This window comes from Ostrinia nubilalis, chromosome 10 (assembly GCF_963855985.1).
Source record: "Ostrinia nubilalis chromosome 10, ilOstNubi1.1, whole genome shotgun sequence".
Classification (NCBI taxonomy): domain Eukaryota; kingdom Metazoa; phylum Arthropoda; class Insecta; order Lepidoptera; family Crambidae; genus Ostrinia; species Ostrinia nubilalis.
Genome location: NC_087097.1, coordinates 12,101,513 through 12,211,387, shown reverse-complemented (window position 1 = coordinate 12,211,387; position 109,875 = coordinate 12,101,513). Strand labels below are relative to the sequence as shown.

General features: G+C 39.2%; 7 protein-coding genes and 1 long non-coding RNA gene across 8 annotated transcripts; 5 read left to right on the top strand and 3 right to left on the bottom strand.

The window, feature by feature from the left end:
- Positions 1-8,002: 8,002 nt before the first annotated feature.
- Positions 8,003-27,379, bottom strand: LOC135075277 (transcription elongation factor SPT6). The gene is made up of 25 exons (XM_063969659.1): positions 27,187-27,379; positions 26,998-27,088; positions 26,597-26,793; positions 26,335-26,454; positions 25,410-25,576; positions 25,040-25,173; positions 24,258-24,373; positions 23,559-23,731; positions 22,505-22,658; positions 21,920-22,062; positions 21,335-21,469; positions 20,600-20,757; positions 19,627-19,748; positions 18,451-18,635; positions 17,915-18,080; positions 17,387-17,529; positions 16,705-16,799; positions 15,805-15,985; positions 14,722-14,908; positions 12,979-13,911; positions 12,327-12,574; positions 11,358-11,562; positions 10,863-10,959; positions 10,161-10,783; positions 8,003-9,762 (listed from the first exon to the last, which is right to left on the bottom strand). Exons 1-25 carry the CDS (start codon positions 27,223-27,225, stop codon positions 9,415-9,417), a joined length of 5,160 nt encoding a protein of 1,719 aa, XP_063825729.1. The 5' UTR covers positions 27,226-27,379; the 3' UTR covers positions 8,003-9,414.
- Positions 27,380-27,973: 594 nt separating this feature from the next.
- Positions 27,974-31,330, top strand: LOC135075276 (AH receptor-interacting protein). Its single transcript, XM_063969658.1, has 6 exons — positions 27,974-28,152; positions 28,226-28,411; positions 28,551-28,713; positions 28,793-28,979; positions 29,144-29,286; positions 29,460-31,330. Exons 1-6 carry the CDS (start codon positions 28,075-28,077, stop codon positions 29,675-29,677), a joined length of 975 nt encoding a protein of 324 aa, XP_063825728.1. The 5' UTR covers positions 27,974-28,074; the 3' UTR covers positions 29,678-31,330.
- A 93-nt stretch (positions 31,331-31,423) lies between these two features.
- Positions 31,424-45,764, top strand: LOC135075275 (tRNA (uracil-5-)-methyltransferase homolog A). The gene is made up of 11 exons (XM_063969657.1): positions 31,424-31,671; positions 31,761-31,911; positions 32,001-32,176; positions 32,266-32,586; positions 32,684-32,821; positions 32,974-33,089; positions 33,267-33,375; positions 33,619-33,741; positions 33,991-34,186; positions 44,604-44,827; positions 45,492-45,764. The coding sequence occupies exons 1-11, from the start codon at positions 31,510-31,512 to the stop codon at positions 45,660-45,662; spliced, it is 1,887 nt and encodes a 628-aa protein (XP_063825727.1). The 5' UTR covers positions 31,424-31,509; the 3' UTR covers positions 45,663-45,764.
- A 794-nt stretch (positions 45,765-46,558) lies between these two features.
- On the top strand, positions 46,559-52,364 carry LOC135075274 (tyramine beta-hydroxylase). Its single transcript, XM_063969655.1, has 11 exons — positions 46,559-46,806; positions 46,942-47,165; positions 49,585-49,725; positions 49,807-50,070; positions 50,160-50,309; positions 50,411-50,543; positions 50,879-51,045; positions 51,240-51,422; positions 51,516-51,703; positions 51,789-51,945; positions 52,032-52,364. The coding sequence occupies exons 1-11, from the start codon at positions 46,728-46,730 to the stop codon at positions 52,104-52,106; spliced, it is 1,761 nt and encodes a 586-aa protein (XP_063825725.1). The 5' UTR covers positions 46,559-46,727; the 3' UTR covers positions 52,107-52,364.
- A 3,742-nt stretch (positions 52,365-56,106) lies between these two features.
- LOC135075282 (uncharacterized) lies at positions 56,107-56,719 on the bottom strand. Its single transcript, XR_010257994.1, has 2 exons — positions 56,636-56,719; positions 56,107-56,510 (listed from the first exon to the last, which is right to left on the bottom strand). It is a non-coding gene; the product is annotated as an uncharacterized LOC135075282 (long non-coding RNA).
- A 356-nt stretch (positions 56,720-57,075) lies between these two features.
- LOC135075273 (cold shock domain-containing protein CG9705) lies at positions 57,076-59,864 on the top strand. The gene is made up of 3 exons (XM_063969654.1): positions 57,076-57,278; positions 57,356-57,478; positions 58,141-59,864. Exons 1-3 carry the CDS (start codon positions 57,172-57,174, stop codon positions 58,292-58,294), a joined length of 384 nt encoding a protein of 127 aa, XP_063825724.1. The 5' UTR covers positions 57,076-57,171; the 3' UTR covers positions 58,295-59,864.
- A 178-nt stretch (positions 59,865-60,042) lies between these two features.
- LOC135075442 (huntingtin-interacting protein 1-related protein-like) lies at positions 60,043-93,534 on the bottom strand. The gene is made up of 28 exons (XM_063969882.1): positions 93,210-93,534; positions 76,268-76,378; positions 75,194-75,346; positions 74,491-74,648; positions 73,881-73,942; positions 73,520-73,697; positions 73,113-73,211; positions 72,881-73,058; positions 72,443-72,582; positions 71,715-71,835; positions 71,402-71,509; positions 70,778-70,899; positions 70,237-70,324; positions 70,099-70,162; positions 69,901-70,010; positions 69,655-69,755; positions 69,100-69,508; positions 67,753-68,817; positions 67,306-67,668; positions 66,592-66,742; positions 66,243-66,397; positions 66,044-66,164; positions 65,609-65,832; positions 64,829-65,070; positions 64,348-64,577; positions 63,728-64,306; positions 62,623-62,780; positions 60,043-61,408 (listed from the first exon to the last, which is right to left on the bottom strand). Exons 1-28 carry the CDS (start codon positions 93,291-93,293, stop codon positions 61,379-61,381), a joined length of 5,604 nt encoding a protein of 1,867 aa, XP_063825952.1. The 5' UTR covers positions 93,294-93,534; the 3' UTR covers positions 60,043-61,378.
- A 372-nt stretch (positions 93,535-93,906) lies between these two features.
- On the top strand, positions 93,907-109,472 carry LOC135075270 (FACT complex subunit Ssrp1). The gene is made up of 14 exons (XM_063969649.1): positions 93,907-94,081; positions 94,161-94,346; positions 95,148-95,363; positions 95,645-95,823; positions 98,065-98,304; positions 98,464-98,592; positions 99,247-99,408; positions 99,893-100,025; positions 100,339-100,517; positions 102,333-102,441; positions 102,853-103,050; positions 104,530-104,691; positions 106,040-106,159; positions 106,735-109,472. Exons 1-14 carry the CDS (start codon positions 94,031-94,033, stop codon positions 106,816-106,818), a joined length of 2,148 nt encoding a protein of 715 aa, XP_063825719.1. The 5' UTR covers positions 93,907-94,030; the 3' UTR covers positions 106,819-109,472.
- Positions 109,473-109,875: the final 403 nt, after the last annotated feature.

Genomic DNA, 109,875 nt, shown 5'->3' with positions numbered 1-109,875 from the left:
TTTAACTTGGCTATAAAATTCAAATTACCTACCGAAAATAGCTACTGTTTCTCAAGTCTCCTTTTAACGTTCTCTCAAGTAAAGAGGTCCAACAAGAAATTAGTTTTTAATAAAACAATCTCTACTAGACCCTCGGAATTCAGTAGGTAGTGTAAAATAAACGAAATCTAGAGCAAAATTCTAGTTGACTGTACAGTTTAGCCGCCAGTGTCCCATCACACGTGCTGAGCGTGTAACAATAAGATAGACATTGTTTACAAAGGGTTAAATTACTTTAATGTATAGGTACTTCTCACAAAGGTTTTAATTTAGTACGTTGGTACACTTTTAATAACTAATTTACAACTCCTGTCTCCGTGAAAAACACATTTATTTTGGTTTAAATAGGTACTGCCATTATTTTGAAGCTAAGCCTAAGTATAAAAATAACACTAAAAGGATCACCATAGTGAGATTCCATCTACAAACCAGTTACCTATTTAAATTATTACTGCGACAAAATAAATTATTAAAAAAAACTGTTTGGTCTAACAAAAACATATAAAGACTATTATTACAAACTTTACAAAGGCATGTTTAGATTTCTTAAAAAAAGGGCGATAATTCCGGGAAATAATAATATCAATTTTCTTACATTTCGCCGGAAAGTAAAGTACATAGGCTCAAATCTATTGAAAGAAATTAGCCAGTTATTTTTCCTTTTAAGCCTTTGGTTAACCACCAGGTACTTAATTCAATAAAAATCGTATTTCCGTTTGCAAAATATTGCCAACGATTATTTCCTTATTTGTACATCTTACTAATGCGGAAGTTTTACAGAGATAAGTACAGCAGACTGATCAGAAAGGCAGTTACAGTTTAGATTGCCAGTGGCAATTTGCCTCAATAGTATAGAGCAGTCTTTCCCAAAAGTGGGCGATAACGCCCCCTTGTGGGCGCTGCAGGCTTAAAGGGGGGCGGTAAGAGACCCAGAAAAAAAATCGGGACGTTGTGTAGAGGCTTGGGAGGCGTCATCTACTAGGAGGACTCTTAGACACCGACTGAGCTCGACTCTTGACTACAAAAATGGGGGGCGCTAAAAATATTTTATTCTCAAAGTGGGCAGTAGACTAAATAAGTTTGGGAACCGCTGGTATAGAGCAATAATTCTGTACCCCCAGTGAAAAGGGATCTAACTCGACTTAGATCAAAATTGACTTTATAACATAATGTGAATCTCTGAAAAATTAGCTATTTTTGTATCTAATCGGTATGTTTCTACGACGTATAGAAAAGAAAATAATGTTGTGCCAAATGATACAAGTAAGGCTTTGTGAACCAATTTTGAGTTTTCTTTCGTGTATATTGATACATGTCTACTTTTAACAAAGTGTACCGGAGGCTTCTTTCAATTTTTTATTGTGTCAAGAGGTATGACTCGTGTTACTACTTTTTACACGATTGAAGTTGTTCAGATTGAATTTGTGATTAACAATATAAGATGACTCATATTAATATACACAAAAAAAACTATGTATTGTTGGTTGGTGAAAAAGAATGTAACTTAATTTATATCACAAAAAGTAAAAAACAAAAGGTTATTTTTTTTTTGTGTATAATGATTCAATTAGACTAATACCATTAACCACAAAAGTTTCGTACATGTGTAAAATGTTATAAGTTACTTAGATCAGAAACATTTGAAAATCGCAACTAATAATTTGGTTAATTATTTGGTGTAAAATGATATAACTTAGCCCAAACGTCAGATTAAAGGAAAAAATAATGTCGTAGTTTATAAATCAAAGAACTTTAGTTAATAGTTTTAATAAATAATGGTGAACATCTACTAGTAAAACATATAATTGAATTCAAAGTGCCTAACGTTGTCAATAAAAGTACTTAATAAGTGCATTATAGAATTTACAAGAGCTCCAACTACCAGAACTCTTTATAAACAAAACTCATCACCTTTGACAACAAATTGAACTGGGCGAGTCATGTCGAGAACAAAATAAAAATGGCCTGTATAGCATTCCATCAGTGCAAGAGACTCATTGATAGTAGATGAGGTCTCAACCCAAAGATAACACTTTGGCTGTACACGTCGGTTATATGGCCCTCTTACACATATTATTATGGATCACTTGTATAGTGGCATTGAACACAACTATCCACAGCAAGATCAAAACTCCAAAGCCTGCAACGCATAGTAAGCATAGCGGCCACTAGTTGTATGAGAACCACTCCATCGACATCACTTGAGTACCTTCTGAATCTTAGATCTTTAGACCTCTTCATTCAGGAGGAAGCGCAAGCAGCCGCTTTAAGACTTAAAGGTCAAGGACATATAAGAAGCAAAACAAGGAGACAGGACAATCCACGATCCTGCACAAAACCCTAATAAAAGAAATACCTCTCACCGAGGCACCCATCGACAGAATTCCCTGTGTTCAAATCTTCGACTGAAGATTATAATATCCAGCTTACAGCGGAAACGCAAGATTGCTCTGGAATCAATGAACTTAGGATATACACTAATGGCTCCAAAACCCAAAAAGGTACAGGAGCTGGTGTCTTCTCGAATTACCTAAATATACTAAGAATATCTACAACACTAGATAAACACAATACAATTTTCCAAGCAGAATGCAATCAGAGCAGCACAGGCGATTGCAACCATAGACATCCGAGGTCTGAATATAAAAATAATCTCAGATAGTGCAAGCAATACAAAGCAACTTAATATACTTCATTATAATACTTATATTGGAATGCCATGACGCGCTCCTAAGTCATTGCAGACGCAAATGGCGTTACCCTGCACTCCTGAAGTAGATCAAAGGGCACAGTAACTCCTTGGGCAACGACGCAGCAGATGAACTGGCCAGAAAGGGATCGTACACGACGGTATTTGGTCCGGAACAATTACCTATAATGCCGATACCATAAGCACAGATCAAGACCTGGCTGCGCTCCAAAATAGAAAAATAACACCACACAGAATGGAAAGATTGCAAAAGATGCAGGCAAACAAAAGATGCAGTTGTGGATATATAGAAAAAGTTCTCCCGCAGCCTCATAAGACTAAACAGGGACAACATCCACAAGGTCCTAAGTGTAATAACAGGTATGTTAAACAAACACCTACACAATATAGCTGTTACAGACAGCCTACTGTGTAGAATATGCATGGAGGCAGAAGAAAACCGCAGCACGTGCACAAGTAGTGCACAAGCGTAGCAGATCAACAGGCTCAAATTCTCCAATCACCAGGGTCGCTGCAGAAGGCCTGTAGCGACCTAGATAGGCTGCTGCTACTTGGGGAGATCTGAAGCGATTGGAATAGGAAGATAAATTACAAATAGCACACAATGGTCTAATCAAGAGGCTAAGTGCAATATTCGATTGCCCTGAGAAACTATCTACGAAAGTCCTTATGAATGGATACTATGTATAAAGTAAATAATTATGTAAATGGCATGTGTTGCTGGACTTTATCTGCTTAGCTCGCAAGTATAACATGTCTTGTTAATTCATGTCTCTATTGATTTAAGAAGATTCCCGCCTTAGGCAGTTCGATTTTTTCAAGTTATTTATGATTTAAGAAGAGTCTGACAAGGGTGGCTAAATTTCTTGCGCTGCTTCTTCTCAGCACTGGTCCATTTATGTCCCAAAATTATTGTAGGGTTCAAGTAATACTAGGACGTGTTAAAGGGCTGTTTAAAAGCCTCTTTGTTGAAAACAAAAGCATTTTATGAATTTACTTTTATATTATCCTTCTGTAGCCAAAAGGCAATCAATATACCTTGACATCACCATCTCTGGTCCAGGGTTTGATTCCTAAAAGGGTAATTGTAGAAAACAAACTTTTCTCTGTCTCCTGTCTAATTAGTTCATGTGAAACCATTTTTATTTCTGGTCTTTACTACACAATTGCTTCAGCTATACTTACTTTATAATAGGAGATAATGTATGTGATTTAGGCCGATATCATTCATGGTATATGGTGTAATAATGAATAAAATAGTAGTTTCAGATCAGAATAAACATTTAAGGAGTAAATAATTAGAATTTCAGTCTCAAATTCTAGCCTTATTCCTTTACAGTCGCCACTTATATCACTTTACACATAATTATTAGGATACTTAGATCGCTATTATGTTAGTTAGATCAGTTTACACATTTTTTTTCTCTCCACAAAATTGGTGTATATTAATATAAGTAAAAATTTTTGGAAGATTTACCCTAAATAACCTGAAATAATGATTCCTCATAGTGTAATTACTTATGTTTGTTTTACAACTTTTTTTAAAATTGAAGAAACAAAAAATTATCCACAGAAATGGTGGAAAATGTATCACTTTACACTTGTTAGCGTGTGGTTAATTCAGTGTGGTGTAAAATGATTTATATCTCATTACATCACTTTACACGAATGTAAAGTTGTCGTGCATGGTGATATAACTAGGTTTTTATTTAATTACGAAAAAACCACAAGCTACATTTCCCAAACTGGCACACTGCCTAATTATGTCTAACATTACCTTTCACCTATAAATATTTCACCAAGTTATCTCTAATAGCGACGAAGCAGGATTTTTTTTAACTTCAAATGCGATTTCCCAAAAATCACCATTTTCGACTTAACTCCCTTTTCACTGGGGGTACAGAATTATCCAGCTACATCCCATAGGATGGATGGACTCATTCTTCACAATACCATATTCTCTCTCATTGTATTATGGTACACACACAGCAGTATTATCAAGTCAAAATACATTTAGTACCCAAATGGTTTATGTAATTAGTAATTACCTGCCTTCAAGTATGATGGCTCGTCTAATGACTACAAAAAACTGTTTGACCATGACCTTAAGCAAACATACACAAGTGCTTACATTATAAAAAACCAGATTTACTCTATCATGCGAGCCCGAGTCATCACCCCGCAGACCACTGTCAATCTGCCAAACTGTTCTGCCGGTAGTGCCGTGAGAAATAGGTATTTTTTATATTATATTATATAGGCAGACTTAGATCAAGCCCAACCGTTAACGAAACCAAGCAGAAAAAATGTTGCCCCGTGGGAATCGAACCCGGGACCTCTGTGTACTACTGGTACCTACTATTTTCTTGGTACCTGAGGCAGTCAGTGGTGTCTGAGTTGTCGGCAGGCAGTGAGTAACCGAGTTTGTCGAGGCGCTTCTTCTCAGCGCTTAGTTTGCCAAATGCCAAATGGTGTCTCGAAGCGCTGATAGGGCAAAAAAAGAATGAGACATGTATAGGCTCCTTTAAGAAAATTCCAGTTCACCTTAACAAAATAAAATCAATACAAACTAGAATATTGAAAATGCTAACAGATAGGAGAACTTTAGTTAAATGTAAAAAAGAATACCTAAAGCTATTTAAAATATGTAAGATTTTGCCAATAGAAAAGAAAGTTAAATTAATACTAATACTAGAACAATATAATACAGACAAATTTAAAACAAAACGGGTACATAACTACCCAACTCGATTAGCTAAGAAAAATAAATTAATGGTGCCTAAAATACACAATTATTTTAGTAAAAGAACTAGACAATGGATTATACCTACTAGAGATGAAACGGATATCCAGTAACTATCCGGTAGGCCGGATATCCGGCCTAAATTTACTATCCGGCCGGATACCGGATAGTAACTCACTATCCGGCCGGATACCGGATATTAAAAAACTACGACAATTTCCTATTTTAATAAAATGAAATACTTGAGAATTAATCTTTGAGGTAAACATCAATAAAATGTCATATAATAATGGCGTCTTTTATTAAAGTCCAAAAAGTTACAAAAAGCCATATTAAGGCCTTTAAAAAAACTAATTTCTTTTTCTGGCCTATTCACTCTAATGACGAATACATAAACTTTAAAAATACCTGTTAAATCGAAATATTGCCAAATAAAATAGGCGATCTTTTTTCACTGATGATGATCTGATGCAATTCAGTCAGATTATGCAGCAAGTAAACTAATTTAATTTTCGCTATTCAATCACACACACTCACGATGGCAACCGAAATCGCCCGAATTGATCTGCCCCCTAGACAAGTGGCAAAATCTGTCATTCTATTCGGACAGATTCGATTTTCGAAAAGTGTGACTAGTCTAGCCTACTAATAGACCCACTGATCGCGTTCGAAGCACCTGTGCGACGCTAAACTCGTCACGATATGCAACGAGACAATGAGCCAACTATCCGGCCGCCGGATATCCGGCTATCCGGCCAAACAACTATCCGTTTCATCTCTAATACCTACAATACATAACGAATTGGAGCAAGATTTGCTAAACGATATACTTTCGAGAAATCACCTTAACCTTTAACTATGGACGTCGGGTCTCAGAGGCCCACCCCCCTTTCCGATTTCTCGGTTTAAACACCTTCCCGCCACGTGCTGCTCTCGACCATCTCAGTAGCTTCAGTTTTAACTGTGTTTGGACCGATGAGGCATAAAATCGCGTCTTCCAGCACTTATTACGTGAGTAATAACCATCCAAAATTTTCTCCGGGCCTGGGAGACCCGATGACTATAATTTCCATACAAACATACTTGTATGGATGTGACTTGTCAACTATAATTTTTTTATATTATATTATTATAATCTTAAGTAAATTGCTCTAGTTTAAGAATACTTAATGGCAGAAAGTATCTGAGTACATCAGCTATATTATTAGCCCAACTATCTAAAGAACATTTTAGGAGTAAGGTATTACTTGTAGACGATTATTCTTTTGAGTTTAGATGTCTTAGAATTCACCATTGCTGCAGATTCCGATTCTGAATGGTGTACATTTTGTCTATCAAAGCTCTCAAAGAAAGATAAGACATGCCTGTAGAGATAATTTGTTTTTAGTGTTCTAGGCCACTGTGTATAATTTTAGTAACTTTAACCCTTGTCAAAATTTTTAATTTATGTCCTTCAGAAATTTTGTTCATGTTTTTATGTTACATGGTTATTAATTAGCAAGGAAAAAAATATTACTTTCATTTAATAATAATAGACTGTAATCAAGGAGCCTATATGTGATGGCAAGTCAATTAACACTGAAAAATGTCTAAGTTTTTTAAATTTGCAAAAAAATAATTAAATTATGGTTAAAATTTGATTACATTTACCACTAAATCCTTTATTAATAGTTATTAGATATATATCAACTCTTAAATAAATTCAAATTAATTCAGATATGAAAATAAGAAGAATTTTAGATAGGGGTCTGTGAGACCCGACGTCCATGGGAGTGTGATTATTTTTTCACGTCCATAGTTAAAGGTTAAGTACAAGTTAAAAAAATATTACCTAACTTTATGTCCCTGATACTACAGGGTGTTAGGTAAATGGGTATATGAGCCGACACTAGCCCGTGTTAACATGGTCATATAAATGGTATGGTGAAGTCAGAAAATTGATATCTTCATTTTAATTATTTTATTTTTCATACAAATCGGATTTTATAAAATTTATTTTGTATGAAAATTAAAAAAAATAAAATGATGATATCAAATTTCTGACTTCACCATACCATTTATATGCCCATGTTAACATGGGCTAGTGTCGGCTCATATACCCATTTACCTAACACCCTGTATAACTAGACTATTAGATATATTATAATGTAATATTAGTTTTTAAAAAGTAAGTGCAGGCGACCGGCGCACCAGGCTAGACACTGGAAGTGTCTGGTCTGATGTGCCGGCGACTGTAGGAACTAGGAACCAATTTTGCATGTGTGTATTATTACTTAGTTAATATGTACAATAAGTTACACTTATAACAGTTAGCACGAGAACGACTGCCGACAAACTGTTAAGCAGTTTGGCAGATTAGTATTAAGTAAAATCGATGTAACTTTTATGAGACAATAAATTAAAAAAAAAAAGAGCATTTGACGATTTGTAAGTTTAATTCAATTAGTTTTTACGAATAAAGATAATATTTTGAACTTTACGCTCTATGTTGAAAAATAAAAGACATTGTGTTTGGTTTGTCAGTTTTTATTTAGATTACGTTTTATCGAGAGAATGGCCGTGAATATGTAGAGAACTGTTCACTGACCATCCCTAAGGCATGTCAGGCTCGTTACATTGGAGTTGGATGCAAAATGCTTCAATACAAAGCTATTATAACAAATTACAGTAACGCGATCTTATATAATTTCGTATGAGCGTGAACATGTCAGCTATTAATTAATTGATATCTTGTTAGGGGTAAAGGCAACTATACATCGTTAAATCGTTTATTTTAGGCACAATAAGGCATTATTATACTTGGATAACTTGGTGTGTGCGCTCCTTAATAATATTTTATAATAATAAGTACTATACAACTAAAACTTACACAAATCCACGAGTATATTCGCGCCAATTAGAAATTGACAAACCTTGCAAAAAACATTATAGTGATGTAAAGAATAAATTTTCTAAACTTCATTTTAACCATGGAAACCCTTTTTTTTATTAACGCAAATTAGTACTAGTTTTAAAATCCATAAGGTTTCTATTGCTAAATAAATTCTGTAGGAGTCATATTTAGACATCTCATAAAAAGTATGCCGATAGCTAAACTGCCCATCACACAATTTTGTTCAAAAACTTTACCTTTTTAAAAAGGTTTCCACATTATATTGGCGCGGACATTACTCCCTTCATGACCAGTAAACTTCACGCTCATACCAAAACAGATAACTAATACAATCTATCAAAATACCAACAGCTTGGTACTATTAAATCCAAACAATACATAGTTATATGTCCGAGAATAATAAATATTTATCCATAATTTTTATATGGGCACATGCGCCGACTTAGATAACAAAATATCTAGTAAACATATGACTGCCAATTAGCTATAGAATTTGATACTATAATGAAAACTGCAATGGTAACAGGAATATATAAATCTCTCACTTTAAAGGTACATGATTATTGCTATTGAACATTTGCTATTTAGAATTCTTTTTCCAGCAATTTATTTTCCTATAATAAATAATAGGGAAGGTGGAAGTTACGAAGTCACGAAACAATAACAAAATGAGAGGATTAAGATAAGGTTACATTAAATTCATAATATAGATTAGGAAGTACGTAATGGATAGAGAAAACTAACGTCCCCGAAAGACGGTTAAGATTTCAAGCTAAAATAAACTTCGAACGGCATCTTTGACGCATCAGATTTTTATCGACCAAATTCAAATTAATCTTGCCAACGATTTTAGTTATCGAGGGCTGTCAAAGCGATACATGAGTGGATAAAACACGATAGCAAGATTATTGAAACTGAACCTCGCCGCGCCAGAAACATCACCGGAGTCGAAGCCACACTACGCCGCGCCCCGTCGCTAAACGGTACAAAAATAAAAATACGATTCAGTTCGGCAAGCCGTCAGTCTTCCTAGTTCTCGTCGTAGAGCGGCGTCGCGTCGCCCAGCGACATGGAGCGCGGCGAGGTATTGGTGTGTGGCGTGGAGCGCGCCGACGCCGCGCGCGACGACCGGCCCGAGTGCGAGTGGTGCGAGTGCGGCGTGCCGCGGACGTCGTGTCGTGGAGTCGAGCGGGCGTCGTGTCGTGGCGTGGAGCGCGCGTCGTGTCGCGGCGTAGAGCGGACGTGGCGGGGCGTGGCGCCGCCCTCGCTGCCGCGCGGCGTGGCGGGCGTGTCGCGAGTGCGGTGCCGCACCCAGTCTTCGGCCGCCTTCTGCCAGTCGGCTGGTTCTGTGTAAATAGGCTGCATTTGCTGCTGCATCTGTTGAGAGAAATGGAGCTGTCAATGTTTGCATAAGTGTTATACATTGAAGCGAATAAATAAATGTAAACTGGTACATTTATTTTATTTTATTGTTAGGAAAACAAACAGCATTCTATAACACACATAGTCACCCATTAAACTTCATATTTGTCAAAAGAATTTTCACAAATAGTTCTTACATAGGTATCGTTTTTAGAAATTGAGTAAATTTAACCAAAATAATACATTTGTTAGGCTTATAATTAGCATTAATCAATTAGGAACTTTAGTTTTTTAAGGTCTAACTGACCGAATAATTAAATAAGTTTTTAAATGTTTAAATGTAATTAAAAGAGGCGTTTAAATTGATCGTGACCACGTTACATCAATTTACACAATAAAAACGTAAAACTAACCTGCACGGGCACGGCAATAGGCTTGTGTCGCGGCGCAGCTGGCGTGAGGAAGTCAGGCTGTCGCGGCGTGGCGGCGAACGGCGTCATGTACGGCGTTTGCGCCGACGGCGTATAAGGCGTATTGATATACGCCGGGCCCGGCGTGTGAGCCGGCGTATGGAAAGCCGGCGTATGAGCATGCGGCGTGTGGTATATCGTGGACGCGTGCGGAGTACGTAACGCCGGCGTACGCTGTAGAGGCGTCCCGCTCGGTGGCGGATCTCTGAAGTGCTCTTTAAACCATTTGAGCAACCCGCCAAGAGAATCAAACATCCGCTGCCTGAACTTGTAGCCGTCGGGCGTGACGGACACATACTCGTGAGTACACCTCGCCCGCGGGAGATACGATAGCAAAAACCGGCCGGGGTGATTCTTCGCCGCGGATATGACATAATGAATCTTGTTGGCGTTCTTGGCCTTTTCTTCTTTGAGCACTTCTTCGGCCTTGTCACGCATGCCTCCGAGCGGCCGGTAGTACTTGTAGGAGATGAGATCGCGCGCGTGGCCCGCCATCGGCGTCACGTGGCGCGCGATGATTTCGTCGAGATCCTCGAACTCGGATCCCTGTATCCAGAGACTTCGTCCTGGAAAATAATCACTCATTAATAAACAGAAAGTGGAAATAAAGTAGCTTTAACAAAAGAAAGTTGTAAACTCGCATACCTAATGAAAACGCGTTTTCTTTGCCCTCCTCGCGGACGTCGATGTGTTGGCAGATGCCGTCAGCCACCTTCCACGTTACTGTCAAGTGATCGGAGCCCTGCAACAAGATATTATGATAATGAACTCATATCATTCAAAAATATGAAAGACAACGTAATACATAATGCAACTGGGCGTCGCAACAAAATGACCCAAAGGCGCAGTAAAAAAAGGTTGGGAAGCCTTTTTATATCCAACTAGCTTCCGCCCGCGGCTTTGGCCGGGGTTTTCCCGGAAATAATCGAATTTTTCTCAGCACAAAAACCATCCTTGGACTTCAACGAACATTAAAAAATTTATTGGTAAAATTGGTCCAGGCGTTGTTGAGTTATGCGCTTACCAACACATTTATTTTATAGATGTTATAAACTTTACTTAACCATGTTTTATTCTTGCTACAATACACATATTCATTACACTATTACTTTAAAAAATGTGTCTACAAATCAGCCTTACCTTACTGCTCGGCCTGACAATGACCTCTCCTTGCGCCATATTCTCCATAAGCTTCTCTGCCTCGGCGAAGGATATGTTGTGGAAAGCAGGATGCACGATCACCCGCTTGACATACTGCATCCGTTCTTTAGTTTGCTTTGCATCCTTTTCTTTGCGGATGTCTTTGTCCTCTGCCTCTTGGTCGTAGTACGGGTCTTTTGGCGGTCTGGAAATGGGTTGACTAATAAGAATTATGACACAAAACTTACAAAAATACCTAACAATAAACTTATAAAGAATTATGCCAAAATAACTCACAATTTCATAAGCATAACTCAAGATTGTCCCACAAACGAGGGAAAAACAAAAATAAATCTTGTCAAACAAAACGATTTCACTTTTTTAATTAAATACTTAATTGATTCCACGCAGAGATGTCTTTCGATTTAGGGAGTGACCTCACAAGTGAATTTACAGTGTCATGAAGGCCCGGTTTTTTGATTCGTAGTTAAAATAACAAATTGTTAAATTTTGCTACTAATGGTTAAATATTAACAAAATGCTAACTAATAGTTAAAAAATGTACTAAAAGTCAAGCTAACCATTGTTCGAAAAACATTTTTTTGATATTTAACCACTTGTCATTTGACATCTGTCAAACTTGACCATTGGTTATTTTAACTACGAATCAAAAAACCGGGCCTAAGGCCCAGTTTTTTGATTCATAGTTAAAATAACTAATTGTTAAATTTTGCTACTAATAGTTAAATATTAACAAAATGTAAACAAATAGTTAAAAAATGTACTAAAAGTCAAGCTAACCATTGTTCGAAAATCATTTTTTTCTGATATTTAACCACTTGTCATTTGACATTTGTCAAATTTGACATCTGTCAAATTTTACCATTGGTTATTTTAACTATGAATCAAAAAACCGGGCCTTAAACACTCACAGCGCTAATGTTAAGGTTATATAAAACCTAAACTCACCTCCACTCTTTATTTTTATCCAACAAGTCCGAAGACTTAGACGAGCAGTCCACCGAGAACCTCTCCACATCGATCTTGATGATCCGGCAGTGCACCGTCTGTCCGATCCGGACGCGCTCCGTGGGGTCCGCCACGTGCCGGTCGGACAGGTTCTTGATGTGGATGTACCCGGACAGCCCGTTGTCCAGCCGGATCCGGACGCCGGTCGCTTGGCCCGGACACGCGCCCGCGTCGAAGTGGTTCCATACCTGGTGGGTGTTAGATATTGATTACGTGACAATTTGGGTATTGGGTAGTTCATATTATAAAACTAAAATTTAAAGACACAACTGTTATAAAAAGTCATTCTAGTTCAAAATACCCTGTTACTTTACTTAACTTACTTCTTCTCTACTCTACTTTACTTAATTAACAGTAAAATACTTAAACAATATATAGTAATAGCAAAATCGAGGTGACCAAAAATCATCGACGTCATAGCTTGTACATAATCTATGCGAGAACCACATTTAAACAATCTCAAAAAAATATGTCAAATGATTGGTGATGCTGATGATGAACTTAGCCCATTGTGCAATATTTTTGATAAGTACACAAAAACGGAGACTTATTACAAATACATACTGAAGTTCAAAATGGCAGTCAAACTTACCTCAGATAACTCAGGGAAGTCATTCTTGTGACAGAAGGGGCACTCCCAGAGTCCAGTCTCGTCGTTCCTCACAGGGTTGGCCTGGTCCAGCATCTCTCTTTGAGGCTTTCTATGCGTGATGCCGATCACCGAAGCCAGCACCATCTTGCCTAAGTAAAACGTCTCTGGAGACTCTTTGGTCAGTATATCGAACAACTCCTCGGGAGTCGCCGAGCGATACGGAACCCTGAGGTCTTTATACCTAGAGTTCAATTCAGCTCGGATATCGTACAGCGTGATACATTTGTTTCCGAAGCCTTGGCGCTCCAATTCTTCGGCGAAGGCGTCGAGATCTAAATCCTTTAGCCTTTCGGGCGCTTCGAGGATTTCCTCTACGGCCCCCGCTGGATTGGCATCCTCGTCTTCGTATTCCAAAGCGTCCACAGCCATTTTCCTCGCCCATTCATAAGTTTCCGGGTGAACACGCGACCCGTCCAACACTTCGATGTATGCCTCCGTACTATCTCCTAAACTGCTCGTATCAATCTTTATAAAACCTGAGCAATTGATGAACACCTTTGGACCCATGTGGCAAACTGTAACTAACTGCGTTCTGTTTTCTAGCTTCTGATTGGTCTGTTTGAAGAGCTTGATTAAGGCTTGAGCTTTCCTTGGACCTAGACCGCAGACGTATTGGAGTAACTCTGTGCCTCGGCCTGTCAGAATGGCTTCATTCATGTCTACACCGACTTCGTTCACTCGATTCACGAATTCCAGCTCGATGCCTTCTAACAGATCCTCTTTGGATATCTGGTCCTGGAGCGGGTGGTACCGCAAGCAAAGTATTTCCTCGTCGGGGCCACAGAGCTGTGAGATTTCCATAAGCGGATCTTGGAGGAGACGACCTTGGCATACAGCTTGACGGAGTGTATCGGGGTATTCTCTGAAGTCGTTCTGAAAATAAAAGCATTTATAAGAAATTGTTGTCTTATAGCTTGCCGTAAAGAGTTGTTTTAATGGCTTTACTTTATGTATCTTATTTATAGTGAGGAGTCTTTCCGTCTGTTAACATAGAGAACATCTTTAATCTACGATCACAAACTTTTCTGAAGAGTGCGCAGTAAATGGACCAACGATTTCGAGAAGATTACACAACTTGGGGGACGATTACGTCCTGTAGCAAATTGCAATTGATGCTGTTTAGCGCTCCTAAGGCCTCAGCCTCGAACTTAGCGGGCAGCGGGGCGGGAGCGGCGGCGGCGCGGGAGCGGCAGGATCTTATGCGTAAAACCAAATAGACCGGTTCTCGAAAACAGCGGCGCGGCAGCGGGGCGGCAGCGGGCAACGAGCGGGCAGCGCACTCCTTCTTTTGCCCACAATAAATCGAGCGTTAGGAATAAATTTGAATTGAAATAAAATTGTCGCCGTTGTTCAGACATTTCGTTTGCGAATAAAAACAAATATCTCGACAACACAACCCCGAACACAACACTTCGCCGCTAAAGCGCCGCGCGAGCTGCCCGCTTGTTTCGAGAACGGGTTTGCGTTGCCCGCCCCGCTCCCGCGCCGCCGCCGCTCCCGCCCCGCTGCCCGCTAAGTTCGAGGCTGAGGCCTTAGAAGGATAACGTTCAGCAATAGCGGACAGTGTCCTTAGGGAGTATTACGTGACGTAATGCGTAATTTACGTCCTGCACCAGACTACAATTTATTAGCTGAAAAATGACGATGTGTGGACTCAGTGACGATGATAATGACGTGACTCACCCGGCCGCGAATGCTATTGCTGTAGATCTTGCTGATGTGGTTATCCGCGATCTCGATGGGGATCCGCGGGATTTGCTCGTCTTCCACCAGGCGCTGCACGCACTCCGACACGTCGGCCTTCACGGTGAGAGCGTCGCGGGACTCCCCGCCGATCACGATCACGTGAGGCTTCTTGCGGAGGATGAACCTGGAAAGCGTGGATGTTAGGTAATATGTTCCAGTATTCTGATCGAATCAGAAATGAGGAGATCCGTAGGAGAACCAGAGTGACTGACATAGCTCACAGAATCGCTAAAATCAAGTGGCAGTGGGCGGGGCACATAGCTCGTAGAGCTGACGGCCGATGGGGCAGGAAAGTTTTTGAGTGGCGACCACGACCCGGAAGACGTAGCGTGGGCAGGCCTCCCACTAGGTGGACCGACGATCTGGTGATGGTCGCAGGATGCGAGCGGCGCAGGACCGGTTTTTGTGGAAATCCTTGGGGGAGGCCTTTGTCCAGCAGTGGGCGTCTTTCGGCTGAAACGAACGAACACGCAGTGGCGAAATTATAGGGTGGCAGGGCTGGCAAAATGTCACGGGCCCCCGGCCCAAGAGGCCGAGCTCAGAAAAAACGCATTTACAAAATTTTATTTAACTAAAATGCACACTATATAAATTGTTTAAATTAAATTACAAGGTGACGGTTGTTACTGGGAAAGGCACCAACATAGCGGACGGCCCACCCCAGGATGTTGATTGAGCTACCGATTCAAAGATGATACTTGACAGTACTCATTCAGGAACTAAAGCCCGGTCTGTGAGCACGTAGAATTTTGTCCAATGACCCCAAGTTACCCATCCTTATCGCTCGCGCGTAATTATATTGCTGTCGCGACTGTGCGACGGGCGCCCGCAGTGAGTGTGCGAGCGCGACAGCAACATAATTACGAACGAGCGATAAGGATGGGTAGTTTGGAATCATTGGCCAAATTCTACGTGCTCACAGACCAGACTATATCTATCGAATATTCGATCGCATGGCATGTCAGGGGCTAGGCACTCCGCTGTAATAAGGTTTAAATTTCAATAAAAAAATGTATAAACCTCCGGAGCGCGGTCATGTCGGCCTCCTTGTTCTTGCGCTCGAGCGCGTCCCAGGCGTTGCGGCGGTACAGCAGGTGCGGCAGGCGCAGGTGGTCGACCACCTCGCCGGCAGCCGCCACCACGCACGCGAAGGCCGAGTGAGCGCGGTCCGGGACGTATGCTATTGATAGCACGCGCAATCCTGGGAGAAAAAAAAAAATCCAAAAATATAAATAATGATATAGGTCCTGCGCTAAAACTTGCGCGGGCGCACGGAGTAGGCACCCGCTCCAGATGTCAAACCTGCTTGCACTTATTTCAAGCTCACGGCGACGCCCGCGTGTAGAAACGCATTTCACCCATCCGCGCCACACTTCGCTGCTCATACTATATTTTGATACAACCACGAGTGACAACTCACGAGTTTTAACGTAGGCTCTCCTGCCATGCGGATTTGGTCACCGTAATACTGGCAAAGAACAATTTTATGTGTACTTATTGACGTGGCAACGTAAAAACCATGGAGATATAGAGAGATGCCAACTAATGCGCTGAGTTCGAAACTCAGTGTCGCATTAGAAATTGACACACACAAAGTAATCAAAAGATGTGCTCATTATCCACTACGGTAACAGTACTCAACGTTCGAATAATCTTTAGTACTACGCAAGCAATGTAAACTGTTTACATTATGACGTCTGCAGCAATGTGTTCTGTTTTTGGGCATATTGCTGCGACACTGGCCCCGCCCCCTTGACACATCTCCCTTTAGTTTCTGTGATCTGTGGTAGAAACACAAATTACACATCTAATTACACCCTCCATCCCCCCGTCTCATTGGCTATCAGGGTTGTCAGAGGCCAGGCCCCTCCTGAAAAATTACCAATACGTAGATACGCCAACAAAATTATTTCAACATACCGTTTGCGGTATCCCATTCTTCGTCATCATCGTCCGATATTCTCGACTCGTACGGAGCCACTTTCAGCCAGTCGTATAAGCGGCGACGGCAACACCTAAACAAAACATAAGCCATACATTTTTGATACCATAACGAAACCCTCCATTTGGTTTTGGTTAATTGAAGAGGGTCATTGCATCATCATCAGATCATGTACTTAGTCTCAACTGTAGGAAAACGAAACATTTGACCCTTATGAAATAAGAATTTAAAGCCCGGTTTCCACTAAGGCGGAGTGGAGAAACGTTTTGAATAACCAATCATATTTCATTCTATTTCATTCAATCTGAATAAAATCTGATTGATTATTCAAAACATTTCACCGTTTCGCGTTGGTGGAAACCGGGCCTTACGCCCATATTCACAAGCGATGCTTGCTTAGTGAAGCGACAAATCGAACGCACAGCGTTGAATAGAGCTCTGTGATTGGTTCATATGTCATCATGTGCGTCCACGCGCACTGTGACACCTAATAGTAATGTTTGTGAATACGAGGGTTAGACTTTACTGATTATCTTACTTACTGTCTACTAACTTACTGATTTATCGCTTACAATAAATTGCAAGACTATCTGCTAACTCTGACTATGAAACATTCACTTTTTTAAAATATCCAGTAAATTGCACAAAATCTCCACTCACTTGAGCACATACTCCTTGGACTCCTGCAACAGGACCGAGTGTAGCTCCCTGCGGAGCTCGGGCATGACGATCTTGGTCAGCGCTATGGTCACCGCCTCCACGCGAAGGTCGTTCCACGCCTGCACCGTGGCTGCAAACTCGTCCTGTGGGAATATTTGATTTTGTTTATATTTTATCCACTTGGTATCAAGGAACCTGTGCCTAATTACCCCAGTTAGCAAGTCAAAAACTGTCCAACCGTTACCTCAACTAAATTTTCCCCTTGTTTTCACATTCTTTTCTTCTCTTAACTGGAGGGGAGAAACACTCTTCCCTATCACCCTCTCTCGCACACTTTGTTCCTTACTCTCTCTCACTTACTTCGTCTCTTTTTTCCTCTCTTCTTTACTGCCCTGCTATTTGCCTCATTGTGTCCCTATCTCCCTCACTCTCCCCCTCTCTCTACTTCTAACCCTGTCTTCCTTTCCCTTCCCCTCTCTCATTATCTCTCTCTCCCTATTCCTATCTCTCTCTCCCTTCCTCACTCACCTTCTGGTACAGCTGCTTCAGCTCCTCAAGGTAGCTGGGGCCGGTGTTCCCCTCGATCTGCTCGCTGATGGAAACCTCCAGAAGCTTGTCTTCCACCGCCATCGTCAGCTTGAGATACTGGTCGCCGGTCAGGTCGCGGACTGGCTTTTTCTTCAGGTATTTCAAGCTGGACGAATAAATAACAATATTCGTTGTTATGAAACTCATATTCAAGATGATTAAATCGTTTATCGTTATCCGGCTCGAAGGACCAACATTTAGGTTAACGATGAAATTAAGAAAAATGGACTGTATTACGAGTGCTGTTATAATAAAATAGTAGTTTGTGGATGGAAAAATAAATAGTAGCGCGCGCTGTTTTATCGGTTAGGTGAAGTTTCGGCCAATCTTTGCCCGCGCAAAGTGAGCCAAAGCAGCCCGGACATGAAAATAAAAATGTCAAAGGTTTTATTTCATCAACGCACGGTAGGACAGACGCGTGACAGACCTGAGTCCACGGCGGTGTAGAAGCCAGCTATTAATAGTTCACAACTTACCCAAAGCATGGATGGTTCTCGTCGATCTCCTTCATGCCACGCGCCGTGGGTCGCACAGTCAGCGTGGCTCGCTCTCTCAGCGCATCTCGGAGCGTGCTCCGTAATAAAGGCTCGCGTGCTAACTGCACGCCACACATGTATACGGCGCGCCGCACCACCTCCGCTGCCGAGCCTGTGGCCAGGGCCTGAAGAAATACACGGGTTTAAATAGCTGGTTAAATACCGGACAATCCACCGTTCTTTGATTGTATACAGGGTGGAATTTTGTAATGCCACCTGAAGGGAAAGTACTCTTAATACTGTAGATACAAAATTTTAGTCAAAGAAATCATTCCTTTATTTTTGAAAAGAAATAGAACTGCATTTAAAGATTTCCAAAAATTTGCCTGCTGGACTCGGGAATCGAACCAACTAAAATCTGTTAAAAATTACACCCTGTATTTTTATTGCATCGATCGTTAGGGTTAAGTATAAGGATGAAATCTCTCAAACAAACTTGATAAATCAAATGAAGGAAGACCATGAAATCTTAAAATATTGTAATTATTTACAAAAAAATTTATGGTATGGTGGTAAATATCGAAAATTTTTCGAAAATCTTTGAATGCAGTTCTCTTTATTTTCAAAAATAAAGGAATGTTTTCTTTGAGTAAAATTTTCTATCTACAGTATTAAGGGTACTTTCCCTCCAGGTGGCATTACAAAATTCCAGCCTGTATAGCACTTTGGGACCCCTTGTATAGCGGTGGGAACAAGAGGTGAGAATAGTCTTCGAACGTCGTCGTATTGCTAGCGCCCACGCAGCGTCGACGCAGCGCTGGGCCAGCGTCACCGCGACACCAACGCTACGTTTTTTTTCTAACAAGTAACGCAAAAGCGGCGTTAGAGAACGCTCAAAAGACACTTGTGGCGGTCTTAGACGCAAGATCCAATGTCGACGTGCCGCGCGCAATCTGAGTGGTGGATCCTGGCAACAAACGGGCTAGAAGACGAAATGCAGGTCTCACTTGGTGAACCAAGTGAAGGTCTCGGGAGACACCAGGATACGGACAGCAAGACCAGTCGTTGCGAAAATCCTTGAGGTCTTTGTCCATCAGTGAACGTCATTTGGTTAAAAATGAACGAATGACCGATTGAAGTTATGCAAATTATTATATTATTGTTTAGTTCACTCACGTAGGGCGCAGCAGCCTCCAAGGGCGCGACGGGCTGCTGCTCGACCTCGTGGCGCTGGTAGTTGTCGCGCACGTTCTCCGCGAACTGCTCCGGCGTCAGGCCGAACTTCTTCACCAGCGGCTCTGCACGAGGAATATATTGTTTAGACTATAGTCTGGTCTGCGAGCACGTAGAACTATGTCCAATGACCCCAAGCTACACATCCTTATCGCTCGCGCGTAATTATATTGCTGTCGCGACTGTGCGACGCGCGACGGGCGTCCGCAGTGAGTGTGCGAGCGCGACAGCAACATAATTACGCGCGAGCGATAAGGTTGGGTAGCTTGGGGTCATTGGACAAAATTCTACGTGCTCACAGACCGGGCTTTACATAATGTAAACACGGAACTAGCATCTTATCATCGAGACTAACGCCCGTATTCACATTACTATGTCTCACAGTGCGCGTGGACGCACAGGGTAACATACGACAATAACAGAGCACTATTTAACGCTGTGCGTTCGATTTTCTGCTACACTTAAGCAATCATCGTTTGTGAATACGGGCGTAAGCTTGCTTTCACTAATTAGGATTCTATTGGCTGTGAAACTGTAGATCCTGGCTGCGTAGGAGTGCAGCAATGGGAGGGAACGAGAGGTGTAGATAGCTCTGTTAACTAGCATCTACTCGCAGCTGTGCTTGCTTTAAAGTCATAACCTATACGCTATTTTGATGTGATGAAAACCTATACGCTTTTCTGAATATTGCTACAGCTCTAAAAAACCTTAAGTAAAACGAGTCCGTGATGAAATTGATATGTAAGTACAATTTGTATTTTTATCGTTAATCTTAATATGTGTACATATAATGGGAAAGTACTCAAAATATAAAATGGTTACTATTGAGATATTCCACAAAAAATATTTACGCGGCAAAAACTTGAAACAGAACTAAGCTGTAAACAATCTCTACAGAATAAAGCAGTAGACTCACCAATGCCGGCCTTCCTGCATAGCTCGTAAGGCCCGGAGCGCACGGCGTATTTGACGTCACAAGGATGGTCTTCCTCCTCGGAAGCCCGCGCCTCTACTTCGGCAGCCGCCTCCTCGGGATCCTCGCCGTTCTTCTCGGCTTCTTCGCGGGCCATTTTCCTGTTGGAGAAGAATAGAAGTTGTGTATAAGGGTAATTTTTATTTATTTAGTTGTTGTGTTATTGGACTGTTAGACTATGACAACAACAAGTAAAATTTTTTCGTCAAAAATCACACGTCAAAATAGCCAAGAGTTGATGTATAACGGTTATTGGCATGACTACAAAATTAACACTTGAATAAATTCCACTGCGGTTTAATGTTATACGTCCGAATAACACGCCTCTGTTAGTGTTCTTGATTCTCAGGGCATGTTCTACGGTTTTGATTTTCAATCAGGAACACACTTCTTATATTTGCTCCCAGTTTGGTTAGGACATTGGAGTCTTTAATGAGTAATTGTACAAAACGAAAATTACGAGACCACATTGGCGACAGACCTAACAATAGATATTATGGCAAAACCTTACCTTTTCACATAAAAAACAATTCCAATTAGATTTTTTCCGTACAAAACCCTCATGCCCGGAGCTGTCGGACAGTTAAGTGCGACTCTCTTCAGATGTTGCAACTCGCTTAGCTAAACACAAGTATAGCTAAACTATAGGTTTGAAATAAAAGTAACTGATAAACTTACTTCTTCTCCTCAAGTTCTCTCTTCTTCTCTTTAACTCGCTGCACCTTCTGCATCTCGGGCAGGTCGTGCGAATAGTACAGCAGGAAATGTGTGTGCACGTCACGAAGCTCCTCCGACGTTTGGACGTTCTTTAGTCTGGGAAATTACGAAATTATTGGGATTCTTGCATTTTGAAGGTATTTTTGTAAAACTACGCCGTGGTTTTGGCTTGCTAGGCAGTTCTTACCTACTGAGACAGTCAACATTTTCAGTTTTAAATTGTGAGATTTTTTTGTTATTTAGCAATGAGGCTACCACTTGTGTTTTATTTGACATAGTTTTTAAAAAACGTCGAATCGCCACTAGTATCAATTTTGTATGGTAAACAGCTATGACGTCACTTTTAGTCAATTTTATTTATTTTAATAGCTTGAAAAACATAAATCTCATATTACTGTTAATTGACTAATTGGGTGTTCACTTATTACAGGTTTCACAGAACTTGTGGCATGAAACTATGAGTAGGATAGCATTAACTAAGATTGACGTTGTTTGTTTGTAAGAACCCACTTCAATGGAGTGGCTTCATTTTAAACTAATACATACCTCTCAATGTCCTCGTCCCTGATGAGCCTCATGGTGTCCGGTATGGGAGCGTCAGGGTTCTCCATCACCTTATCGAGCTGGTACTCCCGCATGTTCTCCAAGAGTTTGAGAAGGTTCTCCTTGCGTTGCTTTAATTGGCACCACTGTAATAAAAATATTACTTTAGCCAGTCTGGAATTTATATTATTCGTATCCCAACAAATACTTATGAGTCCTGCTAGAAAGATAATAACTTGCTTGAAGGGCACCTTAACCTGTCTTACAATGTGATTGAAAGATTACGAGATATGTAATCCCGGCAAAACACGGACCGCTTGAAGCTGTCGACCGCCCGAATCAGTTGCAACTGCTCGAGCGGTTCGTGTATGTGCGTCCATAGAACTCTGCAGTTCACTGTGCAGTTGAAAGCTTGAAGCTGTCGACCCTGACTGCTTCAAGCGGTCCGTGTATTGCCAGCCTAAGGGCTCCTTATGGGAGCGTCTTTCTTTTTCTTTATAATATTGATGTTTTGTTAGTACTATTGAATAGTCTATTTATTTGCTATTTTACTTTTAAACATATATTTCCATTACCAAAGCAGCTTACCTTAGCATCATACTTGTAGACCTTCCACAGGTCGTTTATATTTAACTCGGGCTGCACGTACTCCTTGCGGTAGAACGCTATGAACGGCACCTCTAAGGTCTGGTTGCGCATGAAGTCCAGCGCTTGACGGATCTTCGTTATCGTACTTGAGCCCCTGTGAGATAAAACAAGTTGTTAATTATGGCCATAACTGTCTACAGACGACACGCTATCGTAAAACAATAGAGCGAAAAGTACATGGACTGTTAGGCCCGGAACACACCGGTTCAATCCGGTTTCAAACTGATCGCGTCATGTGTGGTCTCTCAACGGAATCTATGGCAGAAACTTAGATGCAATTCAAAAGTAACTAGCAGTTGCAGTTCTGTTGCAATGAGGGCTATCGTTTTTATACTTAACAGTTGGCACCCCTGGCGATTGACAGGACCTTACTCTACAGTGGCGCCATCTTGATGAGTGCAAATGCGATAGTCCTCCTACCACTTTAGCGCTCACCAGTTGGTGCCAGTCTTCGCTACTAGCAAGTGACAGGACCTTACTCTACAGTGGCGCTAACTGGTGAGCGCTAAAACGATAGCCCTCATTGCGTTTCACCGAGTGTTCTGGGCCTTAAACTTAATATTCCATGCAACTCTGTGTCGACAAGATACTGTTTTCCACATGAGATGAGCAATACTAATGATGCCTACACGATCTAAGTTGATCTGAGTGTATGTATCTTTTTTCGGAGGTTCTGAGTTCGATTCTCAGATCGGAATTGCTAGCCTTTGCCTTGCCCAATTTCGTAAGAACATTTCAGACTTAAATGACCCTGTAGTCTAAAAAGAAACATCATTATGTGCCTTGGAAATAGGAGTTGCTTGTATGAGAATGTTTTTAATTCGCCCTAACGCAAAAACCCGAAGCAGCCGACCTCAGTTATTACGCTACAGCCCACACGATATATGAAGTATATCGCCTCATTCAAGCCCAAAAGAATCTCCTTCCTTATACTGACTGGGACAGCTATAAGATCACTTTGTTATCTGCCTTTCAAGATCCTTTTTTAACCCACCTGCGTGACCTCTCCCTAGCCTCCTGCGAGTCAGCCTTGGACACGGGAGCCTTGAGGAAGGCCTGCTTGTATATCCACTCGGCTTCATCTTCCAGCTCAGTGCTGCCTTCCTCAACCGCCGTAATCGGGACCTCCCGAATCTGCATTCTCTCGGGAACGTCCAGTTTGCGGATCTGGAAGAGTGCAAGAGGTTAAAATGGTGGCTTTGGGGCCTCATGCTAAGTTGAAAATAGGTGTGGTGGATATGTCTTTGCTAAAAAAGAGGTCTAAAACTGTCTGTTTAACACAGTATCTGCATCCTCGCGGGAACGGCGCACAAGAGGTTATATGGTATCTTTTGGGCCTTATGCAACGTTGAAAATAGGCGTTGTGGTGATTATATTTTAGCTACAAGAGCTAAAGGTCGCTGTTTAACAGTAACGAACACAGTATCAGCATCCTCTTGGGAACGTCCAGTTTGCGAGTCTAGAGTGGCGCGCAAAAGGTTAAATGGTGTCTTTGGAAGAGGACTCTATAAAAAAGCGCTGTAAAGCTAATTCTCGCGATGTTTGATAGGATAGATCACAGTAATTACAACTTAGCATTACTGCCATGTTGCTAGTGTTACGTACTAACTTCAGGACATCAAGCTCCTGGTAAAGAGAGCATAATTTCTGTGAACTTGAACATAAAGAATAACCTTCCGAATATAATACGCACCTCATTATCCAGATCAGTGAAGTGGCTTCTCTTCAACTCGCTCGGTTCATATATTTCAAATATAGACTTCTTGCTGGGACGCTTTGGTTTACCCTTTTTAGTTCTCCTTCGTTCACCTAAAAATAAAGTTATGATGAGTTATCACCTTTCAATCATTGGTTTTCAACTGATATTAATATTTTCTACAACATTTGGATAGTGTGGCAGTAACCTGCCTTTGTGAAAGAGCTAAAGATTAGTTTATGTTTATTATTGTTTATGCACTGGATTATTTACATAATTAATTATTAATTATAAACTTGGTGAAAGTGTGTAACCTTTTAACCCAAAGTGTAACATTTTATCTGTATTCTCATGGATTGTATAAACACAACTTATAAGTGAATATTGCAATATTCCATATAACACAATATTGATTTGGTTTGACCATATTTAGTCCAGCCATCATTCCAATAACATAGCAATAATAAATAATATAATAATAAATAAATATCCTTGGACATTTTACACTGCGCCGCTAGCCCCAAACTAAGCAAAGCTTGTACTATGGGTACTAGACAACGGATATAAACATACTTAAATACTTTTTTTTTGTAAATACATACATATTATGCATAGAAAACACCCAGACCCGTTACAGAAATTAAAATTCATCATTTCAATTTCTGCCCGGCCGGGAATCGAACCCGGGACCTCTCGGCATAGTAGTCCGTTCTGAACCACTACACCAAACGGCCGACGCGTTACGATAACTATGTAAAGCTTGTTTATCTATGACTTACCATCATCTTCCTCATCCTCAATGTACTCGTCCAGGTCCTCTTCATCCTCATCCTCATAATCTTCATCACCATACTTCTCAAACTCATCATAGTCAAAGTCCACACCGAATATGTCCTGACCTTCTTGGAGGGATCTAAAATAGAAATTACGATCAAAATATTTGTATGTGTATGTGATTGTAGAACAATCTGACCATATGTTTTAATTAAAATTTTGCTTTTACTGTTTACACAAAAAGTGAGAATCAACTTCATAAGTGCCAAAATACTGATTAAAATAATTTAATAGAATATTTTTGATTTGATTTCATTGACTATGTAGTGAAAACGGTATTAAAGTTTTAATTTTTAATTTTAACGAATTACTTACGCATCAGTGAAGATCGGTTTACGTTTCTTCTTCCGCTCAGCGATTGGTCTGCCATCATCATCCACAATAAAGTCATCGGCGTCCGATTCCATGTCCTCATTGTCATCATCGTACTCCGCTTGCGCTTGCTGGTGGTGGGCTGCTGCTTCTGAACGATTCTCATCCTCCTTTACAGAAAAAAAAACGTTTAAAAATACATGCCATTGAGTCTTTAGTCTGTAGCCGCGTAAGGGGGGGACGGTGGGGGCGGTCCGCCCCGGGTGCCAAGCATCAGGGGGTGACAACAGTCGCGCAAATTAGTACTCACTGGCGCATCTACATGACAAAGATGGTCATATGTCATGATACGTGCGATTAGTATCATTCATTCGTACTAACATCTTTCATCTTCGAATCGGTACCAAAAATCTTGGGGGGCACCAGACCATTCTGGGGTGCCTTAGCCTTAGACTTATGACAGGGGGATTAAGAAAGTAGTAGAAAGAAAGTTAATTTTAATACCACAATATTTTTTTTTGTGGTATTAAAATTTACTAAAAACCTAACCCAAATTATGAGTCAGTGTCTCATTAGTGAATCACTGCTATTTTTAGATCAATTCAGCACAGGATTGCACAATGTAATATCACAAACTGTTTTTAAAAACATTTGCAAATGAGCACTTACTTGCTAATGAACTCCTTTATTATACTCTAAGTGGTCATTAAGACTCTATATATCATTATCCTAATCCAGAAAAGACCATTTATTAATCATACACTAAAACTTGTCCTAATTCCTTCTATTTTTTTTCTTATCCAATTAATAGTGACATAGTAAAATGAAAAATGTACTAAGATTTCACAATAAAAAAGTATTGCCCATAATTTGAATCATTTTTATGATAATAAATGCTACATAATATATGAAATACTTATTCACAAACCTCATCAGATCCTCCGACAAAGAGTTTTTCTGCAATAACCTCTCTCTCTAGATCCGGGTCATCGGCCCCCTCATTGTCACTGTCATCGTCTTCCAAACGTCGAAGACGTTTAAATTTATTCTAGAAACACAAAGAATGTGGTTAATATTATTTTAGCTTTTTTTTTAACATTTTGCACAAAGCAAGATAATGTTTTTTTTGTACATGTAGTTTTAGTATAGAATTAAAGATATTTTAATTTCAAAAAGGTTATTCTTATTACCCTTGCAACTTTAACACCAAGATTCTCTTCAATGAGATCATAATCTTCATCTTCTAACCGGTCGTCAAGTTCATCATCACTCTTTTTCCGTTTCTTTGTAGGACCTTCATCAGAATCTTCTCCGTCACTACCTGATTCATCTATAGGAGCATCATCTATCAAGTCTTTTAGCTCCTCACGCAGACGGTCCTCATCGTCTGTGAAATGAAAGTTATAAAGTTATAACCACCAAACAACCAAAGTGTGTCAATCTTGAGGAAACAAGGTTATGAAATAAAAGTATTTTGGGACTTCGACGCACGATGCAGCGGTCGTCCTAGTTTAGGAAACGAGTGCGAAATCACTAAAGATTGTTCCAAAATCGCCAAACGTGGTATTTTCTACCAATACCAAGTTCTTACCTTCTTCGTCTTCATCTTCGTCGTCACTCTGAACTTGTGCTTTGCGCTTAACCTTCTTACGCTCTGTGGGCTGCTCGTCATCTTCAGACAACTAAAAAGATATTTGTTATAGTAATAATTCGTAGAAAGCACAGTAACGTAATGTAAAAGCAATCGTATCGTTGGCGAATCACTGCCTTGGATACTTACTCCACTCTCCTCGGCCTCAGAGTCGAAGAAATCAGCCATATTCACTTAGCACTAATAAAACACTGAATAAAATATACAGACACGTTAATTCTACGCGAATAACCACAGTAAAATGATATTTTTTGACTAAAATTGCTTGAGAAATGAAAGAAAAGTCAACTCAATTCGCATTATTTTCTAATTACCATTCAATCAATCATTCGTCGTTCATTCATTCACGCGTGGCAATGTTGGTACTACAAAATGTTGCCAGTAATTTGAAATGAGCTACACAGAAATAGCTCAAATAAACCGACGAACGTTAAAATAATAAACGTCCGTGTTCTGTCATTTTTTGAGTGATAATCTGTCAGTGTTGCCAGAAGGTTACTTTTGTAACCTTTTAGGTTACTTTTGAACTGCAGTGGTTACTTTTAGGTTACACTAATGAAAAGGTTACTTTTAGGTGATTTTTCAGAAATTGTAGAATTAACTTTTACAGGTTATTAGTAAAAAATATTAATAGTGACAATTTAAAAATTATGTCATAAAGTGCATTTAAACTTGAATTTGATTTATTATTTGTTAAAAAAAATGAGTTATAGCGAATGTTTTTCGATAATAAAACGCAAATCCATGAAACGTTTTTATACGACTGGTCACTTTTCGAATTTAGATTATCAATTGTATTCATTCTCCATCCATGAACAACCTTACACAATCATCGCTCCGCTGAGTTTTTTATATTTCTGGTAATTTCTGACTAGACCCGACTGGCAACACTGTAATACTCTTTTATGCTCTTTGCTGTAATCTGTCAAAAACAGAAATAATCCACTGTTGTTTGTTGATCAAAAAATCAAAATTATTTTATTTGTGAAATATCTAATATAAATTTTGTTAATAAAAATGGAAAATAATGCACCTATAGTAAAAAGTACTATTTATATGGGAAAGAAATATGTTCCTATAACTGATGGATGTAAGGTAAATTGAGAGAACAACAACAAGTGATCAGTCAGTCAATACTTTTAATTCAAGGCTTATTTTGTATTTACAGGCTTATTTTCATTTCCAAACATGGAAATTGGGGAAGAGGAGAGTTCTCTTAGATGATAGTAAGAGAATTGGGAAGAAAGAGCCAATGGTATTAGTAATTGGTCACAAATTCAAACTAGAAGTATGGGAGACAATCATCAAAATGATGGCTATTGGGGAAGTTGCTAGCTTCCAAGTGAAAAAAGAGGTATTTTATAAAACATTTATTCAACTGATAGAATTAGTTATAAGGTATACTGTTAGATATACGAGTTCAACCTTATCATCACATTAGTTATAATCCACTAGGTGAAGATATCTTCTTAAACTTATTTTTATTGCTTCAGATGGTCTTCAGTTACCCCTTTGTATCAAAAACATTGCGTGAACTTGGACAGGAAACTGGCAAAGTAAAACACTCATGCACAATGACACTCCAAACCGAAGGCATTGGCTATGCAGACCTGGATGATTTGATGAACAATCCATGTGACTTGGAATTTGTTATTGGTAAGTATTTATACATAGTACACTATATTTTATAATTTTCTGATAAATTATAACACTAAATCATACACTTAAATTACAGAACTTCTAAAAGTAGAAAGTGAAGAAGATTATGAGAAGGACATTTGGCAGCTTAATGAAAAAGAAAGATTAGATTTTGTCCCCACCCTAAAGGAAAGGGGCAACAAATTATTCAAAGAAAAGAATTATGCTGAAGCTGAGGAATGTTACAAAAAAGCAATTGGTATTTGTGAACAGTTGTTGCTCAGGTAATTATAAGTTAATAGACCAGTTTTTTAACCAATTGGATTCTTAATGGAAATGTAAATTCAAAACTTTATATTAATTTCAGTCCACAGACCTGACTGAACCTGGCTGTACTTGTAACATTTTTATGGGTTTTTTTACATAAGTTTTTTACTATCTTTTACAGGGAAAGAAAAGGAGACGAGGAGTGGAAAAACTTGAATACTATTAAAATGCCCATATTGCTCAACTACACACAATGCAAACTGCTAAATGAAGATTATTATGCTGTCATTGAACATTGTAATACAGTGCTACAGTTTGATCCTGGTATAACATTTACTATCTTGCATACCTAGTGAAGATTGTTTATGATGAAAGAAACAAATATGATTAAAATGGTCTGCCTGTGTTTGCTATGTTTAGCTTTTCTTGAAAAATATTTTATAAGAACAATGTCTAGTCTCATAAGACTGAAGTAATGGATAATTTTCTTATTCTAGATAATGAAAAAGCTTTATACCGACGTGCAAAAGCTCACACTGGAGCATGGAATCCTGACCAAGCCGAAGAAGACTACAGAAAGCTGAAGACATTGAACCCATCCATGGCTGCCACCATAGACAAAGAATTAGAAAGAATCAAAACAATGCGACGACAAAAAACAGAGCAAGACAAAAATGCCCTTAAAAATTTGTTTGCAAGCAATAGCAGCATATAGAGCCCTGAAACCTGTCCACTAGTGTCCAGTGCAATACCAAAGTTTTAAGTTACCACAAAGTTTTATTGTAGGTAGTTCAATGCTATTTTGTTATTTCTGAATATCTGCATTATATTTTTTTGGCAGATACTCAGAGCATTGTGTAGATTATACTTGAATAGTGTACTTATTATTTATTAAGTAGGTAATTTTACCTAAATAAAATAATTAACTATTTTAAATTCAATGTATTTCAAACAAAATGGCTACATATTCCGCATTTTAAATATCATAACTTTAAGAGATTTATAGAATTTTGTTTTGTTGTTAGTAAAGAAATAGTTCACATTGTGATATACATAGTGTCTTTATTTAAATGTATTAATATACAGTGTGTCCGGGCTTGTAGTGATCAAACTTTAAGGACGTAATCTATGGACAATTTTATCGATAAAAATACTTCAAATTTGGGGCTTGACCCATTTATCGCAAAATTACAAGGATTTAAGTTCTTAATTTTTAGTTTTCACCTCTTCCTTCAAAAACAAGTGAAAGCGTGGGTAGCTTAACATTAATAAGCAAATATTTTATATCATGCGATAGCCAATAAAATTATCTATTAGCAAAAGTAGAAAACAGATACAAGTTTCATACATTTTAAGGGAGTAAGAATGGATTTAATTAGAAAAAAACATGACTTTTTTCACTTCTTTTTCAGTTATTTTCCAACACAAGAAAAACCAGGTCGTTAAGGTATATTTTATTTGCATTTTATTATTAGTATTTGAGCTATTCTACAAAACGAATGTAAATTTATTAGTCTACGTTTATTAGTTTCGACGTAATTGTTGAACAAAGATACCCCTTCCTAGCGGTTTCCATAGTAATCGGAATAGGTTGTGTGATTCTTTCAGGTGCAGTGCATTTTCGCATGTCGCGTGCGCTATGGAAACCGCTAACTAATAAACGTAGACTAATAAATTTACATTCGTTTTGTAGAATAGCTCAAATACTAATAGTACAATGCAAATAAAACATACCTTAACGACCTGGTTTTTCTTGTGTTGGAAAATAACTGAAAAAGAAGTGAAAAAAGTAATGTTTTTTTCTAATTAAATCCATTCTTACTCCCTTAAAATGTATGAAACTTGTATCTGTTTTCTACTTCTGCTAATAGATAACTTTATTGGCTATCGCATGATATAAAATTTTTGCTTATTAGTGTTAAGCTACCCACGCTTTCACTTGTTTTTGAAGGAAGAGGTGAAAACTAAAAATTAAAAACTTAAATCCTCGTAATTTTGCGAGAAATGGGTCAAGCCCCAAATTTGAAGTATTTTCATCGATAAAATTGTCCATAGATTACGCCCTTAAAGTGTGATCACTACAAGCCCGGACACACTGTATAAATATTTACTGTCGAAATTGCTTTTTAATTTATTTAAAACATCGGAAAATGTTTTCCTTTGCCACATCAAAACCTGCCCCGTTTAGGGTCCGTGATTTAAAACATTGATTGACCAATGTATTGACTACTTGCTCAGTGGTCGAATACAGTGAGACACCACTATTTTTATTAAATCTCGCTAAACGTAATGATAATAGCCTACAATAACCCTCCTTCTGGCGCAGTCGGGTAAAAAATAGGTACCTTTCCTTTCCGCATTCAAAAATATAATCGACAAAAAATTCTAGTCGATTTTTATATGCAAGCACTAAAAAAGTGACTAAAACGTTAAAATAATAAATCTTTAACATGTGGTAAAATGTCAAAAACAGCAAAGTAAACATAACCTCACTTTATTCCTATTGTACACTAATATTTATTTAATGTGTTTATCTATGTGAACAAAATGTCTCAAGAAACGCAAAATTCTAATAGCGTTGATGCTGTATCAGCCAGTGCTAATGACTCTAAAATTAGTGAAGAATATGCGTACTTAGATCGCGGTGGATTTTCTTCAGAGAAGTTTAAAATTGAGCTTCGAGGATTGCCTAAATTTTATGGAATTGCTGTATGTTCACTCTACATTTAACTTAATAGTGATTTACTGTACGTTCCTTTATTGTTACTGATCTTTCATTTGGCTCTTCCTATTTACAGGAACTTAAAAAATTAATGAACCAAAAACTGGGTCTCAACACTAGTAAGATCAAGAGGCCAAAAAACGGCAGTCACTGGCTTTTTGCTTGCTTTCAAAACGATGAAGACAGGGCCAAAGCCATTGCTGCGCTTAATGGATATTCCTGGAAAGGTAGTTTGATATTTAGACAAATTTTCCTTACCTAGTTTACGTGTTGTAACATACCTTCATATAACTAACATGGTTTCTAAATTGCTTAGGAAAAACTCTAGTAGCTGAAGTAGCTAAACCAGCCCCAGATCCTTTAGTCAGAAAGAGGAAGCAAGAAGAAGATAGCACTGTAGCAGATAAGAAGAAAAAAGAAGATGATAGAGACCAAGAGACTAGAGTCAAAGATGCAACTACACCATACTGGAATATGCCATATGAGGAACAGGTAAGCAGTAGTACAATTGTTGGCACATTATACTAAATATTTAATACATAATATGTTAAATGATGAATAAAATTAATAAAACTTTTCAGTTGAAACTCAAAGAAAGGGAAATCAAAAACATCCTAATGAAGTTTGACAATGAAATTTGGAAATTAGATTATGCAAGGAGAACTGAAATAGAAAATATGCGCAAAATACATAAAGGCTTGACCTTTGAACTTCAAGCTATAAAGCCTTCCCCTGTAACTAAAGGTTACAGGAACAAGTGTGAGTTTACAGTTGGTATTGACGAAGAAACAAAACTTCCGACTGTAGGGTTTAGATTAGGAAGTTACGCTACAGGCACTGTTGGGGTGGCACCTGTGCAAACTGTCAGTCATATATCTGAAGCCACAAAAAAGGCTGTTCTGGTCAGTAAACTTAAAAAAAATATGTATTGAATTTAATCTTTTGAATTTGTGATTTTTCATGTTTGTTTTTTTTAAAACATATTTTTACATATTGTAGCTATTCCAAGAATATGTACGCAAGTCAAATATGGCTCCATTCTCCCCTGCGGACTACTCTGGTTACTGGAGGACTTTGACTGTGCGGCACTCATTCTCAACAGGAGATGTTATGCTCATTGTTGCTGTACATCCACAGGTAATATTAATATTAAAATTGCATCTAAATGCCCTGGTCAGCCACTGAACATTATTTTATTGTTGAAATAATTAAATAATTTATTTTAACAGTTTCTTTGATCAATAGAATAACATACAGAATTCACTATAACCTATTAACCTTTCTTTCAGCAATTAACAGAAGAAGAAATAGCAAAATTGAAAAATGATCTAATAAATCATTTCAGCTCAGATGAAGCTAAAGCTTGCAGTATAAAGTCTTTGTATTTGGAACTCCTTATTAAAAAGTAAGTTTAGAGCACTTAACAACAAACACCAATTTTCCAAAGGTCTACTCAGCGACACAATAATAGACAGCAACACAGCTGCCGAAAAGTCTAGGGGACTTTTTCGTTTAGTAAATTCAATAACACAAATTATATCTAAAAGCTATATCAGTTAATTTATGTTTTCTACCCTTCTAGGAGAGTAGGGGAAGAAGGTTCTAAGCCAGTTCACTTGATGGGATCAACCCACATTATAGACACAATATTGGGAAAGCAATTCAGAATATCTCCAGAAGCATTCTTCCAGGTACATATTTAGCTATACTTAACTAAAAGTAAATTAGTTCCATTGTAATTGAATTTTAATTTTATAGTAGTCTGCTACATGACTGCAAGTGATCAACATCACAAACCTAGTTATTCAAATGTGAAGCACGAAGCAGGTTTCTGCGCCTATTTGTACATATTGCGTGAGTATAAACGCGCCCTTATAGAAACATGCCCTTACAGAGCAAAGCAGCTACATAAATCTGTATTATTTCATTTGCAGATAAACACAGCAGGAGCGGGGATCTTGTACGAGAGCGCTGTTGCTATGAGTCACGTGACACCGGAGTCCGTCGTTTTGGATATCTGCTGCGGCACCGGCACCATCGGATTGTGCTTCGCTAAGGTATTGTTAAATAATACAATTCGTCGCCACGTCGCAAAGGGGCGAAACTTTTTTCATAAAATTATAGAGGTGAGCAAACAAGGACATAGTGCCTGAAGAATGGAGCATTTCTGTATACTTAAGTAAATTTTTGACCGTTTGTATGATATTCGCCCGTTTGCGGCGTTGGCGTCGAATCAACTGAAGCTATGATTTCACATCTTGAAAAAAAAAACTAATTTTATTCGCTTTTCACGATATTTTCTGCAGCATTGCAGCAAAGTGTTAGGCCTAGAGCTGATCGCGGAAGCGGTGAAGGACGCGAAAGCGAACGCGGAGCTGAACGCGATAGAGAACTGTGAGTTCTTTACCGGCAAGGCGGAGGACATCCTGCCGTCCGTACTGGCGAGAGCGGGCCCAGCACAGGACCTCGTCGCCATCGTCGACCCGCCTAGGGCTGGCTTACGTGAGTGGTGTTTAAATGTTTGATTAATTTGTTTATCATTTGCGAATCACAGGACATACTGCAGGACTGCACCTTTGTTTAGTCAAAATCTACAACGCACATCCAGCGCTTTGGTAGGTACATAACGGCTTAGCATTGCTGCACCTGTGTAGTTTTTAGCTACTTCGTTAGGTCTTGCGTTTTGATGCAAACAACTTGGGATCATCCATGTAGAGCAGAAGAATGACTTCATCTTCTCTATGAACGGTAACCAAGCCCTGAATCTTTAAACACATTGCAAGAGGACTCAAACTGTCACCCTGGAAAATGCCTCGCTCAATCCTTAGGATGTCCCATGAGTCAGTCAGTCTCGTCTCTACCTTGGCCGAACTGATCGCGGAAGCCATTGTCGATCCGCCATAGGCTGGGTTACGTGCGTGAAGTTGAACGCAGAGCTGAACGCGATAGAGAACTGCAAATCAAATCAAATCAAAAATGTTTGATCACCAATCATAGGACGTACTGCAGACCAACAACACCTTTATTTCGACGAAATCTACAACTGACTTCAACGTTTTGGTGCACATCGGTTTTGCATTGCTAACGGGTTCCCTACGTTTTATCGAAAGTCGTTTCATCGAAGGTCGTTTCATCGAAGCCGTTTCATCGATTGGTCATAATCTCGAACGTACGAAATATCGAATGCCGTATCATCGAATGGTCACATTATCGAATGGTCGAACCATCGAATGTCTTAGCGTCGAAAGGTTGTATATTGAAGAGTTACCTACTTACTAATAAAAGTTAGTAATTCGCTGAACACTTGTTTAAAGTGACGATTAATATGGAAATGTCACTTTAAACTACTTTTTAACGTGTGTGTAACTTTATAATAGTAAGGGAGTTAATCATGACATCGATATAAAAAATTATAAAGTGAAAATAGCTATTGAATAACACAATAGCGTTCGGCCACCAGACCTGGCTGTATGATGCACTCACGCCTTTGCCTTAGTGCCTTAGTACAAGCTAAATTAAAAAAAAAACATCCATACGGCGAAATCCAACTTTGACGTTGAAAAAAAGCGCGGGAAACGTTGAACGCGACGGGCGTCTTTTTTGCTTCAAAAGTTTTGTAAATTTGTTTTAGCATATAAATAGATCAGTATTGTATAGTGTTCTTGTAAATTTATTGTTTTGTGTATATATTTTATGTAGATAGTGTTTAAATCTTGCTGTACTACCGGTGAGTCTATTTATTTAATTACTTGGAGCCGCAATGAACGACCCGCCCGATCCGGGCGGTTCTCTGCCGCCCGATGAAATTTCCCTTGATGCTAGTAATGTTCCGCCGGCGGGTCATTTCGTTACGGTTACATCTAACCATGGTTGGGAATCCGATAATTCCACATCGGGTTCAACAGCTTGCCCTCGCAAGCGTAGCCGTAATAAGAAAAGTCGTAAACATCAGGCTAAAATTGAACGTAGACTTCTTGCTAAAAATATGACAGAAGAATCTACTGATATGGATCACCAAGATGTTCCACAGACACAGCAAAAGGTCATTGCACCTGCAACTAGTATCTCTGACTTGCCTCCGTCCAACCCTACTCCAATTGCTCGTAATCTGTATAATGAATCAGACAGTGCGCCCTACGTAGTCCATGTTCAGAAGATCGAAACTAGCCCAAATGAAGGTCCGTCAATGCACGCACTCTCATTTGGGAAATTCCTGAAACAGAATTCCTTTCAATGTATAGTTAATGGTAGTGTAAAGCAAATTGGCCGGAACAAAATTTCGATTTCATTCTCGAACTTCAACCATGCGAACCTGTTTTTAACTCACAATAGTTTAGTGACCAAAAACTACAAAGCCTTCATTCCCTCCTTTAATGTTACAAGGATGGGCCTTGTGAGAAGTATACCAGCGGATTGGTCACCGGAGGAAATAATTGAAAACATTACAGTACCAGATGATTGTGGTAAAATTATAAAAGTTAGGCGGCTGAATTACAAAGTCTTTGTGGATGGTGCTCCTATTTGGAAACCATCTCAATCCATTGTATTAACTTTTGATGGACAAGTATTACCTAAGCGCATATTTATGTGTTATAATGCCTTACCTGTAGAGCTTTACATTTTTCCCACTATCCAGTGTTATAATTGTTGCCGTTTTGGACACACAAAAGTTCAATGTCGTTCCAAAGCAAGATGCTTCAAGTGTAGCCAAGGTCATGCTGGCGACACATGCCAAACTGACGAAATTAAAGCATCATGCTGTTTGTGTTCTGGGTTCCACTATGCCACAAGTAAATCCTGCCCTGAATTTCTAAGACAGAAAAACATAAAAACTTCTATGGCTAATAACTCCATGTCATATGCAGAAGCCTCAAAAATTCATCCACCAGTATCCAAGTCTTATGCAGACATAGTTACAGCAAAATCGAATTCCCAAATAGTACAGGATAAGTCTCCTAATCTTGTTTCATCCTACAAAAAAACGGTATACAAAACTCCTCGTTCCACTCCCACATTAGGCAAAAGCTATGACCGTGAAGCACATGAGGCTATCATTAGGGAAAACTTAATTCCTTCCCCATCTAATGGTTGTGCTATTAATACCGAATTTCATAATAAAGAATCACCAGTATCTCTACCTGAATTAATACTTGCTCTTATTAATATTGTTTCTAAGTCAAATTCTAGTTCACCGTCCCACGCTGCCTATATAATTGATAAGTGTATGAGAGTCATTCAAGATGGCGATGCAAGCTAAGCTGCTACAGTGGAACTGTCGCAGCATAGTTAGTAAAAAAAGTGAAATTATATACTTGCTAAACAAATATAAGCCATTTGTCTTTGCTTTAGCAGAGACATGGCTCAAACCCATGCAAAATTTTAAAGTGCATGGATATACCTCTGTCAGAGATGACAGACCTGATGGGTATGGTGGTACTGCACTTTTAGTTAAAAGCTCAGTGCCATTTTCTATTATCTCACTACCTTCCCATTCTGTAAATATGTCAATTGTAGCTATAAGTGTGTATAATATCTGTATAGTTTCATTGTACATTCCTCATCCATCTGTAGATATTTCTGAAGTAATTAACCGGTTATTCTCCCTTCTCCCTAGACCTTTTCTAGTATTAGGAGATTTTAACTCCCACCACCAATCTTGGGGTAGCTCGCTAACTAATAGTTTTGGTGAAGATTTTATTGAAATGTTTGATGCACATAACCTTTGTATTTTAAATACAGGAGCACCCACCCGTCGTTCTCAACCTGGTCAAAACAATAGTGTTGTTGACCTATCAATTTGCACCCCTAGCCTGGCTTCTACACTATCCTGGGAAACATTACAGTCAACTTTCGGCAGTGACCATTTTCCGATCATTATCTCTTTTCCATCCATAAGGTCAACAAACTCTAGCCACTGTTCTCGGCTCAGATACTCCATCCCTAGTAAATCAGTTACTCAGTGGAACCAGTACAGGAGTTGTGTTGAAAGAAGAGCATCATTACTTCCAGTTTTCGATTCAAATAACCTTAGTTCTTGTGCTGCTGCTTTGGCTAATATTTTAGTAGATGCCGCTAATGAAATTTTTCCTAAAAAGACTACCCCTACAAAAATACCTTCCCCCCCTTGGTGGGATAAAGACTGCACTATAGCTATCAAAAATCGTAAAGAGGCCGAAATAAACTATAAAAATAATATGAATGAAGATAATTATAATATACTCTTAGAAATTACAGCTGATGCGCGAAAACTGTTTAAAATGAAGAAGTTCGATGGATGGAGGAAGTTTTGTGATTCTATTTCACCAAACACTCCTCCGACCTTAGTGTGGCGCAATATTAAAAGATTTAGATCAGCTATGACAGACTCTTCTTTCAGCACAGTTCCTGTATCTCTAGCGGACGAGTTTCTTGATAAGTTAGCCCCACCCTGGGTACCAGAAAACATTAGCCTTTTTCCATATTCTTCGCAAGAATTGATTGGTCTAAATTCTCCCTTCACTATAACTGAGCTCAAAGGCGCTATTGCTAACGCCAAAGACTCTGCTCCTGGAGCAGATGGGGTTTCTTATGCATTTTTAGCCAACATTTCCAATAGCATCCTTTGTTATTATTTATCCATCATCAATGACATATTGTTGACAGGTGACATTCCTCCATCTTGGAAATCACAGATTGTATTACCGATTCTGAAACCAGGCAAACCTTCTTCCGACATTTCTTCATACCGTCCAATATCGTTATCGTCGGTGCTACTTAAATTAGCAGAACGTCTGATTAAAAATCGCCTAGAATGGTATATTGAAAGTAACAGCCTGTTAGCCAATAGCCAATATGGTTTCAGAAAAGGGAAATCCACATTAGATAGTATTAGTATATTTGTATCTGATATTCGGTATTCCCTTACGTTAAATGAGTCTCCCATAGCGGTGTTCCTAGACATAAATTCTGCATATGATAATGTTCTTTTATCTGTTTTAAAAACTAAGTTAAATGCGTTAAAAGTGCCCCATTTGCTATGTAATTTTATTTTAAAGATTTTATCTCAGCGGTGTTTAATACTTCCGGTCGCCGACTCAGAAACAAAGCGCTCAGTGTGGAGAGGATTACCTCAAGGGTCTGTGTTAAGCCCCCTTCTATATAATACAGGGTGACTTTTGTATCAGTATCCAAATTTTAATATAATAATCTATGAAGCGAAAGACAAAACACGTATTTTTTATTTTTGTATCGTCCAGTACAAAAATGTCAAAATAAAGCACCCAGAAACAGTCTGAAAAAACACTTACACCGTGGTCACGGCTCACTCGCTTACGCACGCACACACGTACGCGCCTGCCCGCGCCGCATTTCATTCATTGCGATACGATTTATAAGTTGTCGATTTTCCCTTCATACTTTCACGGGCTTAGGACCGTCAAAATGCAAAAGATTTCAAAGTGGTAATTAGTTTTAATTAAACAGACTTACTAATTTATGGTAGAAAAATTAAATACCTACGACAATAATTACGCTATCAAAAAGAAAATAAAATCACCGAGAGCGATAACACTACTTTTCTTGTGTACCTATTCGGGGGTATTTATCGTTATTTTCATGTGCAATAATTGAGATTGCTTACCAAACCTACCTAACCTAACAACAAACTAACAAATTATGAGTAGTTATTTTAATAATTGCCCAAAGTGCATACCATTTTTCTCCAGACAGACTTGCACGCTTTTGTACATTGTCTTTGAGTTTATTTAAAACTACAGTGTCATTTCGCACTTCACGTCTCGTGTAGGTACTTACCTACTTGCTCGCGGATCTCGCTTCAGTTTGCCGCTAAAATCGTTCACCGGTTTGGCACTGTTGGGTTTAGTCCTTGGTTACGAAGTCGAGGTATTCCTCTGGGCCCGGTTCAAACTCTCTCCACTTAAAATGTAGCACCGAATCATTTCATAACACTCGCGCTGCGAATACATCGTTACGTCACAGTTACGTTGACCGCACGACGGAACGATCGGCGCGCGCAGCGATACGCGCGTCTCGTAATGGGTTGCGCGGGCGACTGATTGAAGCGCCGCGCGGCCAGGCCGGTCGGTCGAGCGTTGCCACACGTTGCCAGCTCTCCGCTCGACCAGCTCTCCCGCAAAATGTTTACGCGCTAAGCGCGGTAACCACACTACGTGATTAATTGGTTAGGAAAAAAATAGTTGATGTTAAAATTTGACCTACCTATTTTTTATTAAAAATGTCATCTATAAACGATACCTAATGTCAGGAAAAAATTTGGATACTGATACAAAAGTCACCCTGTATATACACGTATGACCTAGCTTCATCTTTAGGCAATAATATAAAAATACTTCAGTACGCAGACGACTTATTACTTTATCAATCTAGCCCGTCTGTAGGGCAAACTCAAAACCTATTACAGAACTCCCTTAATCTGCTTAAAATCTGGATGGATGAAAATGGTATGAATTTATCAGTAGCTAAAAGCGCTGTAGTTATTTTTTCTCGTATGCGCAATCCTACTCCTTTTCAGTTGTACTATGTTAATAATGTTATTCCTATTCTCAATGAATACAAGTTTCTGGGTGTAATCCTTGATTCAAAACTTACCGGAGTTCCTCATTGTAACTTTGTTTCCAACAAGTGTGAAAAACTTCTTAATATGCTAAGATGCCTTTCAGGCGTCTGGTGGGGAGCTCATCCTTTTTCTATGAAATTGATATATAACGCATTAATTAGGAGTATATTAGATTATGGCACATTTCTATTGGAACCTGCAAATGTTTCAGCTTTTAAAAAGCTGGATTTAATCCAAAATAAGGCTTTAAGAATTATTACGGGTGCGATGAGGTCTAGCCCGATAAATGCTCTTCAGGTTGAAACCTGTGAGCCCCCACTCCATCTAAGAAGACAGTATCTATCTGACAGATTTATTTTCAGAGTTATTCAGTTAAATAACCATCCTCTTATATCCAATCTCCAGGCTCTCCAAGAGGTATCCTCTGATAGTTATTGGTCTCATAAGTCTTTGCCCTGTATATTAATTAGTTACCAAAAGTTCTTGTCCCTCACTTCTCCTACTCATTGCTCTAATCTTCTTCCTCTGTTTTCCAATTCATATGAAGTCTTAACCTTTTCCCCGGTAATTCATTACAACCTTTTTGATAAGTTAGACCCTTACATTAAGGATAATTTTAGGTTTATTACTGATACACAATTTAATGATTATCACCATATTTTTTCAGACGCTTCTAAACATTCCAATTCTGGCTGTGTAGGCGTGGGTGTATTTCACTCGCAATCTAAAATAGTACAAAAAGTGAAGCTTCCTCCTGAGTCTTCGGTATTCACAGGGGAATGTTTTGGCTTGTTTAAGGCAGTAGAATATATTCGTGTAATGAAATTGAAAAGAGCCATTATTTTCACAGATTCGTTAAGTGCCCTTCAGGCATTGGAAAAATTTCCATTCCATCATAAAACTCCATATCCTATTATTTTTGATACAAGAAAGATTGCCTTTGAATGTTCACTGAAGGGATATTCAATTCAATTTGCTTGGGTTCCGGGTCATCGCGGAATTTTAGGAAATGAAACTGCAGACCGCGTCGCTAATGAAGCTATATACTGTGGTGACATGTTTCCATTTAAAAACTATAGTCACGATTTGTTAAATTTACCAAAAGCTTACCTATATGATACATGGACCAGTTTATGGCAATGGTCGAGTCTGTCTAAAGGTAAATTGTATTCACTTATTCAGCCTCAAATTCCGCGGAAACCTTGGTTTTTTAAATCTAAGTTTGGTAAAAATGTTACCTCAATGTTAATCCGAATGAGGTTAGGTCATGTCTGCACTCCGGTGCATCTGGCCAGACTTCATATTTTAAATAGTTCATTATGCGAGTGTGGGTTGGACGAAGGTGATCTGAACCATATTTTCTTTTCATGTCCTCTCATCAACCGTGATTCCTTTATAAATAATCTCATTTCCCATAAAATTCCTTTCCCTACCACCATATTAGCATTACTTAGTCTTAATGATGTAAATATTCATAAATTCATCTGTGATTTTATCAATGTAAATAACTTAAAAGTTTGATTGTTTTTTATGTACAATTAACCATTGTACATAAAAAAACTGTATAATACTTATGTCCTATACTTAAGTTTTTGTAAATATCTCTGTATTTTTATACTATAATTTAATATCTAATCTTTTAATTTACTTTCCTGATCTATCCTTTTTCCAAATTCCGATTTCCGTTCCTTGTTTTCCTAATTTCACGTTTCCTCGTTTTATGGGGGGGAAAAAAAAAAAAAAAAAAAAAAAAAAAAAAAAAACTTGATATTGGCAAATGCGCAAGCCGCGCGAGCCATAAAAAAAAAAAAAAAAAAAAAAAAAAACTTTGACGTTCTAAATTTAAATCACTTTACCGCCCTTTTACTATTTTGGTGGTTTGAAAACGCATTTTCTTGATACAGTCCTCGCAACTTAAGCTGAGAATTGCATTTGTGTGAGTGCACACCGATAGTTTAGAGTGGCAATCGGCTTGAAGCGCGGCGCGTCCCGCGCATGGTTTATTATAGCAAGCGGCCTGAAGCGCGGCGCGTCCGCCACGCACCGCTTCCTTGTCGCTCACATACTTCACTTCACCCCCGGTACTGGTAGCAGATACGTGTAATTTTATGTAATTGTTTTCCAAATATTAGTGAAATGACTCCTACTGTAAGTGAATTTCCTGTACGAAATCCATTAAGCAGCCAAGTGAAAGAAATTTTATGCAAATTGAATACGTATTTTAAAGGTGTGAACGAAAAGTTTTTAGTCTGTTTTTATTTTGTAATTTTATAAAGTTTGTCTTTTTGTTGTATTTTGTAAGGCTGGCTGGACGCCCTCTCTATAAACGGTGCTCGCAGAATATCAGCGTCGAGGTACTTCGTGCCTTGGCATATGCTGAGCGAGGACCTGTTTTTATTTATTTATTTATTTAAAAGGATGTGTCAAGTGTCGTTACATCGGCCCAATTGGTAGCAAGTGTTTTATAGACTTCCTTTTAATAAAACATTAACTTTATTTGTATGTGTTTTACTAACGGTACTTTTGGCGATCACTCACACAAATGCAATTCTCAGCTTAAGTTGATAGGACTGTACTTAACTTAATACTTAACCACATGTACAAACATTTGTGTGCATGAACATATTTGTTTGTATTGGACTGGGTGTTTTCTATGTATAAGTATGTATTTAAAAAAAAAAAGTATTTAAGTATGTTTATATCCGTTGTCTAGTACCCATAGTACAAGCTTTGCTTAGTTTGGGACTAGAAGCGCAGTGTAAAATGTCCAAGGATATTTATTATTTATTTATTATTTATTTATGTCATTAAACTTGATAGTTGGATATTTTAAGTTACGGAAAAAAAGCTGGGTTTAAACTAACTTAGGCTGAGTTGCACCACCTAACTTTGACGATATTGAACTATGACGATAACCAAAGTCAAAGTAAAAGTCAAAATTTCTTTATTTGTTTAGACTAATAAATAGTTCTTACAAATCGTCATTATCAACCGGTGTTTTATATTATAGAGTTTGATAGATTTTTGACGTTTGTCACAGTTAAAGTAAGATGGTGCAAGTCAGCCTAACGTCACCTTCCATATTGCCATATTTGATACATAAAATAATCCTTGTTTGATTTTCTTCCCAAAAAATTCCCACTCCCTACTAACATTAAGTGTGTCCTTAATTGTAATAACCCTTCCACTTTAAAATCCCTTGTTAAATTCATTAACTCAAACAAAATTAATTTGTAGGTGAATGGTACTGTTTGGCAAACGTTTTCAAATTATCCCTCTGAGTGACAAGTAACTTTTTTTTTTTCCCCTAATTTGTCACCTGCACTGCAACAACAACATCCCTTTTTTTGTCTCCCATAATTGTTTGTTCTTGTTCTTTTTATATTTTATTTTCACGTATTGTGTTGTCTTATTTGTGATGTCTGTTTGTTTTAGGTATATAAGTTTGCTTAGATTGCAGCTACAAAATTTTCTATTTTTCTATTTTTATAACAACAACCACTGTGTAAAAGCTGCGCACGTGACATTGGCGGAATAGTGTGCCCTCAGTGGCGAAAAAACGCAAGTTCATCGCCATAAACCAAAGAAGAAGAAGAAGTAAACAACCTTTCGACACTAAGACATTCGATGATTCGACCATTCGATAATGTGACCATTCGATGATACGGCATTCGATATTTCGTACGTTCGAGATTATGACCAATCGATGAAACGGCTTCGATGAAACGACCTTCGATGAAACGACTTTCGATAAAACGTAGGGAACCCATTGCTAACATACCTGTGTGGTTTTTAACTACTCCATCAGGTTTTGGCATTTTGATGCAAACAACTTGAGATTATAATCCATATATAGCAGAAGACTAATGTCTTCATCTCCTCAAGAGGATTCAGGGATAAGCAGAACCACAAGGGACTCAAACTGTCACCGTCTTTCCACCTTGTGCGTGGAAGTCCCACGCTGCGTTTTCCAGTACGTAACCTCCACTCCAGAACCTTACTGCCCCATCGGCTTCCCCCAGTTCTGCGTACTATTTATTTATTTATTTAAAATCTTTATTGCACACATAAAAAACAGTGGTACAACAGGCGAGCTTAATGCCATGTGCAATGTGTGCCCTGCCCATTGCCACTTCAGCTTACAAATTCACTAATCTGGTATTTAAAAAAAAATACTTTCTGAAGTCTGGGTAACATTTTGATTTACATTTCTTACACTCTAAATAAGACACTTATGCTCTTTAGGAGCTCCTGGTTCCATTACTTTAAAATATGAAAAAAAACAATAAAATATATATCTATCCTAAACTTCCGTTCATTTACTCCATTATTTTCTCCTATCAGATATGAGAGCAGTAACCCAACTGCGCAACACGAAGAAAGTGAAGCGGCTGGTATACATATCGTGCAGCCCGGCGTCTGCCGTGAAGAACTTCATCGACCTCGCGCGGCCGCCGTCCAAGACGCTGCGCGGAGCCCCGTTCCTGCCCGTCCGGGCGGTGCCTGTGGACATGTTCCCTAATACGAAGCACGTGGAGCTGGCTATACTGTTCGAGAGGGAAGAAGAAGTAAGTATGCAAAGCTTTGGTTTTAGGGCCCTCGCCCACGGCGACTTTTCAGCAGCATCGCACTACAGAAGTGATGCCAACGCGCTACAGCGACTGCATCGCTACAAAAAGTCGCCGTGGCCGAGGGCCCTTAAGCTTTCGTAATCGTGATTGAAGTGATTAAAATTTGAATTTAGAATTCATGCAGGGGACCCTCAATCAACCTCATTCTTTATCAAATAAGTGATTTTCAGGTTAGATAAACTAATAATTTAAATTACCTGATTTTGCCTGATGATTCGACCGGCACTGGCATCGGCATTCGGCACCGGCCGTGGTCACAGGCTGACGGCGTTACAACGTTAAAATTAATTAAATTATGCAACGCGTAAGTTTAATAACCCTCCTTCTGCGCATTCGGGTAAAAATAATTTAGAAAAGTAATTGCCCGAAGGGATATAAAGGTGTGTTTTGATTGGGATTGGTGTTTTATTTAAATCACCTAGTGACACAGTGAGAGTTGCTGTGAGTCCATAAGAAATATTAAACATGAAAAGATTATAAAAAAATACCATAAAGTAAGAAACAGTTTCATTGATTATTTATCAAAGCCTACACAACTTATGGATGTTTAGGAGTTAATAGGATGTATTTGAATGATTTCAAACTTGCATTTTGTTCACAGAAAGAAGATGAAGTAAAGAAAGAGCCAGCTAAAGAGGACAGTGACGAAGTTGCCGCTGTAGACGTCAAAGACATCAAGACGGAATGCAAACAAGAAGACAGTATGCCTGTAGATGAAGTCGCAGACATTAAAACAGAATGCAAAAAAGAAGATCAAAATGTCGGGACATGAAAAAAAGATGATAATTAATAAATAAAAGTTTTTACGTAGTGTTATGTAAGAACATAAATAATTAAGATTATGATTACTATATGTAATAAATTTTTAAATTTACATCCACCTTTTATTGCTAATTACAAACTTCCTTTATTTAACAAATATTTAATTATGATGTTTTACGACAGATACATAGATGCTCGTATGTATGTTTGTAGCATTAGAATCGATTATTATGTTAATCCAGAAGTATTTACTTAATTAATCGAAGCAAAATCGGAATTTATTTTTTACCTAAAAATTGTATTAAATTCCTATTACAAAGAATTACATTACCAGCATAATCATGAATACTTTTCAATACACACGAATTCCAATCTTTATTATTTAAAAGAGGCAAGCGCCCTATACCCTCTATTAATTCCGAAGGAATTTAATATCGAGAGGCGACGGCGCACCGCATTCCCACCCGAGCTGGCTGCAAATACCATCACGCCTCGTGGCGTTCCACATTTCCAATTTTATGAAATAAGGAGTTATGATGTGTTACAAAATACGACGAAAAATGATTGTATTTTACCGATTCCAAGAATTTTATTGTGAATTATCACTCTAGCTTTCCGCCCGCGGCTTCGCCCGCGTGGACTACATTATATAATAATAACGAGACTAACGAGACAAACTATTAATGTTACAAAGTACAGAATAAGTAGGTAGGTAAGTATATTAGTATTAATTCTGTCTCTAACACGCACTTGCCACGTTACGTTTTATCATTTAATTTATTACGTGCTGTGTTGTTTTCTAAATATTAACTTTTAAGCTGATTTTTAGGTGATCCTAAAAGTAAATAAAAAATATCTAAACACTTTTCTCGCCGACTGTACCCCCGATTGCACCGCATTCCAGTTTCACCCCGAGGTGGCTGGGGGTGGCCAGGCTCGTTATTTTCCCAGATTAAGTTACCCGGACAGCTGGCGCTCTATCCATTATCATCTAAGCTGTCGTCGGAAACACTTGGCTCCAGTCAGTTTGTTTCGAGACATTTTAAAATGTGCTACGCCTAGACAATAGTAGAAAATGCGTGTCAAGTTTATATCAGCTGTATTTTTTACGCTTATATGTTCCCATTATTCGTTTTTGTTACGTGAAAAACCAGGTTGGTAACTATTTCTTTAATCTTATTTATTAAAACTCAGTTCATTTATTTGTGTGGTTTTAAAATATAAAATGTGAATCAATTGTGAATAAAACGGAATAAAACTTTTCAAATTTTTTCCCGCATTTTGTGCAGAGCGCCGATTGGCCGAAAGCGAATCAGTGTTGGACCCAAACGGTGAGCTACTGTTGAAATGGCGAGTGGATTATTTAGCTCGCAGAATCCAATTTGAAATAGTGATATCAGAAAAAGCTCCTGCATTTAATTGGTTCGCTTTAGGTTTTTCTGATAGAGGGGAAGTAAATAATGCTGATATTTGCCTTCTATGGACGGACTACAGAGGGCAAGATCATTTTGAGGTAACACCTGATTTATTTTAAAATTAAAAGTTCTGTATATTCGTATTCGTAGTCGAAATGGTAAGCATTATATCGCATGAATGTTCTATTCGCTGTTTAAATTTATAGGCCAGTAGAATTAAACACAAAAATTGATTAAATCGGAAATAATTCCTACAAAAGATTTTTTTGCTTTAATGGCTTCATTGGTTGCCCATTAAGACTCTCCTAAGTTTTCGACTTCGACGGAGTTGTGCTTAAGTGGTGGGGGCCCCCGAAAGCGGAGTTTTTTCGGTTTTCCGGTTATACCGCGTAAAGGACTTACCCTATCGAAAAGTGGTCTTCGTGACGGTTAAAGGGCACTTAATCTTGCATTGAATAAGACCAAATTCATATGTTTTGGACAAACCGTTCTCGCGCTAAAGTTCGGCAAAGTAGAAAATATACGTATAATTAATGACCCTCTCCACGTCCAATGGCTTGTTACTAGGGTTTCTGCTCGAGCTTTCTCGAACTCGAGAAAACTCGAGAAATTTGGCTTCATTCGAGACGAGAAAAAAATTACCGGAGCTCGAGAATTCTCGAGTTTCGATTTTGAAGCTTTAATATTCTTGAAAGCCTATTTTCTTAGACAAAAGTAAGTTTTTAATTATTTAATAGGTCAACGTTGCTTTTAGACTGGCCTAGTCTTTCCTGTTTTAACTGATTTGATGTAAGAAGAAGTAATGATCTCAATCGAAACTAAGTAAAAATGTTCACCAATGAGTATGCTATATTTATTATGTATGTTTAATCTGACTGATTTAAAGACTGAAAAAAATATGTTAGCTAGACAGTCACCTTACCTAACAGACGTTAGGTTAGGTACTCGTACCTCCTCGTAAAGTTTATTCAAGTCGTTATGTGTAAGAAATTTAAAAATTTATTAAAAGTTTTTTTGTTCATAAAAAAACCTTTTTATCGTAATTTTGCTATTTGGACTTGTGTTTTTTGGAAAACAAGTGATTCAATTGTAGCTCCAGATTTTTATTGTTATTTATCCTTAAAGAACACACGACTTTATGACTTTTGCTATGATTATTAGTAAAAATTAATTATGAAAGAAGATTTTAGTTTTTGTTTATTTCCTTACCAAAATAAGTGGTACTAAATTCTAATATTAATTGGTGTGCATAAAAGTAGGTATATTTGTTTAAAAAAACCTGTGTTTTTATTAAATTTCAACCGATTTCAGCAGTTTTCATTAAAAGACTCGAGACCCGAGAAAACTCGAGACTTTGGCCTCGAGAATTCTCGAAACTCGAGAAAAAAAATTGGTCGAGAAATCAGAAACCCTACTTGTTACCCACATGCTTCTAAGCCTTGTAAAGGGTCGCCTTAATCAGTGTAACCCTAACAAGGCTCACGAGTTTGATTCGCTTATCCTTGTTCGTCCCAGCCGTTCCTTAACTGCGGTTGCTGCACCTCTTCCTGACACTCTCCTGAACGACTCTGTGTTACCTAATGTGGCTGCCTCTGTTCCTTGTACCCTCCTGTACGATTGCATTGCTTAGCTATATGCCTGGTCTAAGGTTCGACGCCACAAAATCAACTTTGTACGCGTGAAAATAGTTTAAATACTATTTTCCGTGCTTGCAACATTTTTCTTTACTGCTTCGCCTCTATTAGTCGTAGAGTGATTGTATATATCCTATAGCCTTCCTCAATGTATGAGCTATTCAACACAAAAATAATGATTTCAATCAAACTAGTAATTCTTAACATTAGCGCGTTCAAACAAACAAACAAAAAACTCTTCAGCGTTTTAATATGAACTTGTTGTTGTTGATTTTTGGCGTCGAACCTTAGACCAGGCATACGGCTAGGCAACGTAGTCATGCAGGAGGATACAAGGAAGAGGGGCAGCCACAGTAGGTAACACAGAGTCGTTCAGGTGAGTGCCAGGAAGAGGTGCAGCAACCGCAGTTAAGGAACGGCTGGGACGAACAAGGATAGGCGCATCAAGCTCGTAAGCCTTGATAGGGTTACACTGGTTGAGGTGGCCCTTTTCAAGACTTGGAAGCCTGTGGGTAACAAACCATTGGACGTGGAGAGGGTCATTAATTATACGTATATTTTCTACTTTGCCGAACATTAGCGCGAGAACGGTTTGTCCAAAACATATGAATTTGGTCTTATTCAATGCAGGATTAAGTGCCCTTCAACCGTCATGAAGACCACTTTTTGATAGGGTAAGTCCTTTACGCGGTATAACCGGAAAACCGAAAAAATGCCTCTTTCGGGGGCCCCCACCACTTAAGCACAACTCCGTCGAAGTCGAAAACTTAGGAGAGTCTTAATGGGCAACCAATGAAGCCATTAAAACAATAAAATCTTTTGTAGGAATTATTTCCGATTTAAAAGCTAATTCTACTGGACTATTATTATTTTTGTTTAACAGGATATGCATGCTGATGATCTTGGAAAATTATTCATAGATGCGAAGCAAGATTGTGAGGGTTTCTATTTGGACAGTAAAAGCAGAAGTATTATTTTTGAGCGTTTGTTCGACACTTGTGATAATGATGACTATGTTATTGAGGTGAATACTTGCCATTCTAATTTAAATTAACATTATATCTGTTATGAAATACCTAGTGGAATAATAACTCAATTGTTTTAGGATGAGACTGTTCATGTCGTCTGGGCACGTGGAACGGATAAACTTTTTTCATCTCAAGGCCTATGTTTGACAGGCGTATCAAAACAAAATCGTGGTTTTATAAGAGTTCGCCTTCTTACTCCACCAAGAATGCCGCAAATAAATGCACATGAACTAAAAATTACGAACAACAACTTGAAGGTACCGGGGGCTGATACTACATACTGGTGTAAAGTGGTAAAACTTCCAGACTACGTTACTCAACGCCAACATCATATCGTACAGGTTCAGTTAATATTTTGGAAAGTTTTATTGCCTTCAATTTATTATAATTGTTCGAAATATCACTCATAAAATATTATATATTTTTTCAGTTTGAATCAAGTATTACTAGGGGGAATGAAGGACTTGTGCACCACATGGAACTTTTCTATTGCGATGCAGATCCAAATACAGACATTCCACTTTACGAGGGAAATTGTTTTGCTAAAGAACGACCAGACATTACTAAACTATGTTCTAAGGTAATCTATGTATATTATAATTAATAAATAAACCTTTTAGTATTATGCAACAATTTATTAATTTTGTTGAAGTTATTTAACTTCATTACATCATCTAACAGGTAAAATCAGCATGGGCAATGGGAGCACCTCCATTCATTTATCCACAAGAAGCAGGGCTACCCCTTGGAGGACCAAATGCTAACAAATATGTTATGCTTGAAGTACATTACAACAATCCGGAATTAAAACCAGGTGAGACCCGTTATATAGCCGTGTGGTGACGGCAGAGTAGAATATATTTGTCACCAACCCCTACTCTTCCCGCGGGTGTCGTAAGAGGCGACTTAGGGACTACACATCAAACAGAGAATGGGCAGCAGCGCTCTCTGAAAAACATCAATCTTTTAAACTGCGATCTCCAACCCGCCTGCCAAGCGTGGAGATTATGGCAAAACCCTCCACTATAGTGGAGGAGGCTCATAGTCCAGCAGTGGACTGTAAAGGGCTGTTGATGATGAGACCCGTTACTGCTCATTTTAACGTTGGAGCTGTTGGTCCACAAATTATGAAAATAAAATATGTTGCAGATTGGGTAGATAGTTCGGGAATTAGCATACACATCACAGCAAAAAGACGGAGATACGATGCCGCAATTATGGAACTTGGTTTGGAATATACGGATAAAATGGCAATCCCTGGTGGACAAAAATCATTCCCTTTAACTGGTTACTGTATTCCACAATGCACTGGGGTTGTAAGTACATAATAATATAATTTCATTAATAATAAAATGAGCTTCAAAATCATATTGTATCATTTCAATGTTGGATCTATTAAAAAAGTAATAATTGTATTTGTAATCCCTTCAGATCGGATAAAATTTTATACATGCTATAAAGTAGAACTATCATAAATCGTTATTTATAAATATGGATGTTATAATTACAGGGTATACCACGTCATGGAATTGTAGTATTCGGCAGTCAACTTCACACACATCTGACTGGTATAGCTGTGTGGACACGGCATTTTCGACAAGGAATAGAACTCCCAATCATCAATAAAGACATGCACTATTCAACTCATTTCCAAGAAATAAGGATATTGCATCGACCAGTGAAGATACTGCCTGTGTGTATAATAATATTTATTATGCTATTTATAATAATTATATTTGTACTTTATAAAATGTTACCTGTACGCATATTACATTTATTTTTAAAGGGGGACTATCTGCAGACGACTTGTTTATATAGAACGACGGAAAAAACTAACGCAACGATTGGAGGACATGCTATTACGGATGAAATGTGCGTTAACTATTTACATTACTATCCTGCAACACAGTTGGAAGTTTGTAAAAGTGCAATCTCTAATACTGCTTTAGAAAAGTACTTTGAATTTGAGAAAAAGTAAGTCCGTAGTTCTAAGAAACTGCCTTCTTCATTTCACTATTGGTTTTAAATTATTAATTTTAAATATAATTCTTTATTGCAGTTGGGATGACATATCTATCTCATTTAAATCTAGCCCTCGAGATAATTATTTATCCATTAAACCTTGGACACCGTTAAGGGTTGTTGCCCTAAACGCTTTATATACGGAATCTACTATATCAATGCAATGCAATAAGTCTGATGGAAATAGATTTCAGGTATAATTTCTTTATTTTGACTTAGATTAGATGACTCATCTGATTATTAAATAAATGAATTTTAATTCTTATTTTATCTATTACAGGGAGAATGGGAGGGCATACCTATTCCAAAAATTAAAGTGTCATTGCCCAACAATCCAAGAAATTGCCCTAATTAAATGGAACTAAGTTCGTACATACATACACACTTACTATTAAGTACCTACCCTTTATGATATTATAATAATATATTATTATTGTTAAATGCTGTTAATATAAATGAAAATGTTTCATTTGAAATGTATATCGTTATCATTAAAAATATAAGGCATTAAAAATAACTATTAATAGATGGTTTAATAATGTTTGTGGTTGTATGAAAAATTACAGACTGAAGGCAAAATAGACTCTCTCATTTAGAGAAATGTAGGACTTATTGTTAATTTTATATGTACCTATTAGGGCATGCAAAAACCGAGCGGTTTGGAAAAACCGGTTTTTTCGGTTTTTATTTTTAAAAACCGAACTAAACCGGTTTTATTCGGGTTTTTCGGGTTTTTCGGGTCGACTGTTTGTAAGTAAATAAAAATGCTGCAAATTATAATAAAAATCATTTTATTTCTTTTATATTCTAGTTTGACAAGATGAAGTTACATGTTCTGAACATAATATTGTGAGATCAATTGAATAGTTTAATTAAAAATCAAATATAAAGAGATCAACAATAGGATACTTCGCTCATTAGCAAAGCAAAACCTTTGGTCAGGACTTCTTGGCGGGAATCTGAAGCGTCATGTTAGCGGTTTTGTTTTATTTCCTCAAATTCGTGTGTGGGCGACTATTAATGTATAATAATGGTGGATTATTAACCATTGAGTGTTCGTGAACGTCCATGGGTGTGGGCAAGTGAAGCAAAACAGTGCATCGTGATTCTTCTGGTTCTCTCAAGTTGTCCATAGGAGGTCTCAGTAAAGCACCACAACTTTACTGAGACTCAAAGGGTGGGAAAGGGTATCATCTATCATCCTTCATTATATCATTACTTGATCTCATTTTGTAACTCGTATCATTTATATACTGGAAAATGGCACAAATCAAGTCGACCTCGACGTGTATTGCCAACATCATCAAAAAAGAAGAAGAAAATTTGGTCATAGTTATGCTTATTTAAATAATATGTAAGTTGACACTGACAGAGACTAGCAAAGCAAAAATAATGGCGGCAATGGTCAAATACAAAGCGCGTTCCATTTTGCGCCCGCGCGCTTATAGCTTTAGCTAGAAGATACATGGTACTTTAGTTCAATACCATAGCCATAGACTATACTCTACTCATTCACATTGCATTCATCATCATTCATCATCATTTCAGCCATAGGACGTCCACTGCTGAACATAGGCCTCCCCCAATGCTTTCCATGTTGATCGATTGGCAGCGGCCTGCGTCCAGCGCTTCCCTGCTACCTTTACGATGTCGTCGGTCCACCTTGTAGGTGGACGTCCCACGCTGCGTTTTCCGGTACGCGGCCTCCATTCCAGAACCTTTCTGCCCCATCGGCCGTCAGTTCTGCGTACTATGTGCCCTGCCCATTGCCACTTCAGCTTGCTAATCCGTCGGGCTATGTCAGCGACTTTGGTTCGTTTACGGATCTCCTCATTTCTGATTCGATCTCGCAAAGAAACACCAAGCATAGCCCTCTCCATAGCACGCTGTGCAACTTTGAGCTTCTGTATAAGGCCTATAGTGAGAGGCCACGTTTCCGAGCCATAAGTTATCACTGGTAACACACATTGGTTATACACTCTAGTCTTCAGGCGTTGAGGTATTTTGGACGAAAAGATGTTGCGTAGTTTCCCGAACGCTGCCCAGCCGAGTTGGATTCGACGATTGACCTCCTTCTCGAAATTGGACCTACCTAGCTGGATCGTTTGTCCGAGGTAGACATACTTGTCGACAATCTCGAGAATTGAGCTCCCAACTGAAACTGGGTAGGGCGTAACATGGACATTCGACATAAGCTTCGTTTTGTCCATGTTCATCATCAGGCCTACCTGTTGGGAAACTCGATTAAGGTCTTCGAGCATTGTGCCAAGATCTTCCAACGATTCTGCCATGACTACAATATCGTCGGCAAACCGAAGGTGAGTGATGTACTCGCCATTAATGTTTATGCCGAATCCTTTCCATTCCAGGAGTTTGAAAGCGTCTTCCAATGCAGCGGTGAACAGTTTCGGAGATATAACATCTCCCTGCCTAACGCCTCGCTGCAGTGGAATCGCCCCCGTGCTCTGCTCCTGTACTCGGACCGACATGGTGGCGTTTTTGTACAAGCACTTCAGCACCTCGATATACCGATAGTCAATACGGCACCGCTGGAGAGATTGTAACACTGCAAGTTATACTCCTCAGTCTTCTGTATAACCTGCCGCAGCGTATGGATGTGGTCTATGGTACTATAACCTTTTCGGAATCCGGCTTGTTCGGGAGGCTGGAAGTCATCGAACCTACGCGCGAGACGGTTCGTGATGACTCTCGAAAACAGTTTGTAGACATGACTCAGAAGCGAGATGGGTCTGTAATTCTTCAGCAAGGTCTTATCACCTTTCTTGAAGAAGAGCACCACCACGCTTCTGTTCCATGCCTCTGGCGTAGTTCCCTGGAGTAAGACGGAGTTAAAGAGTCTCTGAAGGACTTTCAGTATCGGTGTTCCACCCGCATTCAGAAGCTCCGATGTTATTCCGTCATCACCCGGTGCCTTGTTGTTCTTTAGCTGTTTGAGAGCCATCCTAATCTCGTATAGGCTGATGTCCGGGATATCTTCGGTATAGTGTCGAGTTAGCTTAGCTCTTGGATCTGAAGTTGAGCTATCAACGGGTTTGGTGACCGAGGTATATAGCTGTCCATAAAACCTCTCGATCTCACCCAGAACCTCGGCTTTTGTTGACGTTACACTACCGTCCGCCGTCGTTAGCTTCGTCAGCTGGCTTTGCCCAATAGAGTTGTCTCTTGCGAACACTTTGGAGCCTTGGTACCGCTTCCACATTGCATTACAATAATTGTTTTTATTGATATGACTAAAGAAGCGTGTTCTTGTATGAGTTATTAAATTATCTAAAATCGTAGAAGAAAAACCGAAAAAACCGAAAAACCCGGATTTATAACTGACAAAAACCGAGTTCCAAATTGTGTCGGTTATCCGGTTTTTTCGGTTATCCGGTTAACCGGTTTGCATGCCCTAGTACCTATGTAATTTGTTCTACAATTGCATCTTGTGAGCACATCTTATAAAAACAATACGATTATTATTATAATTGTTCAAGTATGTTAATTTTTTCATACAAATAAAATATATCTCCTATCCTCTATCTTTTATTATAACAACAAATAAGACAAGTCTTAATTAAAACTCAGACCCTATACAAGTGGCAACACGTGCGTCATAGTTGTAATTTTGAAATCGCTTTACAGAGCGAAGTACTAACTACACACAAAAAGCGTCGGAGCGAAGGAATTTACGTTTTACGGAAGGAAGTTACGTTTTACCACTTGTCTAGAGAGCTCTTATCGTCCGATTCGTTAAAAATGTGAAAATGACAATAATTACGTTCCATTAGTTATTGAAGGTTTCAGAATGGCCTTTCTAAAGACATGGTCACGAATCAAAATGTGGCAGTAGGGCATGTACTTTTATTTCGGTATTTAACGCAATTATTAAGAACCTTTATATTTTTGAGTTAAATAGTGGCTTATAACGATTTTGTAATATGTTTATCCTTTCTCTCATTGACTACGACCTACGAGACTTTGATGACGTGATATTGTCACGCATGTACAAGGCAATATTAAACACGACCATGTAAATGATCATTATAATCCATCATTATATTTCAAGTTAACTCGCAATAAGTGTTTATCACAAAAGCTTAAAAAATATATCACGTTGGTTTTACGACTGTAGCTTTTAATTTTAATAGTCCCAATACTCCCAATCCCACTTTGATGTATGGAACCCGATTTTATAGTTGTCCAACATTGAACAGTTCCAGCCAAAGGTTCCAGCTATGAAAATGCCAGGAGGCGCTATTGTGGTGCTATAGGTGTACCAGAATCTCATGGCAAATGGGGAAAATAAACTTTGTTGAGTGCAATACTGGGGAAATTGGATTAAACGATCTTGATACTGTTTAATTTTTATTTATGACTAATATTAATGAACATGAAGTACGAATGCCTACCTATACATTTTAGGTATGTGTATGAAGAATGTTGTTATACATCGGGTTTTTAACATAGGAACATGTCTTGAAAAATAAGTAAACCGTATATTACTGTACCTAAATAATTTTATTAAGTATCATACTTATAACTTATCACTTCATTCAGAACTAGAAAACGATTCTAAGAACTCCACTTGCATTTCTTGTTCTTCAAATAGATGATCAAGTTGAAGAGGTATTAATATAATATAAATCGCTTTTTCAGCATTTCAATTACTGAAACTTGCTTGATGAAATCTTTTTCAATTTTCTTTACATGGTCATAACATTTTCACCATTCCTTTGCACCAATGCATGAAATACACCTGAAAACCCCGATAAAGCAGCTATTAGGTAAGAATAATATAAAAATAAACATAACCCTCCTTCTGACGCAGTTAGGTAATAAACTAAATGTAGGTAAGTATCAAAACATTTCACTCCAACTTACTGTCAACTCAACGACGCGCTTTAAAATCAAAGATTGACTTTGAATTATGCCTTATTTTACAATACACTTTGAAAACAATATGACTTGCTTGAGTTTTTTCGTCTTTTTCACAAAAATAACAAATAGGCATGAAGAGATTACAAAATTTCTGCAACGGCTGACAGATCTCTTGATTTACTTTGACAGGTGACAATAAAGCCATAGACAATGGCCATATGAAAAACACACTTTTCCAATATTTTTGTTTGCCATGAGATTCTGGTACACCTATACTATCCTATACTGGGTTATTAGTTCCTATTTCTGCCACTGGACGTTTCAGAATCGTTTGACTATTCGGATTCCTGAATAGCTCTTTCATTAGCTCTTTTGTTAACTCATTTCAGTAACACACATCACTAAACTTGGCAGCTCAATGTTTATGTGACGTTTGAGGCTGAACGTTCTGACATCTGACATTTTGTTTTCCATTCTCGTGAACGTTTATATTTTAATCTTTTCCGACTTCTAGCGGATTGATTTGTGTAAAAGTAATCATGTCTAATGATTACGGGTTCAACAGTGATGATTCACCGAATAAAACCAATTCCCACTTACAACTTCCGAGCCCAATTATCACTCGACGAAACCGAACTGCGTCAACGTAAGTTAATCACTGTACAAAAAAATATTTATCCGATTTATCGCTTTCTGTGTCCTTAATTTATTGTCTTTATTTAGGTCTGAAAGGGCATTAGGAAATCCGTTGGAAAGTGGAAAAATTAAGTCGTTTTGCCGTGAAAAGGGCCACGGTTTTGTATCACCAGAAAAGGGCGGCGAAGATCTTTTCGTGCACATTTCGGAGTGAGTATATTTACGTTAAAGTGTGACAGTTGTATACGATTTATCTTCAACATTAGCTACTAGCAATTTATCAAGTTGTTTACATTTTTAATACCTCAGTTGGCAACAGTCCATGTACCAGGAACACAAACAGAAACAGTACACAATGCCTATAAAACAAGGCGCACTAAATCAGAATGTTGTTTACACTCGCTAGTCTTTGTACAAGACCAAATTAAACTGACCTAATTTATCAATTTTCTTCATTCATTGTTTGGATCCAGTTGCTGAGTTATGTTTTCTAATTATAACTTCCCGTTAATGTTTCTGAAATATGTAATAAGATTATTTTGATAAAAATAAGTCAACTAAACCAGAATGGTTTAGTTTGAATATTATCCACCAATATTTAGATGCTCATGGATGAGGTTCCTATTGTAATTTACATAGGTGGTGTAATTATAATGGCCTTGATTTTTTACTAAATCTACACATTGTCTGCTAACACTAATATGGCAAATGGCACAAATGTGTTAAGCACATAAAATTGGCACTAATTGTTTTGCATAATTACATCTATCAAATTAATCTTGGTGTTTACTTTGTTAAGCCATTGATATAAGATTTTTTTAAGAATTATTAGTGACAGGAACTTATACTAATTTAGATTTAACCAATTTCAGCATTGAAGGAGAGTATGTGCCCTTGCCAGGAGATGAAGTGATATACCGACTCTGCCCCATTCCACCTAAATTTGAGAAGAACCAAGCAGTTCACGTCCGCATCGTGCATCTCACTCCTGAAAAGCATCTCAAGTGGGACGAGCCCCCGCTGTAACATCCTTGCAAACACCAAAATGTACATTGATCCTTTCCAAAATCTTTTGCAATTCCCCTATTATTTTTCTCGAATTTTTCCTCGTCTTGAAGCAACACAAATCAATTGTTCAACAAAATATCTGCCTGCAATGTGTCTAAACAATTTTAAATCTATATCTGTATGTCAAATCTATAACTTGATTGCAGGATAATTTTTGTATTCAGTTATTTGTACTATTTCCTATTGTAGTATGAAATTGTCATAATTATGATAAATTATACTTTATAATATTATTGTGTTGCCACTTATGCCTGATTTTTACAGTCATAAGTGGTTTTGACCTAATATGAGTTTTGACTATCTATAACACATATAAATATAGAATACTTTGAAGAATTCAAAGTAAATAAAACATTTAGTTGAATATTAATTAATTGATGAAGTACTTATGTATATTTTTTTCTTCATTAACCATTTAATGTGTTATTGAATCAATGCAAATACTGATGCAAATCAAGAGTAAATGGTGAGCTTAGCTCCAATATAAACTCTCTATCAGATATAAATAAAAGACAATTTCTGCATTGATAAGTAATCTGTATCATCTTTATGTATCAAAAATCAGTTGGGATGTCTAAAGTTTGCATTATTTCACTTACACATTGTGTATTATACTTTTTATACATCATGGGCGCATGCAAGAACGAGAGATTGTGTAGTGTAGAGGGATTCCGTCAAATTACCATTAAAGGATCAGATATTGATGCTGTTCAGGTTTATCATATTATTTATTTTTAAAGAAAATTCAGTATTTGATAAAAGTGAGAAGCCAACATGTGGTGCTAAATTTTTGAAGGATTTACCATCGTCATAAGATTTTGATATCAGTTCTAATTTCGTCAGCGAGTGTGTGGTGGCTTCTTGCAGTAGACTGTATGCTCAACTCCCACAGCGAGCAATGTGGTGTTTGTAATACTAAATGATGTTTAAAATAGGTTATTTAAAACAAAAGTAAAAAGTTCCATATTTTTATAAATTAATTTCAATAATCTTAATTACACTTGTTCACTTGCAAGCACATCGAGCACAGCTTTGCAGCTCACTAGATGATCATGTCAGCGATTGATTGGCCTAGCTTTAAATGTTTTATTATTATATCCAAAAGGCCTTTTTTATTTAGGTATGAAAAGTTTTGTAATGCCTACTAGTAGTAATTACTTTGCACAAAGTTAAGCTCCACTGGTTTGTGATAAAATGTATTTCTTTAAAAACACTTGGTGTACTTATTGAATAACTAGTAGTTGGTTGTGTTAAAACTTTGAACTTGATTGAATTACTTTGCTAATAACCTATTAAGTGTAATCTTAATGTATCATTCCGTTAGAGCATTTTTAAGTAAACCCAAATAGTAGAACCTAATGCCCTGTGTTGTTTTGTGTAGTCCTTTGTTTGTTTATCTTACCAATCTGATATATGTTGTAAGATTTGTAACGATGTAATCATTTACAAAATGTTGCCATGCTTTTTTTAGTTTGTATTAGCAGTATTATGATACAGCGAATTAAACGAAATATGTGTAAGCATTAAAGCTTGGTTTCATTTCCATGTCTGGCAGGTGTAATGTTTAGCATTTATATGTATGTATAGTTATAAAACATGTCAGTCATAAATAAGTCACTATGCATATCGGACATCAACATTCAAACCATAGTGTATGTGGGTTTTCTACCCCAGATGAACATTCTGGGTAAAAATTAAAGACAACGTAGGTATGCATTAAGTTTATTAGTAAATGTCATAATAATAATTGTAGGTACACCGAATACAATAAAAATAATAATTGCGATTTTGTCATTATGTATTGTATTGAACAATCAGTTTGTCATAGCTTATAACATGATTTTGATAACTGCATTAATTGCTTACCTAACACACATTTCTAAATTAAGGCTATAAAACTCTACATGTAATAAAAACGGTGTAAATAAGTAAGTTAAATTAGATATAAAATATTTCTATACAATATAAACACAATTCACGATTTGCAAACTTAGTCTTATCGCTTAAAGCTTAGTCTCGTGATTTACTCTTAGTGCTAAATTTTCGTGGGGATATAAAATACAGTTTACCGGCATGTATGCCTAACTTTATAAAACCTCGATTACTAGGGGACAATGTCCCTAGCCATGATGCGAAACAATGCAGTGTTCAAACCGGCATCTTAATTAGTTGTGATAGATCCTATACCGCAACAAAAATTTACAATTTGACGTGCTGTCGCTGTACACACGGCCACAGTGTTAACTATCCATTTCCGTTTTTGCTCTCGCTCTCATCAAATGGTGATTCTTTGCGGTAGAACGAGACGACATGACCGGCAATGGGTAGTTAACACTGTTGCCGATAGTACGTTTGTTCCGCACCATGCCACATTTTACGACGCTGACATTGATAGACTACAAGAATGGGAGTACACTGTCTCCTGGACATTCCATTTCTTTAAATCAGAATGATATTTTATGTACTGTTGTCTATACTTAGGCGTAATTTATAAAACTATAACTAACACGGCATTATCTAATCACATTCTAATTAATTAGTTATGTTGGTGTTCTCTCATTACACGTTAAAATACATAATAAATTGCATGAGCCACAAGGTTCATATAAACCATAATTATTATTACATGAACCATCAGCCTATCCATCTCACCATCTTAATGTTATAAAATCACTTACTCTCAAACATAAAGAAAAAGGGGCTTTATTTCCAATAAAATAGGTGCTTGTTATTGATTGAGCAGCTAGATCACACCAAAATGCGCATTAAATTGTAAATCCACAAGCATTAAATTGTCTTATTTCAGATTTTTATGGCTCAGCTTTCCTTTCTAGCAGACCGTTTACGAAGATTCATGCGTTCAAATATACTATGAAGTTCGTTGTATGTATAAAAATGCAATTTAGAATGTTTCGTTTGAATCAAATGCACAATTAGGGGGCGTCTACCTTTAGATAGCCGTTGATAAGTGATGTTTCATTATCCGTCCCACGACTTTGTTTAGCTGATAAGGGGATCATCCGATAAAACGTTGCGAATCGCTCATTCCTTTCCGTTGGTGATACCTCCATTCTGCAACAAAAATGTTTACTTAGCTAATCGCAAACTAAACAAAATTTCTCCTTGACGGCACTTATACGAAATTAGGAATAAAATTTAGGCATTTACATAGCATAGGTTCGCTCACGCCATTTATCGCGTGACTGTTGTGACCGTTTGACCAATTTATTTATGTTATGACCCGAAAAAAATATAGAGCAAGGTCAGGCGTCATACTTCGTTGCTTTACCCAAGTCAATTAAATAAAGTAACGATCTTTCGTCGTGGAATTTTATTGGAGCCGCTATTTAGCGGGTAAATGCTTACATAATATGGCTTATGAAGAGCTAAGGAGTTTCAAATCCGATGATGGTATTTTAGGGCTTGCATGCAACGCTGTGTGAAGTTGCTAATTCGTACGCGATAAGGGCCTATGTTTCTATAGATAAGAATAAGTACTACGTTATCTTACGTTGTGTCTTAAAAGTGTAAAAGAGAAAGATAATACTGTCACGGTGACAAAAGTCACCCGTTCGCGCAAGCTCTAAGAGTAGCGCACGCCGTCCCGGGGCCACCCTGAAAAATAACCCTAGGCCCTTGGACTTAGACACGCCAAGGGCCCCATGCACATAATTTCACGGGCCACGGATGGTATAGTTACGCCACTGTTACCACTTAATAAGCGGGCGTCTGACACTCCATGCACCCGCGCAAGTTTTAGCGTAGTCCCTAAATGTTTAATCGATGTTAATTTCGTGAAAAAAAAAGGCAGCAGAATATAGTCCCAACCAGGGTTCGAAAGGATAATTATCAATGATAATTATCATGATAATTATCGTAATAATAACAGATTGATAATTATCGGTTGATAATAACAAAAAAATGCGCTAGTGAAAGTGCAACTGTAATCGAAGTTTTCGAACGTGTATTTCCGCACTTTCGTCTAGTGGTGGGCGATAATCAACATAGATAGTTATAAACCCTATCTATTTAGCTCCAAAATGATCACTAGTTATCTAGCGTCAAAATTTTATCTAATTTCCAAGCATATGCGACTAGCGATGGATAACTTGACAACAATCAGCAACCAAAAACATAAAGTAACATTTCTTATAAAAAATATGACAAATGTATCTACACTATTGATAATTATCTGATAATTATCATGAAGCGTAATTATCTTGATAATTTCGAACTCTGGTCCCAACCACAGTACCAACACAGGGCGTTGGGAACATAGCGCTTACCTCGTCGGCCTGCGCGAGGTGGTAGTGCCGCTTGCGCAGCGCGGCCAGTCGCGCGCGCTCCGCGTCTAAAGCGCTTTCCAGTTCCAAAGCGCGAACTTTGCTCTCCATCTCCAGTCGCCGCGTGGCTGTCAGCGTCAGCGCTGATGTGTCCAGAGCCTCTGCAACAAATAACTTGACGTTACTCGGATAGAGACGATGGCCGTTGGGGCAGAAAAAGTCTCGAGTGGCGACCACGGGCAGGAAGACGTAGCGTGGGCAGGCCTCCTACTAGGTGGACCGACGATCTGGTAAAGGTCGCGGGAATAACTTGGATGCGGGCAGCGCAGGACCGTTCATTGTGGAAAGGCCTTTGTCCAGCAGTGGACGTCATTTGGCTGAAACGAACGAACGAACTCGGATAGAAATTAAAACTCATCATCGTTCACATTATCATCAGCCTATAACAATCCACCGTTGGATATAGGCTTCGGTTTGTGGCATCCAGCTTCTGCCAGCGATCTTTCGAAGGTTGTTACTTCATATAGTTGGAGTTGTTTATTCCACCGCTGGACATAGGCTTCGGTTATGCCAGCGATCTTCCGCATCTCTTCACTTCACATAACTGGAATTGTTTACCATCTTTGCCGAATCGCGGTCTTCAATAGATTTTTATTGTAGTGGTTATTGGTATTTGATCACACTCTCACGCCCGTATTCACAAACGATGCTTGCTTAAGTGAAGCAGCAAATCGAACGCACAGCGTTGAATAGAGCTCTGTGATTGGTTCGTGTGTCACCCTGTGCGTACACGCGCACTGTGAAACCTCATAGTAATGTTTATGAATACGGGCGTCAATTATGTTACTAATATTCTTCAAAGATTCGCTGATCGAATCTAACGGGCGCCCGATGACTGTGCCGCCTTCTCAGATGTTACATTATTAACGGATGTCGTTCTAACGAGAGCGATATCACTCTAATTTCCAATGACCGACCTGTATCATGCCTGAGTGCGGAGCCGGCGCGCACGGCCGCGACGACGGCGCCGGTGGCGGCGGCGACGGAGCGCGAGGCGCGCGTGAGGCGGGCCAGCGCCGTGCTGCCGGCGCCTCGTGCCAGTACTGACCTGTGTCGTGGCGCAGCGCGGAGCCGGCGCGCACGGCCGCGACGACGGCGCCGGTGGCGGCGGCGACGGAGCGCGAGGCGCGCGTGAGGCGGGCCAGCGGCGCGGAGGCGGCCACGAGCTGCGCCGTGCTGCCGGCGCCTCGTGCCAGTACTGACCTGTGTCGTGGCGCAGCGCGGAGCCGGCGCGCACGGCCGCGACGACGGCGCCGGTGGCGGCGGCGACGGAGCGCGAGGCGCGCGTGAGGCGGGCCAGCGGCGCGGAGGCGGCCACGAGCTGCGCCGTGCTGCCGGCGCCTCGTGCCAGTACTGACCTGTGTCGTGGCGCAGCGCGGAGCCGGCGCGCACGGCCGCGACGACGGCGCCGGTGGCGGCGGCGACGGAGCGCGAGGCGCGCGTGAGGCGGGCCAGCGGCGCGGAGGCGGCCACGAGCTGCGCCGTGCTGCCGGCGCCTCGTGCCAGTACTGACCTGTGTCGTGGCGCAGCGCGGAGCCGGCGCGCACGGCCGCGACGACGGCGCCGGTGGCGGCGGCGACGGAGCGCGAGGCGCGCGTGAGGCGGGCCAGCGGCGCGGAGGCGGCCACGAGCTGCGCCGTGCTGCCGGCGCCTCGTGCCAGTACTGACCTGTGTCGTGGCGCAGCGCGGAGCCGGCGCGCACGGCCGCGACGACGGCGCCGGTGGCGGCGGCGACGGAGCGCGAGGCGCGCGTGAGGCGGGCCAGCGGCGCGGAGGCGGGCGGCGCGCGCGCGCGGGACGCGGCCACGAGCTGCGCCGTGCTGCCGGCCACCTCGTGTGCGGCCGCGCTCACGCCTTCCAATCGTCCTGCCGCGCCTACCGCCTCGTCCGCTGATGACCTGTAGTAAAGACGAGCGATTAGTCCACGCAGACTTTAGCTATCTTACATAATGGGATCCACGCTCCGAATTTATTCCACCAGCGGTGCATCGGTCGCACGTTTCCTCAGAGCAACAAATCTTATTATTTAAATTGGCTTGTACGACTTGTGCATTCAGGTATTGTGCCCCGACAAGGTAGAGAAACGAAGTTAACGCATTTAGTGTCCTGTAACAGCAGCTTGACGACCTAATAAGATCTCTTTACTTACACCAACAATTTAGCCGCGAACACCACCGCCTTAGCCGCGGATATCAGCCCCTCGGACCACTGCGGGTTGTTTCTGTACATCTTGAGACGCGTCTTGGGGTCCCCGAGCTCGGTCTGCAAGGCCCGAGCGTCTTGTACCAGCAGCTTGACGGCGGCCATTAGAGTAGTGCACGCGTCGAGAATCTTGCCGTTCACTTCTAGCTTCACGCCCGAATCGCCAGCGCGACTGGCTGCCAGCATTTCCTGGAGGAAAAAGGATAAATATTTACGTCGTTCTTGTAGTATTCTAAAAGTTTTAATCAAAAGCAGAAGCCATTTTAGTGCGCTTTTAATGCACTAAGAAAACAACAAAAAAAAATTAACAAGCAATGCCGTGCGGTGAGACTGCGTCCGCGCAGCGTCGCCAATGCTGAGCGGCTACCGAACGCCTGATATACGCAGCGATGGCAACGCGTATTTATTTTAAAGATAGTTGGTGCGTCACGTCGACGCCGCGATGACGCTGGCGAGACGACGACGTTCAGAAGACGCTAGTGTGGAGAAGAAGGAGAATTCGTGGACAATTCTGTCACGCCACATGTCACTCCTGCCGCACCACTCCATACCGCAGGGACATACGCTGATTTGACCAGGTCAAAACCGCACTCAATGGTCTACTCTACGAGTGCACAAGAAAGGCTGTAGTGCGGGAGGAATGGCAACGGATTGTGAGGCTTGTCACAGGACCTGCCGCCAGGCATCAAAATTTTACAGAATTAACGAAAAAAAGTGACCGCGTTACCTCAATCTGCGAAGCAGCTTCCTCGATAGCCTGGTCCATGCCAGCTAGCTCATCGTCCACACTAAGAGCGCCTGCGGGTCGACCGGCTGCCGCCGCCGCTGCAGCCACGCTAAGAACCAACTCGCGGGCTTCTTCATAAGACGCGCTGCTTGGACTACCACTCTTCAACGACTCGATCCATTGCTTTGTGGCCGTCAACATCGTCCTGCAGTCTGACGTGAGTTCTGAAACAAAGGATGATTTTATAAGACGCAGAATAGCCGTCGTTTACAAAAATGTATCTAAGGGTATAAAATTCTATTTAGAAATACGAAAGATCTTTAGCGCAGAGGGAAACATGGTATAGATGTCATACTGTACTGTGCTACGTCAAACGCTTCCTAAGATATTATGTATATATGATGCGCAATATAAATGGTACTTATTGATACTTACTGTCAGCTAACGATATATCCGTGGATAAGTTGGACACTTCGGTAGCATACACCGAGAGCTGTGCTGCGTTGTGCGCGGCCAGCATAGCTGATCTCGCCAATGACTCCTCGTTGCCTTTTACCTTTTAACAATATCATTTGTTAATTTCAGTTTTCCTTAAGTCATTTTTGTGTAACTTTTTGCACAATGTTTACCTTACCTCGTTGTATCTGGCAAGATCCTCCAGCGCTTTAGCCGCTAGCTCGGCAGCCGCCCGGTTGGACTCCTGCGCGTTGCACGCGTCCAGCGCTGTCAGCGCTTCAGAGGTCACTTCCAAAGCCGCGTCTCCGGCACACAACACTATCCTTGTGCTCTCTGATGGAATTCAAAATGAGACAAATAAGGCCAGATTTTTAGTATTGTGAGTACTTTCAAAACTTACAAGTATCAATTAATTAGCTGCCATTTGACCATGAAATAGGTCCAAATAGTTGAATGAGGAAATCTCACATTGAACTGTTAAAAATAAGTTTGATATATCGGAATTTTGGAATATGTTAAATACTCACGTTTTTCCAACTCCTTCTTGGCTTCCTCGAGCTGCTTTTTGAGCGATGCAACGTCCACTTCCAATATGTTGTTATGTTGTAACAAATCCTGTAATTCACACTCGGCATTCAATCGTTGGCCCTCCACACGCTCTATTTTAGCTTCCAACATCTAATTACGGTATAATCCAAGAAGAGAATGAAGGAAATCACAAAGAAAATAAGAGATACTTAGCGTAATACGAGATCCGTTTGGCCAAGCGAGTCCAGCAGTAGACCAGAGCATGCAGTTTGTAGAATGCAGAATTGCAGAGCATTCAGACGCCGAGCCAAGTTGTAGTTGAGGAAAGGGAATAAAATAAAACATGCAATTAGAATACTCATGCCACTAAGTAAACGTGCAAATCACAAAAGAAAAGTAAATTAAACATCTGTACAATAGACCACATAATATCTAAAAAGACTAAACAGAATCAAGAGTTCACTAAAATTCAAAGCAGTCCATAAAGTATAGTAATTTTTTTCATAGCGAAATTAAGAATTGTACAAAATAAAACATCCACACGAACACAACACGACGAAAATACGACACGACATTAAATACAATGTTTTGTGCGTTTTGATGCTCCGAAAGATCTAAGTTGAAAATGAAATTATACCGGCCTTCACCGTCCAAGCGATATGGATATGAATCTAGTGAAACGATGTACCCCCACAATAAGTTAGTATCCTAACCTGCTTTTCCTTTTCTTTCTCTGATATAATTAAATCCATTTCTTCCTTTTCCTTTAACTTTTGACTTCTTAACTCCTCTAACTCTTCCTTCAGTATCTTATTCTCTGACTCCGATTTATCTATACTGTCATCTTTTTCACGAATTTGCTGAGTCATAACTGCGTCTAGTTCTAAAACTTTCTCGTTTAATGTTTTTATCTCATTTTCTTTTTCAATTTTAAATTGTTCATATTCCAGTTTGATATTCTCTATATCAGAATTTAGAGAATTGACTAGAGTTTCCTTTTCATTGATAACGGCTTCACATTTGTCTTGTAAAGTTCTGACTTCCTCTTCCATACCTTTTTTGGTTAATTCAAAATCCTAGCAAACATATTTAATTGAATTTTAATAAACAATATTTTACACTTATAAGATAGGACGCCACAAAACATTAATAAAACCAACCTGTTTTTCTTCATTGATTTGTTGCATGAGATTTGCCTTTTCTGTTATTAATTCTTGTAACTCGGTACTAATTTTAGAGTTTTCGTTAGTGAGATCTCTGAATTCTTTGTTTTTTAGAGCTAAGTTGCTTTCATTTCTGAGAACAATATCATCGTGTTCCTCTTTCAAAGTTATAAATTCGTTTCTACCAATTTCTAATTCTGCTTGCGTCTCTTTTAGTTCTTCTTCAAGCCGCTGAACTGTTTCAGAAAGCTTTGTAACTTCTACATTAAGATCAATCACTTGTTTATCTTTTTCGCCAATCATACTCTTTAAATTTTCTATGATTTCATCCTTGCACTCTACTATATTTTGTAATTTGTCATTCAGTACAGTCACTTCAATTTCTTTTTCTTTATATTTTGCATCGAATTCAGTCTTTTGAACTTCAATGGTTTGAATGTAATTATTTAATTTGGATTGGAGATCATTCATTTCTTCGCCCATTGTATTTACTTTGGATTCGAATTCAACTTTCTTCTCTAAAGTGAAAGCCAGCTCATCTTTTAATTTCGATATCTCATTGTTTTTTATATTTTCCAATTCTTGTAAGCTGAATTCATTTTTCGTTTGCGTTTCGGTTAATGATATTTCTAATTTTGACAAAACATCAGCTTTTTCTGTGATTTCTTTTTCTAAATGTTCAATTTTCTTTGATGCTTCATTTAATTTTATTTCAATGTTTTCTTTTTCAGCCGCTAATGCCTTTGTCATGGAATCACTATCTTGTTTATAAATAGTTAGTTCGTTTGTGAGCCTTGCAATTTCTGCAGACTGTTCTTCTACTTTCAAATCATAATTGTTCTTTCTGGTTTCTAAATCATTTTGTAAGACTGTAATTTTTCCCAGTGCTTGTTCTACTTCAATATCTTTTGTATTAACTATGTCCTCCATTTCTTTATTTTTAGCATCTATCTCGTCTTTTAACTGTTGGCATTGATGTGAGAAGTCTATTTCCGAATCTATTAATTTTTGTTGTAAATTTTCTAGCTCTACTTGCATCTTATTTATGTACACTATCTGTTCCTAATAAAGGTTAAATGTATAATGAGTATGCTTCTATTGGTTAGTTATACCAAAATGAGCTCAGACCCTATTTACTGGATATAAAGCTGTTTAAATAATTTACATGCAATAACAAAGTATCATTTCATCATCATTGTATCAGGTACCAGTCCTCTGCTGAACGTAAGCCTCTCAATGATCATGCAGTTAATTAATTAGTACTGAGTTACCATGCATTTATACTGCTGCCCTTACTCTATAATATGTACATGCTGAACTATTATTATAACATAAATAACTAACCTCTTTCTCTTGTTGATGTTGCTGTATTAATTCAGCGACTCGTTTCTCCGCCGCCTCTTTCTCTTCCACCACCACCTTATACTGATCCGTGCTCTTTTCTCTAAGCCCCACTAATTCTTCTTTTGTTTTACTAAGTTCGTTTTCTCTTTCTTCTTTTTCTTGTTTTATTTTTTCTAATGCCTCCGTCGTTTCCTTCAGTTCGTTGGTGAGAGCCGTGAGTTTGACCTCTTGTTCGGCCTTCGCGGTTTTGTTTTCTATTTCTAGCGCCTCTATGGATGCTCGTAGCGTTTCTAGCTCGACCTCCTTTTGTCTGGACTGTTCCAGTTCGGACCGGAGGTTCGTTAGTTCGCTTTTGTATGCTTCGACTTCTTCGCTTGTTGATGCACTTTGTTGTAGCAACTCTACGTCCCTAGAGAAAACACAAATGTTATTTTATACGTACCACTGATGTTTGCTTTCATTGTACTTAATAACTTAAAGACTATGGAGTTGTGAATTTGTTCATAAATATTTCTTTGTAATTTGAATCTAATTGCGATAATAATAAAGACTCACTTCATCCTGTCATTTAGTTGCTGCTGCAGCGCGACTTTGGCGCTTTCGTGCTGCGCCGCCGCCGCCCTCAAGCCCGCCGATAGCTTGTCCACCTCGGCTTTCTAAAAAAACGTTAACTTTTAGACGAAGTAAATTTTTGAGAAAGCACTAACACAGTTCCTCGTTAAAGGAGAATTACACAAGGCAAAACTAATTTACCATAAATCTTGACTATCTTTTGACAAGTATAATAATGTAATAACTTACTTGTCTAATAAGTGTGATATGTTCTTCTCGCAACTGTGTGTACGCCCCTTTTAATTTTTGGAACTTCTCGTCTGTTACTCTAGCCTTTTCTTCTGTTTCTGATAGTTTTTCTGTGAACATTTTAAAATCCTAGTTTAATATAAATCATCCAACGGTATATCTGCTCCACTCTACGCTTACTAAAAGAAGAATACTTACGCTTTATTTCGGGGGTTTGTTCTAATAACACTCTGGATCGTTGTCGTTCTTCTTCTAATGCAGTCTGCAAAAGAAAACCTCATATTGTATTTTGTGTCCTAATTCAAATAAGTAAAATTTATATTAGAACATACATACCTTAGCTTCTCTGAGTTCCATCCCAAGACGCGTATACTGTTCTCTGGCAGTAGTCACTATTGTGTTACGTTCTTCTACCATCTCGGTCCTGCGAGATAATAACGAAATATGAACAAAGATCTACAGAGGTTGATATTGTTGTTTTTGTTTGTAAACAAAATTGATGAGTAATATAAGCGCATTGTACTTGATAAAGTACAATAAACAAGGTCTCATAACAGTTCCGCAACAATTTTCATTGGACACTATTAGCCGACTACATAGAAGATTGAAAACCCAATATCTTTTATTTATACCTTACTGGCGCTTTGAGGCAAACATAATAATATGGCAAGTGCTGATAGGACACGCCGCAACAACTATAAGCGTTCTCTAGCTACACCGCAGGGTCAGTAATGTCCAGCGGGGTAACACCGAAAAACGTTATCCGAAGCATTGAATATTGCTATCCCTCTCACGCAAAGCGAGATGCCAGCATGAGCGACAGTGACAGCTAGACCCGAAACTACGTAGCATTTCGGAGTAGCCTTACAGTCCTCACCTCATCCTCTTGAGCTCGTTCTGAAGGTGTTCTATGAGCCGATCGCGCTCCACTACTGGGTCGGGCTGCGGCGACGGCGTAGTTCGCGCTTCGAACGCGTCAAGGTGGTCCGGTGTTGTTGCCTATTGGAAAAACTACTTTATTACTAAGCCGTTAAAGATTGGCCAAGAGGTCACGTGATATGCTTAAATAGGAAATGCTTAATGTACGTGTTATACATTTTTTAGTAAAAAATACATGTAACCAAAGTACGCATATGGCGGGTGACCATATTTGAAAGAGAGTAGATCGCCTTTTTTACTCAACTGCTAAGGAAGGGTCAAACTACACAAGATCGCATCTAGGGTGACAATGGGTTCTATAGATAGAGGGTAACTCACCTTTTTTTTAACGTTTGGAAAAGCTGTACTCTTTTTAAGACACCGGGCATGTCCTAGGAGGGCGGGGCCTACCCGCTAAAACTACACAGGATCATAGCTAGGGTGGCAAAGTGTTCTACAGGGTATCTTACCTTTTTTAACTTTTGAAAATGCTTTTGCATATTCTTTCTTTAGCCGCTGGGGTAAGCAAGACTTCTCCCGGGACCACAAATAGGGTGACAATGAGTTCTACAGGGTAACTAACCTGACTGATGGTATCGGAGGTGTCGATGAGCGAGCCCACGGCGTCCACTTCATCGGGCGGTTGCTCTGGGATTGACACTACAGGCGTCACGTACGTGCCGAAGTCACTCTGCGAATATACACCTTATTTAGTGATAATAAGTTTACTTTTTAAGCACCACGGGCGTCACCTACGTGCCAAATTCGCTCTGCGAATATACACCTTATTAAGCGGAATACAGGATTACTTTTAAAGCGAGAATATAATACACAAAATAGCTATAGATTCAATCCATTTTGATTGACGTCAGTTACATCTCTCTCTAAATATTCACCTGCAGCAGAAAGTTTGGCGGATTTGAAGGCAGTACGGGCAATGTAAGCAGATTTCTGTAATACTGCAAACTGCTTGCATGTTTGTAGAACGAGCTTAACTTCTTGAACTGCTGTCGGAACCTGTGAAACAAATGTTATTTATGAGATATAGAACCTGAACAGTTAGTGGGTTTCGAAACTGTAAAACCCTGGGAGGGTTTTAAAGTTTTCATGTAACATTGCCTCCCATGGCCTGTAGGATATTATACAAAACATGGCTTGTTGATGGGATGTGGTAATCTGACAACGTATTGACAAAATTTTGTACCCAAGGAATAGGGGGTGGGTTATCCGGTAAATGCGCATGAAATTTGAGGAGCCGTAGTCTCATAATACTGTTTAAGGGATCGTAGTTGTATCTTTTCAAATCAAAATCTACAGAAGACAGGTAACCCCGATTGCAATTATTTAAACTTAATTTTACAGTTATCTCCCCCAAATCACGAAAGTAACATTGGAGCGGCCACCTTTCGTCAAAATACAGTCCATTGTTATTGAACCTTTTCGTAAACGTTTAATTTTTGATAGAGGTAATTAAAAAGATCAGTAATTACCTCTCCCTATGCCCGGAGAGGGTGTCAGCCGGCAATGCAGCGTGTAGCCTGAACAGCAGTCGCACGTTGTAGTCGTATATCTGTGAGGAATCCTGCGCGCACGGAATCAGCTTCCATATAATAAGATGACTCACCTCTCCCTATGCCCGGAGAGGGTGTCAGCCGGTAATGCAGCGTGTAGCCTGAACAGCAGGCGCACGTTGCAGTCGTATATCTGCGAGGAACCCTGCGCGCAGGGAATCAGCTTCCACATATTAAAATGACTCACCTCTCCCTATGCCCGGAGAGGGTGTCAGCCGGTAACGCAGCGTGCAGCCTGAACAGCAGCCGCACGTTGCAGTCGTATGTCTGAGAGGAATCCTGCGCGCAGGGAATCAGCTTCCATATAATAAGATGACTCACCTCTCCCTATGCCCGGAGAGGGTGTCAGCCGGTAATGCAGCGTGTAGCCTGAACAGCAGCCGCACGTTGCAGTCGTATATCTGCGAGGAATCCTGCGCGCAGGGAATCAGCTTCCATATAATAAGATGACTCACCTCTCCCTATGCCCGGAGAGGGTGTCAGCCGGTAACGCAGCGTGCAGCCTGAACAGCAGCCGCACGTTGCAGTCGTATGTCTGAGAGGAATCCTGCGCGCAGGGAATCAGCTTCCATATAATAAGATGACTCACCTCTCCCTATGCCCGGAGAGGGTGTCAGCCGGTAACGCAGCGTGTAGCCTGAACAGCAGCCGCACGTTGCAGTCGTATATCTGCGAGGAATCCTGCGCGCAGGGAATCAGCTTCCATATAATAAGATGACTCACCTCTCCCTATGCCCGGAGAGGGTGTCAGCCGGTAACGCAGCGTGTAGCCTGAACAGCAGCCGCACGTTGCAGTCGTATATCTGCGAGGAATCCTGCGCGCTCGGAATCAGCTTCCATATAATAAGATGACTCACCTCTCCCTATGCCCGGAGAGGGTGTCAGCCGGTAACGCAGCGTGTAGCCTGAACAGCAGCCGCACGTTGCAGTCGTATATCTGCGAGGAATCCTGCGCGCTCGGAATCAGCTTCCATATAATAAGATGACTCACCTCTCCCTATGCCCGGAGAGGGTGTCAGCCGGTAACGCAGCGTGCAGCCTGAACAGCAGGCGCACGTTGCAGTCGTATATTATATCTGCGATGAGTCCTGCGCGCAGGGAATCAGCTTCCACATATTAAGATGACTCACCTCTCCCTATGCCCGGAGAGGGTGTCAGCCGGTAATGCAGCGTGTAGCCTGAACAGCAGTCGCACGTTGCAGTCGTATATCTGTGAGGAATCCTGCGCGCAAGGAATAAGCGCCGCCAGACGGCACTGGCCGCTCGCTGTCATGGAGTTGGCCCGAGCGTTGCCCAGGCTGTCGAATACTGGAATAAACGCACTTAATGATTAAGAAATAAATATCAAAATCGCAATGCAGGCGCATAAGCCGCCTTCAAATTAGAGGCGTGAGAAAGGTCTGCAGTGGCGCCGCTGCTTCTAATTTGAAGGCGCCCATAATTTCTAAGAAATAAAGGTGAAAGAAATGCAAAAAATTGTGTGATATTTACCTGCCGCTTGTAGGGTAAGGATGTCATCCATGTAGTCGAACAGTTCTACGCAAATCTGGAAGCTGTAAAAGAGAAATTTTACATGTTCACTTGAATTTTTACAAGCAACCTTGCTATTAATGCGAAATATACCTACATTACATTAACTAAATCATTCGAGTGATCAGAGTGTGAAAATCAAAAGTACCAGAGGCGCTTAATAGTCTGCTAATGGATTAGTCTGTTTTTCAAGTTAATGGTTATTAAACGGCGTACTGCTGTTACTTAATTTAGTTACTGTTAATTAATTTAGTAAAAATGTTTCTATAGGTTCTGCGGAAAATGAACTCCGAAAAACATTATCCAAGGTTTCGAATGTTGCCATCCTTCTCTCGCACGGTATCAGATAGACCGGAAACTACGTACAGCGTTTGGGAATAGCCTTGCTGATATGGAAAGTTATATGCTTACGAGCAAAAGTATGGAATCATCCTGTGCTTTGTTCCGAGCGATCTGAAGAACTCAATGATTTATGTAAACTATGTATCTTTGGGTCATTTAGTTCTAATGATCACTTGAAACTATTATGGTGGTTCCATCCTTTTGCTCGCGAGTGTACAAGATCACTCACTAGTTGTTGACGTCGTTCTCGGCAATGGCATCCAGCTCTTCAGCCGTGAGCTGAAGGTTGCCGGGGAAGCGCGGGTTGCGCGCGTGGAACTTCAGCTTGCACACCAGCAGAGCGCAGTACAGGTGCACTAGCCGCCCGTAACCCTCGCGGAGATGGACCTACAATTACAAATATGCACCTTTAGTTAGATAGATATAGAGACTAAATTCTTCTTCTCTGATGTTTCGCTCTTGGCAGGGCCCACTTTGGTTCTTCTACATTCAGTGGCGGCTATCATTCTTTCACATACACATGTCACATACACTCGTCATAAATACGGGATTAACGCATAGTCAGTGCTGGAGATATGGGAGTGGCATGGGAGTGCGTTTTTGCGACGTCATACGTCAGCGAGGCTTCAAATGTGCTTCACTTGAATGCTTTGTCACATCATGTCACCTATCATATCTCGGCTACACCAGACGGGCTGGAATACGCGCTATGGTAAAACTCATTTATTTTTGCTTTTAAAAACACTTTTTACAATTAACCCTACCACTGCTTCAGGACCATAAATGGGTGGGTCAGTGACGAAATGTTATAGACGACCAATAATAAAATCTTAGCGACGATGTATCCGACAAATGTAAGGGCTTATCGTGCAAAATCGATAAAATGCCTCGATAAAAGTTTAGCTATCTTAGGCTTGTAGTCGCCAACTCACCCACAGCTTGCCGAGGTTCTCGATCATATTGATGTGCCGCTGCGAGTCGTCGAGACACGCGGGGTGACCCTCCCGCAAAAGCTTGTGCGTCACGTGACAGAACTTCCATGCCACGATGCGGTTGTCTTGCAACGGCAGGCGGATGGCCACCATCTGGCAATGAGAAACACTATTTATTAGTCAAGCAAGACAAGCATGGAATCGAATACAGCGATCGCAATTGACATGAAAGTTTTCTTATGTGTAAGACATGCTATGCTATGCTGATGGGAAGAGTGCTAAATCGAAATTGGGCTATTCTAAATCAAATATCGCGTGTAAAATTACTAGCCACAAAGATGAGTATTATAGCTACTAGAGCATTGTTTAGAGCATTTCTAAACGTTCTTACGAATGGTACAATATAAGTAAAAGTTCAGTTTCCAAACCATATTAGGTTCGTGAAAAGGTACGTGATACACTAGAATATACAGGGTGTTAGGTAAATGGGTATATGAGCCGACACTAGCCCATGTTAACATGGTCATATAAATGGTATGGTGAAGTCAGAAAATTGATATCTTCATTTTAATTATTTTAATTTTCATACAAATCGGATTTTATAAAATTTATTTTGTATGAAAATTTAAAAAAATAAAATCATGATATCAAATTTCTGACTTCACCATACCATTTATATGACCATGTTAACATGGGCTAGTGTCGGCTCATATACCCATTTACCTAACACCCTGTATAGAGCGGCTCGTTGTTCTGTTTACAAGTAAATGATCTAGTGTATTCTCACCTTTATATTTTAATTAGACGAGGAAGGAAGGAATGAATAGTCTTCTAATCTTTTATAGGAAATAATAAACATGGAAAGCATTGGGGGAGGCCTATGTTCAGCAGTGGACGTCCTATTGCTGAGATGATGATGAATAAATTATAAGTAATATGTAATGTATAGTGTTCTAAATAGCATTATGTTAGGCAATGACTGAAGCTAATGAAATCGGTCTGCCTTTACAGAGGGATATTATCCGCAAGAGGTCTTGGATGGTTGACTTGGTGGACGTCTGGTTTCTTCCTTACCCAGTAAGTGATGGCGCTCTGTTCCTGGAAGGTGCCGATGATGGTGCTGCGGACATGTTTCTCCTTCACCGGGGTCTCGATCGAGTTGATAGCCTTCTGTATGGCCAATGTCTGCAAGAAGTAACAAATATTTTACCATTAGACATTAACAATCGATTTTTCAATTCTTTATAAGAAAATGTTTGTCTTATTCTTCCAATATTGCTTATTTTATGAGTATTTTTTGTGTTATTCAAGATTTCTGTGAAACTCATTCAGAAATGTATTCAATGCTGATGGCGAACACCATAAATATTTCATCAAATCAACAAACAGGCGGTAACAATGACGCGTTTGGAAGATCTTATGACGCAAATTGGTGATTTCCAGGAAATATCGTATGAATATCAAAGTTTATTTGAAAGTTGATATTTCAAAAGGAAGTACCAGCTCGCTCCAAAACAATTATCCACACTATATCCATATTGATATTATAATCTACTATTACTAATCTATGAATCAGTGGCCAGCATTAGTTTTATTTTAAGATAGGCAGGAATTTTGATTTTTGATTTTGACAGATTTTCATCAATACAATAGTTTCCTAGGAAGGCACTGCCTAAACACTATTTATACGCAGTAATTAGATAGCTATTATCGGATTAAGAAAGAGGTAAAACAGATACAATATTTAAGTTGAATCGATGTAAACACGTGTGGTTACCACCACTGCGAGTGATGAGGTATAAATAGATATGTATCTGCTCTTTGATATTTACAATTTAGCAACTGAAAACGTTTTATTTATAAAGAAAATTAAGAAATATATTAATCATAAACGGATAATGACTAATCACAATAAATTAAAAATAATTTACGATAAAAACATACGCATATGAGTCACTATTTATGTATATTATCTTATACTTATCTCTTCCTTGGAAAGATAACTAAATCCTTCGCAAGGGCCGGGCAGAACAGCAAATAAATACACGTGCGATAAAGTTTAAGCAATATCCCATAAAACTTTTACGTAGATAACACCGAACCCGTATGAAGTATAGCTGGGTATTTTATGTAGGCGAAGCCGGGAGCAGAAGCTAGTTAAAATATAAAGTTCCTACTTATTGTTCGTGTCTATTAAATAAGTCACTGTTTACTTATTACAGCAAAATACGGCTATTGTCATTAATTTGCTTTACCTAATTAAGTTTTTGATTTTAAAGTAGGTGACTTAACTGACTTAATATGATAAATTATGATGATAAATTATTATACTTAATTATACACACGGAGATTGATTACATATTACACGTACCTACTTGTATAATACCTATGTAGTGAATTAAATTAACCATTGATGTATATTTATATGCCGTTAAGAATGCATTCTGCATCACATTACAACCAACTGAATAGGATTAGCATTTAATTTTCAAGCATTCGCAAGGCCACGGTGCAACAAAAAATATAGCGAACAAAAAACGTTATGTTCCTCGATCACGCAAATGTTGTCATGCACCAGTTTCTTGCTAAATCTTTTTGAGTTAACCCTTTTTTCGACGAAATCTAAACTCATTATTCGTCCAGAAAATACTTTTAGTTAGGTATTTTTTGTCTCGATATCGTAATAAAAATGTTGCGTGACTATCTAAAGTTAATAGCGCGTAAGGTTGCAAAACCACATTTAAGTATTTTAAAACTAAGTGAACTGGATAGACGCGTTCAATGAAAGTATTTTATTTATTATGTAGGCTAGAGACCGCTTCTGTCTTTTTCGATGCCGATATTTTTCAGGAATGTTAGTTGTTATTAATACTCATTATATTAATTACGAAAATAAAAATCATGTAACGAACGTAACTTTTCTACTCTATTTTATTTTATTTTACTACTTGTTTTATTTTACCGGAATTGATTGACATTTGTATAGATAATAAGATTCAAGAAAAACATCTGAAAGTAAAACACTACATCATAAAGTGCAGATTTTAATTTTGATCGAGTAAAGTGACATACGACACGTGAAAACAGCAAATATTTAATAACTAATAAGTAAGTAAGAAATGTATAGTATTTATTGTGTCGATACGAGACTTAATACAATAAATCGAAGGACGTGAGCGTTGCGCTGCAATGTAATTTTTCTAAATTAACTCGAATTAATAACTGAACTGTGAGTGATTTATTGAGCGACTCTAGCACAACTTTCTTTATCATCACTGCTCTTGACAACAGGAGGAAATGACTTGTGCTCTTCCTTGACTTGGCTATAAGGCCTTTGATACGGTCCCAATATCTCGCCTGCTAAATAAATTAGAAGCGCACGGTATCAGAGGCCTTCCATTGAAGCTCTTTGAGGACTACCTAAATAATAGGCCGCAGAGAGTTAAAAAAAATTGCCAACTGGGTAAGTGGAGAGACCAGGATTACTTATGGTGTCTCTCAGGGCAGTATAATCGGCCCTTCCCTATTCCTGACCTATATCAATGACCTATGTCAAATACAGCTCCTAGGAGGTAGGGTCTTCACATTTTCCGATGACACTGCCCTCCTCTTTCAAGGCGGAACCTGCAAGGACCTTTTTGAACTTGGCCTAATTTGTATTGTCTTTGTGTACCTGAATTGTGAAGGGTTAATAAATATTTTTTTGATTTGATTTGAACTTGTAAGTTTTATTAACCCCTTAACAGCCATAATAAGTTCTATTTTTTTTGTTTTCGAACCTACCCAAAACCCAATCAAATGTGGCTCTATCCCTATTCCCATTATTACGGGTTAACCCATAGTGATGTATTGAACAAGTTAATGAACTTACCAACTGGTAGAAGCGTTTGTCGTTGTTGTTGGTGGTCGCCATAGCAACGTGTTAGTGCTCTGCTCAGTCAGCGGCATGCATTAGTTAAGTGCGGTGGTATGGCGCTGAAAAGATGAGGCGCCACACTAGTTTAGTAATGTTAGTGTTGACACAAGGAACATGCATAGATGTGAACAATAAAACATTTTAGAAAATAAACGAAACATTTTTTTTTTCAGTAAAAAAATAAAAACGTGTTATAAAGTGACAGCTTATTTTAGAATAACAAGAAACTACAGTCACTGAACTGTACTCGCAAAACAAAAAACTAAACTGAGAAACATTATACGAAATGAGAACAGCAAGAAAATGCATCATCATGAAGCTTTAACAGTAAAATCTGTTTTTAATTTGCATGCATAAAATCAACCTAGTTTTAAACGCTATTACATATGTAGATAAGTAGAGAAACATCCGTTACTTTAATCGTAACAATAGGATCAGGAACAATGTCAGAAACAAAAGTTTATTTAGTTAAAACACATTTAGTAATATCACAATGTCATCTAAGTACACAGTGTTGGACAGTTCCGCAAGTATTGTGTTACATTAGTCACAGGGTATTGTACCTGGATCTTTTTGCAAGCAAAGCCTTCATGCAAAGGCTAGTTTAAAAGCAAATGAAGTGTTCCGTAAACTTGCAAGTGGAGGTTACCTGAAACAAAAAATATATAGGTCAGAAACACAATCAGGTGACCCAGAAGTGCAGGTTTAAAGTAGAAGTACGTAGTAGTATGACCTACTTGTACATATTAAATAGGGCTCAAGTAGCGTGTGTTTGTGCATTGTTGACATGCAATAATAAACTGCTGGCATCATTCATGTAACTGTATCGGATGTAGAGCACTGGAGACATCCGGCAATTTCAAAAATAACTAACGCAAACTTAAAAAAAAACTAGGATTAAAGGTGTAGTTTACCTACACATTTTCGGATAAAATCCACGCTATCATAATTATGGTAATGTCTATCCAATGAAATTATGCTCTTTAAGCATAATGAGAAATAAGTTTTAGTGAACCCCCAATTAAGTTATTCTAGAAGCCACACCGAAACAAAGACACTAATCGATAGACAAGTCACATAAGCTAGCTAATAGAAACAATCGACACCGTACGGCTTCTAGTTATTTTAGCAGCTGTGCTTAGGATTAGCGACCGACCGACCGCTGCAGATTAGGGTCAAACAATAAGGACCTCAGATCATAGAAAGAGAATAGATATGAAGTCGCGCGTAACTACAACGAGAACCAGTGTCCCCACATTTCCCCCACCACAGCTCCCACACACACATTCAACTGTGTAAAAACAAAGCGACTGAGAGTCTACGACAACATGTGCAACCGGCTTAAAAGTGCTGTGATTGGCCAGAAGGCGTGCCTTATGGCCAATCAATGGCCGCGTGACGTGACGCACACTTTGAAAAAAGCAATTAGAGAGAAGAAAGATAAAATGGAGTCGATAAGATATTATCGATACTTTAAATCCTGGGGGCAAGGCTCGAAATTGGTTTAAAAAATGCTTGTATGAAAACCTTTTTATTATTATACGTTATTATTATGTTCTTTAACTATTTTTGCATAAAGGAGTCAGTTCCATTTTGTATGGACGAAAAACTCAGAATCAATTATTGGGACTAAATGAAGTTACCTTATATTAATTTACCCCAACCAAAGCTCAATGTCGTTATCGATGGAGTATAGAAGTTATAGACTGACAAAGTTTGTATGAAAAGTCATGGGTTAAGTAGGTACTTGCGATTTTTACCAGTATTTACAATATTGGTAATATATTATTATTTACTTTAATAATAATAACAGGATCACTGTAATTATTATTAACTACTATCGCGCATTAACTTTTTATTATGGCGAAATTCGTACCGCCTATGTTTATCAAAAATAATGCCTATATTAGGCTTTCAACTAGCTCTTATAGTAATTACATAGTTGACAGTTACTAATCCCTTCTACTATTGTTATTGTTTTTGTAAAAACTTAAAAATCGCAAGCAACTCACGATTTTTTCATTCAAAATTAGAAAATAGAAAATAATAATTTACTTCTATTTATCGATAATAGGAAACCGTATTAGAACACGAGCCCTGCACTATGTTACGACCGGCACATGCGGCCGTACTGTGTATTTTCACGCGTCAGTGGATATCGGAAGAAATAAAATACATTGCGCAGTAGTTACGCTTGACATAAAGTGGTTGCTAACTAAATCGTCAATGTACAACGTGTTTGAATTTTTATCACCACTAATTTCGATATCGCAGTAAATGTCACGGCACTGAATTCGTTCGTAAAAATGTTTAGTTTTTTTTATTTATAAGCAAAATACCAATGGATTTGCAATACTTACATGTGGTAAATGACTTCATTGTTCCTGTAGTTCTTCGTTTCACTTGTGTTATTGCACGTTACGACGCATTATCCAACAATATCGGAGAACATTTCCTCAGTACGACTGAATCGCGACTAACCTGGCGTCGCGGGCGATGTTCGTTTCTGGGCATATCGCGGAGACACGCGCCACGCCCCCGTTTCACATCTATTCCCTTCTTTGATCTGAGATAAGGACAGTTCGAAAACATTACAATTAACAATGTCATTCACTTATATGGTGCGCTTGTAGGTTAAACTAATATTTTCGAGGTAAAAGGGACCATAGAAAGTTCACTTTTAGGTTGAAGACAGGTTGCCTATCTACCTATCTAATAAGGCCCAGATGCACTGTTCCATCTTTGGTAACCCGGGACAAAAATGTTAGAAAAAGAGGACGTAATACTATGCATTAAATAACATACAACTTAAAACAGCAGTATCTCAGAGAGAAAAGATTTAAGATTTAGATAATCTGTGCCCTTCAGGGTCCACCCACATTGATCTACCATACAATGTGAGATTTAATTATGTACAATAATAATACAAGAACCACTGCGATAAGCTGAATAATATCAGTTACGGACAAAATACAGATTACAATATATGAATAATAACTCATGTAAAATAGTCGCATTATTATTCTGTTCTATTGTTAACGAATCGAATAAGGTGTTCTTAATTTCAATAAGTAACGTTTTAATAAAGTACTAAACCTAAGGTGTAAATAATAGTAATAAGCAAGTAAGTATTTATTATATTGTTCGGGAGGCCAAGAATTATTTTCCTTGTAGATAACACCTGTTTATTATCGGTGCAGAATATATTTTTTGTACCGAACATCGCAGGCCGCAGCAGACATCGTGGTACTTTTTTGCTAGGAAACGTGTAAACAAACGCCACCTGGCAGCCCTCGGTCTCCCACGCGGGCCAAGCTAAATCAGGATTGAGGATACTGCACTTTACGAGATTGCCTGCATCTCAGACGCGTGGTTCAAAATAAACACACACGACACGACCGACGGAAGCGGTCTACTGTTTTATTTACGATCCAATCTGACGATTGGTTAAACTTTTTACTACTAAATTACAAAACAAGGCAGCAATGTTTTCACTACTTGAAAACTATTTAATTAAATGTAATGATTCATTACAAGAATATTAAAGAATTTGTCAAAGTATTAGATTCGGTTATAAAGCACTGATTTGTGATCACGGATATTAGTGATAGATTGATTGTATTGTACTACGGTACTACTAATAAATCAACTACAAGCTATCGTGTGGGTCGCGGGTAATAGCCCGCCAGCTGCCACAGAATACTGACAAGAGCCATTTAAAACAACCATACAAAATTGGAATTATTTTGGTTCATATCCTGAATATAATCTCTCTACAAAGAAGCATAAGAAAACTTCTTCACCTGGTTTGAATTTTATATTTTCTACGACACGACTGGCGATCCCAGAGGAACTCGGAGAAGGGTAGGTACCGTTATTCCTAATTTTATCTTGTCATCAAAGTAACTGAATCCATTGAGAAAATATCACCAATACTTAACCAGCAAAATACTTTCACAGTATTGTAGAGCTAGGCGATTTTGCGATAACGAAAGCTCATGTCTATAATTTCCTAGAAAGTCAGTTCCTTTTCCGTAAAAGTTCACCCAGAGTTCTATTTATGGATTCCTGCAACCGAAAAGGTTTAGTTACTGCCACATTTTCAATTAGTATTAATTCAAGATTATGCTCATGCTACATAGATTATTCGCTACCTGTAAGAATATTTGGGAATAGAACTTCAATGTAGCATTTAGCACTGATTTCCAATGATAATTTCATCAAAAAATTGTTATTTTGCAATTTTCTTTATTCACCATCAGGACAAACCATCACAGTTCACCCACACATCCCTAGTGTAGTTCAGCCGACATTAATCAGCTACCCACAACTCGGAGGCACAATGGTGATCATTTCGCAATTTGCCGCTATTGTGTAAGGGACAACAGGAGTTAAGTAAGCTGTAAGACCGTCTCCGTCTATGGTTCCTTTCGAAATGTTGTTAATTCACGATGTCTGTGTACTGTCGAAGTGTCGACCTACAGCATATTATACATGTATCAGCCTACTAGCAACTACTAGCCACTTCTGTTGCAAAATAGCATCCATTACAACTGTACGATGTTACAATGTTTACCTTGACAAGCTGTAGATCCTGACTACAGGAGTTGCAATGATAGAACCAGGATGCTATTCAATTAAAATGTAGTAGGTATCTGATACTAAGTTTTTTCATTAGCTGTTCATTTGGCTGTCCAGTAAAACAGGTACAAGGGGTACAAGTCAGCTTGAGGTAGCTTCATATTATTACCTGTGTGTTCATGCTCCGATACTCGTGCATTTATTACCACAGTTTAGCAAGTGTGATTATGTATAATGCAGTAAACTATTCAGACGCATAATTAAGTCGCTCACCAGTAAAATTGCTGAAGAAGTGGGTAGGTATTAGGCCCATGCTGATGGTAATCAGTGAAGAACTGACAACCCAGAAACCACAATATCCATAGCATGACAAGTCGACAATCCCCAATTTAATGAAAGAATCAACCGTCCGGCACAGACAATCATAACTTTGAAATTCTTCACGGAAAGTATTGAATGACTTGATGAGAATTGGATACTAAATTGCGAGATGAAACCAAGCATAAAAAACCTGTCAGAAAATACAGAATCGACTGAGAGATTTTTAAACAATTTGTGATCATGAATTATTTCGATATTTGGAATAACAAAGATACTGAAGCAACATAAACACCAAGCAACGTTAAGCATTGACCTTTGAAGCGTTCTGACATCTGACGTCCTAATTTATTCAAGGATTTTAGTCTACAGCATACGCCTCTGTAGCCGTACGTGTTAAACTACACATGGCAGGAGATTCGGGAGGCTGGGCGGAAGAGGATACGCGGTGATTGCCCCCAGCGGGCGGCCGCCGGCCCACTTCCCATCTGCCGCTGTTTACATTAATCATGCTAATGTTGCTCAGATAGCGCGAGTACTTGATGTTACATCACACGCGCATCCATACAACTATGTAAATATTGATGTTAGTAATACAGCTACTAGTTGCATTGAGGTAGAGGACATTGATTGTGTACGTTTGGTGTAAATGCTTTTTGAAGTACGTCTCAACTTAGCACCTATTGTTTCGAAGGGTCATGGACTATCCTTCATTACAGTAAAAACGCATGTATTGTATCATCGTCATCAGTCGAAACAAGAATGTTGCCGCCACTTACAATTGACGCCAAAAGTGTTTAACTAGGTAATTTGTTTATTTTGTATTCTGATGATGCGCTGCGAGGTTAGTTAGGTCATCAACCCAGGTATGGTTATTTTTAAAGCCGTTATGTGAAATTAGCCTACATGGTGTTCTGCATTTCCATTCAGACCAGTGAGCGCGATAATATCAACAAAACCTTCACGCATTCTGGTTGTCATAACTGCCATATAGATAACAGTAAAAAAGAAACCACTCGGTGGGACGATACTGTGTCGAATGGTGAATGAAGCAAACTGCAACATGGGTGTGAAAACGACCATAATTAGAAAGCTCGCAAAGAAACCGACGAAGATCGCGCTTTATATGGCCCAGCCTAATGAACATCAAGATGTGAAATTGAACGAAAGTCGTCCAGAGCTGGTATTTTAATTCTGCTATCTTTATATGGGAGAAAATTCTGCGGAAATCGTTTTTCCCACACTTATTTACTTACAATGACGACGGGCTAGAGATACATTAATGCAATTCAAGCTATTGAAGAAGCACTAATGTGACAAAATAAGCAAGCAAAATATTATTTGAATAGATAGGTAAATAGGACGAAGATCTTAGTTATCTGTTTACAAACAATAACATGTCATCCAAAGAACTTGAGAGGGCAGATTATCTTGAGAAGCGTCAAGCCAAGGGTAAATGCGCTAGGAGCAAGGCACATCCATTGACCCTATGTTATATTAGGCATTGTAGGTAGAGACACAATACATAACGAAGATTATAATTATAAACGTCGCGTTAAGACCCGTGTCTTACTATTTTAATAACGAAGATTGATGTGACAGTACACAGTATCATATACCGAGCGTTCCACATCCTATCAGCAATGAGTATTGCCCATATTAAATGCACTATTAGTTTACCAATAAATACAAACCGGTTGTGTTAAGATGCGCTAAACATTGCGGTTTGAGACTGCTTAGTCATCATCATGAAGGAAAACTCCATATGCTAACACTATCAGATGAGCATTACTCATTCCTACAACGACTTGCGACTCTGGCATTCCATTCACGTCATTTAAGTCTATGCATAGACTGAACCAATCGGCCATATGAGTAAAAAATCATAGTGTTTCTCGTTGGTAGCTGCAATTTTAACTAAACCGCACAACGTCATTGAAAAATTTTGCACGGCACAAGTGCAAACTAACTGTTATCGACTGTTCGCGAAATCGCAACTGCATGTAAGTTTGAGATCAGCGCAATCGAGGTCTCACCTGGTGGGAGGTACTCGGCACTCGCTTAAGGAAACCGCTCTGAGGCCCTGTTACCTGCATAATGTCACGACCTCAAACGGCGAGGGCGAGCCAATATCACTTTGATATTGTGATGCTGTTGACATAGTAATTGATCGCTCGTTCGTCGTTCCTCACTGTCGTACACGACTTGAGAGAAAATCCAAAAATCCATGCATGATAATTATCAGCGCTTCTGACGAACGAAACAAAGGCTTCTTGAATATCTTTGGAATGAATGATGTGAATGTGCTTGTATGTACAGTCTATAAATCTTCACAGTACAGGTTCGGTTGACACGGTTCTCATGGGTCACGAATACGAGACTCACGTTTAATCATACCTACGTTGTTATCGTCATTTTAGTGGGGGTTTGAGAATTTATAAGTAATCCATTAATTTTCGATTAATGTAGGAAAATTTAAAAAAAATCCAGCCGAATGGTACTATACTTTAGCGTTAAGATTCTGCTGATTAAATTCAATGTCGTGTGTTCGTTCTACGACAAAACATAATAAAACACTTTGTAGGACATATAAAAAACACATAACTCTTTATACCGTCAAGAATCGTGACTCATCGCCGTACAAAGATCAGAAGTTGTCTTGAGACATTTATCATTGCACATTTAATCGTTGTTGATTGTTTTGCGTAATTAGTTCCTTGAATGATAAATAATGCAGGTTTTTTCTTACAGGTTTGAATTTTGAACAAGGGGGATGTTAAAAATATTAACTTTTAACATGACTACTAGGCTTCCAGCTATCCCATTGTCGGCGGCATTACTTTTGTGATAGTCGAGCGACGTACACAGGAGGATCACGATGAGATAATCGTGTTGGGATGTGGGCGGAAGACCATAGTTACGGGCAGTTTACTGAACTCGAGACCAGTTTGACAGCTCTCCAATTGATAAAATATATCGCTTTATTTACCTACATTTGTAACGCAAAGAAAAGTGGGTTAACTTGGTAGAAAACAATCGTTTTGATACCAGTGAAGTGATCCGCATAATTTACCGTTCGTAATTACAAAAGTAGTTTTTGTTTTCTCCATTTTAGCTTTTATAGTACCTACGTACTTATATTGAAAGAACGTCATAAAAGGCCTTTATCTCTAGTACCTATACAGTTCATTCACCTTATTTATTATTTTTAGAACTAGGTATGTCGCATCAAACATTTTTATATCATTTGGTATTGTTGCACTTACCTACCAGGATAAATTGGTGATAACACGACGTAAAAAGAATGAAAAAAAATCTTTAATTTTACTAGAACGTTCTTTCACACCTTTATATCTGCAAAACCACAGCAAAACTAAAGTAATACTCATACAACGAAGTAGATAAGGTATCGAACACGTCAAGTATTCATAACAATCGTTATCTGGATGCTATCCTCAATGTTGATTGATAATGAAACTTTTTCGAATATCGATTCAGACAAATAAGGCACAAATATTGGTAAAAGAAAAGTATGATAAAGAATTACATTAATAGGTTGTAAAGATTTGTACAATACATAGAGGTGGCGATGTAAGTAAAAAGAAAGAAAGGAAAGATAACAGAGAAAGAAAAAGGGGTGACCACGCAAATAAACTTTCTAGGACTTTGATATTGACACAAAACTTCTTGGTTCTAAGGTGAATATGGTAAGATAGCTGATTATATGATGAACATGAGAAGCGGATGACGAGCGATGACGGCTAAAGGGCGGTTTACATGGCAGATTTTTTAAGGAATTCGTACGACGATCAAGAACGATCGCGCCACAAATCGCGCCGTTTTACGCGCCAGGTGGTTCGGCTTAAGACAACTGGTTTTTATTAAACTTCTCAAAAATGTTAATGAACAAAAGCATCTTAATTTGTGCATTGTCAGTTGTAATAAGAATGGCATACCTAATTGCTAGATTTTTGTTTTATGACGGACGACTATTGATCTACATCTATTACTGACCATTCAAGTCAGCATTTGCTCAGGTGTTGTCGGTCCGTGACGTAACGACGCACACTGGTTCAAGAAACGATAAAAATGGAATTAGCGATTTATTCACTTTTTTCGATGGAATCATGTGTAGAATGTTATAAAAAACGTTTTGTTTAAGTTCTATTTTTCTGAGAAATGCGTAGTTTTTGCTATATGTTTTGTGTTTTATTTGTATGAAACGTATCCTTCACGAGGCACTTATTCAAAATGTTAAAATTTGTTAAAGATGACTACTTATAGGTTTTAAAGAGTTATACTAATAGAAGCTAATACTGTAACAACTTTGTCCCAGTGCGTCCCCGTTTAGGATATAAGTGATATTTTCTAAGGTACGAAAAAGTATACAAAATATATGGATATAAGGCAACTTAATGATAATTTATTGATTTTCTAAAATAAAAAGAAGCTAACAATCATTCCAATCTTAATCTTTTATTATTCAACATCATCATCAACATGTATAAATTCAAAAGTTTCATCATTATTTGAAGCTAGTTCATTAGGAAAAGGAGATTTTGGACTCGCACTCATTTTTGGTCTTATTGTTGACAAAAAATGATCCGAAGAAATAAGTTTGTCGGCGCCGGACACAGATGTTGCAAATTATTATTGATGATTAATAGTATAGCCTGACCAGGAACATAAAAACCCTGGCATAGTGGCGCGTCAATTGCATTTGATAGTGCAACACTGAGTACAGTCGTACCTGTGTTAAATTAATAGGCTAAATTTATGTATCAGGATTCAGGATTACGGGCTAATTTGAATTTTCATAAATTAAAGAAAAAACATTATTAAAGGTAACCTGGTTTAAATAAATTAAATGAAATCATCAATCGAGCTAGTAGGATTTATTTTATTATTCATCAATAATCAAATTCAGAACTTGAATATTCAACTGCAATGTCTGCTCATGAACGCTTCAAACTCGGTACTTCTTTTCCAATTCCATAAAATTCTAAACTGAGAAAGTGACAAAAAACTTTAAAATGAAGAATGTTCACTAATTTTGTTTTTTAGCTTTCTGTATTCTCTGTTAAAAATAAAAAATACACGTGAAAGAATTATTTCGATACGTCAATTAGTTTCCAAGATATTGAATTTTAAAAGTGCGGGCGGCGGCCGGCCCGCCATTTTATGCGCGTGACGTCATATTACAACGACTGGCTCATATTTGTATGGGTGGAATCTTGCAAACTGAATTAAGACCCACTTCCAGGCAACCGATTAAGCTGAAATTTCGCAAACACATGTGATTTGGATGACCATGCAATATTATGATGACATGGAGCTGATCTGATGATGGAGCTGGAAGGTGGCCATAGGAACTCTATAATAAAACGACTTAAATGCATCGAGTTTGGGCTCGTTCGTTTTGTATTGATGAGTATTTTAATTCTATATAGTAATCGGGGTCTAATAATGGAGCTGGAAGGTAATTCGCAATAAAACGACACAATCGCATCAAGTTTGGGTTTGGTTCAATTTTAATTTCTGTGATGGGTCTGGGTGTTAATATGTATAATAAGTTTGTATTTACAAAAAAAAAATATTTAAGTATGTTTATATCCGTTTTCTAGTGAGTGGACGCTGTGAATGTACGTCACACGGGGTCACGTGACCGTCGGCGGGACTCAATATTTAAGCGAACTTTGAATGCCTATAAAATCATAACTACTGGGTATTTTTGAATGAAATAAAAACTAATGTATTTGTAAATGTAAAAGCTTAACTGTAACATAGGTTTCAAGTGATTTTGCATACCTAGTAACATTCTCAATTGGTAGTTGAAACAAACTACAGCTAATTTTCATAGTGGACTGTACTATACGATAAACATGTCAGTCAATTTGACAACCTTTGTCGGAAACATTATTCAATGAAAATATTGTCCGAACCCTTGGTATTTCTCTTCGACAAATACATTAACACATTGTGAACCACTTTTCTTTCACGACTATAAAAATATTTTAGCAATTTAATTCACAAAATCAATTGCACACATTTAAAATAAAGTTTGTTTACACTTTGACAGCAATAGACTGACATGCAAGGTGACATGTTAATGAAGTTTTCAGTAACTGTTGCCATTAAAAGAAATTAGTACCATTAGTTTTCCGCAACATGGCGAGGGTTTTTATGTTCCTGGTCAGGCTATACCAATCTTAATATTATGTTATCTGTAAATCTGTAGAGCGGAAGGTTTGTGATTCCTAAACGTAACACCCGACTGATGCGCAGAAAAAGATAACTGTCAATCAGTTGTGTCATGTCAAGTGTGAGCAGGCGGCTGCGAGGTTATCTTTGAGAGCGTGTTGAGTTTGGTGGAACGTTAAATTGTAGGAAAAGTGATTGTCAACCATCCAAGATATTATCTCCTTGCCCGTTAACCCACGCCAATGGAGATTCCACCCCTAGAGTTCCTTCTGATAGAGACCCAGTGCCTTTAAGTTTATTATTTAAAATATCACGATTGGTCACTTTTCGGTTAAATTTACGCGTATGATTCTCTCTGATCTTTCTAAAATCTTTGTTCTGCGATTCTGCAGCTTCTTCCGATAGTGCTCCTATTGGCATAATGTCTAAGTGCTTTATGATGTCACCTCCATGTATAAGAAGCTTATGCATGCTGGATGGTATGTAATACCAACCGTATAAACTGACGAACAACTCTGTGGTTTCCCATCCATATTGAGTGAGGTTTTGCTGGTTTATTTGCTCACTGGAAGCCATAGCCCATAATAATACAGACAACCTAGCGATCAGATCTTGACTAACTCCAGTGATGTTGGATGTTTTTTCTGGATCTGCAAAAAATCTACGCGCAGTATTTCCGTTGTTTGTTGTTCCAGCCCCTTGCTGCACAATATCTATTAGCAATCCAGTTTCATCGCGAAACCGTTATTGTATTTCAGCTTTTCGTTTCTCCATAATTGCTTTTTTATTTCCTCTTGCTGTCCAAGTTTTAAATTCTAGTCTATAAGCAATGTGTAATATAGTCTCCATAGCCCGTATCCATGCGTCCAATGAAGATAGGCCATACTTGTACATATCGATATTTAAAGATCAGTTTTAATTTTGTTAAATTATTCATGTCAGTTGGTTTTGCTTTGCACTTAGATATTATGCCAATAGGAGCACTATCGGAAGAAGCTGCAGAATCGCGGAATAAAGATTTTAGAAAGATCAGAGAGAATCATACGCGTAAATTTAACCGAAAAGTGACCAATCGTGATATTTTAAATAATAAACTTATTTCTTCGGATCATTTTTTGTCAACAATAAGACCAAAAATGAGTGCGAGTCCAAAATCTCCTTTTCCTAATGAACTAGCTTCAAATAATGATGAAACTTTTGAATTTATACATGTTGATGATGATGTTGAATAATAAAAGATTAAGATTGGAATGATTGTTAGCTTCTTTTTATTTTAGAAAATCAATAAATTATCATTAAGTTGCCTTATATCCATATATTTTGTATACTTTTTCGTACCTTAGAAAATATCACTTATATCCTAAACGGGGACGCACTGGGACAAAGTTGTTACTGTATTAGCTTCTATTAGCATAACTCTTTAAAACCTATAAGTAGTCATCTTTAACAAATTTTAACATTTTGAATAAGAGCCTCGTGAAGGATACGTTTCATACAAATAAAACACAAAACATGTAATATAGCAAAAACTACGCTTTTCTCAGAAAAATAGAACTTAAACAAAACGTTTTTTATAACATTCTACACATGATACCATCGAAAAAAGTGAATAAATCGCTAATTCCATTTTTATCGTTTCTTGAACCAGTGTGCGACGTCGGTTTGCGACATGCGTGCGAGTACGCCTGGCCATCCGTGGCGGTGGCGTAACAAGCTGTTTCCCCTGCCGTGCGGGAATGCGGGATGGCAATCACGTAAATTACAATTGGGGAATTGGCACACACGTCATTAATACTAGGAATGGTGTGAGGTCAATAAGTATCTACTTGTATTATAATATAAGCTGTATGTTTTCCTATTAAAGAAAATAAATAAATAAATAAAGTACCAGTAAGTTTTTAAATAGAAAAAAAGAAATTGATGATAGATACTATCAGTAGAATAGAATACTGACTTACCATACAGTAGTCTGAAATAATAATAATAAATTATTTATTTATTTCTCTCACAACAGATCAGTAACATACTTAGGAAATAACATTTCGGATAATATATCTGTTTAACTATAGATCAGCATTGTGAGAGCTGGTGCCTAAAATATTCACAAAAAGAACTAAACTTATTCATGGATAATAATATGGTGATAATAGTGTAGACAGATTTTTAGGCAACTAATAACAAAAATGCATAAATTGTTTAGAGAACACACAGAGAGGGTAACACAAATCTAAAACACACCTTTTGCCAGACGGTATAGGTTGGTGGAGTTCATACTTAGTTAAGTATCACTGTTATTTTCTAATGGGTCTTATACTCCCTCCATAAAAACTTTAATTAGAGATGGTAGATCCCTGGGATCTCCTGGGTTTCATTCCCAGGGAATAAATAAACAACACAAATTAAAGAATCTCATTGGTTTGTTTGTCTGATAAGAAATGCAATTCCATACTTATGAAATATGACAACAGATGAGTGACCTGAGACATTACAAACCATACTATTATTATAGGAAAGTGTGATTCCATTGTATTATTATCTAAAAACCGAAAGTTTTTTTACATGAATGAATTAATTTTACCTACATAATGTTTCGAAATCAGTCAACATAATATTATCTATAGTTTACTGCAATTGTTAAATAATAACATGAACCTTTATGCGCCACTTATTCCAATTTTCGCTTGGCCCAATGGTCAACTAGGAGACAAACTTGAAACTCAGTTTGCCGTTTATACCCTGTTCTAGCAATAAAGTTTGAAATAAAAATATTAATGTTGTTAATTCTAGTGTCTTACAAATTTAAGAGCTTTGTGAACAATTCCATACATAACCTATTATGATGATGATAAAGAAACAAACTTTTTTTACCAGCAGAATGAAATCATTCAAATTAAAATTCTTTGTTAAGTGTTAAATACATTAAGAACTCAGTGGCAAATTAGTTGCACATAATTTGTAGATTGTTGTATGTAAAATTGTGAAGGTAGTAATTTAGCTTACCTGGAATTTTTCGAACTGTTCGCGTTCGGCGTCCAGACTATTCTTCTTAAGCTGAAGGACCCGCGGCAGCGATAGCGACGCCATAAGGTCCACACATGCAAAACACACCTACAAAAACTGTACGATGTGATCAGACTGAGACCCAGTTAGGTCCAGATAGAAGGCGCCAGGCACACTAAAAACAGTCACTAAATTTTGTAAAATTTCACAGTAATCTACCTACGTTCACTTATAAAATGTGGAAAATATTAAAAAAGTATAGTTTTTAAATAAATGCAGTCGGAATAATTTAAGAATTGCACAAACACGACCGTTCGCAAAAAGATACAAAATCAACTGTCAAATGTTTTGACGTTTGACGTAGCTGTCAGTATTTTTTTTTCCAAAGGGCACAGAAAAAAATATAGCTTAAAGCTCAATATCAGTTTGAGCTCAAATCTCGTTTTACACAAAAAACATTGGATTTCATAAAGTACTACGGTTAGAGAGATTGTAATCGATTCCATATGTTTCGTCATGTTCATCATAATTCGTCTTTAAATGCCTATTCGACTTCTTCTCCTTTTGTTGATGATTGATGGCAATGTGCCTATTCGCCAGTCAAGAACAACACTATTCTCTCATTTTGACACGTACTTCTATAGTCTATGATTTTTTTGACGTTTTGGCCGATTGACATTATTTGACAATTTTGACATTCTTCACCCGCTTGGCGCATTTTGTGGCGACAAAAATTTGTCGGACGCCGATTGATTCCGCGTGGAAAATATTTAAATTTACTTTATACAGTCGCTGGTGTATGTCCTTTAAATTGTAAAGTTATGGAGTTCTTAGAATATAACGATGTGTCTGCTGAAATTAAGGGAACCATGGTAAGATACATAGAAATATCTTTGTTTACAACGTGACTGATGGTCTGCCTCTCTTTAACAACCTAACCATTTCCTCTAGGTTCCAGGGAGGTTGAAAATGACGGATCAAAATATAATATTCAAGAACAGCAAAACTGGCAAGGTCGAGCAAGTATCAGCGAACGACATAGAGCTTGTTAACTTTCAGAAGTTCATAGGCTCTTGGGGCCTTCGGGTCTTCATGAAAAACGGCACTTTACATAGATATGGAGGTTTTAAAGAAGGGGTGAGTGCAGAATAAATCTTATGAACACTTCAATCATTAGTAAGTAACATTAACATGAAAGCAATGTGTTGCAAACATGGTTGCAAATATGTCTATGATATCTATCCTACATCATCATAAGAGCCAAATCTAGAAGCCACATTGTTCCTGAATTCACCTTGCTCACGAGCTCCTTAAAGTCATGGCCTTACTCTAAATAGTTTTCACATACATAGTATGGTAGTAAAAGCCTTCTATTCATTAGTGAAAAAAAGTCAATGATTTCATACCTTCAAGCTTATGGACACTGCAATTAACTAAATCATACCAAAAAAACTATGGGAATAAAGCATATCAAAGCAAATCTTTGTAACTAAACTTTTTTTTTTTCCTTTTCTAATCTGCTACTTGGCAATCTGTTTCCGCGAAACAATAATCCAATCATCTGTCTGATTCCAATCCGGTTCTTGAGGCGTTCAGTAAGAGACTAGTCCAGTGAGTCATCTCTTATTCTTTCACTGCGAATCTTTTCGCTAGGTTTTGAATGCTATGTCTCTTCAGTCTGGAAAAGTGGAAACTGCCAGTTCCTTGCAGTTTAGAGGCGAGTTCGTTTCTGTGACTATCCAGTCTCAGTTGGTAACTTTTACTGTACTTTTCAATTTGCTGTTTCACTGTATCCAGCTTGATATCCATGTACATAATCTTGTTACTGACATAGGGAGGTAACTAAACTAAGACTATCAATGTCCTGTACTATATGGAAAAGATTGAAATACTCATAAAGTTGATGTAAAGCATTTAAGGAAATTGTTTGAAAACCAGGAACAAGAGAAAGTGGCCAAGTTCTTCAAAGCGAACTACAACAAGGACATGTTGGAGAAAGAGCTGTCGCTCAAGGGCTGGAACTGGGGCACGGCTAAGTTTAACGGAGCCGTGCTGAGCTTCAATGTCGGCACAAATACGGCCTTCGAGATCCCATTGCACTACGTCTCACAGTGCAACACTGGCAAGAATGAAGTCACTCTTGAGTTCCATCAGGTAATTTTTATCCTATTAGCATTTTAGCAATAGGGTCTCTGCTTGATTGCTTCCTATCCCATTAAAAAGGTTAGTTTATATTAATATTATAAATGGAAAGATTTAATTGTTTGTTTGTAATGAACAGGCTCCAAAACTACCGTAACATATTTACATTAGCAGCTTATTGTCTTAAAACTATACAGTGTATGCCCATTGTTTAAAATTGTAATTATTCTCATGATTAGTCGATTCACCCCATGTAATAATATGGCATTTACATAAATGTGTTACAATTTCAGAATGATGACACACCAGTATCTCTCATGGAGATGCGGTTCCACATCCCAACCAACGAGCTGGCAGGAGACATGGACGCCGTGGAAGCGTTCCACCAGCAGGTCATGAACAAGGCCAGCGTCATATCCGTCTCCGGGGATGCCATCGCCATCTTCAGGGAACTGCAATGCCTCACACCTCGGTTTGTATGATGATTAATACTCAATTCTTTATTGCATTTCATTAAGAGGCAAAGCACACGATGCGTTGCGGCGCCGTACTATAAAGATTTCCCCGTATCGCGCGACGCACGGTGGATCGAGCCCATACAAGGTGTTGGACATGGTGCTTTAAATGCAACTACTTAAAACAAGATTGATTTGCATATAAATTGAAAGATGAGACTTCATTCTATCAAATATCACTAATATCAAGTCATGATCTACTATCATAGTTATGTGGTGCGACCGTAAAGTGAACAAAGTCAAAATCATGGATTTTCTGACTTCTGTTTGTATTGTCAATTTATCCAATTTCGTTCACTGGTTTTATGTTATTACTTATTAATGTATTATCTTATACCTTTATCTTAATCTGTGTGTTAAAATGAGTGCCTAAAAAACTTCTAGCTTGGCTATTTTGACGTATTTTTAAAAGGTATTTTTTTTAATGAAAACTGCGTGTTTTAGTTGACATCTTGGGCGATCTTTAACAAACCATGAATGAGAGATGATAGATGACAACGTGGGCGATATTATTACTCAGTTTTTAGACCCTTATTCATCCCTATTTTCGAGAAAATCACAAAAAACTAAATAAAAGCGCCTCATTTTTCCGCATAGCAAAATTAACTTAGGTAAAATTCGTTACACTAAAATAATGTCAGGTAAACCAAAGATGTTTATTTTGGTTTATGAGTTGTTTATCGTGTGCAATTCAGTAAAAATACTCATTAAAATGAAAAACCTCAAGTCAAATAGAGATTTGTATGCATTATTAAAAACCACGATGAAAGATCGCGCTAGTTCTTTAGCTAGGATACTAGAGCTGTTTTCGCATACACTCTCTTCAGATAAACAGAGGTAAGTACTAACGTAGTTAATACTTTATGAACATAAAGAAATACTATAAAACAGATATAGTAAAAAAATCATATTGTCATCATCTCAAAAGATTGTCGTTGAATTTAGTACATACCATACATACATTTTGTATGTATTTTTTTCTTCATTTATGATTGTGTTAGGTAGGTACTGAGTTACACATTTTATTTATCAGATAACTATAAAAAAAAAACAATAATTTCATTGACATTGTTTGTCGCAAGAAGAAGTAGTGTCATTATAATGAGCACCAGTTTTTAGCTACAAACGTAGATTGGCTTAGGCAATCTGTTGATTGGAGTCAGTTTTGTAGTCCGCTAAGTCCCTATAAAATTGCATTAGTATGTATCTAACAGCTAACAGAATATAAAATCAAGCTCGACAAAATCGAACAAAGTGATTGTGTGCAATGAAAAATCAGGCGTTTGCAAAAACATTTCTTTCATAAGTTTAACACTTAATGAGAATAAATTTAGAGTATTGTTAGATTATGTATCTAACAGTTAACAGAATATGAAAACAAGCTCGACAAAATCGAACAAAGTGATTGTGTGCAATGAAAAATCAGGCGTTTACAAAAATATTTCTTTAATAATTTTAACACTTAATGAGAATAAATTTAGAGTATTGTTAGACTATGTTACTCTTTAAATATGGAAACAGACCAAAATGAGTGAGTATTTGCTTTTAATTGAACAATAAATACAAGTTTTTCATCACTATATTTTAAGATTTTTTTTCACTTATATTAATTGCCATCTAATAAGTAAAATCTATCACATTAGAAAGATAAACTTGTCAACCTTACACTGTAAAAATTTGAAGTTACTACGTTGACGCAATCTCATTTTATTTTAAAAACACTGAGTAAGGAAGCGATGTCCAACGCTTTGTATGGGCTCGATCCAGTGTGCGACGCGGCGACTGCCACAAATATTTCTATGTAAGACGACGCAGCGATACCGCTACGGCGTCGCGAGGAATCGTGTGCTTTGGCTCTTAAAGTGCTGCTTTATACAAAACACAAACAAGATAATAATATGCATTGGTATGCCTCATATGACCAATGATGCAATATTGATTAACTATTGTGCAACATTTGCTGAATTTGTGTAATAGATAAACCATGGTCTATAGATTTTTGAGAGTGGTGTTCAGGCTAGAAAACTCCATTCACTTCAGATTATAAATAATGTATCATTATGTTTTAATTAAAGTTAAAATTAACAATGTCAGTATGAATAGACTATGATATGTAAGAAAAAAATGCACTTAAAATTCCTGCCTACACAAACAAATCTATGTTTATTTATTGTCATAAATTCTCCTGTTTATTCCAGTGGTCGCTACGACATCAAAGTGTTCCAGACGTTCTTCCAGCTCCACGGTAAAACGTTTGACTACAAGATACCCATGTCGACCGTGTTACGTCTGTTCCTGCTCCCCCATAAGGATACGAGGCAAATGTTCTTTGTGGTTTCCCTAGACCCCCCCATCAAGCAGGGTCAGACCAGGTACCACTATTTGGTACTGCTGTTTGGCATTGAAGAGGAAACCAGCTTGGAACTACCATTTACTGAGTAAGTTTTAAAGATTATATCTTATAATCACCTTGTGACACATAATTATTAACCACCAGGTGCGACTGTGGTTAAATACTTGCTCTGTTATGCATAAAAATAAAAATATTATCATCCATTTAAAGTTCCACAAACTTGATTCTTGTTTTCTTTTTACAGAGAGGAGCTAAAAGAGAAATATGAGGGGAAAATCACCAAAGAGTTGTCAGGACCTACTTATGAAGTGCTTGCGAAAATTATGAAGGTCATTATCAACAGGAGAGTGACTGGTCCAGGCGATTTCTTGGGGTAAGATTGTCCTAGTGTTGTCAAAGACTAACTATCAAAACTATTTTACCAAAGGTAAACGCCGCGAACGATATGAAATTTCACAGGCAGGATTACTATTAATTCTTGTTCCATCTTCTGTACATCCTAAATGATACAAACCATACGATACAAAGTTGATTTTCTTAAAAAAAAGTTTGTAAAGTTTAAAGTTTCAGTCTTATTTTAGGTAATGGTACTGTGAAAAACAAAAAAATCAAAGTACTACCTGGTCCAAAAAAGGTTAGAAACCACTATTTTTAAGAGACATGTGCAAGTTATTGTAGTCGTGGATTACTGACGTATTCAGTTTCTTCCGCCACTTCTTCTCAACACCAGCCCACATGTTGTCCCAAAGTGGTGGTAGGAGAAGCTATTAGCTATATTTGGGACGTGTAAAAGTGCCCTGTAGGCCTAGGATGCGCGCCGCGATAAGCGGTTATCATGTCATTTTATCGAATTTGCCCATACATTTTTACGTCGATAAAGTATATCACGGCGCCGGCTGGAAAGGGCCTATTTTATTTTATTTTGTTTTATTCAGAAAACAAACAGCTTACAAATACATAAATTGCATAGTTACAGTGTTGTTGGTCAAAGCCTATGTACTGAATAAACTATTTAATTTTCTTGCAGGCACCACAAGACGCCGGCCATCGCGTGCTCGTACAAGGCGGCGGCCGGCTACCTGTACCCGCTGGAGAAGGGCTTCATCTACGTGCACAAGCCGCCCGTGCACATCCGCTTCGAGGAGATCGCCTCCGTCAACTTCGCCAGAGGAGGAGCCTCTTCTACTAAGTGAGATCTCTTTGTCTTTAAAATTTATGCCGCCTCAATTTATAGAAGCACAACGACATGTCGCGTTTGTCACGATAGTGGAGCTGCAATGAGGGTTTTCGCGTATGAAAGATCCGCTAGATGGCGGGACGTGGATGTGGGGTCTGACTGCAGTGTGATTGGTGGATTTTGACATTATCTGTCAATGTCATGTCAAAAATAACCAATCATGCAGCATTTGGACCTCGCGTCTACGTATTGCCATCTGGCGGATTTTTCATACGCGAAAACCCTCATTTGTGTGAAAACTAGTAGCGATGCGGCAAGCGTGCCATAGTGTCACGACTACAGCGCTTCCTCACGCCTCTGATTAGAAGGCGTCCTTGGAACTGAGTCTGCGTTTGAAATAATGTAACGTAATGGCAAAAGATGATGAAAGTGAGATATTTAGAGCAAGTTGATTCGAAAAACTTTCATTGGATGTTAATCTGTACTATTTCCACAGATCTTTCGACTTTGAGATAGAACTGAAATCAGGCAGCATTCACACCTTCAGCAGCATCGAAAAGGGCGAATACGACAAACTTTTCAACTACATCACCACCAAGAAACTTCACGTCAAGAACACTGGCAAAAACGTGAGTAAAAGTCACTATAGTTAAACAAGTGAAATAAAAAAAAACATGTTCTATTTTTAAATATTATGCATTTTTAAATATCGGGCCTGAGGTATGGGAGCGGCACGGGAGCCACGGGAGGAGTGACGTGGACATAATAATATTATGACGAGACAGAACATACAAATCTGAAGCACATTTTGAAGTCTCATGACGTTTGACGTCCTAAAAACCCTCCCGTGCCGCTCCCATACCGCAGGCACTGAGTTAAAACCTATATTAGTAGTAGTTGAATCGAAAGTTGAAATGTTAAAAGACCTATCACCGTTTACAGGACAAAGCGCTGTACGACGACGACTTCGGCGACTCGGACACTGAAAAGGAGCCCGACGCGTACCTCGAGCGCGTCAAGGCCGAGGCCAAGGAGCGCGACTCCGAGGACAGCGACGACGACGAGAGCACCGACGAGGACTTCAACCCCGACAAGGCCAAGGAGAGCGACGTCGCCGAGGAGTGAGTCCCTTGCACTAGCCCAGGAGAGCGACGGCGCCGAGGAGTGAGTCCCTTGCACTGGCCCAGGAGAGCGACGTCGCCGAGGAGTGAGTCCCTTGCACTAGCCCAGGAGAGCGACGTCGCCGAGGAGTGAGTCCCTTGCACTGGCCCAGGAGAGCGACGTCGCCGAGGAGTGAGTCCCTTGCACTAGCCCAGGAGAGCGACGTCGCCGAGGAGTGAGTCCCTTGCACTAGCCCAGGAGAGCGACGGCGCCGAGGAGTGAGTCCCTTGCACTGGCCCAGGAGAGCGACGGCGCCGAGGAGTGAGTCCCTTGCACTGGCCCAGGAGAGCGACGGCGCCGAGGAGTGAGTCCCTTGCACTGGCCCAGGAGAGCGACGTCGCCGAGGAGTGAGTCCCTTGCACTGGCCCAGGAGAGCGACGTCGCCGAGGAGTGAGTCCCTTGCACTAGCCCAGGAGAGCGACGTCGCCGACTAGTGAGTCCCTTGCACTAGCCCAGGAGAGCGACGTCGCCGAGGAGTGAGTCCCTTGCACTAGCCCAGGAGAGCGACGTCGCCGAGGAGTGAGTCCCTTGCACTAGCCCAGGAGAGCGACGTCGCCGAGGAGTGAGTCCCTTGCACTAGCCCAGGAGAGCGACGTCGCCGAGGAGTGAGTCCCTTGCACTAGCCCAGGAGAGCGACGTCGCCGAGGAGTGAGTCCCTTGCACTAGCCCAGGAGAGCGACGGCGCCGAGGAGTGAGTCCCTTGCACTAGCCCAGGAGAGCGACGTCGCCGACTAGTGAGTCCCTTGCACTAGCCCAGGAGAGCGACGTCGCCGAGGAGTGAGTCCCTTGCACTAGCCCAGGAGAGCGACGTCGCCGAGGAGTGAGTCCCTTGCACTAGCCCAGGAGAGCGACGGCGCCGAGGAGTGAGTCCCTTGCACTAGCCCAGGAGAGCGACGTCGCCGACTAGTGAGTCCCTTGCACTAGCCCAGGAGAGCGACGTCGCCGAGGAGTGAGTCCCTTGCACTAGCCCAGGAGAGCGACGTCGCCGAGGAGTGAGTCCCTTGCACTAGCCCAGGAGAGCGACGTCGCCGAGGAGTGAGTCCCTTGCACTAGCCCAGGAGAGCGACGTCGCCGAGGAGTGAGTCCCTTGCACTAGCCCAGGAGAGCGACGTCGCCGAGGAGTGAGTCCCTTGCACTAGCCCAGGAGAGCGACGTCGCCGAGGAGTGAGTCCCTTGCACTAGCCCAGGAGAGCGACGTCGCCGAGGAGTGAGTCCCTTGCACTAGCCCAAGAGAGCGACGTCGCCGAGGAGTGAGTCCCTTGCACTAGCCCAGGAGAGCGACGTCGCCGAGGAGTGAGTCCCTTGCACTAGCCCAGGAGAGCGACGTCGCCGAGGAGTGAGTCCCTTGCACTAGCCCAGGAGAGCGACGTCGCCGAGGAGTGAGTCCCTTGCACTAGCCCAGGAGAGCGACGTCGCCGAGGAGTGAGTCCCTTGAGCCCAGCGCAGCCGAAGCCGAGCATAGGGAATGAGAGTTATAGTAATTGCCCTCACCAGTTGTCGTTACTGTAGTCTTGTCACTCGCAAATGGATAAGACAGTAGCACCATCTAGAGAGCGCTGAAACGGTAGGAGGACTATCGTCATTAAACTCACTAGAGTGGCGCTACTGTAGAGAGTACTGTACTTGCCAGTAGCGTCAACTGGTGAATGCAAATCCTATACCCCTCCTTGCACTAACACACGCTACACTTTCTCCACTTAGTATCTTTTTGCATTCCCACATTTATCACAAACTAGCACAGGCCTCATTAATAATTATTTTTATCCAAATTTCAGGTACGACACAAACCCCTCATCATCAGAAGATTCCGACGCGTCGGGAGCGTCTAACGACAGCAAGAAAGACAAGAAAAAGGAAAAGAAACCAAAGAAGACCATCACAATAGTAAGTTATCGTTTATTTTACTTCAATTTCATTATCATTATTCATAAATAAACACTAAAATCTTACAATTTCTGTAGAAGTAGTGGAATCGGACTGGTTACAAAAAAGAAACAAGTATTTAAACTTTGAATGGAAATAGCTGAACGTGACATCATATTACACGCGCCCCTAGTGACTCATATCGGTATCTGTGTGTTGCTCTAACATGTAGAGTGACGTCACGATTATTTCTAATTTATACATCTTACGCACTTTTGCGATTTTTGTTATTTTACTGTTTGATAATGCTTAAATAACAAGTACGTCTGCACAAAACATTGGTTTTTTAGACAATTTTGTTGAATGTCTAGGGTAAAACACGTGCTAGAGAGTTAGAGACCCGCTAAGCTTACTTTCATTGTCTCATTCCAGTCAGAAGCGCCTCGCAAGCGCAAGGAGAAGTCGAAGAAGCGCGAGAAAGACGCGAACGCGCCCAAGCGGCCCGCCACCGCGTTCATGCTGTGGCTCAACGAAAACCGCAAGGGCATCATCGACGAGAACCCCGGCATCAAGGTCACCGAGATCGCCAAGAAGGGCGGCGAGCTGTGGCGCGACCTCAAGGACAAGTCGGTCAGTGGACTCTACTCCCAAACATTTGTTGTGACTTCCATCGCGTGTGTAACTGTATCGGCTCACACTGTCGACTTGCCACGCACCGCAAGGGCATCATCGACGAGAACCCCGGCATCAAGGTCACCGAGATCGCCAAGAAGGGCGGCGAGCTGTGGCGCGACCTCAAGGACAAGTCGGTCAGTGGACTCTACTCCCAAACATTTGTTGTGACTTCCATCGCGTGTGTAACTGTATCGGCTCACACTGTCGACTTGCCACGCACCGCAAGGGCATCATCGACGAGAACCCCGGCATCAAGGTCACCGAGATCGCCAAGAAGGGCGGCGAGCTGTGGCGCGACCTCAAGGACAAGTCGGTCAGTGGACTCTACTCCCAAACATTTGTTGTGACTTCCATCGCGTGTGTAACTGTATCGGCTCACACTGTCGACTTGCCACGCACCGCAAGGGCATCATCGACGAGAACCCCGGCATCAAGGTCACCGAGATCGCCAAGAAGGGCGGCGAGCTGTGGCGCGACCTCAAGGACAAGTCGGTCAGTGGACTCTACTCCCAAACATTTGTTGTGACTTCCATCGCGAGTGTAACTGTATCGGCTCACACTGTCGACTTGCCACGCACCGCAAGGGCATCATCGACGAGAACCCCGGCATCAAGGTCACCGAGATCGCCAAGAAGGGCGGCGAGCTGTGGCGCGACCTCAAGGACAAGTCGGTCAGTGGACTCTACTCCCAAACGTTTGTTGTGCCTTCCATCGCGTGTGTAACTGTATCGGCTCACACTGTCGAATTGCCACGCACCGCAAGGGCATCATCGACGAGAACCCCGGCATCAAGGTCACCGAGATCGCCAAGAAGGGCGGCGAGCTGTGGCGCGACCTCAAGGACAAGTCGGTCAGTGGACGTTATTTATAGGGCATCGAAAAATATTATGAGCAGCGCAGTGAGGGCAGCGTGCGAAGGGATTCAGACTAAGGGTTTTAGCGTGTCCTTAATTTTTTTTTTTTTTTTTTATTATTTAATAGGACAACCAACAAGACGCCCACCAAAAGAAAAACAATAATTACAGTCGTCATTTGTTTTGTGGTGGTTTTTTTGTTTCCGAGTGTTTGCAACCGGCTTACAGTAGGTTAGCCACGATGTCCAATGGTCACATTTTTGTGATACATTTATACGTAAATTCGTCATAAGTACGACAACTTACGTCATTATTTTATGTTTCCTGTGAAGGACCAACTTTGTGGCCAGTCGACACAAACTCCCATTTTATTAGTCACCTTCTAAAACGGTCCGAACATCAGTATGCTGCATTAGATTATTAGATATTTGAATGAGCACTGTGCCTAAACCGCTAGGTAACAATTATACTAACTTGACAAGTCTATTAGCTTTTTTCTATACATTTTTATCATATTCAGGTACACAAAGTGCCCTTATTTGTAGTCTATGTCATTATGAAGTTCAACATTCTGTGACAGGAATGGGAGGAGAAGGCAGGCAAGGCCAAGGAGGAGTACAACCAGGCGATGAAGAAGTACAAAGAGAGCGGCGCCGCCGACGAGTTCCAGCAGAAGAAAAAACAGGCCGACAAGGAGCGCCGCGCCGCCGACAAGAAGGCCAAGGCGCCTGCCGCTAAAAAGGTAAGGCGACATACTGTTCACTACTGGCTAGTGTACAAGTCATATGTCGAGGGACAAAGTTGCAGAGACAAACTACGTGAATGTCGACTTATCTCCGCGACATGCCCCCTTGTGGAAACGTGGCTTAACAATTTTTTTTTTATCGGAAAGCTAGCGGCCGCCCGGGACTTCGACGCGTGGACCCCGCTTAACCCCTTGTTGTGTACGTTTCGTTAATCGAGTATTTTCGGGCACTTAGAGACAATATTTCTAGTCTATAATCCAGTGATGTATTTATATTTAGCCGCTTTACCCCATTAGGGGTGAATTTTCGAGTTTTTGTAGTGTTTTCCCGGGAATCATTCGAACTTTTCTCGCCGTAAATCCATCCTTGGACTTCAACGAACATTTAAAAAAAGGTAAAATTGGTCCAGGTGAATTTTGTGATTCATTTATATATTATTCTCATCATACGTCATGCTCGGCTTGGATTACTTACTTGACTTAATGCCCGTTTTCACCATCAATCCCTAATTTGTAAGTGACCCCTATGGTAACACATAACATTATGGAATTTTGTTTTCAAAGGGTCACTTAAAACTTAGGGATTGATTGTGAAAACGGGCATTATGCTCCTGTGTTCCCTAGATGGGGTAGAAGTCCACAACAGTCCTCTATCGCGTTCGTTCTTGAGCTTCGCGTTTGATCTCGATCCATAAGTTGTTAATTTTCTTTTTCTCTACTTTGCGCCGCTAAGTTTGTTTGGCGTGATCACATTTGCGTTTTCCTTGGAGCTCGGATATCGGAAGCTAAAAAAGGTAGTCCTATCTACCCATGTCTTGCCATCTATCAAACTGTATGAAGAAAGGGTTAGAACAACTTAAAATTAAATATCCTTAAGAGATATTTTAAAATGTACCATCATTCTAAACCTTGCAATGGTTTTAAAGTACCTTACCACTGTCATAAACTTAGGTACACTTTTTTTTTTAAATAAAGTGACGTCATATTTCAGCATTAACTTCTATAAAAAGCATTTGACAGCTCTTAAAAATCTTACCTTGGAATTTGTATAATGTGTCGGCCGTTTGGTGTAGTGGTTCAGAACGGACTATTATGCCGAGAGGTCCCGGGTTCGATTCCCGGCCGGGCAGAAATTGAAATGATGAATTTTAATTTCTGTGACGGGTCTGGGTGTGACTATGTATAATATTTATGTATTTATAAAAAAAAAATGTATATAAGTAGTATATCCGTTAAGCTAGCACCCATAACACAAGCATTAAGTTGCTTACTTTGGGGCTAGCTGACGCTGTGTGAAATTGTCCAAAGATTTATTTATTTAATATTAAAATAATTGAATCCGCAGACAAAGAGCACGGTGGGCACCGGCTCCGGCGCCAAGTTTACCAGCAAGGAGTACATCGAGGACGACTCCAGCTCCTCCGACTCCGACAAGGAGAAAGACAAGAAGAAGGACAGCAAGGACGTAAGTTGACTATGACTATACTTTTGTTTCTTCTTCCGATTCATTTCGTTGCGGGTCCAATGACAGTTTAAATTTCCCCCGGGACAAACTTGACCTTCACTGGTTGGGTTTTTATTGGCGGTCAAGCTGTAAATACTGGCTACCCAGTAGTTGCACTGACAGGAACGAGAGGTGGAAATAGTCCCGATAAACTATTTTTTCTCCATAGCTTATTACTAAAGTTATCCAGTAGGGCTAGGATATGCTACAACTTTTGTCGATTCATTTTGCACGATAAACTCGCCGATACATTAGTCGTAAAAAATCGTCGATATGTTTTTATCATGGCGCATAGTATAAGGTTTTGCCATTTCATATGTTTCATTTATCATTTCATTCATTTTGAGACAACTATTATTGACTGTGCATATCGTTCAGCGAAAGAGCCATTATTATTACGAACAGTCATACCTCTAAAATGACGGTTTGCAACGGGAAGATACTTTGTAAATCGTCTGAGCCAGTTTCTATGACGATGTGGTCTCGTTTCTGGTTAAAGATGCTATGTTTTTTTATGTAATCGATTTTTTTTTCAGGCTAAGGAGTCAAAGAAGAAGGCAAAGGCGTCTTCGTCCGAAGCTTCTGGCTCGGGCTCCGACAGCGGCAGCGGCAGCGACTGAGGCGCGCGCCCGCGAGTCCACCGCTCCGCGCACACAAGCTGCCAAATTGCCTAAATCATTTATATCACGTTTGACCAGAACGGGACCACGACTGTGCCGCTGGCGGCTCCGAAACATTGTTTTTTTTTATCGTGTCCGTGAGTGTTACAATACTGTTAAACAGTTTGACGTGTTAAATCACCGATTTCAAAGACTGATCCAATTTTGTCATCATCGTGGGCGAACAGAACTCACAGGCGATCGCCTCTTGAACGGACGACGGCACATCAAGATTTATAAACACTGGGGCATCTTATACAGTTGTCATAGGTGCTATTTTTGCAAGAAAAATTATAAGGCTGATGTGCTGTCTTAAGTGGCAGTTGTTTTATTAACACTTGCCTAAATCAGAGTATAATAAATAAATTCTCAAAATGTTTTACCACTATAAAACTATGTGTCTCAATGTTGTATAGATGACCTACACTGAACTGTCCCACCAAACTCATTGACAGGGGGGCGCCACCATCGTTCAACTATAATGTATAGTTTCCAAAATGGCAAAAATCGGAACCAGCGATCCGGTATTGACGGTGGCGCCCCCCTGTCAATGTCTCGGGTGGGACAGTTCATTGTTTTGGGTCTTTAATCTGTGTGATTTGTTATTGTCCCTTTGTGTCAAATTGACATAAATTATTATGTAATTTGCGTGTGTGCGCACCCACTTAACATGCACAACAACAACTGACTGGTATTACAAATTTTTCTAACATTGATAAAATGTTATAACATGTAATCACTAACAAAGTTCGGTTATTGTATACAGGGTGTCTCAAAATTAGCACTTCACACTGACACCAGAAGGTGACTGACACTCATCCAACGAGTCTTGTATGTCAGTTTTTAAAATCCCATGTAACTTTTCTATGGAAAAAAATGACTAAAAATGGTCATATCTCAAGTCATGAAACTTTTCCATGGACGTATTTGGCTTCTTTGATGCGTCTTAGGCACATCTACCTCCGGTGTTAGTGTCACGTGCATAATATTGTAATACTATAGTTAGTTGTTGTTGTGCAGATTATCCTTAATTATGATAATACCTCCTTCATTCTCATTGCTAATCATGTTCATTGAATCTTGTGTTGTACGAATATCTTAAACTTAGTATGTATCTAGTTGTGATATTTTATTTTGTTAGTTCATTCCCTGCTAAATTGTACATAATGTGTTGTAGTGTTAGCTAGTGTTGATCGTAAAGAGAGACGTGTTGACATGTTATGAATATAAATATGTTGCACTCGAGTATGAAATGTATGATCCATTGTTTAAGCGCACAGCTAAGGATTTTGCAATTGCGATTTTCCCATTGTCCACTAGGACAAGTATATTGTTGTTATAAATAAACCAGTGATAAATTTTATCGAAATCGAGAGAGTGTCTTGTTCTTCCTGTTATAGCCCAGGGATGTTATGGATATCCGTAACCGTAACCGATTCAAAAGTTTCAGATAGTTTCGGATGTAGGCAGTTTAAATTGTTTTTTGTTTAGCATTATATGTAAAGGCATAACAGCCTGATTTACCTGTATAATGCCATCTAGTATCAATTTTTATTTTTTTATTACTTTTCATTCGATGTAGTGTGCGGCCATGAATGAACCGTGTTGGACAACTATTGCAAATTGCATTCTAAAGCACAGATATCTGTAACCGTAACCGAAACTTTCGGATATCTGAAATAAAAAAATATCCGTAACCGTAACCGGTATAATATTATTCCTATATCTGTAACCGTATCCATAACCGAAACTACATATCCATAACATCCCTAGTATAGCCTGTTAACTGAATCCCATCAAAGACACGATAAAAGTATATCAACGTGGCTACCGTATTGGCACCATATTCCACTGTAGGGTGAGGTCTTGTTAGGCCTTGTCCAGGAGAGCGAATCCTACGCGTGAATCCAACGCGCGTCAAATTTTCACATCGCGCGTGTCTTGTGGACGCAATTCACGCAATGTATTGGCTGCTAGTATCTCGCCAACACGTGTATGATTCTACGCACGAAGACATTCGCGGCGAATTCGCCATCCTGGGCAAGGCCTAAGACGAGTGGCGTCAACTGGTGAGCGCTGAAGCGGTCGGAAGTCTATCGCATTTGTACTCATCAGAATGAGGCCACTGTAAAATAAAGAAACTATAACTACACTTAAGGCCTATTCAGACCTAAGCGGTATTCGCTACAGTTTGCGGCAGAGAAAACCCAGTGGGTATGCGGTAATAATACTGTTCAGACCTAAGCGGTATTTGCTACCGTCTGCCATGTACCTCTACCCACAGCGGCAGCGAATATCGCTCAGGTCGCTCTAGCCGCGATACTTGATACTAAATACCTGAGCGAAACCCGCGTGGTATGTACCTCTACCCACAGCGGCAGCGAATATCGCTCAGGTTTAAATAGGCCTTTATAGTGAGCACAGAATACGGTAGCCCTCTTGGATTTGGTGGTGTCTATACCTATTGTCCACGCTAATTTGACAAGTATCAGGCGAATATGTTTTTTTCATAACTGAAGAAATGTTAGTTTTCCTTATTCAGCGCAAGATTGGCGCGGACAATATGTGTCTATGAGTGGTATTTTAAGGAAATGTATTAATAAATAAAATAAATAATAATGAATGTTAACTTGCAAAATCCTAAAGTTGTGTGGATTGTGTAAGCAAAGTTAGTTAATGCCAATAATGTTTAAGATGTATTATATTTTCTTAAATTCGTATATTGGTTTTCTTTGCTCTTGACTAATTCCAACCAAAGTCAAACGTTTTTTTACTTTAATATAAAGCAAGTATCTCTCAGGTATACTCTAGGTACGAATAAATTATGACACAAAACGTTTTCGTCCTAACTACGATCTTCATAAAAGTATCAAAACAGTGTGTCAGCAAATACGTCGGCGAAAACGCGCTTTGCGTGCACACCTACATTAGGAAATAGCATAAAAATTATCTATCCGGACACCCAAAGATAACATTTAAAAAAACTCTTTCAGCCGTCCTACCTCTAAAACTTAATAT

What these genes read in the sequence shown, in the direction of transcription:
- LOC135075277 (XM_063969659.1), bottom strand. Translation starts at nt 27,225, where the DNA reads ATGGCTGATTTCTTCGACTCTGAGGCCGAGGAGAGTGGA. An exon ending in AGAGAACTTGAGGAGAAGAA is followed by an intron (nt 20,758 to 21,334) that starts GTAAGTTTATCA and finishes CTTCTCCAACAG; the next exon opens with GAAAATGGCCCGCGAAGAAG. An exon ending in GACATGACCGCGCTCCGGAG is followed by an intron (nt 14,909 to 15,804) that starts GTTTATACATTT and finishes CACGCTTTCCAG; the next exon opens with GTTCATCCTCCGCAAGAAGC.
- LOC135075276 (XM_063969658.1), top strand. Translation starts at nt 28,075, where the DNA reads ATGGAAAATAATGCACCTATAGTAAAAAGTACTATTTATATGGGAAAG. An exon ending in TGTGAACAGTTGTTGCTCAG is followed by an intron (nt 28,980 to 29,143) that starts GTAATTATAAGT and finishes TATCTTTTACAG; the next exon opens with GGAAAGAAAAGGAGACGAGG. An exon ending in AGTGCTACAGTTTGATCCTG is followed by an intron (nt 29,287 to 29,459) that starts GTATAACATTTA and finishes TTCTTATTCTAG; the next exon opens with ATAATGAAAAAGCTTTATAC.
- LOC135075275 (XM_063969657.1), top strand. Translation starts at nt 31,510, where the DNA reads ATGTCTCAAGAAACGCAAAATTCTAATAGCGTTGATGCTGTATCAGCC. An exon ending in TTGGAACTCCTTATTAAAAA is followed by an intron (nt 33,090 to 33,266) that starts GTAAGTTTAGAG and finishes CTACCCTTCTAG; the next exon opens with GAGAGTAGGGGAAGAAGGTT. An exon ending in CTCCAGAAGCATTCTTCCAG is followed by an intron (nt 33,376 to 33,618) that starts GTACATATTTAG and finishes TTTCATTTGCAG; the next exon opens with ATAAACACAGCAGGAGCGGG.
- LOC135075274 (XM_063969655.1), top strand. Translation starts at nt 46,728, where the DNA reads ATGCGTGTCAAGTTTATATCAGCTGTATTTTTTACGCTTATATGTTCC. An exon ending in TTTGTTACGTGAAAAACCAG is followed by an intron (nt 46,807 to 46,941) that starts GTTGGTAACTAT and finishes CATTTTGTGCAG; the next exon opens with AGCGCCGATTGGCCGAAAGC. An exon ending in CAATCCGGAATTAAAACCAG is followed by an intron (nt 50,544 to 50,878) that starts GTGAGACCCGTT and finishes AATATGTTGCAG; the next exon opens with ATTGGGTAGATAGTTCGGGA.
- LOC135075273 (XM_063969654.1), top strand. Translation starts at nt 57,172, where the DNA reads ATGTCTAATGATTACGGGTTCAACAGTGATGATTCACCGAATAAAACC. An exon ending in CGAAACCGAACTGCGTCAAC is followed by an intron (nt 57,279 to 57,355) that starts GTAAGTTAATCA and finishes GTCTTTATTTAG; the next exon opens with GTCTGAAAGGGCATTAGGAA. An exon ending in CTTTTCGTGCACATTTCGGA is followed by an intron (nt 57,479 to 58,140) that starts GTGAGTATATTT and finishes AACCAATTTCAG; the next exon opens with CATTGAAGGAGAGTATGTGC.
- LOC135075442 (XM_063969882.1), bottom strand. Translation starts at nt 93,293, where the DNA reads ATGGCGTCGCTATCGCTGCCGCGGGTCCTTCAGCTTAAGAAGAATAGT. An exon ending in CCTTACCCTACAAGCGGCAG is followed by an intron (nt 73,698 to 73,880) that starts GTAAATATCACA and finishes CGTTTATTCCAG; the next exon opens with TATTCGACAGCCTGGGCAAC. An exon ending in GGATATATCGTTAGCTGACA is followed by an intron (nt 65,833 to 66,043) that starts GTAAGTATCAAT and finishes CCTTTGTTTCAG; the next exon opens with AACTCACGTCAGACTGCAGG.
- LOC135075270 (XM_063969649.1), top strand. Translation starts at nt 94,031, where the DNA reads ATGGAGTTCTTAGAATATAACGATGTGTCTGCTGAAATTAAGGGAACC. An exon ending in TCAAGAACACTGGCAAAAAC is followed by an intron (nt 100,026 to 100,338) that starts GTGAGTAAAAGT and finishes CACCGTTTACAG; the next exon opens with GACAAAGCGCTGTACGACGA. An exon ending in AGGCGCCTGCCGCTAAAAAG is followed by an intron (nt 104,692 to 106,039) that starts GTAAGGCGACAT and finishes TTGAATCCGCAG; the next exon opens with ACAAAGAGCACGGTGGGCAC.